The sequence below is a fragment of the Alexandromys fortis genome, unplaced genomic scaffold, assembly GCF_014885135.2.
Source record: "Alexandromys fortis isolate MF-2015 unplaced genomic scaffold, M_Fortis_MF-2015_v1.1 scaffold_38, whole genome shotgun sequence".
Classification (NCBI taxonomy): Eukaryota; Metazoa; Chordata; class Mammalia; order Rodentia; family Cricetidae; genus Alexandromys; species Alexandromys fortis.
Window position 1 is genome coordinate 11,833,435 of NW_026067916.1, and position 120,616 is coordinate 11,954,050.

The window sequence follows — 120,616 nt, forward strand, 5'->3', positions numbered from 1 at the left end:
AAAAAAAAAAAAAAAAAAAAAAAAAAAAAAAAAAAAAAAAAAAAAAAAAATCCTTTGATGTCAGTGATGTGGGTTCTCTTCTGTAATTAAACAACTGTTTTTAAAAAAGAAGAAGAAATGAAAGACAGTTCTCACTCCAAGAGAAGGAAAGAGAGTTTGCTCTGAAGTAAAATATGAATGACCATGGCCCAGGAAGGCAAATTTAGGTTACCTCAAATCCCATGTTTTAAAAAGAGACGAAGGTTCCTGGAATTGGAGTTGGGAGTGGCTGGGAGTCACTGTGTGGGTGCTCAGAACTCGGGTCGGGTCCTCTGCAAGAGCAGACCACTCCCAACCAGGGTCTTCTTCTCCAGCCCCCCAAATTCCATGTTTTTAACAAAGTAGCAATTTTGTAGTTTTATAGTAACAACAAAAGAAGTCATATATCAAAACATTTTCAAGCTCCTGATGGTAGCATCAGCTGGTCACAGGGAGGTCATACACAGAGTGGGCAGTAAGTGGCTACCTAGAGGCTGATAGCCCGAGTCGCCTGACTCTAGGTCTGTAATGGTCCAACCTCTCCACAATCGTGGGCGTTCTAGCCAGCCCGTTGCCTTAGAACGTCCAGCGCGGATAACTTCTCAGAGACCAGGGAAGCGGGAGATCAAGAGCCAGCGTTTCTGACACTGTTACTCTTGGGGACTCGTGCATTCCAGACAGCTCCTTTTACCGGGGTGTCCTCACCACTAGCGACTTCCTTACTACCAGCGACTTCTCCTTCACCACCAGCGACTTCCTAGCACATTTCGTGGCCTTTGGACGCCCTCCAGTGGCCAAACACTTCCTGAACTTGCCGGGTTGCAGCTTCCTTTGAACCGCCGCCCCTCCTCCTGCCAACACTTGGGCTAAAGGATGAAGGGAGCTTAAGTGTTTATAGGGCTAACAAGGCAGATGCAGCAGTCGCTAATCATAGACCATGGGTTGCTGTATGACTCGGCGTTTGTATTTTTGGACATTTATGTGTTAAACGCTGAACAGAAAGACCTGCTAACCTGGGAGTGGTGGCGCACCCTTTTGATCCCTGTACTTTGGAGGCAGAGGCAGGTGGATCTCTGAGTTCAAGGCCAGCCTGGTCCACACAGTGAGTTAGTTCCAGGACAGCCAGGGCTACACAGAAAAACCCTGTCTCAAAAAATTAAAAAAGGGGCTGGAGAGATGGCTCAGCGGTTAAGAGCATTGCCTGCTCTTCCAAAGGTCCTGAGTTCAATTCCCAGCAACCACATGGTGGCTCACAACCATCTGAAGAGGTCTGGTGCCCTCTTCTGGCCTTCGAGCATACACACAGACAGAATATTGTATACATAATAAATAAATAAATATTTAATAAAAAGATATAGTCGCTGATCTGTAATGTATGGATACAGTGTAGATACAGTCGCTGATCTGTAATGCTGGGATACAGTGTAGATACAGTCGCTGATCTGTAATGCTGGGATACAGTGTAGATACAGTCGCTGATCTGTAATGCTGGGATACAGTGTAGATACAGTCACTGATCTGTAATGCTGGGATACAGTGTAGATACAGTCGCTGATCTGTAATGCTGGGATACAGTGTAGATACAGTCCCTGATGTGTAATGTGTGACCAGAGAGTTAATATGATAAGACTGAACTGAAGGGCCTGTGGCCTGGCCTGTGAGATGGCTCAGCAGATGAAAGGGGCTTGCCACCAAGCCTGACCGTCTAAGGAGATAACTACTCCTGCAAACTGTTCTCTGGCCTCTATGGGCACGTGGCTCCACCCCCAAAATAAATACTTGTAATTAAAACACAGAAAGAAAGGAAGAAAGGAAGGATGAGAAGAACCATGTTTACTTTAGCCAGGGCTTCCAAGGAAACTGGAGGAGCAAATTGCTGCCATGGAAGCTGCTGCTCCTGCTCCTCGTGAACTTTCTGCTGTCCAGTGAGCTCTGGTGCTGTGCAGAGCTGTGTCCATCTGGCTTCTGGCACAAGGAACCCATGATGAGAGCATCAATCAGTGCCTAAGTTCTCTGGATAAAGTGGAACTTGATGGCTGTCATCTATAAAACATTTTTACTTTTACTATATTTCGAGATGGATATATTTTTATTTTGCTTGTATGAGTGTTTTGCCTGTATGTTATATATGTACACGAAGTCAGAATCAGCTCTCCTGGAACTGGAGTTACAGAGGTTTATGAGCCACCATGTGGGTGCTGGAACAGAACCTGAATTCTCTGCAAAAGCAACAAACGCTCTTAATTCTGCAGCCATGTATCTCTTCAGACCCTGTGTGTGTGCCCGCGCGTGTGTGTTGTGCATATGTGTGTGAATGAATGAAGTGTTGTAGAATATTAGTTGAAGATGTATTACATTTCTGCATGCAACGCTGCAAATGAGACTTTGGGTGGTTGCTCAGGTAGCCAATTGTCTCCATTATATACTACTTGACTCAAGTAATATTATCTTCCTTCTCAGGCTTTGGTGGGGTTGAAGATTAGATAGTCGTGGTTACCTTCCTCTTATGATTTAACCAAGCTTATTTCCAATGCCAGACTTGGGAGTCTTTGGAATAGAATGTTCGTTAAAACATTTATCATGTGTTCCTTGCTTAATACTGTTTATGTTGTAATTTTATACTCGATATCTGTTCCTATTGTATACAGTTTTGTGTTGGGTTTGGATCGCTCTTGTTTAGACAAAAGGGGGAGGTGATGGGGAAGCTTTGTTAACCAATTATCTTCAAGTGATGGGACCATGTTAGGGTGTGGCTTTCAGGGACCCAGAGTAAAAACAGGCGCACTGCCCAGGTGCTCTCTCTCTCTCTGTGTGATTCTCTTGCAGCACAGCTGAGCTTGGGCTTCTCATTCCTGTTTTGTGAGTTTTCCCCTTATAATAAATAAAAACATAATTGTTTATCTTTTAGCTAGCCTTGTTATTTCCTGAATTGAGCTAACGTCTACACATACCAATGCAGGTATTTCAATAAACCCCCAAGCCACAATCTTTACAAACTATCACCACATTTATACAATTCACCATTTTTGTTATGTGTTCACATGTGTGCAGGTACATGTGTTGAGGTCACTGGTCAATACCGGATGATTTCCTCAATTGCTCTCATTAGATTTGTGCGTGTGTACGTGTGTGTGTGTGTGTGTGTGTGTGTGTGTGTGTGTGCGCGGCCACAGCATCTGTGTGGTCAGAGGACAGTCTGTTTGCAGGACCACTGGATACAGCAGGCTAGCTGTCCTGTGCACTTGGGGATAGTGTATTTGGCCCTCATTTCCCGTACATGTGCTAGGACTATACACTTCATGCTTCTAGGTCTAGCACACAGACTCAGGTCATCAGGTCTGCATGGTAAGCACTTCCCCACTGAGTCATCTTACCAACCCTTTCCACAGTTTTAAAAGGTTTAAACATACTCATTTTATGTATATGTACGTGCACTGTGAGGTAAGTGGGTGTCGGATCTGATGTGGATCCTCCAGAAGAGTAGCCAGTGCTCCTAACTGCTGAGACATGTCTTCTGTCTCCCACCCACTGCATTTTTTGAGACAGTTCCTCATCAAACCTGCAATCAGTTCACTGATTCAGCTGGAATGCCAAACCAGAAACTCCCAAGAGCCCCCATTCCACCTCCTAACCCTGGATTAAAAGTTAGTACCTGGTTGCCTTGAAACTTGCTATGCAGACCAGGCTGGCGGCCTCAAATTCAGAGATCTGCCTGCTTCTGCATCCCAAGCGCCAAGATTAATTGTGTGCACACCAGGCCTGATCCATACCTGTTCTTTTATGTCGAGTGATGAGGATCCAAACTCAGGTCCTCGTGTGTTTGGTTAACAAACACTCTGACTCCACTCTATTTCTAGACCTGCGGTTATTTTTTCAGACACACACCACACGGGTTTAAGGATTACTAGGAACATAGACACACACCACACGGGTTTAAGGGTTACTAGGAACACAGACACACACCACATGGGTTTAAGGGTTCCTAGGAACACAGACACACACCACATGGGTTTAAGGGTTCCTAGGAACACAGACACACACCACATGAGTTTAAGGGTTCCTAGGAACACAGACACACACCACATGAGTTTAAGGTTCCTAGGAACATGTCTTGCCAGCATGGGCTGCAGCACTCAGCCTACAGTATTTATATTTCTATCTTGTAATTGTCAATTATAATTTTCTTTTTTGGTTTTAGAAAAGACTGCGGCTGTCCTGGAACTCACTTTGTAGACCAGGCTGGCCTCAAACTCACAGAGACCGCCTGCTTCTGCCTCCAGAGTGCTGGGATTAAAGGCGTGTGCCCCATCCCCTGGCGTGGACTACCATTTTCTAATGACTAAAATACATGACAGCTTTTCATATTCTAGGAATCAACATGAAAATCATTTGAACAAGTGCTAACATAAAGTTAGAATACCAACACTGAAAGGCTGAGGTGGATCAGCAGCAAATCAAGGCCAATTGCAGGTTCATAATAAAGCTGGAAGAAGTCTGGGAGACATCAGAAACTGGCTCAAAAACCAAAACCAACAAAACTCACAAACACATAACTAAAGCAGAAACAACAAATAAGATACTCAATCTATTTTCAATCTCATGGTTTCACTATCCTTTTTAAACACAGGAAAAACTTAATGTCCAATTCCAATCCCTGAGACTGAAATTTAGTCCTAGAGTTTATGAACAGGACTTGAGCTCCCATCATGGGACAGGAAGACCCTTCCCATCTCACTTGTTAGGTGGTCTGGGGTCTTGGAAGAGTAACAGTGACGTGGATGCTGTGCTCAGAGCGGGTGTAAGCCACAGTTTTCTCAGCGGGCACGTTCTAGTCTCCTTGTACCCTTTTTGAGACCAAATCTCATTATGTTGCCCCAGTTAGCCTTAACACCTGCGGGCTGAAGGGATCACAGGACTGCCTTTCCCTAGTCTCCCATGGGGCTGTCCACAGGCATGCGGCATTCGTCCCACGGGGCTGTCCACAGGTATGCGGCATTCGTCCTCCATAGCTAAGTGGGGACTCAGAAGGTCAGACTGAGGGGCTGCTGCTGGTGCAGCCGCTAAGAACACACACCACTCTTCCCAGACACCATGCTGAACAGCTCACAATCTCCTGTAATCCTGGCTCTAGGGGGACCTGATACCCGATGTCTCTGGCGTCTATGGGCACTATCACTCACATGCACATAACTCCACAGAGGTACACACACACACATAATTAAATAATACAACCTTTTCTTTAGAATAAAAAAAAGAATTCAAGATGTAGCACTGTAAAACTGTTTTTTTTTTATAGGTCAAATATCCTGAAACATACATATATTCTGATAGTCTTCTAATCCCAGTTGAATTCAAAATTTAAAGTAACACACACGAGCTAAGAGAATTCAATATTGTTCCAAGGCACTTACTGAATCTCTGTGACTAGATGAAAACAAGACCCATCAGGACGAACAATTAGACAGTAATAATATAAAAATAACTTCTTGCTCACAATTTACAAAATGCATTATTGTTACAATCTTTGATCTCTGATAACCTGCAGCGCTGGCTGCATGAAACCAGCAATTTTAAAATTCAGAAACTGTTTCTAAAACTTCAGGGCAAATAATTTACAAATAAGGTACACAAAGACTTAGACCATGCAGAAATTCTTACATCTTGTTAATAATATTTTATGACTTCAACTTTATCAAATTATATACCTACTTGCCCTGTACATATACAAAATAATGCATACATGATAAAACAGCAAAAGAGTAGTCCTTTAACTCAATTATCATAAAAGTATTACTATATTAACAGGTCTACAAGCAGCTTGTAACAGGGTTAAGAGACATTAAGGCAGTAATACTTGAAGTTACAAAATAAACAATAGGTAATACTTTTTCCTAAATGTAGTATAAGGCAGGTAGATGGTCCCGGCAAGAACATTAAGGTAACGATCTACACTGCTGTGAGTCCCACATTTTGAAGATGGAATACTATAAATCTGGCTTTCAGTGGCACTTGAATTTTCCAGTATAATTTAAAGTGTCTTTTAAGTCCCTGAATCATGTCCATTCTGAAGGTGGATCTCTTGGTCCTTTAGGTTTTCCACAGCGATTGCCGAAACCTATAGAAAAATACCATAATCACGGGTTAACATTCAAAACCACTTTAAAAACAGTAAGAAGGCACTCATAGTTGCTTCTCCAAACCCAATTCTCAGGGTGGCCCCAGCACTGCAACACAACACCGTGTCCCAGACCCCCAGCTCCCAGAAGAACAGGTAGGCTGCCCACAGACACTGGCCACTATCTCTTCTCCCCCAGACCGGTTCCCAGGGTTATCAGTTCCCTCCCCCTGGGCCACGCCTCCTGGGGATCCCACAGACCATCCCCAGGCCTTCCTTCCCCCAGCCTTCCACACCAGCAAGCATCCCCATGAACACACCAGCTGAGCAGGCATGTAAAACAGGCAGCACACAGCCAACACTCACCGAAAACACCCACCCAGTAAAGACAAACCCAGAAATCAGCACAATCACCCCAAACCCAGATACTGATGTATCTAATGGTACAACCACTAACAACAGCCAGAGCAGAGTCTCCCCTGGAGACCCCAGCACAGCAGTAGCACAAGACCTTGTCCTAAAAGAGGAAATGAATAAATCCCTTAGAGAATCCAGGACACAAACATACATTTGAAGGAAACGAAAAACCTCTCAAAGAAAGCCAGGAAAACACAAACAATTGGATAAAATGAATACACCCCTTAAGGTTAAAACAACAACAACAACAAAAAAAACAGTTGAAGGACATGAATAAAACTGTTCCAAGACCTGAACATGGACGTAATAAAGAACACACAAACGGAATTCTAGAAATGAAAAATAGGAACTACAGAGGAAAACTTCACCAACAGTTATAAGAGACAGAAAAATCACAGGCATTGAAGATACAATAGAAGAAATGGATCCATCAGCCACAGAAAATGGTACATCTAAACAATTCCTAACACAAAACATCCTGGAAATCTGAGATTTAAGAATGATAGGATTAGAAGGAGAAGAAACCCATCTCAAAGGCCAAGAAAATATTTCCAACAAAACCTTAGAAGAAAAATTTCCTAACCTAAAGGAGGACACGCTTATGAAGGTACAAGAAGTACGGGACTGGAGAGATGGCTCAGCAATTAAGAGCACTGGCCGCTCTTCCAAAAGACCCAGGTTTAATTCCTAGCACCCACAAGGCAGCTCACACCTGTCTGTGTAACTCCACTTACAAGGGACCTGACACCTCACACAGACGCATAACACCAAATGGATTACACCAAATAGATGGGGCCAGAAAAGAAAGTCCTTTTGCCATATAATAATCAAAACACTGAGCCAGGCGGTGGTGGCGGTGTGCGACTTTAATCCCAGCACTTAGGAGGCAGAAGCAGGGCGTCAAAACAGTCACACAGCACACAGGTCTGCTTACACTAGACTCTAGCTTCCTTTTCTCCTCTGAGAGTACGTCATCCACAGGGCAGCCTGGCCTCTCTCTCATCACAGGAAGATCCCCTTGAACGGATCTTTCTGTCTGCCCCTTCCAAGTGCTGGCTGGGTCTACAAGGTGCTGGGGCTCAAACCCAGGGCTTCTCATGAGCTGGGCAAGCAACCTCTCAACTGAGTTAGACTTCCAGTTCCTTATATTGCCGTTTAAAAAACTTTGATTCTTAATCTCTGCCTGGAACAGAGTAATTATTTCATAATTTCAAGCAATTTTAACCATACATGCTTTTATTCTTGGCATCATTTCAGAATCTTAATATAATACACTATAAAGTCTGATAAGGGCTAGAAGTACGGTTGCCAAGTCTGACAGCCGGAGATGAATACCCTGAACCCACGGTGGAAGAGAAGGGCCCACTTCCAAAAACTACCTTTTTATCTCCACACATACATATACCACACACATGCACTCTCTCACAGTTACCAGTAAATATAAACGTATTAGCGTTATAAAACTGCTTTATGGAAATCCTGAAAAATAGTAGTAATATATTTTCTTACTCTTGCCAGGACTAAACGCACACCTGGGTTGAAGTGCTCTGAATGACTGATCTACGCTTCTAATTTTTGTTACCATCTTTTGAGAAAGGGTCTTATTAAGTAGTCCTGGCTCGCCAGAAATTCACTATGAATTTCTTCTTGAACGCACAGAGATCCATCTGTCTCTGCCTCTGTCTCTTACTGTCAGATGCAAGCATTGAAAGAATGCACTATGGCAGCCTATTAGAATTAGGAAGTGAATTACCAATATCTGTGGATTCAGTTAGACTTTCTGTTGTTTCATCTTTCTTGTCGCTCAAAGGAGATGGAGAGTCTGTGCACACCTCTGTGTGGATGCCCCCTGCATCTAAAATAAAAAACAAGTCCATATTAATCACCCAGAGTCTGTGATGACAGTTCTTGTACATTTACTTCATCTCATCAATCCCGGGCATCGTAAGCTACACTTTCTTAAAGTAATTACAGTCAAACAAGTTTCTAATTAATGGACAATTTACCATGCCCCTATTAATTCTTTTGAAGTCTTCTTGTTTAAACTGTAACTAATTTACTCATTTAAAGATCAATAAAAAGTTTTTTTTAAACAGTAATTAACATTTTTCCTTCTACAACTTATGCCCCCCTCCATCCCTCCCTGAGGTTCTCACTATGCAGCCCCAGCTGGCCTGGAACTTGCTGTAGCCCAGGTTGGCCGCAGACTGCAGAGATTATCTGCCTGCCTCTGCCTCCAGAGTGCTCCGATGTCAGGTGTGCCCAGCCCAGTCTCTACAGCTCCTGTCCATCTCCCTTATCCTCTTTCTGGTATCCAGGATAAGTCTAAAGATGTTTCCTCGCCTTAAGATGTTGTTGCCTAGTGAAGAGTCAACAGACCTACTAAGGTTGGTCATTTTCTTCCTTGCCCACCCTCTCTGAATCTTTCCATTTTGCTAAAACCATCTTCTGTGTGCCCAGGTTGGTGTCTAACTGCTCCTCTTCCTAAGTGCCAAAATTTCAAAATCCTGCCCTGCTTGGTTTTCCTTTAAACTGTTCACATTTCTCATTTATGAGAATGCAAAGCCATAGCTTACGCATGGAGGCCAGAGGACAATGTTCAGTAGTCGCTCTCTCCTACTGTGTGGGTCCTAGGGATTGACACAGGCTGCCAGGCTTGGCAACAAGGGCCTTCACCCTGCAGCTCATAGGACTTGACCTGGGGGTTATGCTGACGGCCCAGTAGGAGACACACACAGATCATCTCAGTAGTGAGGTAAACTCCCTGACAAGATCCAACATCGACTCAATGGAAACGAGACATAAATGAACTACTGGTGATGAGGTCCCCAGGGCATCTCCTACAGGAAAGGAGATGCAGACTTATGTGAACATCACCGAGGAGCAGGACTCAGTTTCTCAAGCCAAAGCTTACAAATGCCAGGGAGAAAGGAGAGGGTGCTAACTGGAGCATATGAAAGGAGCAGGTAACATCAAGGGCCCAACTGCTATAGGAATGGGGACAATGCCATTGAGGCACCATGTGTCAGGAGCGTTTGCTATGTGTTGCTGATGTAACTCAGCTCTGTCGCCGTCGTCGAAGAGAGGTAGCTAAAACTGACATCAATTTAATGATGTGATCTACTTTACTACGGCAGAAACCCTTCTGCTGTTCCTCTTCCCCCCATCTGAGATACAGTTTTGTATAGCACAGGCTGGCCTTGACTCTGACTCTCCCGCTTCTGCCGTCCACTCTGGACTGAAAGCATGCACCACGGTGCCTCATCTGTGAGGGCTGGGGAACTTGGCCTTCATGCTAGGTACCCACTCAGACAGCCTCGATCAAACTTCATAGTATAACTATTGATTTATTTCCAAATAAACACAAACATCCTCAACAGAAGATCCCTAAAACAATTGGTTCTTATAAGCACATTTCCACTTGTAGGTCCATCTAGAGCATTTACTCAGACAGAAGCAAACTTCTAAGTAACTGTAACTGTTGTTAATTTTGGTGCTAGAAATAAACTAGACCCCGCTCAGTCAGAGCTATCCCCCAACTTCTAGATATTTTAATAAATAAAAATGCAACCATTTCCCATAAACCTGTGACTTCTAGAAATAAATGTTGCCACAACTTTCCAAGTCAGATCAATAACATGTAGGTACAGCCAGCTTAGAATTTTATCACAGAGGGCCGGGTAGCAGTGGCACACGCATTTAATGCCAGCACTCGGGAGGCAGAAGCAGGCAGACCTCTGTGAGTTCGAGGCCAGCCTGGGCTACAAGACAGGACAGGTGCCAGGACAGGCTGTCTCGAAATAAATAAATAAATAAATAAATTTTATCACACAGAAGTTATCCTAGAGACCTCCTACATAGAAAATAACCAACCAGTATGAAACATGACACGTTCTATTTTATTGAAATCAATCTATAAAGTAAAAAGGAAAAAATAATCTAGTAACTTACCACATTTTTCATTTCCAGAGGTTATCGAGTCCTGCAAAGACATTTAATAGCTATTGCAATTACGTGCATCTTATGTGCAATGAACAGAATATTTATATAGGCATATACCCCAAGAAACTGAGGTGTATTAAAAAAATCCCCTCGTTATTTTATTCATTTATTTCTGAAGCAGAATAGGATGGTCTTAAATCCTGACCTTCTTTCACTCCTCTCCCTAAGTGCTAGGATTACAGGTACGCACTACCATCTTGGTCTATATCTTGATTTTCACACCAAGAAAAAGAAAGCAATAGTGTTTCATTGCGCTTGAAATTTTATGACGTTATTTTAAAAATTCCCTTTTGTGTTGGCGTGTGTGTGCATGAGAGTGTGCACGTGTGTGCAGGTGAGTGTGCATGTGTGTGCGTGGCGCTAAGGGGACGGCCCCGGAGTCCTGCTGTACTGTTGCTCTCTGCCTTACTCCTCTGCAGCAGTCTCTCACTGAACCGGGCACTGGGGTCACAGGCATTTGAGGGCACACCTGGATTTTTACAAGGGCTCTAGGGTGGGAACTCAGGTCCTCACACGTGAACGGTCTGCTCTGACCCACTGAGCCGTCTCAGCAGCGCTTACTATACTGACCTACACTCTAAAGGAGAAACACACCACTGAAACGTTCAACCATCCACTGTGTCCTACCAACTGCGGTCTCCCTGAGCACAAACTACCACAACCAACAGCTTCCTGACTATAAAACAACCTGGCTGTGTCTGACAGGGGACCAGATCCCCCAAATACTAAGTACTGTTTGTACTTCCAAAATAATTCAAAACACGAACTAATTTAAGATTTTTTTCAAGAGCAGTTTGATGAAATAATAGTCTGAAGAGACGGCCTTACGAAAGTCAGGGAGTTCTTTTAAAAATGTATCTTTTTTTTAATTAAAAAAAAGGCTGTATCTTGCATTTTACATCAACTTGTAATCAGAAATCTTGATGTACAGCAAGATGTGGTGGTACAAGTATATAATATGGATAACCCTCAACTGAGGGGGTCAGGCAGGAGAGTCAGCCATTCAAGGGCAGCCTTGCACACAGGGTAAGTTTGACAGCAGTTTGGTAATACAAGATCCTGTCTCAACTGGGACGCTATGAAAAGACTAAATCTAAGAATAAGAGGAATAGTGAAAGAAGAATAAACCCAGCTCAAAATACTTTCTTGTTAAACATTAAAAAAAGATTTATTTATTCATAAAAAAAGACCCTGTTTTAAAAAGTAAAACAAAACCAACCAACCAAACAACCCCCTAAGCAATGCTAATCAAAAGCGACTGACTATGGCCATCAACAAAGCATGGCTATCAAGCTGCAGTAAGACATGCACCTCCCCGTGTATTAGAGCCCAGCAAGGAGACCCAGTGTGAGCCCATGGGAGGCCTGCCCTTTTCTGCACAGCAATGGAGGAGGAAAAGATGGGGGCGGGGGCAGAAAGGAGGTGGAGGGAGGGGCTGGGAGGAGAGAGAAGAAACTGCAGTCCAGATGTACAATAAATTAATTAAAAAATTAAAAATTAAAAATCATAATAAACACGTAAGCAGAAAAAAGGGTCTGCCATAGCAAGGGCAGAAGCGGCCAATCAGCAGACAGCTCTAAGATGGACGCTGAGCTAGAGCCACCCCAGCCCCCAAGGACTCACTTCGGATCCTCTCTGTTCCGACTCCTGACATGGGAGTTCACTCCATTCAGGTCTCACAGGTATAGCTGAGGAACAGGGAAATGCAGTATATTAAATTCTGTCTTTAAATATAAAGACGCATCCTCCACATTGTAGCAACTACCTTCACAGGCATGCCCGCCCACGACACACTAGACAGTGAAGCAGTATGCATTGCCACTGATGAACGAAGAGACATCAACCGCAAACACTGCATTTAATTTAATTTTAGCAGTTCCCAATGACTACTACAAATTCGATCATTTAGCCCTCTCAGCAGGGAAAACAATACTACGTGAAGGGGTTTTCAAGTGAGTAATAAAAAGCTGTCAGCATCAATTAAAGCTTACACTCTGACCCTAGTTACTCGGTATAATAACGGCTGGATTGACACCAGCCATGTAGAAGGTTACTCACTATGCTCGCTGGCTAAGACAAACGATTCAGGTGTTCGTTCAGGCAGGGGAGGAGGCGACTCTTCACTAACATCAACATCTAAATTAAAAATATAAAATCCAAGAATTAAACAAACAATAAAATGCCGTTCAAGCAGCAAAGAAAATGAGTTCCAAACACCATTACCACGCCACCCGTGATAGAGCAGAGGAGGAGCCAACTGCACTGCTGCTCGGACCCTGCTGACCCCGAAGACTCTGCTCTGACTGCACCACGATGGGGAGAGTCTGCAGTCAAGAGCCCACTGGCTCGCTGGGTTTGGTCCTTGGCTAGCGCCAGTGCTTCCTGAATGACTTAGTCGCTGAACTCACACAGTCTGTCCACTTCTCCTCATAAGCTTTACTCGTCTCAAAGTATGTACCCGAGTCCCATGCCAGTCTACCATGTGAAGCACAAGTTATCATCCTAGTAGATACAATACAGCCACTAATACTTTAGGAACCATTTCTGTACTACTCCAAGTGCTGTGAACATGTCATCTGACGCCACAGCAAAGATAGAAACTCAAGTCATTTTAAAGGCTTGTACGCCAGTGGAAACCAAATTAGCCCCTATAAGAGGTAAATGATACTGCGTTAAGCAAGCCCCACAGGTCAGCCTTACGGCTCTGGATAAAGCAGTGTGTTAGGTCAAGGAAAGAACGAGGCAAGAGCACACTGATGTGCATGTGTATGCAGACATGAGAAGAACTGTCCTGAGCATCCTTATTATTCTGTCCAGGCTTTATGCTTGGTTTCTTTGACACGAACAGTATGGCAGGATACCCTTCTTTTATCATATCTGATAGGCACGAGCACTACAAACTGCAAATCGAGTAAATTTCCAGCAAGCACTGCTGCGGCTGGCCAGCCCGTCTTATGTTTAGCACACAAGGGACAGCCTTCAGTCCACAGTTGCGATACAACACTGCTGTATCTACCCAGAGCGCCCGCACTCTCTCCCTTACCCAAGAGCGGCAGTGGCACCGCTTCTCCGTGCCATCCTATCACTGACGACCACAGGAAGGACACATGACACCAGCACCAAGTTCTGTGCATTGTTTCCTAATGGTGGCCCTTGCTTTTCAACTGCACGCTTCTCCGAGCCATCCTATCACTGACGACCACAGGAAGGACACATGACACCAGCACCAAGTTCTGTGCATTGTTTCCTAATGGTGGCCCTTGCTTTTCAACTGCACGCTTCTCCGAGCCATCCTATCACTGACGACCACAGGAAGGACACATGACACCAGCACCAAGTTCTGTGCATTGTTTCCTAATGGTGGCCCTTGCTTTTCAACTGCACGCTTCTCCGTGGCAACAAGCTTTCTGTACAGATTCCCCAAGAGCTCCAGGATGGAAGAGACCCACATCTAATTCCCAGCAGCCCCTCCTCCACCCAAGAGTCATACAACCAGAGACTTCGCTATTTTACTACGGTTGCTGCACATCACAGTGTGTGGGGCCCACACTAGCCAAATCTGAAAAAGAATGTCAGACCAAAGGAAAAAAACTGAAGTCAAAATTGTACATGTTTGGTATGTATAGGCCCTGGGTACAGGAAAGAAAGGAAGAAAAGGGGGAAAAAAAGGGAAATGAAAGAATTCATAGTGAAAAATTTTGTCAGCCAGCAGCTTATACGAAATACTATTTTTGGTTATCAATACAAATTTATTGGGTTAATTCACTAACAAATTCAAATACAAAATTCTCTATTTTTTGTGTCAATTGTTTTACAAAGCAAGTAACAAATTAAGTAATAATCAACTATAGAATAAATAATACACGATACAACCTACAAGTAATTAGAACAACTAAAAATTACTTGCCCAGTAGTGGTGGCTCATGCCTGCCCTTAATCTCAACACTTGAGAAGCAGGCAGATCCCTGAATTTGAGGCTAGCCTGGTTTACAGAGTGAGTCAGGAAAGGCAGGACTGCTACAGAGAAGCCCTGTCTCAAAAAACCAACAAAACAAAATACACAACAAACCTCTACTTGTTTTTCTATCTTACTTTATGCACACTGGTGTTTTGCCTATGTATCTGTGTGAGGGTGTCAGATCCCCTGGAACTGGAGTTACAGACAGTGGTGAGCTGCCATGTGGGTGCTGGGAATTGAACTCGAAGAGCAAGTATTCTTGACGACTGAGCCATTTCTCTAGCCCTGAAAAACAACTCTATTTGTGGCAGTCATAATAATGTATCTCTGGATACCTCAGAGTATATAGGATTGAGGCAGAAAAATAAAGTTCCCGGTTCTTATCTCAAAAAGCAAACAGGAGGAAGGCACCATGAAGATTCCGAGAACCAATAATACGATACAGCAGGCACGGTGACGCAAACAGGAACCCAGGCCAGCCTGGCCTTCACAAGGAGACCCCTGTCTTGAAACAGGGTATCTTACAGACATAGCAGGCTGCTTAAAGCAGAGAGGGTAAGTACAGACATGGTATGGGGCAAACACACACCCTTCTCGAGTCTGAACGTATCAAATGGCCGCTAGTCAGCTGAATACTTTCCAGTCTGTTGTGGGTTAATGTCCCACTGAGAACAACTTTACTTGAAGCATTTGTGAAGAGTTCTTTAAAACTTTTGTAGCTGGGCAGTGGTTGGCACATGACTTTGATCCCAGCACTTGGGAAGCAGAGGCAGGTGGATCTCTGTGAGTTCAAGGCCAGCCTGGTCTACAGAGCTAGTTCCAGGACAGGCTCCAAAGCTACGCAGAGAAACCCTGTCTTAAAAAAAAGTTATTTTGTAGTTAATATAGAAAAAGTCCATTAAGTATTTACAGGAAGCATGGGTGAAACTAATGGCTCAGCAAGTGTTCTACAGTATTTGCATCACTGACACTTCAAATTATTTTTTCCTGGTTTATTTCTAATTATTTAGTCAGATAAATCTGACTTAAAGCACTAGGCTACACAGAACACGACCAAAGCAATCTTCTAGTAACGACAGGAATACTGTGAAACACAGCCTACCGACACAGTGAATATAAACTCAGGACAGACAGGAAGGGGCCGTCAGGCCACATTACCTTCTTCAGCTCCCGCCACGTTCTGTCTAGCAATGGACATGGGCAACACTTTCCTGGTGCAGCTGCTCTCAGCACTGCTGGCAGCAGAGACGGTGGCGCTGGCCGTGGAAATGCTCGTCTTGCTCTTGGTCACAGCACCGTCAGAGTCCCTGTCCTCTGAGTCGGAGTCATCAGAGTGAAGGGGGTTGGTAAAGCTGAGGGGCGCTCTCAACAGGGGCGAGCTGCTGTGAAGGTCCACGCGCTCGTGGGGGTCGGCGTCTGCTGGAGAGGCTGCTGCTGCCGAGCTCGCGGTCTTTACAGGCTGAGAATGGTTGTCTGGGGATTTGCCGTCGGATGAGTCAGATACGGGTGTGGCGTGTTCAGGTCCGTGAAATGACCATGCCACATGTCCTGTCTTATTGAGAGGCAAGCGGTCTGGCCGTGGCGGTGTGTGGGAGTTCTGGGACTCTTCTGAAGAATCGGGAACTCTGTCTGAATTTGTCACACTGCAGTCCACACAGGAATTCTGAGGAACACCATCAACTTTTAGATTACCTGAATTTAACTCCTGTGGCCTAGAGGTTTTGTCAACCACAGACGACGAAGCAGATTTAATTTTAATCGCATGTCCCCTATTCAACAGTGTGTTCCCATCAAAACTTTTGGGGCCCTCTTGGAGAGGAACTTTCTTAATCTCAAAACTTAAATTTCGCTCTAATTTTTTATCTACATGTTCAACAGGTGATTCGTTTTTCCCTGTAAGGTCTGAAGATTTATTATAATTTCTGTTGAGGCCTGCTGAGTGCTGCTCTGACGAAACCATGTGTAGCACTGGCTTCGGGTGGTATCTGTCACTGTCCTGCCACACACTAGTGACGGCCGGGAAGGCTGAGGGGGGGGAAGGTGTCAAGATGGGTGGTACCGGGCGAGGCTCTGGTGGCTGCAGGATTTCTTCCTTGGCATCCCCTTCTACAAGGCAACTGGAAAAGAACAAACCGGACTTCAGGAATGTTTAACATTTTAAAAGTTGACTAGTACGTCTGCAGCAAGAACTAGTGCATTAAAATCCATTACAATATGGTTATAAAGTTCTAATTGTAAGACTTTGAGTGTTGATGGCTTTCTTAGCAGTCGGTTCTAACTGTCCTGTCAGGGAGGCATCATCACAGTCACCCTCCTTGGACAGAGGGGCCCCGTTCCCAGGTCACCCCTGCTCCCCAGTCCGTCTTACTCTTCCTTACACTCCCAACTGTGCAATATAAACTTTTCCTTTACTCTTCCTTACACTCCCAACTGTGCAATATAAACTTTTCCTTTATTCTTCCTTACACTCCCAACTGTGCAATATAAACTTTTCCTTTATTCTTCCTTACACTCCCAACTGGGTAATATAAACTGTTCTTTTACTCTTTCTGCTTACACTCCCAACTATATAATATGAGACTTTTCTTTTAAAACTGGTTTTGGTTCTAAAATTATGTTGCCTTTTCAGTCAGAGTCTCAGTGCACAGCCTACTACAGTCTCCGGGTTCTGTCCTGCACACGCTGGAATGACCATCTCACTCACCAGAACATAACCTTCTAGAGGACGTGTATACTTGTATCTTCAAGGTACTGATTTCTCACAGAATGAGAAAATGCTAAGTTAAAAACAACTGTTCTCTACGGCCTTCTGATTCTGATTAAGTTCAGCTTAGCTGTAGCCAGTGTCTAGCATATAAGAGAATCATTACCAGCAAACAAACACCCATCCCCTTTGGTAGAGAGATAAGAAATTAATGGAAGGAAATAATAAAACAGTGGAAGCCAGGCAGGGGTCAATTTCCAACATGCACACGACAGCCTGTAACTGTCTAGCCCAAGGGATTCTGATGCTTTTATGTGGCCTCTATGGGTACCAGGCACACACGGGGTAGACAGGTGTAAATGAAGTTTAAAGTAATTAAATGACTGTGTTTGAGTGTGCGTGTGCGTTGTGTGCTCATGGAGGCCAGGAGAGGACATTGGTTCCCTGGAGCTAGAGTTACAGGTGGTGTGAGCAACGTGACATGGTGCTAGGAACTGAACCCGGGTCCTTACCTGCGGAGCCACAGCCAGCCCCAGTTACTTATTTTTAATTGAGAAGGATGCTTTACCTGTGCTATACTTTTTCTGATCTAGAGCAATAACCTTAAAAATTACATCTGAGCCTCAAAGAAATTGTTAACAGTGAGAGGAAACAATTCGACTGGAGAAAACAGAGAGCACAAAGTTGGAAATTACTGCGGGAACAAGCATAAGACCCTAAGTGTGCCAATCTGGAATTGATAACAATGTCATGTAATGAACCTATCTGATTAGTTCAGTTAGACTGCGCTCTAAACTTAAGTGATGAAATGATTAGTCTCATTTGTGATTTTCTTTATCTACTGTTACAGGTCTGACATTGTACTGGCCACAGTTTCCCCTTCCTCCACTCTTCCCAGTACCTCTATACTCCATTCCCCCTCTGTCGCACCACCCCACATCCACTCCTCCCGTTTCTGTTCAGGAGACGGGAGTCTCCCGTGAGTACCCATAAAACATGGCACATGAGTTGTAGTACAAGGCTGAGCAAGGCGACCCAGTGAGAGGCGTGGAGAGCAGAGACAGAGAGTCCCACAAGAACATCACATATGCAGAGGGTCTAGGCCAGCCCTGTGCATGTGCAGGCTCCCTGGTTGTCGGTTCAGTCTCCATGAGCTTGTCTGAGGATCAGAATGCAGAGCTAACCCACTAGAGGCCACTAAGTGGGAGCACACACCTTTAATCCCAGGACTCAGGAGGTGGGGGCAGAGGGATCCTTAAGTCAAGGCCACCCTGAATCTCTGTCAAGAGAAACAGAGCTCACACAAAGGTGATCCCAGTACTCAGCACCAGGCAGGTGGAGACAGGAGGGATACGGCTGGGTGGAGAGAGGAACATAAGGTGGGAGGGGACGGGAGCTCAGTGCAGTCTTGGGAGAGACAATCTGAGGTCAGGATTGCTCCTTCAGTCTCAACACTGGTAGAGGTAAAAGAACATTCTAGAGGCTGGCCACTTTGCTTCTCTGATCTTCAGTATTAACCCCTATAATTCTCGGTTTTTATTATTAATACCAATTAGAATTCATGCTACAGTTGATCCTGTGAGTTTTCTTGACTCCTCTGGCTCCTACAATCCTTTCTTTTCTGCAGAATTCCCCCAAACTCTGCCTTACATTCGGCTGTGGGTCTGCATCTGTTTCCATCAGGTGTTGGATGAAGCCTCTCTGATGACAACTGGTCTAGGCACCAATCCGGTCACAGGAGATGGCCAGTTCAGGCTACGTATCTGCTATTACTAGGAGTCTTATCTGGGGTCATCTTTGTAGATTCCTGTGAGATTTCCCTGAAATACCCGCACATTTCCAGTAGTCTCTTTCAGTCCTCTCCCCCCTGTTCCGAGGACGGCCGTGAGCACCTGCATTTCACCGTCTGTGTGAGATGTGCACACACCACAGAGACAGTCCCACGTCAGTTTCAGCAGCTCTTCTCTCCTTCCTCCTGACACCCTGACTTACACCCTGACCTTCCGCCTTTACCTTCCAAATGCTGCCTTGCGTGCATGCCTAGTCTGAAACACATTATCATTTTTAAATGGGCTGGTCTTCTCATCATTTTCCTCCAGTTTTTTCTTTGATAATCAAAAGTTATATTCTGGTGTTTTGAAAACTGTGGCAATTAAAAAAAAAAAAAGCACCTTAAATATTGTTTAAAAGCTCAGTAAAGCCGGGCCGTGGTGGCGCACGCCTTTAATCCCAGCACTCGGGAGGCAGAGACAGGTGGATCTCTGAGTTCAAGACTAGCCTGGTCTACAAGAGCTAGTTCCAGGACAGGAACCAAAACCACAGAGAAACCCTGTCTCGATTAAACAAAAAACAAACAAACAAAAAAAGCTCAGTAAAACCAGGTGGTGGTGGTACGTGTCTTTAACCCCAGTACTCAGGAGGGAAAAGCAGGTGAATCTGAGTTTGAAGCCAGCCTGGTCTACAGAGCAAATTACAGGACAGCCAAAGTCACACACAGAAACCCTGCCTTGAAAAACTAAAAATCAAAAGAACCCCCACCCCACCCCCGCCCAAAACTACATGACACAATTTTTCCAACCAATAAACTTTAATTTTTTTCATTAGCCAAAACAATAAACATCTACTTAAAATTCTGGTTTCTATGACTACTAGTATATAAATAAGCCTCTTTAAGACAACTTCTTTGGATTTAATGTAGTTGTCTTTTAAAAAATTTAAAACTTGAGGCTGGTGAGATGGCCTGGCTTTTCCAGAGGACCAGGGTTTGATTCCCAGCACTCACATGGTAGCTTACAGCCACCCCTTACTCCAGTTCCAGGGGTTCTGATGCACCCTTCTTACATACATACACATATACATACATGCAGGTAAAATACTTACACATAAAATCAAATGAACAAGTCTTAAAAAAATCATAAGCTCATTTATTGTTTTTTTTTTTTTTAAGCTCACGCTATGATTTGCAGCAATTCTCAAATCTGCCCACTTTCTTTAATGTTGGTCTTACATTGCATGCTTGCTGTGCTGTTTGTGGGCTTCCCAAATAAGACAGTCTTAAACACGTCTACGTAAACCAACAACAACTCTTTGTTTGAACCCCACAAATGTGCTGAGTTTTATACATAGGTGTGAGAGTCCAGTTTACTTCCCTGGCAGCATTCTGTTGGGAGCAGACATTCATGCTATTTTTTTTATTTATTTATTATGTATACAATATTCTGTCTGTGTGTATGTCTGCTGGCCAGAAGAGGGCACCAGACCTCATTACAGATGGTTGTGAGCCACCATGTGGTTGCTGGGAATTGAACTCAGGACCTTTGGAAGAGCAGTCAGTGCTCTTAACCTCTGAGCCATCTCTCCAGCCCCTCATGCTATTTTTTGCCATATAAAATATTCCCTCAGGAGCTGGGTGTGGGCTCAGTGGTAAAGTGCTCGCCTCCCACACAAGGAAGCCCTGCGTTCTTCTCTTAGCACTGTCAAACCGAATGAAGACAAAACAGAATGAAATGCTTTCTCCTTTGTGGCCTCCACACTGTTTCCAGTTGTCCTTTTTCCCTTACTTTCCCAGACTTAGCGATCTTACTCTCAGACCTGCTGTTCTCAGCCACTAAGCCCTGGAGCAGGTATTTGGGGCACCTTCTTGAAATATGAACTTCTGCCTAGTTCTCCTATCCTAATGAAATAACCAGTTATAAAACTAAGAAATGTTCAGAATCTGTAATTTTAGCTATGTCGTAAGGTTAAAGAATCCTTCAGAGAAAATGTCCTAAGACACACAGTACCTCCTAGTCCGTGGTGGCTTTGGAGGAGGAGAGTCTTGTTTCTCACTATCAACAGAGCTGACCATATTTCCAGGGGTAATTTCATTCTGCCAAGGGTAAAAAAGGTTTCATTAAAATTGCAGGAAAAAATAACTTTCCTTGATTGGCAAACGAGAGAACCGAACCCACAGAGCTGTCCTGTGACCTCCTCAGACAAGCTGTGGTTTGTCTCCACACCCCAGATCATGATGTGCACATACAAACACACACATACCCCTTAATAACACATTTTCAAAAGCCGAAGATCCAGTGAGATCATTTAAGCTGTAATGGCAATGAATTACCACATGACAAAAAGGGTCTTGCTGGTGATGAATGTCTACAATCCCAGCACTCACGGAGGCTGAGGCGAGAGAACCTCAGACAGACTGGGCTACATAGCAAGATTGTTCCCCACACAAAAAAGTATGGAGTATATGCAAATAAGTATATGCAAATAAGTGTATGCAAAAAATGATAGACCCAACTTATAATTATTTCGTTGTGGGTGAAAGCGAAGGGCGAATAATGTAGTTAAGTTTTAAAATGTAGCTTCTACTTGAAGCAGTAATATTGACTCTGACATAAAATCTTTTCTATAATTTACTTACTGAGTTACTACGTCTCTATCACACCAGTAGAAGTTAAGTACATTAGTAAAACCTAGGTCAGATAATAGTAACCTTTGCCATGACCATCTCACACAGCTGTAAAACAAGCTCTTGGTAAAAAGTCAGTTTGCCAAGGCCAGTGGGCTAAGAATACTTACACCATCAGCCATCTTCTGTGCTGCGTGAATTTCGTACAGCTGCAGCTGTTTCTCAAACAGCTGGGCAATGGCTCTATGAACAAGTTCATACTGCTCCTGGTGCAAAGAGAAGTTACTGATAAACAAGAGAAGAAAAACGCCAGAGGAAACGCTTTTGAAATACAATTTATAAAGAGAGAAAAATCAACTATACCTTTGTTTGTACTGCAGAGTGCCTCTGTGTTCTCATTTCTTGTATTAAATTAAATACATTAAATTCCTCTGGAATTTTCTAAAACCAAGAATTTAACACATATAACTATGGACAACATCTATCACGTTTTCCCACAGACTTTAGACACATGCTAGACACTGCAAGCGTCCACTGCGAGCTGCCTATCAGACACGTGGCGTTATGGACAAAGCTCACCCAAGCCTCAGCAGTCACCCTGCAGAGCGTGACCACAGCACGAGGAACAGAGCCCACGACAAACTGGACAGATGGAGTAGGGGCTGAGAAGACACTCAAGTCAGTGCTCTCCTAAGTGTGAGGACTGAGCCAGTCCCTCAGAACCCACATAAATGCCTGACCACCACATGCAAGTGCGCGCGCGCGCACACACACACACACACACACACACACACACACACACACACAAGCATGTGAGCAGACAAACGTGAGTAAAAGGTTATTCTGGGAAATGAAGGAGATATATACAACCACGAGAAACCGATCACTTGAGAACTAAGAAACTGTGAGGATAAAAGCTAAGATAAGGCTATCTGAAATCAGGCTGTAAAGAATGTGACTTCATTCTCTAGGCCGCTGTGCCCTCGGCCTCTCAGGAAGTTTCAGACTGGGATGACAATCCTGAGACACTCTGCCAACCACTGTTCAATGTGAACAGGGAAGGGGGTTAGAATCCGAATGAGGGGAGAACGGTTTCAGGCTGTGGCTCCAGAGTCCTTACAGACACTCACGTTAAGACAAAACCATCAAGGGGACTGCAACTGAAAAACACAACTTGAGCAATGCTTCAAACAGACATTTAAATCTTTCCCCAAATCTTGTTGGCTGGTATTTATAAGTATCTCTTCTTTTTTCAATTTTAATTTTTGACTTACAAAATGCTGACTGACATAGCCAATCTCAAGCTACGGAAGATTAAGTTTGCCTGTCACAGAGAAGATAAGGACAGCAAGGACAGCAGAAGAAACACATACACAAACTGACCTTTGTGTCTTCCACAAGACAGCAAACACAACTGACGGAAACAACGAGGCCGACAGTAACCAGATAGTAAACTAATCTAGGCACTTGGACTACAGCCAACACTACAAATGAAGATGGGTAATAAATATAGGACACTGATCCCAGCAGGATACAGGAGAGGCGAGAGGAGCCTTGACGGAGCCACGTCCTGTCCTGGTGTCCAGTGCAGAATCCCAGGCAGTACGTAACATTACATTCACTTATCTTTAGTTACAAGGTAAAACTAACTCTGGAAACACAGGATACCTAAGAAAACATACTGTAATTTAACAGTTAATATTAATGTGGTGCTCACAATATACTGAATCTAATGCTATATAAAATCATTCTTACCCCAGCTTTTAGTAAGTTCCATGTGTAATCTATGGCACAAATAGCACCTGTTCTTCCACAGCCTGCACTAAAGATACAAAATTTGAGGAAAAAAAATTTAATTTTTTAAAATAAAAGGCATATTAACATTCAGAAGCAAAAATCATTTAAGAAATATGAAATTCTACTTAGTGAACAAAATACAGTTAAAGTACAGAAACAGTATTATGCTTAACACTAAAATTTGAATATTTAAATTTTTAATTCAAGAAATGTCTAACAGTCAGTGACTCACAGGAAAGCTCTAAGCCTTTCCCTCTGTCAGTCAAGTTTAGCCAGTACCATCGTGTGGAGATAAAGTACAGCGGCTTATGCTCTGGCCTGCAGGAGCCACGAACTCTAACAGGGATGGGAAGGAGATCGCTACAAGGCCCAGGAGTCAATTTTAGAAGCAGCAGTGATTCCATAAACAAAGACAACTGACTACCATCACCTCCTGAGGGAGGAGTAGGGGCCGTGTTAATTAGGTGGGGAGCATCTGTAATGATCCTGTGCTGAAGCCTGCCGTGCTGACGGAACACCTGAGAGGCTAAGACAGGAACATCCGCGTCCCCAGACAGTTTGGGATAGGTCTTAAGACCCTGTCTACAAGCACACGCTACAAGCTACAAATGGACACATTTTCTCTTCTTTTGTAGCTATGCATAAGTTACTGAAGTTAACACATTGTTTTTGTTGTTTAAAGGAATTAAATAATTTTTGGAATCAGAAAAATTAAACTGAAACAGACTTAAGAATTATGGTTACTGACTGGGTAACATAACAAAACAGGAAATAATTTTAAATAACTTGTAAAAAAGTCAAGTCAAGACAACTTCTTTATCTTTCAATTCCAGAACAAAAGACTTTTCTTTTTAACCAGCTGACTGGTCAACATATCACTGAAATGTGTTAGATGATCCCCAAATGCCCACCAGAGTCACTCTGGAGTTAAGAGGCGGAACCAGCTCTCTTCACCAGTCAGGGAGGAAAACTTCAAAGTTAAGATAACTAAATCTTCTTTTTTAATATTTATTTATTTATTATGTATACAATATTCTTTCTGTGTGTATGCCTGCAGGCCAGAAGAGGGCACCAGACCCCATTACAGATGGTTGTGAGCCACCATGTGGTTGCTGGGAATTGAACTCAGGACCTTTGGAAGAGCAGGCAATGCTCTTAACCTCTGAGCCATCTCTCCAGCCCAAGATAACTAAATCTTTAAAGCAGTAATTAACCAATACATCTCGTGTCTGAAACTTTCATTTATTTAACAAGACTATTTTATGCGCACGAGTGTTTTGTCTACATCTATGTCTGTGTATCACACGCATACACGCTAGGTCCCCTGAAGCCAGAAGAGCGAGTCAGATGCCCAGGAACTGAGTTGGGAATCAAACCTGGGTCCTCTAGAAAAGCAGGCAGTGCTCTTAACTGATGAGAAATTTTTTTCTTTTCCTTCCTTCCTTCCTTTTTTTTTTTTTTTTTGAGACAGGGTCTATGTAGCCCAAGTTGGTATCCTATTGATAATCCTCCTGTTTTAGTCTCCAGAATGCTGGGATTATAGGTATCCACCATCCTGGGTTTCCTTTACTTATTTCTTATAGTAAATACAATTACAGATACAAATAACTTAGTAGGATAAATTTAGGGTGATTCTGAGAAACACTGATTCTAAGGTCTTTTGAAGGACTAAGATAGAAAATAGAAAAATTGCCTCAGGAGTAAAGTAGCTTTTATAATATTTGGAAATAACAGATTTGTGTAATGAAATTCTACATTAGGTTTTGAAATATCCTACATGTTACTAATAATACAATCATGACTATACTGCAAACGTTTTATTTTTTCATGGCTGACACAACATTTATTCTTTTTAAAACTATAAAGAAAAATAAAAACAAAACAAAAAACTGTATTCTCCCCAACATTTTTAGACACTATACATGTAGACCTTACAAAATGAAGCCAAGGGGTGGTGGGTTGGATGAGAAATATCCTCCACAGACTCATATGGACCCTTTAGGAAACAGAGCCTTAAGAGGAGGAAATACATCATTGGAGGTGGGCTTTGAGGGTTTGCCGCTGCCATGTCTTTCCTAACGTGTACTGTATCCCTCTGTATTTTATGAGGGCAACACAAGAAAGTGATGATACAAGCGGCTCTGCCTCTTGTATTCCTCAGCTGTACCCAGGTTGGCTGGTCTGTTTGGGGGTCTCCGTTGTTGCTCTTCTTCTTCCTCCCATCCCATCCCCTCTACAGCCGAGGCTGATCTTTATCTCAGTCTCTCAAGCAGTGGGAGTATAAGTATGAGTCACTGTCAAGTTTTTGGATATTTTTCAACTAAACCAAGTTGGACATGGTGGCTCATCCTTGCTGGCCATCCCAGCATGGGTGAGGAAGAGGTAAGAGTTCATGGTTCACTTGGGCTACTGAGATCATCCACACTTTTTCAAACAAGAGTTCTACCATAAATGTAACCTGGAGTGCACTGGAGATGAAGGTTGTCAGGTGAGACAGGGAACAAAGGAGTAACAATATTGAAACATATAAAAATTATAGACATGCTTAGGCATGCAGTCTTAATTTCCAAGAAATGAAAAAAATTAAGGTTATCTTCTGCCCAACTGGAATGTTTCTTCACTTTTTATTTTAAAAATTTCAAGGTCTATGAGTAGAAAAATAATCAGACAATAAAAACAGCTCAATGTGTTCAATTAAAAACAGGTGGCTATCTTATTTAATTAACATAATTAAACTCTAACACACACTTGGAACACAAAATTAATTACCCTTCAAAGACAAACACTGTCACATCCATTGCCCCAGAAGTCAAAGGCTGGGCTCACATGTCAAAATGACTAATTTTGCAAAAAGTAATTGGAATTTAAACATCACCTGAAAAGAAAAAACACTTCTATACAGGAGCTGCATATAGATATACCTAAACTTTAGTCATTATTTAGTTTTATGTATACATCACAATTTAATAAAGTTGTCTAGTATCTTGTACCAACAATTTACTCGTAACTTACTACAAGACGCCGTGCCAGGTACCCCGCACACACCTGCAATCCAAGCAGAGCTGTGGAGGCGAGGGAGGCAGCTGTGGCTACTGAATAAGGTAAGTAAAGCCTGGTCTACATAAGCCTTCAATCCTCAAAAAACCCTGGAGGATTGGCATATTTACCAACGAACAAGTGAATGCCACCCACCACAACTTCTTAAAAGGATAAAAAGAGAATGCCAGTTTCAAGCTCTGCGTAAGATATCAACAGTTTTAAGCTATAATTTCATGGTATGACAGACAGTGGTGCAGACACGGAGGCTTGTTCCTCAGGAAGGAAAACTTCCCTGAATGCCTTTCACCTGGAAAATACCTTATTACTCCATTCTAAGAGCTCTGAAATTGGGGTACAAATGACATCTCTGCTGTGTAACTGGCAATGGATTCTTTTAAATTCTCATGCTTGATAAGTATACAATAATTTAACCTTTTCTTCTGGATTTTTTGAGGTAGACTTACTATCTATAGATAGGTTGGTTACTAGGTAACCCTGACTGGCCTTGAGCTCTGAGATTCTGTCTCTGCCTTCTTGGTTTTGGGATTACAGGCGTGTGCACCACACCCAGCACTTGTCTGGAGACCAGTGGTCTCTCAGACCATTTCTATGCATATCTACACACACATCTTTTTAAAGCCTGAGGCTTTATCATTCATGAAAATTTGCACGACACTGACTATACCAGGGAATATGTTTTACTGTAACATTTACAGTCTATCAACTAGATTAGATTCCATCAATTCTCAGGCCTCAAACATACTGTAACAGGGCCAGGAATGCTCAAGACAAAACACATCAAATTAATGTAGAAACAACAGATTTAAGCACCGTACTTCTCTACATTTAGAAGACTCTTTCGTACCTGCAGTGAATACAAATAGGCACATCCTCATGCTCCTGGTAGGTCCGCATTAAGCTGATCATGTCCAGAATAGAATCGAAGGACGAGGGAACATCGTGGTCTGGCCAGTTCACATAATGGAACTGATAGAGCCGGCGGGATTCCTTCACAGAAACAGAAATTCAGTAAATATATGCACAAACTTAACTATCATTTCTAAGTTACCTTTAAAAAAGTCAAATACATAGCCTTCATGTATTACTTACCAAACACCCAGTACTGATGATGTTTCGTATGTAATAACTTACTTAGCTTCCACAAGGAAGGTGGTGCTCATTCCGTTTTATTTTAGAGGTAAGAAAATTTAGACATATTAACTTCCCTGGTGTTTTATAGGATATAACAAACGCAGGATCTAACCCAAGAGATGCTAACATGTACAACATGCTCTTTATCCACTATATTTCATAACATACTCTTTAACCCACACTATAAAATTCATAATACATCATTCTTTGAATCATTGGAGTTAGAGGGCCAAGAGAATATCCTGAAAAAGAAGAGACTGTCTAGCTCCAAATCCACTTTCTCACTAGACTGTTGGTTCTGCATCTGTGGTCGAGGGAACTGCCTCTCTCCTCTCAACCCTTTGAGGGCAACTACGATAGCAATGGGGGAGTTTTTCTTTTTTTAACAGAATAATGCTAAGATTTTACTTTCCTTTTGATTTAACCAGCTAATGTAATATATATTTATGTATTTAAGCTTTTTCCAAATTTAATTTTATAGTAAGCACTGAAAGCAATAGCCAAATAAATCAAAGATCCAAAGAAGCCCCAGCAACTCTAAAAAATACTTATTTTCATTTATGTGATGTGCCTCGTACACATGGAGGTCAAAAGAGGGCTTTGGATCTTACAGAAGTGGAGTTATAAACGAGTTGTGAGCCACCACAGTTGGGCTGGAATCTAACCTGGGTCCTCTGAAAGAGCAGGAGGGCTCTTAGTCTCTCCAGCCTCTCAGTAACTTTTAAGACTGCTCATTCTAGACCTCAACAGAAAGAGCAGAGCTTGGGATTCAGCTCCAGAATCCAAGTTCTGTATCTGTCACTGACTACGCAGGCAAGTTACTAACTTCTCAAACCCCTTTATGTGCCATACTCTTTCAGTTAGAATAACCAATTGATCTGACACACACGGAGAAGGTGAGTGCTAACTGCAATACTCTTTCAGTTAGGATAACCGATCTGACACACGCGGAGAAGGTGAGTGCTAACTGGAGATAGTGTGCAACAAATGTAATAAATGACCTGACTAAAGGGATGGATTCAGTAGTCGGGGAGAAGATCGAGTACAGGCAGCTTGTCAAAAGAGAGCAGGCAGGCTTACAAGTGAGCTGGGAAGAAGCATTTCTGCAATGTCCTTTTAGACATGTCTTGTTTCCTCCCTGAGAAATTATCATTTTGTCTGGCTCTGAAGTGAGGTAAATATAACTTTAAATCCAAATGACAATTTACTTTACTTATATAGCTAGCGACTGAACCCTTGTGCCTGATGGGGAGGAGGGAGTACGGATGGGAGCAGGAGAGATGGGGAGGAGGGAGTACGGATGGAGCAGGCGCTCTTTATCTATAATAGAAACTGCTTACATTTTGAAACTCAAGTAAAAGTGTCCGAATGAAGTAGTCTGTTCTTGCTTGCTCATTTTCCTAAAAGGAAAAAAACTTGTGAGTCAGAAAAATATACACATCAAAACAAAATAATTAAAAGTAAACAATCTAAAATTAACGTTTAGAATTTTGCACATGTCTAATAATTATTTTAAAAACCTCAAAGTCATCCCGTTAATTATTTTTAATGGTGCTAGGATCTGAGCCCAAAGCTTTGTGTGTACTAGGATAAACACATTGATCTATACAGCCTCTGCTTCCTAATGTTTTATCTAATTCTTACTTATAGGCTTTAAAAAGTGTTTACTAACTGATTATTCAATCATGACTTTATCATCTAGAGATTATAGTTAAGTAGCAAGCATCCCCAGAACAACGTTTTCAACAAAACGTTTGGGAAAAAAAACATCCAGCCTCAGTGTCTCCATATCAACCAGGCTTTCTCAACTTTCAAACAGCAGAGGGAAGAAGACCTGCTGTTATTCTGACTGTGGTTGTATGAAACACGAACAACTCAAGTCTGACACCATCTCGTAGAGTATTAGAAGGAAGTGTGACATTTGTCTGCTGCTCAGTTCTTCTTTCTGCTTTTTTAGTTTTAACCACAGACAGCTTAGGCCAGTCATTAACAATAATAATATCCGCTACTCACTAAGAAAATAGACATCCAGTATTATTCTAGAATGGGAACTTTCTACTTATTGTTTCAATTTATGATTATTTGTTTTCCCTTTCCTTTTTCTCCCTCCCCCGCTGTCCTGGAACTTGCTCTGCCGACAGGCTGGCCTCCCTCAGCACCAGCCTGCTGTCACGTGAGTCTCACCCACCCCTCACCAGGCATGTACCACCATGCTCTAGCGGACACTGGGCTGAGCTGCTTGCTAGCCGTCTTCCCGTCCATACTCCCTTTACCCCAGACCAACAGTCCCCAGGACACACTCATTTCTCTGTCTCAGACACTGTGACTGCAAGCAGGCATGTTACTCTCTATGGTTATTCAGTTTGTAAATTTAGTTTTGTTTTCTTTTTTTGAGATAGGATTTCTCTGTTACAGCTCTGACAATCCTGGAAATCACTTTGTAGAGCAGGCTGGCCTTGAACTCAGAGATCTGCCTACCTCTCCCTCCCGAGTGAGTGCCACCACTGCCCAGTGCATAAATGCAATCTTTTATTTGCAGTTAAAATCAGTGGAAGCAGCCAGGCGGTGGTGGTGCACGCCTTTATTCCCAGCACTCGGGAGGCAGAGGCAGGCGGATCTCTGTGAGTGCTAGGCCAGCCTGGTCTACAAGAGCTAGTTCTGGGACAGGCTCCAAAGCCACAGAGAAACCCTGTCTCGAAAAATCTTAAAAAAAAAAAAAAAAAAAAAAAATCAGTGGAAACAAATCCTGAGTTCCTGAGTTGTCTTAACAACAACAACAACAAACATAGATATTCCTTCTTAATAAAGTCTTCAGAATGGATTAATTTTGATATTAACGAACCAGATAAGCTTTTATTCACCAAACCAAACCTCATATTAAGAGGATTTTTAAAAATTTATATTTTAGGTCAGATAAAAAAACCATCCACAAAAGTCAACTCATTTTTTTCTCTGCATATGGAACTGTTCTGTTGTTGAACGCTGACACTAATTTACTTGACTTGTGACATTCACTACAGTTAGCTTGTTAAACATAAGCACACCGCACAGAACTACGTTCCCTGCACTGTCCTGGAACCTTCGGTGGAATCATTCCTACCCTAAGCAGGTATGTCTTTACTGAAATATACTGTGGTGTGCATTAATTAGTATTCATCCTAAATAACACAAAGTGCAGCAGAATTAAAACATCTTTTGCCCAGTGTGGTAATGAATACTTTTAATTTAAATATTCGGGAGGTAGGGGCAGGCTGGTCTCTATGATGATATGCACAGTGAGACTGTCTCAAAAAGACAAACCACAGAAACCTTCAACATTGTCCCACAAACCATTAATTTTAACTATAACTTTAGAGTGTTTATTGCAGACTGAATTTGAGTTCAATTATGAATTGATTTTGGACTTCGAACCTCCGTAATTTCGTGAACCCTATTTTATAATAAAAGCTCTCTACACTTCCCACCCATACTCCAGTGCCCCAAGGGTTCTGTTTCTCCACAGCACCCTAAAATAGGCAGTTCAACGTTTAGTTGGGCTAAACTAACATTTTAACACAACATTTTAGGTGACTAAGAAATAAGATATTAAATGTCACATAAATAAAATAGTTGTATTCTAGCTCACCTACATTTTACTTCATTTCCGCCCACTTCCCCTTTCTTGTTTTCTTTCTTCACTGTTTTTAACGTCATCTTCTCAAATTTCAACTGAGCTGGACTCCAGAGAACACATTTCAGCCCCCGCCCCCGCCGGGCCCAAGGACAGGATCTCCTACTAATCTCAACAGTAGTGAGTGGTTCCCCACCTTCCCGATGCGGGGACCCCAACCATGAAATCATTTTCATTGCTACTTTGTAACTGTAATTCTGCTACTGCTGTAAACTGTAACACAAATATTTTTGGAGACACAAGTTTGGCAGGGGAGTCAGCCCACAGGTGGAGAACCCCTTGTCTAGAACTTGCTCCTGGACCAGTCCTCCTGAGTGGTGCTGGAATTACGGGTGTGCCACCAGGCCCAGCCTACACTTTAGATTTCAGGTCCGATACTCTTCACTTTCAGGACAGCAATTCTCAAGTTTAACTTCATACATAATTTTAAAATATGGGGGAGGATAATAGGAAAGCTTAATGACATACTACGTCCCAGTTAACAATATTCTTTTCCATTTATTTGAATAGAAAAGTAAGTGCACCAATTTTCAGAGATGAGTTGAGCATAGTTAAACAATAATTGTCACGAGATATAAAAGGACTAACAGAACCAACACGAAAATAAGGAAAACCTTATCTTATTTATTTACAGTTGTAAAAGTCATTTCTAAAGCTCCTAAATTTAAAAGCAAAATAAAACATTAGTACTGATTACTACAGTAAGTGAAGGTTTACACAGAATTGAATCCTAGACTTGCAGCAGCCTGAGTTCATACCATATACAAATTTCTCAAAGAACGAATTTTTAAAACAAAAATAAGTACTTACACAGGAAATTCTGAATGGTGCAAACGTTACAGGATCTTCTCCATACAAAGGCCAGTATCGCTCACACTTTTTCTGTTGTCCAAAAAGAGATCGGTAGGAAAGAGTTCAGTAACTGTACATAGTTCATAAGCTTTTACAGAAAGAGCACCGTGTGCTCTAAGACGCATTTGGGCACTGCTAATCATACTATTCTACTGGCTGTTGTTAATTCAGAGTGATCGTCACCATGCATACAATGAGATCATTAATGAAATAAAAAGAGAGATCCTCAACTTTAACGGTACTTAGAAAAACCGTATCTCAAAAACAGTAACAAAATAAAAACAAAAAACAACAAAAAAAAAACACCCCAAAAAACACTAGATGAAAAAATTTAAATTTCCAACTATAATCAAATAATAGTAAAGAATATTAGCATTTACATAGCAAATTTGGTTAGTCTTCAATATTTAGATTCTGCTATTTTTGTTTATCTTCTGTCCAACATTTCTTAACACTAGTAAAGTTATTCTCAAGGAATAAAAGAAATTAGATAAAATATGGCTTCTCCATAATTTATGACATGTACTTCGCTTATAAGGCACATCTCAAAAATTTTAATAGCCATTTTTTAGAACTTAAAAATTACCTTTACTAATGAATCACCCAACATAAACAACTTCAAATAAAGACACTACACAACTGACTTTAAATCTGATTTGGGTTTTACTTAAGCAGTATTCTCTGTACACGTATTAACATCTCAGGACTGACGCTGCAGAACACCCCACGAAATGGAGCACCACTCACACACATCAGCTAAGGTCAAAGTCATGGGAAGCTCAGGGACCAGAGTGTTTGCTAGCATGTGTGAGGTTCTGGGTTCAATCTCAGAGTATCAGAGAAGAAACCAAGCAGAGATTTCCTTTTCTGAACTCTGAAAACAGTACAAACAAAAGCTGGGTGAGGTGGGCACACCTTTAGTCCCAGCACTCAGGAGGCAGAGGCAGGAGATCACCGAGTGTGAAGCCAGCCTGCTCTACGAAGGGAGTTCTAGGGCTTTATATATAGTTTTATAAAGTATATAGCTAGGGTTATAGAGAGAAACCCTGTCTTGAAAAACCAAAAACCTCAAAAAATCCAGAAACAAAAATAAAAAACCCACCAACCAACAAAAAACAAAACAGAGAGAGGAACAAAGGGAGAAAGAACAGAGCAACAACAGGTGGTGGTGGGGCTGGGAGGCAGTCCACACAAACGGCAGAGTCAGAGTGAGAGCCTCTGTAATCCCAGCACAGTGGGGAGGAGGCAGAATTCCACGGAAATGAGGCCCACGTTTAGAGAGACACTATCTCAAACCACAGGAGAGGGAGGGAACAGGGACGACAATACAGTCTGCATGCCGACCTCTGGTTTTCCACACATACATGTTTTATTGTACCTGCACACACATACATGTATGTATGCACATGCATGCAGGTACACATACACAGAGAGACTGGTTTCTGCAGAGACTAATCAGAATATTCATGCTATTTTTAATTCTTAAATTTGAAACAAGGTCTTATATAAATTTGACTGGCCTCAAACTCATGTACACCAATCTGGTCTCAAATTTGTGGCAGGCTTCTTGCCTCTGCCTCTCAAGTTTTGCATTACAGGTGTATGAGATACCACATGCAGCTTTAAGCTTTAATCATCGGAATTACTTTAATATGCTTATTTGTTCAATTTTATAAATATTTCAAAAGCTACTTTCTAGACAATAAAATATATTGGACTTAAAGTACCATGAAACATTTGAAAACTATAAGGAATAATACACATTTTTAGTGTATTATAAAATGTATTTCTGAAATAAAGAAAGACGTGTGTGGTTTAGAGATCATTTTGATCCATGTATCATGTATAACAGCAGAGCACACAAGTGTGTACCCTTTAACTACTTGAGATCAGATTAATGTGAAGTCGTAAGTCAGGATCTTCTGTCCTCAAAATACAATGTGTTAAGTGTATACATACCCTTCCCATCTCAAATTCCCGACAGGCCATGACGATGATCTAAAAAGGAGTTGGGGGAGGAGATAAAGAATACATCAGTTAAAAATATATACTTGTTCTATATTAAAAAGTAGCTTTTTATACTGGGCAGTGGTGGTGCACTGCCTTTAATCCCAGCAGATTGGGAGGCAGAGGCAGGCGGATCTCTGTGAGTTCAAGGCTGCCTGGTCTACAAAGTTAGTTCCAGGATAGGCACCAAAGTTACAGAGAAACCCTATCATGAAAAACCAAAAAAGAAAGAGCTTTAAGGTTAAAAGTATAGTATAGGGGATGAGAATTACTCAGTTAAGAGAACCAGCTGCCCATCCAGAGGACCTGGTTTCAGTTCCCACAGCCCACATCTGTAACTCCCGTTCCAGATGGTCCAATGCCCCTTTAAGACTCTGCAGGCACTGCACACATATAACACAGACATACATGTAGGAAAACACATAAAAATAAAATCTCAAGTACAGGACAAAGACACTATCTTCTAAACAAGAACTACCTACACAGCCAGAAATAAGTGATGTCATTTAAAATGATTTATTTCGTTTGGATTATGCTGGGAATCTGACGTACTTATTTCTTACTTTTGAGTTACACAAAAGGACTGTTGGGGTATTATTTACCTAACAGTATTACTCTTCACCAAATATTAAAGTACAGTTAAACGTAACCTTCTAAAGGTTGAACATAACAAAATTATCAGTCTCATAAAGTTATGCTATCTGATGCCTCATTTTATATAGCACTAAGATATGAAAGTTTGAAGATTCTATAGTAAAGTTGTACACTATAACCATCAACCTTTTACTGTAACTATCACTGTGCTCTATCCCTGTATTCTTACCTGTAAATGTACTTCAGTGCCTCCATCAGTATACTCTCCTCTAGATACCTCAGCATGTGCATTACCTAGATCTCCGTATGTTCAATACAACATTTCCCTTGAAAATACCTAACCATGAAATCCTCCCAATTCTGAGAAGAGCATACCTCTATGAAATCCAAACCCCTATCCAGACACTAGGAGATTTATTCCTGCTTTAATCTCATCTGAAAGTGAGACTGACAGCAGACACAACTGCTGCCATCCCAGCCCCTTTTAGTGTCTCTCAAAGGCCAATACAGTGGAGGATTAGACTCATCACTGAGACAGGGACGGGTTTCCACACCCACACACAAATGTCGACTCCACTGATGGCGCACAGTCCAGCAGACGGCGCTCCGCGGCCTCGCTCTCTGTAGTATCTAACAACCCCGCACCTCCTCGCTCTCTGTAGTATCTAACAACCCCGCACCTCCTCGCTCTCCGCAGTCTAACAACCCCGCACCTCCTCGCTCTCCGCAGTCTAACAACCCCGCACCTCCTCGCTCTCCGCAGTCTAACAACCCCGCACCTCCTCGCTCTCACGCACAAGTGCACACTATTTCCCTTTATCTCAAACAGGCAAAGGAACTAAAATGTCAATAGTTTAGATATACTTCCAAATGAATGAGCGGGGCTTGGGTGGGGAGAGAGGCTCCTTAAATTCTTTTATACTTCTCTTAATGATTTATAGTTAATATACTTACATCTACTTCTAGAAAAAGGTTAAATGACATAGCTGTCGTGGATGGAGGAGAGGATGAGAAGTGATGGCTGTTAGGGAAGGAGAAACAGGGGCTTTTCTTCTTTTTATTGTTTTAATTAATTCCTTTTAATTTCATGCATATGGACTGGTCTTTTGCTCGCATGTAGGTCTGTGTACTACATGCATACCTAGTGCCCACGGGTGTCCCAGGAACTGGAGCTACAGGTGGTTGTGAGGTAACAAGTGGGTCCTGGGAATCAGAACTAGGCCCTGGGAAAGAGCAGGCAGTGTCCTGAACTCCTGAGTCATCTCTCCAGGTTCAAGTCAGTTTCTTTACGGTCTTTGGTAGGCTCACCAGGTCTCAGGGGAGGACTCCATACATGTATTTATGAGAAGCACTAACTGGACAAGACACTGGAAGGGTGACGCATGGGGATCTCCAACAAGAGCTGGAGAGGGAGGAAAGGGGGAATATGATGGGGATGCAGTAAATGTACGTATGAACTTCTCAGACTAAAAAATATATTGTTTTTAAAACAACGTGCCTATATTATCAATCATTTTGGTTTATGCAAACATTACTTTTTTTTTAAAGATTTTATTTATTATGTATATAATACAGTGTGCCGACTCCATGTATAACTGCATGCCAGAAGAGGGCACCAGATCTCATTGTACATGGTTGTGAGCCACCATGTGGTTGCTGGGAATTGAACTCAGGACCTCTGGAAGAAGAGTCCTTAACCTCTGAGCCATCTCTCCAGCCCAAGTATTACTATTTTTTAAAATGACTTTAGAGTTATTTAGTAGCTACATCATCAGTCACTGACTTAGGACAAGATAAATTACAGGCATACTTTTTCTTAAAATATTTGAACTACTTTGTGAGAATTTAATGAGCCATATTCAAAATTTGTTTTTGTCTTTTTCAGAAATATCGTTATATTTAAGCCACTATACCTAAAAAGTTGTTTTACTTTTTACTCGGTAAGACACCTAGTATTTCTACATATCATAGATCTCAGAAGTGACAAGTCACTTACCACAACATTGTACTCCCAGATCATCCTCCAGAAGTCTATGACCGTATTCGCTAAAGGCCCCTGGGTCGCCACATATGCTTTTGGCCCATAGACGCCCTGAAAGGGTGAAAGGTAAACTTCAATTCACTGAAGCGTCAAGTTACTTTAGTAATGCTTTCTTCTAAAGCCACCATTCACCACAGTGCATAGTCTTGGTCATGGTGGCGCACGCCTTTAATCCTAGCACTCAGAGGCATGCAGATCTCTCTTATTCTTATTCTATTTATTTTCTTGTTAGTACATATTAGTACATAGTACACCTTCAAAAAACTGTATGTAGAAAGGTATTAAGTGTAGCAAGGAGCTGGGCGATGGTGGCGCACGCCTTTAATCCCAGCACTCGGGAGGCAGAGGCTGGCGGATCTCTGTGAGTTCGAGACCAGCCTGGTCTACAAGAGCTGGTTCCGGGACAGGCTCCAAAGCCACAGAGAAACCCTGTCTCAAACAAACAAAAAACAAACAAACAAAAAAAAGTGTAGCAAAGAAAAGTCCCCTCATTTTAATACGCACCTTAATAAAATTTGCATTGATGTAGTCTGAATCTTGAGACGGAGTCTTCAAGGTCAGCTTAACTCGGCTGTGATCAACTACAAGAGAAAAGACTTCTGTAACTTAGGTCACAATGCAGCTCACAGGCACGGACCGACTTCCACCCACCAAGTGCTGGGATCACAAACGTGCCACCACACCGCATCTACTCTAAACACGCAATGTCAAGTTCAGGGGCCAGGATGGTAATTGTAACATTATTTTAACAAAAAGTAAACTCTGAGAAAAGCAAAAAAATTATAACTATATTAAAGCTGCAATCAAAATTATCTCTAGAACTTTAAAAATGTAAAACATTAGACCTTGACCAAATTATCTAGGGATGAAGCCTCAGTGTTTTTGTTTTTTTTTTTAATTTAAATTTTGTCTTTAAACCCAGCACTTCACAAGTAAAGGCAGGTGGATATGGGTTTCCAGGCAACATGGTCTATAAGTCCCATCACGTACAAGGCTCACAGAGACTCTGTCTTAAAAGACAGAACAAAATAAACTTTATGTGTATGGTGTTTTGGCTGCACGTATGTCTTCGTGTCAGGTGTGGGCAGTGCCCACAGAAGCAGGAGGACAGCTTCTGATCCCAAGGAAGTGGAGTTACAGAAGGCTGTGGTGTGAGCTGCCATGTGGGTGCTGGGGAACTGGACTCAGTCTTTTGGAAGAGCAGCCAGTGCTTTTAATGGCTGAGCCATCTCCCCAGTGAAACCTCAAAACCTTTTAATGACCAGCACTCCTTTGCCAAGGTTCTTACCAAGAAATCTACCTTTCCATATATCACGAGAAATTTTGAAAATTATGACTAATGAATTAAAATACTGCAGTATGACAGGACTGGACAAAAAAAATCAGACAATAATATGGAAAAACGCAATCTTTCTTTTACCTTCCAATATCATAACTCATATTATTTTCATTTGCATTAACTAAGCTATGTAAATTCTATGTGTATATATATATCTATATCTATATATATTATGTATTCATGTGTGCATGATCTATCTATATCTCTATTTACAGAGAGTGTGTGTATGTGTGTGGTAACAGCCCTTGCCGTCCCGGAACTCCAGCTGTAGACCAGACGGCTTTGAACTCCCAGAGACCCACTGCCTCGGCCTCCCGGTGCTAGGATTTAAGGTGTGCGTCACCACGCCCAGCTACTACTATTCATTTACTCTTATAGGAGAGGGGCAGGGGATCCTGATGGATGTGTGAGCCACATGGAGGTTATCAGACTTGGTAGAAAGTACCTTAACTCATGGAGCTGTACTGTCAGATTTTGTACTGATTAAAAAAAAAATAGGCAGGGTATAATGGCTCATGCTTTTAATCCCAGCATTTATGGAAGCAGACGCAGAAGGATTTCTGTGAGTTTGAGGTCAGCCTGGTCTACATAACAAGTTTGAGGTCAGCCAAGGCTACATAAGGATCTTATTTCAAAACAACAACAAAAACCCAAAACTTCATTAACTCAAAAAATGACAATAAACATTTAGAAGTGACTTTAGATTTAAACAAAGATTGCAAAAATAGCATAAAGTCACAGCTACTTGCTCCTGAGCTTCCTCTAATAGTAACACTGCTTTGGAGGGTGGAAATATTGAATCAAGATCTTGCTATATATAGTACAGAATGGCTTTGAACTCATGATTCTTTGTACTCAGCCTCCCAAGTGCTGGGACTACAGGACTATCCCCCACGACTGGCTTAATACTAATATATAACTACCGCATAATTCCCAAGACCAGAAAATTCAGTTATCAAACAAGTAACAATTTTAAACTATATTTCTGAGTTTTTCATTTTTCAAGATTATGTATTGACTTATTGTCTCTTTCAATTTTGAGTTTCCCTAATTTTTAGCTGTGACTGGGAGGGAGGTATGTATTTTTGAGAATGATCCCACAGGACTGAGGGCTGGAGAGGTGGCTCAGTAGGCAAAGCAGTTGTGCTCTCTTCAGAGATCAGTGATTCCCAAGGCCTGAATCAAATGGCTCACAACCACCTGTGACTCCAGCTCCAGGACCTAACGGACTCTGGCCTTCCTCTGGAAGCTGCATACATGTGAGGTACATAAACTCACACAGGCACAAATGTGTGTACACGCTCACACATAAATACCACAGAATTAACATGGTTGAGGGCAAGGTGAGTCACGAGGTACACACATTTTACTACTTGCAAACTAAAGGAGCCTATTCACCTGGTTGATAAGGTCTGCCTAGCACCGCCTACAGATTAGAAAAGAACAACACACAAGCTGTAACCATGACTATCACATTACAGCTTCCTAATCCATAGACAATGAATATGAAAACCAATTAATTTACAAAAGATAAACTGGAGATGGCAATAGCTATGAATATACTTCCTACTGAAATATTACAAAGACAACTGTCATGAATGACTTATTTCTGATGTTTTGGGGTGGGATCTTTACTTGGGGAATTTGTAGTTAGAGGAGAAAGAAAGATGTACTAGACTCTGAAAACCATTCGTCGCTAACACGGTTTCCGTTCTTGCTAGTGCTCTGCCATCTATTTCACTCATATTACTTGGTCTCCTCTTTTTTAATCTGACTTTGGAAAGATGTTTCTTTTGATACATGAAAGAATGACCATATAAGGTTTCTTAATAAAGGGTCCCAATCAATAACTGTTATTGATATGGCATATAGCAACTGGTTCCGAAATGACAGTTAAGATCATCAGCCTACATGTAGGCTGTCTACGTGCAGGCTGGGGATTACTTTCTCACTCTCAGAACTGTTCTAAGATGAAAAAGGAGGTCAGGCACACACAAAGTGGAATAAAGAATCTCCTATTTACCATCAGAACAGGTGGAATATCCCCAACTCACCAACCCCAAAAGCTCTATTTTAGCCCTTACAAACAAGAAAACATGGGTAATAACCTCTTAGTCTAAGAGAACATTGAAAATTTTCAATTCTGGAACTAGTCTCCAGTGTCCAGGAAATATTACGCACTCTTGGCTGGACTTCGTGGCCCATACCTGTAATCCCTGGACTTAGGAAGCTAAGGCTTGGGCCAACCTGGACCACCCAGTGTTAAGACTTTTATCTTAAAACCAAGCAACAACAACAAAAGGAATTCTTAACACAGCGAGATTAAAATAAAATTCTCCTTAAATAATTTGAAGACTTTTCACCAAAGAAGATATGCAAAGAATTGGCTAACAGCACACGAAAAGCCACAAATTAGAAATATAACAAGAATCACTAGAAAAACTGGAATAAAAAAGTCTGCGCCCAGGAAAATATATAGTGGATAAAGCATTTGAGTGTGGTGTCCCACCTATAATCCCAGCCTCAGAAGGCAGAGACCGCGACTGAGGAAAACTTCCAACCGCAGGTCTTCGTAGGCCCATATGAATAGGCGTACACAATCATGCAATCACACCTGTAACTCGAGCTGCGCAGGAGGCTGAGGCAGGCTTAGAACTTGAAGGTCGAATACAAACTAACACAGTCTCAACAATCAAAAACCCAACTCTTCCGCGAGCCGGTGGGAATGTGGGAAACTGGTTCTTACGTGCCACGGTTGGGAATGCAAAATACTGACTTTGACTAGTTTATCTCAGTTTCTTACAAAGTTAAACGTAAGGTAGGTGTTGTGTGGTACATGCCAGTAACCCCAGCATTACAAGGCTAAGGCAGGAAGATGAAGAATTCAGAGGCCAGCCTGGGCCAGGGCTACACAGCAACTTGCTGCCTCGTAAAACAAAAACAAACAGACAAAAAAATGTTAAATATAAGCTTCTGTAGGTCTACAATTATATCCCTACATAGGCACCTAGGAACAATAAAATTGTATTTACACAAAAACCTTTTCTGAAATATTTTTAGTGACATTATTTACAATATACATCAAATGCAGAGTGGACAAGCAATATATAATATAGTTACAGAATTAAATATTTTTCAATAGTAAAAAGACATAACCACTAGTACTATTATAACACAAACATAACTAAAAGTGTGTCAAGTTAGTGAAGTTAGGTACAACAGATCACATATTATATGATGTTTATGTCAAACTTCTAGAAAAACAAAATCTAGACTCAGAAAGCACACTGACAATTGCCTGGGGCTAAAGAATACAGAACTTTTGGAAGTAATGAAATGTCCTAAAACTGGATTGGGCTGGTTTACTTATGATATAAATTTATTTTAAAAATTAATTACATACTTTGTTTCTGCAACAACGGACATGTTAAACATTCAAAGAAAATTGAGAAATTATTTTCTGACAAATGTACATGACAAATACAAACAGGCAGAAACTGACTAGAAGGTAGAAGAGGTCCTCCTGCCCTGACTACTGCTGAGGCTGGCACTCTAAGGAAGGTTCTCAACCCCAGCTTAGACAAGGCTCAGTTGTGTGCTGTGCGCTGAAGGCTGTGCAGCAGGGCCCCAGAGTCTGCCCCTAGAGGCAGGCAGCAGTATGACAACCAGAACGCTTCCCATCAACCACCCTTTCTGAATGTCAAGGCTCTGGATACAAACTATCTTTCATCGTATGAGCACTGCAATAAGCGACTTAACTCTTCCAGACTCAGTTTCCCAGCTGCAAATGGGATTACAAGAGGGAAAATCTATTTATCACAGAAACGAGCAACTGATTCACCAGCATATCACTAACCTCCCCCCTTCCCCATATCCAGCTCTCTCAGGGCCTTGCCCTGCCAGCATTACCCTACAGAGCTCGTGTCTACTTGTCTTCACTGTCTGACACCTGGCTAGAGCATGAAGTTCAAAAGCAGGGACTACTGCATGTTTGTTTTCTGCATCATCAGCACACAGATTCCGATCACAACTCTATAAAATGCACGTGAAAACTGAAACCTGGAGCCAGTTAAGATTTATTTCTCTAGACTACAGAGAAATCAGTGGGCAGTACTGAAAGGTCACATGATTATGCTGAAAGTATCCGGAAATCCACGTCAACTCCTATTCTATATTAGTAATAGTATATTAATGCTATGGCCTGACTGCATCCCCTAAGCTCATTTGCTGAAACCTACTTCCCAGTGCAGTGATATGTGTGTGTGTGGGGGGGGGGGGCGTGTTCCGATGAGCACAGTGACTGTCTTGATCTACACGAGGGCTCAGCGAGTGTGCGCCCTCACTTCACACCAGTGCTCCTGGGGCCCTCAGCTGGACTTCTCTCAATGTACTTCTGCTGACACGTCACCAAGTCTGTGCACTTTCGTTAGGACAGCCTCAACAGATCAAAGACACTGGCAAGGAAGGCGGAGCATATTTAGGCAAAAGCCTTGAGAGGATACTGTGCTAGATTAGTAGAAAATGTCTGACCTACTTAACACTCCAAACAGGCCTTAGAAGGATTATCACTGTAGCTCCAATTTACAAAGGGAACGCCAGTCCCGGGTCTTATAGCTACAAAACCTGCAGACTGGCAGTTCATCACCTGTCTGTGCCGGTCCCTGTCAATATCACTAACACACAATCCACAGATGAGAAGAATGCAGCAGAGTTACACTAAGTACAGGATTAAACGCAGGCAAAGAAAGCAGTGAGGAGGGTTGGAGAGGTGGCTCTGGCAGTGAAGTACTTGCTGGGCAAGCATGAGGACCTGAACTCAATCCCAACACACAAAAGCCAGACGTGGGTGGTACTTGTACCGCCAGCTCCAGAAAGGTGCACAGGTAGATCCCTAGGCTTGCTGGCTGGGTAATCTAGCCGAACTGGAAAGCCCTGGCCTCAGACACCAAATCTCAAACAAAGAAAGCAGAAGTGGCTCCTAAACCACTAAACCGGAGCTGACTTCTGATCCGATCCGTCCCCATACAAAACAGATAGGCATGCACACAAGAAATCAGTGAGGAACAGAGGGAGATAAGAAAAGGAGGAAATGATCTGAAAGACGGTTATCATGAAGGAAGAAAATTTCAGAATAGACCGGCCAATGGCACACACACTTACTAGGAAAGAAAATCACTGAAAAAGACCACTGGCTCTAGTGAGGCTACTCCCTTAGGTCACTGGAACACCAGGGTATTTCAGAGAGAAGTTCTCTTAACGACACTTAAGGAAATGACACTACGGGATGTAGATAGTTCAAGACAGCTGCAGGCAAACGCTGTGGCATCTTTAAGAAAAAGCAGGTCCAAGGCAAAATTTTTCTTTATAAAATGTGGACTCTTAGTTAAGCATGTGTTTAAAGGAACTTATCTAGAAAACAGTATTATCTTAGCATGTAATCATAATGAGAATATCATGTTTTCAACTTTAAATATGCTTAGATACCTAGACTGCTGAGGACAGCAGACACAGGTTTCTGAGGTGTTTTGTGGCCCACTTTTTCATCCACAGTTAATCAATTAAGGTTCTTCTCCGATTAACAAATCAGTGTTTTAGCATTTTAAGAAACTATCCCAATTGTCTACATCACTTAAAAACAACAAACCCTGCCACAAGAAGGGCTTCCAAGAAGCAGTTAGGGATTAATGTAGTGTTCCTTGGAGGGACTGACACTACTCCTCAGCTGCTCAGTTCAGAGCTGGGGTCACAAGAGCTACACAGCATTCTATGTACTCTAACAAGGGCAGTTCAAACTTACATGGCAGTATGTCCTTATATCTGTTCTTTTTAACATTCTCTTCTTTTTCTCCAGTGGCTGTGGGGTAAATCTTTTCTGTTCTATATTTGGTAGACAATCTTCTTAATCGCTTAAAATACAAGAAAATAAAATTCAAGTTTAGAGAAACATTGGTATTTTCAAAATGTTAAAGATTTACAAATGAATTCTGTTGACCCAATTCCTCAGAACTAATTCTCCTATTCTTCTAAGCTGTTAATTTCCCTGTCTCTTAAAAATTAACCCTAAGAATAATTTCTTTTTAGAGTAAGTGCAATTATAAGATTGTTTATTCCAAATGAACAGCAAAGGGAACTAGAAGTAATTTTACTCGAAGATATCACTAAGCTGAGATTGTCTTGGACAGATTTCTCTTCTCAGGAGCCCAGTCGATGAACCAGGCTCTTTCCGAGGCATACGCTAACAATCACTTGTAAAACACTGCACACAAAGTTCCTTCATACTGGGTTGGCAATGCTCAACAAAGACTAATTCTGCTTCTTCACTGCCTCACAGAAGTGGCTTGTGGGTGATGACAAATTCTTACCACATATGGCAGCAGGGATGTTCTTTGGGCTGGAATATTTCTGTTTGTCAGTAATACACTTCCTGCTTTCAGAAGTTGGCATTGTGAATTGTTTAGATTCTACGCAACTACACTTCTAAAAATTAATTTCAAAGGAGATTATTTCCTTGATGGATTAAAGACATATTGAAAGTACTTTGATTTTAGGACTCAAATTATTAAATACAAGTGAAATGAAAAAAATCTAGTAGCAACTGAATTTTTTCACCAGTTTATTTCTGTAACCCATGATGCTGAAACTCAAGCAATTAAAAATTTTCATGACTGTCTTTAAAGAAAAAAAATCACAGAATTTTAACACAAGAATCTTGTCATTGTTATGGTATTACTTTAAATAATTTTACACACGGGCACTTACATAGGAAATGGTTATTTTTGTTTTACTCAGAAAAAAAAAAGACTAAATTTTAGAGACAGAACACAGGAAAACACATTTTTTTTTCTTTTAAGAAAAATCATGCTATATACTGGCACAAAGCCTAAGTAAAATTTCACAGGTCTATAGTGACTTAAAAAAAAATCTCAAAATATATAGATGTATAAACAACCCAGTTTTCCATATGCCTGCAAAGCCAGCACTCATGGGAACAGGTCACTGGGCTACACTAGAGCCAGACTTCAGTATGATGTGTGTCCAAACACGGTATAATTACAGTTACAAATCCACCTATGTTACATTTCTACACATGTGCCTCAAGATAAAACTGGCGCAATATGGAATAATGTATGCACAAAGCTCTTTATTGCAGCATGTTCATAATAGCAAAGTTCACAAACAATAAAAAACTGCCTATTAATCTGTTTCATACAATCAAGTATGATATGACTAAAAAGCAAGTAAGAAAGCTCAGTCTTGAACACAGGAATATGGCATTAAATGTAAAAAGAAAACCCAAGACTGTTCCACGATTGGCATTAAAGGATTCAAACCGCGTCTGCTTGTACACACGCACAAAGCATCTCCAAGAATCGAGCAGCACAGGCTACAGTGGGACAGGAAACGAGAGCTGAGGAATGGACAGGAAGGAGAGCTGTGTCTTTTCACACTTCCCTGCTGTATGAACATACTGCCTACCCAGAAAATTAAATGCAAAAGTAAAGCAATAGGAAAAGGCAAAAAGACTGCTCACAGATTTCATTATTCCCTGTTAATAATATCTTGCATATCCATCTTCTCTGCTCAAAGATCTGACATCAGAAAAGATGTATTTTAAGATATTTATAGTATCTTAATATAAAGGTTTTTGTGAAAATTAAACTTAAAGGATGTCGGTTTAAACAGTCAAAGAAGCGTCGGCAGAAAAGAAAAGTACTTTACATCACTATTATGAACCAAGAGTTAACTACAAAGGAAGGCAAGGGCCAGGCTGGACTACGAGCTGCTGTCACCCTCCTAGAGCACCTACTACCCACGCCAAGCATTTCCTGTGTGACAACTACTGAGAGATCTTTACAGCGTTCTTATGTGAAAGCTGGTAATTAGTACAGAAGGTCTTCGAATCATAAACAAATATTCAAGTTTGAATTTTTATTTACCTAATAGTCTTAAAGCCTGACATATCATGGAATGCTTTATATGCTCCACTTTAAAATGAAGAATATTTTATGAAAATAAAATAAAAAATCTAGAGTGTACATAAATGGTATATCCAGTGAGATCTGATCATTGCATATTTTATATGTGTGTATGTGTATGGACACAGATTATATACATATGCATTAAAATATTTAATAACATAATATTTAAAACTTATTTTAATACATGTTATATATAAAATCAGTGTTCAGATATGATTATGTGTAAATTAAGTCACATATAAAATCAAATGTATTTAAAAACCATCATATGCATTAGACATGCAACATACAAACAGAATAAAACTTTGCTTTGCACTTTGAAAAAGATCAACATCCAGAAAACTCTACCAAGCTGCATTAAAAAGACATTTAAGTAGAGACTTTGTTCCTATCAAAAATATAGTCAGCCTTACAATTAGTTGCATTAATTAAAATTTTGGTTTTGATAATATTCATCGATCCATTTAACCCACCGTTACAATCTTTATAAAAAAATAAGGCCTCCAGACTCAGCAAGAGTCTGCCATATGCATGGCTCAATAATCATTAATTACTATTAGCCAATTAAAAACTCCTTAAATATTACTTGTACTTCAGATTTGTTTCTCTGGAACCTTTCCTAGACTGAGTTTCAGAGAGTCATACATCGTGGGTCACTCTGTCAGCCTGGACAGTTTGTCCACCTAACCTGAGCTGGCAGACTGCCGAGGTCCCCAGTCCCTCAATGGACCGGTAAATTAACTACAACACTTTCATTCTTACTCAGTCACCAGGTGCTGCTGCGGAACGTCTGACCACGTCTGTGAAGGAGAACTGACTAATTTGCTTGGTAAAACACAAGTTTTTCAGTTATTAGGTTTCTTTGTATTTTATATATAAGTTTGTAGTGGGGCCTTTTTATAGGAAATTGGGGAAGGAATTAGTAAGGGAGAAAAGGGCAGGTAAGCAGTCCGGGGAGGGTGGAAGAAGGACACACAGCTGAGTAACCAAGGACAGCGGCAGCTCGGGCTGTAACAAAGGGCATGAAGTCACACGCGAAGACCTTAAACTGTGCAGGGATTGTGGACTGAATGTGATAGAGGGGCAAGACTGGCAGCGGAACAGGGTTTCTGAACACAACCAAGATGGATCCTGGCAGTGCTCACTGTGACGCATCGGGTGACTTTACTACAGCTTCTTCTGAACATGCAATGTGCACCGCTGTGCATGCCCTCCTGGTATGCAACACAAGCACTGCCTTAAGACCACAGCTCAGATTAGAGAGGACGATATGAAATGAACTGTAGTACTGTTTCGTTTGACTGTGCACACAGTTTTCAAGTCCTACAAAAATAAATGGTTTAATTACAGAAAACAGATTTAAAAAATATTGTTATTAGCATGTAAATATCAAACTAGTATGACTGAGTTGGTGAAGTACAGCTGCATTAGCACAGGACCTCAGTTCCATCCCAGAAGCCATGTTACAGAGCTGGGCTCAGCATGCCATGTCTGTGATCGCAGCACTGGGGAGGCAGAGACAGGAGGATCCCGGGACGTTCTGGCTAGCCAGAGTAAGTGAACCAGGGAGCTCCATGTTCAATGAAAGCCTGTCTCAAATAAACAAAGTGGGGATAGAGGAGGAAGACACCCAACATCAATTCTGACCTCAACATGCACACACCCTAAGTTTGTAAAACACCAGAAATTAACCCTGTATAAACAAGGCAAAACTGGCAAAAACCACCACTTTTTTCATTTGAAGCTGAAAGTCAGGACTGATTAACAAAGGATAAATGATGTAAAGGAGAATCTCGGGACCTTTTAGGTAAGCACTCCAGCAGACCGCTCTGTCTTTGCTCTGGCTACACCAGGATAAAAACACCCCGAAATGTTTTTCTGAGACCACTGCTGTGACATACTCCACCATCCACTCCTCCCAAACTGCTTCCTCATCTCTAACTCAGCTAATCAAGGACACATCCTTGGCAGAACTAGAACTTCCTGAAGATACAGCCAGAACGTCCTATGGTATGAACAGCAGCTCCTATCACAAATCCGTGACGGACACTCCCCCACCTCTGACGTGCTGGGACCTCAGGTATCTACTACCACCCCTAGCTAGAAATACCAACTTTTAACCTAAGTTTATTCTTTACTTAACATCAAGGTATTTTATGGAAATAAAAGCAGAGTATCACTTAAACCAGAGGGAAATGAAATAAAATTATGCCATACGGGATCAGTGAGATGGCTCAGCAGATCTGATGAGCTGATACCGATCCCCAGGACTCACGTGGAGGAAGAACTAAGTCCTGAAAGCTGTCGGCTGAGCTCAACAGGAACACCCTGGTCAGCACCCCAAATAATAAAGGCGGTAAAATTTTGTTATACACGGCCGGGTGTGGTGGCAAAAGCCTTTAATCCCAGCACTTGAGAGGCAGAGACAGATGGATCTCTGTAAGTTCGAAGCCAGCCTGGTCTACAAAGTGAGTTCCAGGCTAGTCAGGGCTACACAGAGAAATCCTGTCCTGGAAAACAAACAAACAAAAAAACCCTGTCATATGCATTAGTTTTACTGAACAAAGTTACCTAAGAAAAGAAAGTTTATCTTGCACAGTAAACTGGACAGAGGTGGGTGTGTTTGCACACATGTTCCAACTCACAGGGCAGGCTCACTCCTACTATCAGCACCTTCTCTATCGAAGGCCTCTCTGCCCACTAAACTCATGAGCCAATGTCTACTGACTTATATTTCTGGTTGTGAGCCTGGCCTTTAACAGCTGAGCCATCTCTCCAGCCTGTCTACCGATTATTAACTCCAATTTCAAGGATTTTTTCCCTCGCTGTCCCCACAGTAAATGTCTCAGAAATTACAAACTCCAGGCATTAAAACTATGGCTACTGATCTGAGTGTAGTGGGGCACAACTAAAACCCCCGTGCCTGGGACATTTAGGACACAAAATCCAAGGCAGTGCTAAAACTGCACACGTCTTTAATCCCAGCTCTCAGCAGAGGCAGAAACAGACAGACCTCTGAGAGGTCCAGAAAGACCAGGACAACACACGGGGACCCTGTCTCAAAATAATAATGATAATAACAATAAAGAAGTAAAGAATTGCCGGGCTGTGGTGGCGCACGCCTTTAATCCCAGCACTCGGGAGGCAGAGGCAGGCGGATCTCTGTGAGTTCGAGACCAGCCTGGTCTACAGAGCTAGTTCCAGGACAGGCTCCAAAACCACAGAGAAACCCTGTCTCGAAAAGCCAAAAAAGAAAAAAGAAGTAAAGAATTCAAGGCAAGCTTTCACTACACAATGAGTTTGACATCACCCAGAGTTGAGACCCTGTCTCCAGCAACACACACAAAATAATATCTTCCTTCAAATTATGGTGTATCTTACCTTAAGAAACAGTCAACAATTTTCATGGGGACTAAAGCAACCCATCATTAATAAAATTAAGAACATCAAGACCCACTGTTATACCTTAAGGGACAATAACATCAATTCTCTTTACCTCCACTAAAAAACAAACCAAAGACAAGTCCTAATTCTAGCATGGACCAATTATTTCTCACTGCCAAAACAAACAGCACAGACCAATTACCACACCTGCAGTTTAGACAGCTCAACATATACTCACCACTATATGGAAAATGATTATTTCTGCAAGACCAGAGCGCCACAGAGCTGTGGTCAATAAGTCAAGGTTTTAAAGAGAAAACCTACATTTCCTGGTAAACTACCAACCTTCTGAAAAAAAAAATTTTTTTTTTTTGTTACAACTCTACTGAAATTACTTTGAGGAGTTTGTCGGTAATCTACGGGGCACCAAAGCTCAATACTGAGCTAAAAAATTTGCAACAACAACTAAGAACCAGATGCAATCATAACCATTATGATGATTTCATGTCATTTCTCCTGGTTTAGAACTCATTATCTGCCATCCCTGGCTTTTATTCCATCACTACTGCCGATGGCGGAAACCACAGTCTGGGAGACAGCTGCACTCACTCACGTCTTCTCACGTGAGGACCACACAACACCACAGCTAATGAACTGGCCTCCTGATCACATCTGTAACACACACAACACCACAGCTAATGAACTGGCCTCCTAATCACATCTGTAACACACTCAACACCACAGCTAATGAACTGGCCCCCTAATCACATCTGTAACACACTCACGTAAGCTACATATAGAGCTTGTATAACTGGAGAGAATAAAATGCTATTTAAAATTTGGTCTTTGTTATTTACATATTGATTTGAAACTGATTGTAAGAAATGAAGTGGAGTACTTTGCCTCAAATTGTCCTTCCATCCAGTCTAACCAGATTCTTCGCATCTGAGACCTGAGGAAATAAGTGTACACTCCGGGTGGTGTGGCCACAGTCATCTTGTCTTAAATAACATACTTGAGCCAAGGTTTTTGTTTTGTTTTTCAAGACAGGGTCTCTCTGTTTAACAGCCCTGGCTGTCCTGGACCTCGCTCTGTAGACCCAGCTGGCCTCAAACTTAACAGAGATCCACCTGCATCTGCTTCCCAAATGCTGAGATTAAAGGCATGCGCCATCACCATTCATTCCAGGCTCTGAACAAAGTTAATTCACTTCTTCATTACCCACAACCTCATCAGGCAAAGCTTCTATTTCAACTTCAGCTTCTTAAAGAAAATTCTGGTTCCTGCCCGGGGGGGGGGGGGGACAGGGTGATGAGCGGGACACCTGGCGGGACAGCTCAGTGGTACAGCACTCATCTACACGCAGGAGCATACGAATAGAACCTCACCCTGTTTCCTCTGGCCTGCTCACCAGCCTACTTCCGATTGTCTCCTAATCTTTCCACCTCACGGGCCAGGACCCACTACCTTCTGTTTCTCAAACATGCGCATCTGCTCCCTCCTCAAGAACACCAGCTGTCCATCAAAATCTGCTTCCTAGGACTGAGGCACTGCAGTCATGTGACAAACCAAGGGGCGAGACAGTACTTACATATAAAATCCCTGCCAAAGAATGCAGAGCGATTCAAAATATAATCACACACAGAACTATGGCCACAGGACTCCAAGTGGAAGCAGCAGAAGGAGAGGTGTGTGGAGAGAAGCCCAGGAGAACACGAGTTTCCCACGGGCCTCTCCTAATGACGGCAAAAGGACCCATGAATTCCTGAAGCAATCAACTGTGACAACCTTTGTAAAAAGTGGTCTACGGAGGAACTCGCGAGTAGAGAGTGGCGCCCAGGATTCACTGTCCAGACACACGGGCAGTCCTGGAGTAGCACAGTCCAACGGTCTCAACGCCTACACGGAAGGCAGGTGTTCAGTATCGACACAGTGAAGCACTCTTAACAAGGGAGTCCTTCTAAAAACCCAAGTTCCCAGATGTCAGCTAAGGCTCAACCAAACAAAGCAGATCTTCCCGAGAGCAATTCCAGGTCCACTAATAACTCTTACCTCCACACAAGCATAGAGTGAAAATGCACAATTCCTCTCTCTCCTTCAAAGTCCTTCTCATCTTACATACATGTCAGCAGGGTGAATCACCTGACTAAAAGATACTTTAGGTTTCACAAAATCTAAGTGATAATAGGACACACCAGTTTATATACATACCCATGAATTACGGGCTCAAGGACCTGACATTTGTCAGACAGCATTCTGACAAGTGGCCAACTGCTTCCCCATGAACAGACCTAGAAATCACTGTTTCTATACTTTTCTCTCCTGCTAGTGTTTCTAATTTTTTTTCAGTTACAAGTTTTTGAATTTTTCCAAAGCAGGCCCTTCAAAGAAAATGATCACTAATCTGTATTTCTCTCATTATTGGGAAGGCTGGTAGTTTGTTCCCCTGTATTCAATAATTATTTATCTTCTTTTCTTAATTATCTTGCTATATACCTAAGTTTCTACCTTTTTAATGCTGCGACCCTTTAATACAGCTCCTCACGTTGTGGTGACCCCAACCATAAAACTAGTTTCATTGCTACTTCATAATTGCAATTTTGTTGTTATGAATCATAACATAATATCTGGTACGATCCCCGTGAAAGGGTCATGTGACCCCCCCCAAAGGAGTTCTCACCCAGGCTTGAGATCCACTGTATTACAGTGTTTTGGTTTTGGGGGTGGCTGTTTTGATATTCAGAAGATACTTATGTTTTTGGATAGTAATCTTCCATCTGTTTAATCTTAAAATTTCTTAAGTCTCTGCATCACCTCTTGTAATACAGATATGCATCTGAGGTGAGAGGACCACTCACAGAGGAGCAGGCTCTCCTTCCACATGGGCTCTGAACAGCTGACATCCCGCCTACACAAGGCCAAATAAGATTTACTAATCCAGAAACCAGAACAAAATAAAATGTTGAAAAAAAATAAAGACAATTTCTTACTAAGTTGCAAAGGGTGGTCCTGAAGTCGTACACCACACACACACACACACACACACACACACACACACACACACACACACACACACACACCCCTGCCATGTGTATATGATTGTGATAACAGGGAACAGGAGGGAGAAGTTAGTATTCAGCCACGAAAAGCGCCCCTTCCCAGGTTCATCTGTTAAAGCCCGAGTCTCTGCTGGTGCTGCTGTTTGGAGACGGCCTTGGGATGGGGAGCCTTGCTGGAAACAAACTGTAAGGGCTGATAGCCCACTTGGAGTTCACCTTCTGCTTCCCACGTATCTAGGTGTGATGAACTCTAGCTTCCTGCGCTGCTGCCATGCCCTCCCTGCCATTACAGACATCTAACCTTCTAACCTTCAACTGCTCATTCATGTTGTTCACAGGGGCATTACAACATACAGGTCAATCACTTTAAAATGTGAAAAAAATACAAATGACAGAAGAGAGAAAATATAAGTAACATAATATGCTCAGTGAAAAATCAAAATGCAAGAGTGGAAGATAAGAGAACAATGAAAATATAAAACATAAATGTAGCAGACACTGCTGTAAATCATCAATTATTTGAATGTCAATATATAAATGCATCAATTAAAGGACATAAAATGAGAACAGAGGAGAAACAAGACAATTACACACTGACTATAGAAATTCACTTTAGGAAGAAGGCATTACAGATTAAAAGTGAATGGATGCTGGGACTGTGTGCAGTGACACATACAGATATCTCTGCATTCAGGAGACAGGCAAGAAAAGAGTTCCAGGCTAGTTCCTGAATCAAAAAGGAGGGAAAAGTAAATACATACAGAAGATTTATCATTCTAAGATGAGTCAAGAAAATAATCACTAATTTTGGATAGAGTGGACTTTACAGCAAGCTAAATGATGGAGACTAAAGGGGTTATCACAAAACAACAAAGGAGTCAATCCTCGAGAAGATAAACAGTCTATGTATATATCTAACACTAATTCATTACAATAAGATGTATCAATCTATGTATGTCTAACACTAATTCAGTACAATAAGATGTAACAATCTGCGTATATCTAACACTAATTCAGTACAGTAAGATGTAACAATCTGTGTATATCTACACTAATTCAGTACAATAAGATGTAACAATCTGTGTATATCTATACTAATTCAGTACAATAAGATGTAACAATCTATGTATGTCTAACACTAATTCAGTACAATAAGATGTAACAATCTATGTATGTCTAACACTAATTCAGTACAATAAGATGTAACAATCTATGTATATCTAACACTAATTCATTACAATAAGATGTAACAATCTATGTATGTCTAACACTAATTCAGTACAATAAGATGTAACAATCTATGTATATCTAACACTAATTCAGTACAATAAGATGTAACAATCTATGTATATCTAACACTAATTCAGTACAATAAGATGTAACAATCTAGGTATATCTAACACTAATTCAGTACAGTAAGATGTAACAACCTGTGTATATCTACACTAATTCAGTACAGTAAGATGTAACAACCTGTGTATATCTAACACTAATTCAGTACAATAAGATGTATCAATCTAGGTATATCTAACACTAATTCAGTACAATAAGATGTAACAATCTATGTATATCTAACACTAATTCAGTACAATAAGATGTAACAATCTGTGTATATCTAACACTAATTCAGTACAGTAAGATGTAACAATCTATGTATATCTAACACTAATTCAGTACAGTAAGATGTAACAATCTATGTACATCTAACACTAATTCAGTACAATAAGATGTAACAATCTATGCATATGTCTAACACTCATTCAGCACAACACATATGGCGGAACTGACACACAGAAGCAGGAGGACTGGAGTCCACTTACTAGCTGGAGACAGTAAGGACAAACTGAAGTCCACAGCACCATCAATCGACTAGATATAACACTCTACAGAATACACGCTCCTCTCAAGCGCAAAGGACCCTGACCAAGACAGACCACATAATGGGGCATAAATATGGGCCACGATAATATAAAACTGAACAAATTTACAAGAAAAGAAATTATATAGTGTTTGTTATTAAACAGAAATCAGTAACGGCAATTCTTGGCGATTAGACAGCACATTTCTACGAAATCCACGCGGGCTAGAGGTGAGCCCAGTGTTATCACTCAGGACCAGCTCTTGTCTAGGAGAGACCGGGTCCTGGATTCAACCTCCACAGTAAGCAAATAAATCATGAAACCTCAAAAGAAAACTTACTCTGAACTGGTCAGGTGCGGTAGCATATGCCTGCAACCCTATACAAGGGAACTAGCCACCTTTCCATAGCCCATCATTTCATGTGCTAGCTCGGGAACTGCTAGGATCCTCCTTCCCTTTTACTTCTCTGGTGCTAAAGACCAAATCCAGGGCTTCACGGATGTAGGTAAACCATTCCAACAAAGAACTAAACCTAAACCCCAGACATTTCCTTCAAAATGAATGAGTAAAAAGCCCACCACTTCAAAGGGAAATAAATGACGTAAGCAGACTTTTCAAGCAAAAATTCATGTTTTTCACACACGCACACACACACACACGAGTTTACTACAAGCTTAACAGCTTTCAATATTTAATATAAACACTTTGCACTTTTCTACGTCACTATCTCTGTAAAACTAGATTTTATTTCCATCACAGTAAGATATAAAATTCTATGAAGCCAAACTTTAGTGAGATCTGAAAAATGATGTCATTTTTCTCATCATTAATTTTTTTACATCGAAGAGCTATCTCTTCAGAAAATTTATATATTGTCTTGATTATTTTGAAATAAAGATTTCTCCATTTCAGTTTATTAACCTGTCTTAATTCCACATCACACAAAAGGGAATGATTTTATCAGTTTATGAAGTATGACTATGGAGACAATGTTGTAGAATATTTTTATGAGTAGGCAGATAACTCAAGGTTACTTTAGTTCCGAGCCTATTAATTCAAAATATAAAAGTTTCATAGTAACTACTAGTGTGCAATTAGAGATCAATGGGGGGTTGGATAGAAAGAAAACAAGTAAGTGTGAAGGTGATCCCTAATTACCGCTCCCTAATGGGCAGCAGGTGCACCTGCTTTCTTTTAAACACGGTTCCATCATGTAGCCTTGGCTGGCCCGGATTGCTAAGCAGACCTCAAACTCACAGAGATCGGCCTGCCTCTGTTTCCCAAGTGCCAGCACGCCCACCTCTCTTTCTTTAGCACACTGCCAAGGTTAAAGACCAGGCACTGCATGTGTGGGGTAACTTCATCCCTCCATGTCCTCGTCATGAGGCAGCTCATGAGACTCTCAGCCATGACACACTGCTTTGTTGTATACCCGAGAAAGCCACGTGACCAACCTTCATGAACTGCAACCTCTCAAACCAGGCCAAACACACCAATCCTGAGAGCACAGGCCTCTAACCCCAGATCCCAGCCAAGTCAAAGGGCAGCACGAGCATTTTAGCAGGACCCCGTATCAAAAACAAGGGTGCTGGAGAGATGGCTTGGCAGGGACAACACGGCAGGTCGCAGCCCTCTGTAACTCCAGTTCCGGCCTCTGAGGGCTCTCTAGGCATACACAGGGTGCACAAGTATAAATGTAAGCAAACACTCATATACGTAAAACAACAACACTGACTTAACATGTACTGCAAAAATAGCAAATGCAAAAACAAAATACCATTTTTCTGTTCTAAGAGGTGACAACTTCAAGTATTTATTTGTTCCAGTAACAAAGGTGACTAAAAGACGGCTGGAACCTTAAAATAGTGTTTTTCGGGTTTGGTTTTGAAAACTATCTTGTCTTACACTACACACTTGTTAGGCTGCCTTCCTCCCTGGCAAACACCTTTCTACTCAGAAGTTTCTCCACACACATGAACAAGCTCTCACACACACCTCACTGCCAAGTTGCCTCTTAGTAACCGGAAAGCGAGATGTAACAATTCTAGTCATTCTGAGCTTTCCCTCACACTCCAAACAGACTAGTTAGTTACTGTATGGTGTAGGGGCGCCTTTATTAGGCAGAAATGGGCAAAACAGAGGAGTGCAGAGAAGCCAAGCCAAGTACAAACAGCCCTGCTATGTCAGACAGACATGGGAGAATCACAGAAGGGCTGACATGGGAAGAGTCTTCTCCTTTAATCTTAACCTAGTATGGTGTAGGCTGTTACCATCAAACAAAAGGTTTTCTGTGACTGAGGAAAGCAAGTGTTAGCCTAGGCAGCGCAGTGTCAAGGACAGCATCTCTTTTCATTGTGCACTGGTGTGAAGGTGTCAGGTCCCCTGGAACTGGAGTCACGGATACTGTGAGCTGCCATGTGGGTGCTGGGAACTGAACCCGGGTCCTCTAGAAGAGCTCAGCCACCTGTCCAGTCCCAGTTTCAGGATTCTTTAATATCAGAGTCTATGACTCCAGAGTAAAACCACCCTACATAAAAGTCGGGGAGGAAAGATCTAGAAACGCTCTTTACACCGGAAGCACGGGATGTGTAATTCCTTTTCTGTCTTGCTTTGTTCTCAGCACAAATGCAACCTTAAAACCTACCCTAAGGACATTTTTAAATGTAATTTATTTGTAGCATGTGAAGGTAGAGAAGGGACTCAGCAATCCACAGGAGTAAGTCAGTGGCCTCGGGACCCTTTCCCGCATTCAGGCTCCTGGCCTGACTTCCCTGGACGACAGACTACAAACTATAAAATGATATAACCCTTTTCTCCTTAAGTTACTTTTGGTCATGGTGTTTTATTACAGAACTGGAAAGTCTAACTAAAGCAGCCCAATAGCAGTTATCACTGGCGTATCATGGAAGGTCCTGGAATGAATCTCCAGCACCAAAAAAGAAGAAAAAAGCAAAAACCAAGATTTTTTTTTTTAACGTGTTTTTTCTTACAGTACTGGAAGGGATGCAGCCCAGGCCCTGTAGATGCTACCCGAGCACTTTTCTACTGAACCCACCCCAACCCACAAGTAAGGAAATAATCTAACAACTGGGAAAAGAGGAAAAGGACAGCACGTATCTGAATTAATGTGAAATTATCAAATTTAAGAACACTATTTATTAAAATGGAGTGGTGGTGCATGTCTGTAATACCAGCACTCAGAATACCAAGGCAGCTACAGCAAGCTCCAGGCCAGCCTGCGCTACGTACTGAGTCGCTGTTTCAAAAAATATCCAAAGCAGCAGTGACCATATGGCCAGAACTCAGTTTTGAAAGGTCCCGCTTTATGATCAAACAAATAATAGTACAGAAAAATATTCTCTAGTCTAACATTCAAAAACGAAGATCAAGTTAACGTCATCTGTCATTAGACAGCTGTTTACTGTACACAACACAACCACATCCCTCAGCATCTCTGGAGTGTTGCTGGTTGTCTTGACGAGCTCCTCCAGAATCAGCTTAGAGTTGGCAGGATGGCTGGGGTGAGGGAGTTTCCTGTGAGCCTGACAACAGACGTGACAGAAGGGGACAGACTCCAGCAACTCATCTTCTGACCACCACAGGCATGGCCCTCCCCACAGTACAATTTTTAAAGAAATTTCAAAAAGAAGAATCAGATTAAATATGTTATATTACTGAACTGCTCGGGCACATTTATGCTTTTCCTATCTCTCTTCTAAATTTAAATACACTTTTGTTGGCACAATACAGTATCTTCGATGTCCACTGACAACATTCTAAGGACTATTTAGACACTCTACACACACATGTATCATATCCTCAGCTTCTTTAGGTACCGTCAGTGTCCATTCTACACACGGTTCCTATAACATGGTGGGCACTCACATCTGAAAAGAAGCTGTTACAGGAAATGCACCAAGACTAACAGGATCCCCGCCTCGCACTCCAAAGCCTCGGCTGCGTCTCATGTCCACCACTGACAGTAAGTACATAAATCTAAGAAAATGGAACCACTGTGGAATAGGAAACGTGCTGAAAGAACTCAGCTCCTCTGAGGGAGAGTGGTGGCTCGGAACAGGTGCATCACTTCGCTTATCTTAGGACTTTTTCAATTCAAACCTAATCAAACCTTTTTTATTTTTTGAGACAGGGTTTCTTTGTGTAGTTCCAGGTGACCTGGAACTCACACTGTAGCTCAGGCTGCCCTTGAACTCAGAGATCTGCCTGCCTCTGCCTTCCAAGGGCTGGAATTAGATTTGTAAGCCACCTGGAAAAAGGCCTTTTTTCTATGTAGTATTAAAAATCCAATTTTACAGTGGAAAACAAGTACTTTCAGATCAGTTACATTAATATATTTATTCCAGAAAAGCAGAAATTAAGTACACGTTCTCTTCTATAGTTTAGGTAAATAGTGAAATCATTCTAAACTTTTAACAGAGTGTGGTGATTTAATTTTGTAATTCCAGCACAGAAGAGGCTGAGGTAGGACTGATCCAAGTTTGAGGCCAGTTTAGACTACAAGCAAACAAAATTAGTTATTTCTCCCTTTATTAATTATATATATGAGACAAGGTCTCTCTCCGTAGTCCTGGCTGTCCTGGAGCTCTCTCTGTGGGTCATGCTGGCCTTGAGCTCCGAGATTCTCCTGTCTCTGCCTCCCAAGTGCTGGGATTAAAGGCGTGCGCCATCACACCTAGCCTCAAAATTTTAATTTTTTGACCTTCAAAATTCCAGTCTGTAAGAGGCAAACTTATGATTTCTAAGAGGGTAAGAAGTATGCCCAACAGTACACCACAGATATGCAAGATTTCATTTATTTGATAAGAGCATTCAAGGATGAGAAATAACATTTCAGAAAGAAGAACCACAAACCACCAAGTACAGAGAGGTAGTGGGAGACTCTGAGGAGGCTTTGGAAGGTCAAGCCTCTAAGCTAGGAAAGAGAGCTGTGGAGACAAAGCTCAGTAGTGTGTACCCTGAAGGCCCTTGCTTCAGTCCCTGGAGAGGAAGAGGAGAGGGGAAAGCGAAGAAAGGGGGAGGAAGGGTGAGAAGAAGAGAGGAGATGAGAAGGAGAGAGGATAAAATAGGGTGGAGAGGGGATAAAAATGAATCATGCTTCCAGTGGGTCTTACAGAGCCGTGTACAACCGGGAAGGAAGAGGTTAAATGTCTGTCTCCTGATTTTACGAGCATGGTTCCCTTTAGTGTAAAGATCAATTTCAGGAAAGCAAGTGTGATCTATGGGATGGACTGAGTGAGAAAGAAACTAGAGGCAAGGAGACGGCAAGCGCTACTTTGTAATTACTTCCCAAACACCCACCCAAGATCACAGCAACTTGGTCACCTAGATTTTATTAATTAAATTCAAAACCAGAAGCTTAAATTGGGTGTTTACTAAAAAGTACATTATTTACGGGGTGTGCCCCACCTAGATGAGCCTGGATATCTAAGTATTCTAAGCAGCACTCACAGAAACAGAGGACAGAATTATTCAGGTTTTTGCACAAGAAACTGCAAATAACAAACCACACTTAAAAAAAATGTATAGGTTTTACTCCAGTCTAGCATTCTTTTTAAACTAGAGAAAAAATTACTGATCCATTTCCGTGAACGTCAGTCAGTGTGGACACACGTGAACGTGGGTGCCTGTGGAGTCCACAGAGGGTCCTTGGGAACTAGATTTATTAGACAGTTGCGAGACAACAGGGGTGGTGCTGGGAACTGAACCTGGGTCATCTGTCAGGGCAGCACGAGCTCCCTCTCCACACATGTATGTGTGTGTGCACGCCACAGTGCTCGAGTGGAGATCAGCTCTGTCCTTCCACCATGTGCACTCAAGGGGTTGAGCACAGGTCCTGAGGTTAGCAGCCAAGAGCCTTTCCCCACAGAGACATCTCCCTGACAATTCTGTATTCTCTCCCGGCCATTGCTCAAAGTACTACCACACTATGTAGTCTGGCAGTGCACAGGAGAGGGGAAAACAGCTCTCACGGTGGTCTAAGACTATAATGGACTTTGTGAAGAACTCACCTGATAAATAAATCTTTGTCCTAAAAGCAGTAAACCTGGCTACAATTTCTACCTGTTCAATGGGCAGCAATGCTTATCCTACAGACAAGGCATAGGGGAAGATCAAGAATTAAGTGCTGTCTCTAGTCTAGATTTTTCAGCTGAAGTTAGTCAGAAATGTAAATGTTTATAAGCTTAAGGAAATGAGTGGTATAGAAACATAAATGTGTTTAATGTATGAAAAATTAAATTTATCTGAATGTTAATGTCCATTTCATCTAAATTTCAAATACTGAAAAAAAAGCCAGTTATATTCTAAAAATATAATTACCTAGAAATCATTCTAGGAAATTAACAGGTTAAGCAAATCTTTAGTGCACTGTATCAAAGATCTGGGAAATTAAAAGGTTCACCGCCACTTTTGAAATTTAAAATTTAAGTATGTCTGGCTGAACACAGAGGATGGGCAAGAAAGCAATAATTAAATTAGTGGGGGGCTGGAGAGATGGCTCAGTAGTTAAGAGCGTTGCCTGCTCTTCAGAAGGTCCTGAGTTCAATTCCCAGCAACCACATGGTGGCTCACAACCATCTGTAAAGAGGTCTGGCGCCCTCTTCTGGCCTTCAGGCATACAGACAGGATATTGTATACATAATAAATAAATAAATATAACAAAAAAAATAATTAAATTAGTGACACTAAGCATTGAGATTAGCTCAATTTTAGGATATTTAATTATAATATTAAAATATTTCCTATCTCTGGTTTTCAAAAACCAGTTACATATACAAAATTCTTCAAGCTAACCCCAGATGCTATTTCACACCTGCAAAGACAACAACAATCAGAAAGAGACAGCAGAACTGGACACCACATATGTTCCATCAGCATGTGGGTGTTAGAAGAAACTCAACCAGCTCAACAATCCCCACAGTTCTCAGCTGAGTAGCTACGAGAACTGAAAACATGCGCCCACGCAGTCACACACGTTCAAAGCAGCAGCTATCCCAGTGGCCACAGGGGGACAAGTCAACAGACCAAGGAATGGAGAACATGTATTCTCCACAAACAAGATTATAATTCAGTCATTAAAAAAACTACTATCAGTCCACACTGCTACATGAATGAAGCCTGAAAACGGCAGCCTAGTATAGCGGCAAACTGTAATCCCAGCACGGGGAAGGAAGACTGAAGCCAGCCAGCGCCAGCCAGCAAGGACCACACAGCAATATCCTAACTCAAAGAAACCAAATCACCAAAAACAGAACAAACCAGGTGAAACAAAACATTATGGGAAGACAGTCATACAACAGACACTCCAATTCTATTTACACCGACTGTCCGGTCAGGTAAACCCCAGGGGACAGAAGGGGACTCCTCTCCTGAAGGCTGTGACTAGGAGTGACCGCGAAAACGCTCTGTATTGATTGTGACGATGGCCGTCCAACTCTGTGGCTACACTAAAAACTATCAACTACATACTCTGAATAAACTTAATGGTTGGCAATTCTATCGCTATAAAGCTACTGCTAACTTTAATAGAGTCTGAAGCCCAAGATCTCCGCACACCTTTAGTCTCCTCCCTTTTCAAATACAAGCACCAAATCTCAAGATTTCGGGGTTTTATCTATGTGTACTTAAAAGAAAATAAATGCATAGATAATAAATAGTAGGAAAACATTCTCTCTCAAAGCCTGGGTCTTTTTGCAGATTCTACCATCTAGTTTCAAAATGTTAAAATACGTGGAAGAAAACTATACCTACATCTCACCTATCTTCTCTTTAAACCGTTTTTTCATCTGGTCTCTTCCACACTCTAGTCCCCACATTCTGACCACACCTTCCCAGGAACATCCCCAAACACTTCCCTAAAGCTGGCCCCTCTTTATGCCTGTCTCGTCTACCGTCAGCCTCTTCCTCAGACTCCGACTCCCCATGCATACTGGACACCGCACAGGCATTCAGCATGTCCCAAACTAAATTCCTACGATCTTGTTTGATCAGTTCTACTTATTTCTTCTTTATCCACTGTACCAAATGGTACCTTATAGCTTGATTACATCCCCAGCTAGAAATCTTTGTGTTCTAATACTATGTTCATACCTAGTAAATCATTGAGACATCTCTCTCTTCTTCCTCCACCCCCAGTCTAGTATTTAGGCCTAGTTTTGAACTCCAGGACCCTCAGCCTTCTGAGTGCTGGGACCACAAGTAGGTACCACCACACTGGGCTTAAGGCTCGTCAATCCTCATCAAATCTGTTCAGATCAAGCCCTTCCTGCCAAGTAACTACCTTTCTTAAAACATTCCACGGCCCTCCAGAGTCTATTTTCTCGAGTGAGATAAGGCTTACAGAGTCTCAGAGCAGGCTGAGGAGGTGTGCTGTGGCGTGGCGAGAGGAAGGAAAGCCACAGGAATGCTAAGCTAGCACATTCGCCGTTCTTAGTAATCTCACTTTCCCTGTGGCTCTTTTTAAAAGGTATTTCCAACCTGCAGCCTTCCACATACACCCCAAACTGCAAACTCATTTAACATACTAAGGTTTTTCTGGAGCATTTTTTGTTTCGTTTTGTTAACTCAACTGCATGGTTTTCCAATGAGAATTTGTTGATGACAACTTGGTGTTACAATGTCAGAGGGCTGAATATGCCTGCAAGAGATGCAAGGGGAATCGTGTACAATCACCATTATGACCTTACAGAAAATATAAATATTAAATACAGTAAGATCCCTCATGAGGTGGTAACCTCTTCTCACAGCCCAAACCCTACCTACTTGTCTCAGACATCAGCTTTTGTCTGCACTATATACTGGCTCTCTAGTCCTCAGTGCATGGTTCACTCAACTCCAGGGATGTTTATGGAGTAAAACCTGACTCTGGGGCTGGAGAGATGACGCAGACTCCATTAAGGGCACCGGGTGCTCCTCTGGGCATCAGGTATGCACACGGTACACTAACATACACATAGGCAAAATACCCATACATATGAATAACTCACTCACTTAAATAAATAAAACTTTTAGAAAACCTGTCAAATACCAATGAGCACCACCATCTCAGTCTAAAAGCTGAGAGTAAAGATGAAGTCCGGACCTGTCACCAGCTATTTAACAACATCAGCATGTCGGGACTCACGTGCCTGGCACCGTCTGCACAGTCTTAGTGCCCATGCAAGGCCAAGAACAAACCAAATGATGATGAATTCCTTCTTTCCTCTGTCCACCTTGCAGACAAGGTCTCACTCTCATATAAACTAGGCTTGTCTGAAACCCCCAACCTTCCTGCCTCAGCTCCCGACTGCTAGGACCACTACGTGCCTGTTGAGGTAGAAATCTTTCTATCAGTAGTAATCAAGAAATTCATACCAGGCGTGATGGCAAGTATTTCTGGCACTTGAGTGGTTGGGGCTAGAGAATCCAGAGTTCAAGGTCAGCAAGTTCAAAGCTAGTCTAGGCTCTGTGAGATCTAGACTCAAAAACCCCAGGAAGAAACGAAAAGAATTCCAAATCAAACAAGATACAATTTCTAAACCATTAAATAAAATCAAGATAATTGCAATATATATATACACGTAAACCTTACTGACACGTCTTTTTAAAGTTGTAAATATATATGTATTCTCTGATCTAGTACACTTCTTGTAAAGAGATATTAGGCAATAAACAATGTAGAGGCTTTATTCATGTTAAAGCATTTAATAGAAATTACAACGGACTAAAAAACCATAGTCACACTGTGACAGAGTCACTTAAATTATTGCTAGAAAGTAGCTGTAATTAATGAAAGACACCAAAAATCTGAGTTTAAAAAAACCCCAAAGACAAGAATATAAGACAGGTATGGCAGGCTCATATCTTAATCTCATAATTAATATTGGGAGGCAGGGATCAGTTCAAGGGCAGCCTGGGTCACAGTGAGCTCAGTTCCCTGTCCCTCAAGGGAAAAAAAATTCCCCAACTACCTAAAAGGCCCGTGTATTTACTGTGACATAGACATTACAAACAAACGCAGGGAGAATGATGGAAACAGTCACAGTATGAATGACCAATCCACTTTCCCACAAGCATCACCATTACTGATTACTACTGCTCATAGTAGTCTAAAATTTCCAATATTGAAACTATATTGCTTTATAATGAAACAGCTGTTATAGTCGTCTCTTTTAAGATTCAGCTCTACAATGTTAAAATTTTAAAATGGAGTTTTTAATCCACATCAGAAGATAAGAATAACAAGTCAGAGTTTATCAGGATCATCTTTGGTTCTCTTTCTGTAACAGAAGATAGTTCCTTTCCAGTCTTCTAGTTCAGGGGGAAAAAAGAGCCAACCGCCAAAAGTCTTAATTATAGCTGTTGCTTATCAAGTCAGGAAATTAAAAAAAAAAGCAAGCACTATAAAGAATAGCTTTAGTCATCAAATCTCTAATGTAGAATTACCTAGCTACTTTGGTATTGTGGAAGAATGGGAACAGATCTGGTCCTTGTGAAATGACACCTCCAACAGAAATCCCTGACTCACCTCCAAAGCAAGAAGCCCAAGGCTAAAGCCCCTGCCTAGAAGTTCAAGGACTGGGCACCTGTCTGAGCGGCCTGCATTACCAAACAATGCTCCTTGACAGAGCTATCCAGAAACAGCCAAGGAGCAACCAGGGACCACATGGCCCTTCCATAACCAAGGAAGGCTGAAACCATTATTTAAAAATACAAATACAAAAAGTAAGTTGTTTTCTTCTACTTTCCTACGGAGGAGTGGTAAAAAGGGGACTCATCTAACTTCGTAAATGACATTCAAAAGAAACTAACACAAAGTTCTTGATGGTAGGAAGGGAAAATTACACTTTAACCTTTATAGATTAAAAGTCCCTTCCTCAAAACAGTACCCAAATAACAGAAAATGTTTAAGATAAAGGATCTACATTTCTCAGTCTTCACCATACACTAAATAAAACCTTGCTCCTACTTTCTATTTTTACACATCTGAGAGGTGGAAATCACAAAACTCCACATTGCCATGAACACTGTGCCAACTAACACTAAAGTCTTATTAGACAGAAATCTCTTTAAAATATGAAAACCTTCTGTACTATAAAAGTCACTTCGTCTGCACTTTGGAAATAAAAGCTCGCCAACGTTTCGGACCCACTCATTTTTATAGACCTCAACCTTGTATGGCTCTTCGTAACCAGATTTCAGGTTGAGATGAGTATTATGAGAAGCGCACCTTGTCCGGGAGCACATTTTTTCCCTAGCTCATTTCCCAGGCCCCGCTAAGGAGCGAAGGACTTCCCAAGTCCCATTTCCTTTTCCATTCCCCAGACCTCCAGGGTTTCCAACGCCCCAGTCTTGCGCAACATCCGTAGGAGCAGCAGCCGCAACCACGGCCTCGTAAGCCGGGAAACAACCCTTAGTGGGAACATTGTCCAGCAGAAAAATTAAAGGAGCGGGGAGAGGGCAGTGTAGGAAGTCGGCTGCTGGTCTCACGCCTTCGGAATGGGCACCCCCCAATTACGTACCTAGAGCAATTTCACCTACTGGATTTTAACCCTCACCCCGACTCAAGCCTGCCTACATAAGCAGAGTGCGGAAAGGGGGGGGCGGCGGAAAAGGGGGGACGGGAAGGTTATCTCCCAGTTCAGGGCTTCAGCCCATATAGTCGCCTCCACCCCACCAGGACTATTGTTCCCAAGTTCCCCACCCCCACCCCGGATAGGAAGTGATAGTCACATCCCCTCCGGCCCCGGCAATATCCCCTAGGGTCCCGAGTGAGCTTCCTCCACGATAACCCCCATCCACCCCGACACCCCCACCCCACCCCACCCGCGCCAAACCTAAAGTCACGCCGGCCTCACCGACCGCCTTAACCCCGGGTCCCAGAAAAAGAAACCGGACGGGACCAACGGAGATCAGGTAGAGCACGAGATTCCGTACGGACAACCCTTTGGCAAGCGGTGATAATCACCGTGAACTCGGAGCCGGCGTCGTCCCACCGTCCCCTCGAACCCAGGCCGGCAGCAGCAAAGGGACTCGGCGAGTGAACGCCAACACCGCCCTCGCTCCGGCCCCCCGCTCCGCCGGCCGCGGCCCGACGGCTCGCCCCGACCCTCCCCGGAGGGGCAGGCGGGGACGGCGGGCGTGGGCAGGCGAGCCCGCACCCCAGCCGCCGCCGCCCGGACGCCCGCCCGCCCGGCCGGGGAGACAATAGGGAGTCGCGGGCGGCGGGGCCGGAGCGGGCTGGGCCGGGCGGCCGCTCCCTCGGCTCCCGGGCCGCGGAGAACCGAGGCCACGGTGGGGCGGTGGCGACCTCGCCTCCCGCAAGGCTCGCCGACCGCGCTGGCCGCTGGGCGCGCGCCCCGCACACAAAGTGCTGGCGCAGCCCCGGCCCGGGCCGACTCGGGGGAGAGGCGAGGGGGGCTCCGGGGGGGCCGGCGACCGACACACGAGGGCGGCGGCGGCGGCGGCTCGGACGGACACTCACCATGAAGTCCCGGGCGAAGTTGTCCTCCCCATTGTGGTCCGGACTCTTCATGGCCTGCACCCGCTGGATGAACCTCCTCAGGATCTCCACTTGCTCCATCCTCCCGCCGCCTTCCCCCCGCCGGCCGCCTGCGCGCCGCAGCGCCCGCTCCGTCTTCCCCAGCTCGCTCCGGCCCGGCCCGCCCTCCCCGCCTCCCTCTCCGCCCGCCCGCCCGCCGCGCCGAGGCGGCTGCGGCTGCGGCGGCACCGGCCGGGCTTCCCCGCGCAACTTGAAAGAGCGGCGCGGCTTCCCTCGGTCCCAGGCGAGCCGCGGGCTAGCGCCGGCCCTGGCCCCCAGCCGGCCCCATCCTCCTTCCCCGCCCTCCTCCGTCCGAGCCGCCGCCGCCGCCTCAGGAACACGGCTCTCCGCTCGCCCTGCCCCCTTCCCGGTTCTTCCTTTTTCCCCCCCACCCCCCGCCCGCAGCCGCAGCCGCAGCCGCCTCTCCCCGCGGGCGCGCCCCCGCCGCCACCCAGACGCGCGGGCCCGAGCGGCGGCCCCGCCCCACGAGCGACGAACCAGACGCCGCCTCTCGCCTGCCGGGCCCGCCCCCGCCCGCTCTGAGTGGCTGGGAGCCGCTTCCGGGGCGGGGCGTGTCCCTCCTGCTCTCTGCGGTGAGCTTGGCTTTCGGCTGGGCCGCCGGCGTCTGGGAGCGGGGCCGAGCCGACTGGGTCAGACCGTAAACTTCAGACGGGACCTGCGCGTCCCCCGTCTCCGCCCCCCCGGGAGGGAAGGCGACTCCCAGAGTGCCTCAGCGCTTGCTCCCGACAGCCGCCGGCCGGGACTCCCGAGACCCCGCCTGCCGGGAGTGCCCGGAGCCGGGTGGACAGAGGGATGCTGGGAATTGTAGTACAGTCGCAGCCACCTTCGCCGCCCGTAGGCGCTCTCCTTACTAAACGCTTGGTGAAGGGCACCCTGGGCTTTGGCACTTCGGCTAGGAGAAGCCAATCTTCTCTTGAATGGAAGGGCGTGCTCTTTGCAAATCCATTTAACCCCAGTGAGCGAGAGCTCGAAATTCAGAGAGCGTCCTTCACGCCACACATGCGACAGGAACCCTGTTTGCCAAGTGGAAGATAATATTTCTTCCTACCTTTAAATCGGTACGGCTTCAGAACTGAATGGGAGACCTTCCTTCGTAGAATAGACTCTGACTCTTAACCAGAGAACATGCTGATGTAATGTGTCCTTTCATAAATAAAGTGATTCGCCCCAAACCCAGCCCCACTCCCAGCGCGTTCGTGTAATGTCCAAACTAGAGCGCAGGTTCCTGCAACACACGCTGCCTGTGGACGGGACAAGAGTTTGTGGTGGTACTATTGCACAACTGAGGGATTGATCCATGGATTGACTTTGCTCACTTACATGCACAAACAACATGTTTTTTCACAGAGCTGGGTGCCAGGAAATTCGGTTAAGGTAGGAAATAGCAATGCAGGATCCATTTCCTGAACTAATGTTTGGCTGCACCATGAAATTTTAGAAAGTTGAAGAGAACAAATGTGAGCGGCAATATACAATTACGTTTTAAAATAAAGTACAGAAAATAATGTACCTACCTCATATCAACCCATTTCTCTCAGAGAACTGGTCTTGCAGATGGGTCGTTCCAAATATTTCTCTACACTTTTATATATGTGTACCGGTAAAGAGAGTTTTGTTTTGGTTTGACTTTTAGAACAGTCTTAGTGGGTAACCCAAACTGGCCTGGTCCTCACCAGCCTCCTACCTCAGCCTTTCCAGTCCTGGGATTGCAGGTTACTGTCACACTGCTTGTCAACAGAAACAGTTTTGCTCTATATTAACCCCTTAGAAGCCAGGTGTGGTAAGGCAGGCTTGTGATGCCTCCAGTCAGGAGGGGAAATAGGAAGATCCCGAGTCTGAGGCCAGTTGGGGCTCCCTGCTGATACCCTGTCTCATAAACTGAATCACTTCAAGGGGTGCTCTCATTTCGAAAATACGCTTTTGAAAAGAGTGTCTGTTGGAATTTAACCCGCTACAAAAGCTAGATTTCACTGAACGTAAGCAAAAGAATTCAGGCTTGAAGGCGGCAAAAATAGGTAGATGGCCAGGAACGCCTTCACTTGTATTTACTTTTATAGTTTGGTTACTCTGAGGCAAGGTCTCACTCTACAACCCACGCTGGTCTTGAACCGACGGCAGTCTTCCTGCCTCAGCCTCACGGGAGTGGGGGGTACAGACCTGGGCACTGTGACCACCTGCTCTTTGATACATTCAGAGAATGTAAAGCCAGTTAGTGATTGGTGAGCCCTGTACGGACTTGCTTTATATCAGAGCAGCTGGCAATCTGATGGGTAGCACACAGAGTCCGATTTGGGCTAGAATAAGGTTTCTTTCTTCTACAGGAGAAAGTCTGTACAATGCCCGAGGGTTTCTTGACTTTACAGCAGTCACTTTTGGTTAATGAAAATCTAAGCGTCTCTGAAGGGTCCTGCTGTTTGGAAAGGCTTAGCTTTCCTTGATAATTAGCTGGCTACTTCTTCGTAGCTTTTCTGAGGATTAGAGATTGTACAAAGTAATTTCATTATGATAGCGTCACACATACATGTCACATCCTTTCCTCACATTCGTCCTCTCGTTGCCTCTTCTTGTCCTCCCGCCTTGTGTCCTTCTCCCAGGTTTCCCTCATCTACACATATCTGGAAGGACATCAAAGGGCTCAGTGTGTAAAGGTGCTTTCTGCAAGGCCTAATGGCCTGTTCCCGGGAAGAAGAGAGCCTTCCTTAAGCTGACCTCCACACACCCACCCCTGCCACACACAAATAAATAAATGCATAAATAAATCCAGAATGTCCTAAATATATTTGGGTCTTGTTTCAACCTCTCTCTCTCTCTCTCTCTCTCTCTCTCTCTCTCTCTCTCTCTCTCTCTGTGTGTGTGTGTGTGTGTGTGTGTGAGAGAGAGAGAGAGATATGAAATCATGTTTAAAGAGGGCTTCTTTTCCTAAGAAGTGTGTGTATGTGTGTGTGTGTGTGTGCGCGCGCACACACACACACACACACACGAGATGCATACAGGTGCCCCTAAAAGCCACAAGAGGGGTCAGATTGTCTGGATCAGGAGCTACAGGTGGTTGTCATTTACCTGCTGTGGGTGCTAAAAGCTGAACTCGGGTGTCCTGGAAGAGCAACAAGTGTTCCTACTTGCTAAGTCATCTCTCTAGCCCAGTATCTTTATTTATTTTCGGTATTTGGTTTCTGAGGCAAGGTCTCACTACGTAACCAAAGCAAGCCTCAAACTTGCTATGTAGGCGGACTGGCCTCAAATTCTGGCCCTCTTGCCTCAGTCTCCCAAATACTGAGATGGTAAGTGTACAACTCTATGCCCACGGCTGTTTATCCTTTCGTATTCTGAATATTTTGCTATTGAAATGTATTGATTTTCCAAAAAAAATTTGTTATTCCAAGTGGCAGGAAGAATGTATTTTTTATGGAACACATAAAAATAGAGTAAAGGAGGCAGGTCTTATTTGGGGATTTTTTTTATTTTTTTTGAGACAAGGTCTCATGTAGGCCAGGCAGGCCTTAAACTTGCAGATAAAGACAGTCATGAATTCCTGATCCTTCTGCCTCCACCTCCCAAGTTCTGGGATTGTAGCACACACGCCCATGCCTTTCTCTCTCTCTCTCTCTCTCTCTCTCTCTCTCTCTCTCTCTCTCTCTCTCTCTCTCTCTCTGTGTGTGTGTGTGTGTGTGTGTGTGTGTGTGTGTGTGTTTGCTCGCTCGCTTGTCTTTGTTTTCTGGCAGATGGGAGGCCACAGGCAGTGTCATCATTTTCAGGGAAATTTAATGTCTCATCCACCCTCCGCTGTACTTCAGGGTTTGGGCACTTACTTCAGTCCTCAAGTTTTCAGTCCACAGAGACTGCCCAGTGGCCTGTGGCTTGGTATGGGAGGGTGATCTCAGCCAGTTGCTTCTCATAGCAATCTGAACTTGGGAACCAAAACAGAAGTCACTAGAATAATGAGGGCAGGATGAGGATGTATGCTGCCAAGAGGTAGGATTGGGTTCTGGTAGCTGAAGTCAAGAGGCGGGGCGAAGACAACGACGGAGAATTTGATTGGTAAAGAACGTGAAGCAGGCGTGTGGCAGTGTGGAGGGTTAGGGCGCAGACCGTGTGGTCGCCAGGGAGAGTCCCTGGAGCAGCCTGACTTCTGATACTTTGGGGGATAGGTCTGGTTGGCTTTTACCTAAATCAGTTCAGAACGGGCAGCACTACAGACCACGGGCTCTGAAGTCAGAGACTGCTCTGCCCCTGACGTGGGGCAGTCACCGAACCTCTGCGAGTCTCCCAGGAAAGCCCCCTGGTGGTCCCGAGCTGCTCCTCAGCATCGCTGTCTTCTGCAATACATGATGCTTGCACATAGAACACAAGACAGAAAACTAGTTAACCGTGGTGATTTTTACATTTTAAATCCCCTCCCCCGTCGTCTCTTTTAGCTTTTTTCCTTTTCCTACGTCCTAGCCACCTACTCTGCAGGGAAATACGTGAGGAATTAGAAGGGAGCCGAATAACATGTTAAAAGGGGTTGTACTTTTGTGGTCTCAGCAAGAAGAGGTTCTGAAGAGTTAGGGTTACGAGGTTTCACGCGCGTGGGGGCTCCCTTGCAGAGATTTGAACTAGTGTCGCTCCGTTCTCATAACAGCTGTGGCCATGACAGCTTCTAGCGTGATTGCAGCTGCTTTTGAGCTCTTTCTTTCTTTCTTTCTTTCTTTCTTTCTTTCTTTCTTCCTTCCTTCCTTCCTTCCTTCCTTCCTTCCTTCCTTCCTTCCTTCCCTTCTTCTTCTTCTTCTTCTTCTTCTTCTTCTTCTTCTTCTTCTTCTTCTTCTTCTTCTTCCTCTTCTCCTCCTCCTCCTCTTCCTCCTCCTTTTTTAGATCTTGAGAAGCAATTTGGTATCACGAGCTTCATTAGCAGAAGAAAAGCTAAATAAAACACAGGGAGTGAACATGATTAGCTCACTCACAACAGCCAGGAGACTCATGAACATGACACACAGATCCTGAGTTCCCAGCTTGTTACACAAACCACTGAGGCACCACACTTATGCCTGCTAAAATTTACGTGACACTAAAGGTGAAGACTGAAACCATTCCTGAGATTCCGGTGCTGACCCCACATTGTGTTCTGTGCCCCCCAGTCTGGTTGAAGCTGTATCCCAGATGGACTCCTAGCCGGGAATGTCCAGGGGAGTAGCTGCACAAGAGGAAGTCTTCTCTCCTTTATCCTTGCTGTCCATTTACTCTTGCATTCCTCAGTCCCGTCCCAGCAAAACCGCTTGTTCGCCATTTTCTTAATTTGTGTAGTTTTTGTTGAAATTGTTTAATCCAATAAAAAGAAAACTGAGCTGACATTAAAGGCTTTTTAATGTCTTGGGGGCAGCAATATTTGCTAAAGAAAGGATTATTAGAACAAACTTGGAGAGGATAAAATTTGATAATCTATATTCCTAAGACTTAATATTGACAACTTTTAAACACATTAATCTCTGTTATTTCCATCTTTAAGAGTGCATTAGAATAGCAGCGGGGGAGAGGTGGAAGGTAAGCGCCTGTTGCTGAAGATAACGTGCACTTTAGAAATAGACCCAGAGACCCCTGACCTGGAATGGACCTGAATGCCCCCTCCATAAGGACGAGTTCTCAGGGTACCAGAAGATACCATGCAGACTCCCACAGGAGGGAGACTACCTACCCAGCTGTGAATGCTTATGAACGAGCTCAATGACCAGCATGGCATGCTAGCCCTGAGGGTGCAGTAGTGCCATGCATACCTTGGCAGTCACCAACAACACTCTCACTGGACTCAACAGAAGGAAAGCCCTGCCTGGCACCGGGAACCTTACTACTCAGCGCTAGTGAAGTCCTGGTTGCCGGAGGGGAATCTCCAGCCGCTTTCCTAAACCAGCATGATCCCTGATAACAGTCTCTAAACCTTTGTCCTCATTCACACAGGCAAGTGTGGTCTACACTCCTCAAGTGAAACTTCTATTCACAACGGGTGGAGGCCACTACAGAAGACCACACCAATCAAAACACACAGCGGGAGAGCCCAGTCCCAGTGGTTATATTTATAAAACACTCTTGCACCCAAGGCTGGGGGAACATTGTAGAAAACGGAGCCAAAAGATGGTAAGAGCCAGAGGATAAGGGAGTTTTCTGTGAGCGTGTGTCTCCTACTAACGTCAGAAGCTGCAGCCTTAAAGTCTCACCAATGTGTCTGTCCAAGCGTGAGCGGAATAAGGATGACATCAGGGAAGATGCCAAACAGGATGGGGCAAAGGCATCAACTCTACACAAAGACCTGTAGGCAACCAAGGAAACCTGGGAATGGCATATTTGGTTTTCCCAGGAAAAAGCACACCAATTAGTTGTATTAGCTGACTGCCAAATGGTCAGCTCTGAAAACATACATATTAGTAACCGGTGATCTGAGCAAGTCGTATTTAGGAATATATATGTACATATACACGAAAACAATCAATGAAGCCAGAGACCATGAATTTGAAGGCTAGTGGGAAGGGAAGAAAGAAATGTAATTATAATCTCTAAAATAAAAAACGGGGGGGGGGACTGAGAGTTGACTCATTAGGTGAGAGCACTGACTGCTCTTCCAGAGGACCCGAGTTCAAATCCCAGCACCCGCATGGCAGCTAGCTACATTGTAATTCCAGTTCCAAGAGATCCACCGTCCTCTGAGGGTGCCGGGTACAAAAGTGCGTCACGTGCGTGTATGCAGGCAAAGTACCCATACGCATTAAAATACCAGCAGGGAAGTTCAGTGGCTGGCACTCGACTCGAGGAAACTGCAGCCTGTTCACAAAGGCTACGTTAGAGTAACACATACTGCAGGAGAATGTGGAGTCAGATCCACCCTCTCTAACTTTTTTCTATCTCATGTTTCCTGTGCCATTTAACACTCAAAGAAAGAGAAAACATTTACAAATAGCTTCAAAGTAAACGCCCTACCTAGCCTCTGATTAGTGATGCTTTAACATGGTTTCCCATGAGGGTTCTGCCCTTGAGTTGCTGGCACTCTTATAGTTAGCCCCTCCCCCATTTGCTCTCAGTAACCCCAGCAAACTCATTCTTTCACAAACTAGAAAACTTTGATCGGTCTGTTGTTTGTGTCCTTCCTGTGTAGAACAGGTGAATAGACATTTGTTCACGTGCCTAGGAAAAGTTACACCATCACTTCCTTCCTGAAAACTTCCTTCAGTTAAAATTAGATCGATATATACTTATCTGTGTTTTTATGTATGCATGTTTTGTGTTGTGTATGGTGCGAGCAGGTGAGTGTGCAGGTGTGTATACACATGGAGTGACCAGAGCAGACTATACAAGTCCTTTCTCTACGTCAGTTCCTTGAGATGGTGTCTCTTACTGAACTAGCCTCTGAGATCTCAGCCGGTCTCTCCCCCATGCAAATCCCAATGCTGCAGCCGGGCCCCCTTTTATATGAGTGCCAGGGGTTCAGACTCAGGTTCTCATGCCTACCAGCAAGACATCTTACCCACTGAAACATCTCCCTACCCTCAGTTCCTTAGTTAATCGTTGCTTGTTTTTGCTTGTTGAGACAGGCTTTCTCTTTGTAGCCTTAGCTGTCCTGGATCTTGCTCTGTAGACCAGGCTGTCCTTGAACCCATAGAGATCTGCCTGCCTCTGTCTCCCAAGTGCTGAGATTTAAGGTGTGCGTTGCTACCGCCACCACCACCGCCGCCGCCGCTGCCGGCGGCTTAGTTAACCGTTGTTAAGTGAACAGGTCAGGGGTGTTTAGTGTATCTCGCAGTGTCTGCATGATGCTCCCAAAAGGAGACCACATCCCTACCCAGTGTTTGATCTGTCCTCATTCCTTGCCCCAAACTCTGACAGCCACTAATATGGATTCCTGCAAATTACTTAGACTCTGCGTCTTGTATTACAGAATCATAAACTATATGAGCTCCTATGTGGTTTCCTTTCCTTAATATACTGTTGGTTTGTTAATCATTTTCTTGTATGTAGAATGTTGAGTAGGGTGTTGTCGCTATTATCATTATTGTTGTTGTTTTTGTTGTAAAATGCATGCTGTAGGTATAGTACTGAGGATGCTGAGGCAGGGAGATTGTTATAAGTTCAAGGTCAGTCTGTGCCACAATGCAGATTCTGACTCAAAAAAGTAAGAAATGTGTAATGTGAAGTTTAACAACCTTATGTTTAATTTTGAATTATTAAATATATAATTATTATATATATGCACATTGTTTGAGACAAATCTCTAGACTTTCTTCATCCCGCAAACCTGAAATCCAGTGTCAGCTTCTACATCAGCATATACCAATCATTATCAGGTTAGTTGTGTACATGTGTGTGTACACGTGTGTGTTTATAATCTCAAAAGAGTGAGAACTTGGATTCTTGCTCAGAAAGGCTCACTGGAGAATGGCTGCCTTGCGCACCGACCCAGCGTCTTCCCTCTCTAGACTACTCCTCCGGTTGACCCCAGCCAGCTCCTTCTTCAGTTATATTTCTCCTTTGCACACTTGCTCTGGCCTCCCTGCTGTTCCATGAAGCTCCTCTGTGTGTGTGTGTGTGTGTGTGTGTGTGTGTGTGTGTGTGTGAATTTAGCTTTTGACTCATATGACTGTAGCTTTCAAGAAAGCAAAACAAAGTATACGACCTGGAATCGTGCCATACTCTCCGCCATACAGTGAAAATTGATTGACTCATACTGGCTCTTTAAAGGTCCCTTTGTATCCCTCTCCTCATTAAGAGGATTGGCAGCTCTAAGCTAGCGTTATTTATAAGCCACGCTGATGAGTGTCCTATTCATGGTGTAATTAGCCAACTCGTAAATTTACTTATCAATCATTTGCCTCCAGGTGTTAAAGGTAATATGTGGTGTCATCTCTAAGAGTGAAAAACGGGGAAGCAGTGTTAATACGCATTGATCTGTGGTCATGCTATTTCCAAAACTTACTATGTTTATCCTTGCCTACTCCCAGAACAAAAACAGGTCAGTGGTATAAGTGGGATTTTAGGATGTTGATCTGCATGATCAAAAAGCCTAACTTGCTTGCCAGTAATCATGTGAGGTGATCACTTACTCATCTAGTCAATATTCATCAAGGATTGGTCAGCAAGTGTAGGGGCAAACAAGGCTTATTGTTCTACCTTTAAGGAATGTATAACCTAATAGAAGCCCAGCAAGTAAACACCAAAGTGCAATAACATGTGATAATATCCAAATGGACAGTCTAGGGGGCTAGTGGACATGAGAGGGGGTCAGCCACACAGGATAAAGTAAAGGTAAGAAGCCACGAGGCAAAACATAGATTAACATAGACGGGTTAATAGGAACTAATGGGGCAAGCCTAGGCTAAGGCCGAGCTTTCATAATTAATAAGAGGCCTGTATCAGCTGGCAGCCCAAAGAAAAATCTGACTACACAACATTAATATAGGTAATAATAAATAATAATAACAGGTACTAGCACATGTGGTAGCCTGTTCTGGCTGACTCTCCTGTCATTAGTAACGAGAAACATGATGTCCACACAAAGAGTAGGTTCTCTACGTGTGTGTGTGCTGCAAAACATACTACGTGCCTTAAATTTATACATTGTATTGATTATATGTTAATAAAGCTGAATAAAAAGCAAACAAAACCATGAGGTTAAAGTAAGGAAGAGTGGGGACCGGAGGGACAGCACTCAAGGACAGCAGCTGCTTGCTCTTCAGAGGACCCAGACTTGATTCCCTGCACCCACACAGTGGTTCACGACGGTGTGTAACTCCAGTTCCAGAGACTACGGTGTCCTCTTCCAGAGTCCTCTGGCACAGACACATATTCAGGCAAAACGCCCCTATGCATCAAAATAAATATATAAGCAAAATTTTAAGAGCTCAGGAAGAATGGGGCAATTCAATACTAGAGAAACAGAAGATGAACGTGGCTTTGGGGAAGACTGAGTTTGAACGTGTCAGGGTGGCTTGATTAACAGAGGCTGCCAGATGAAGTTCCGGGACACACGCTATTCTGAACTGACGGTAAGCACCGTCATAGACATAACCGCGGAAGTGAGCGTTTTTCCGTCGTGGAAAGCAGCGCACAGGGAGATGACAACAGGCAAGAACAGAACGTCAGGGGATGCCCTCCAAACGGTGTCAGCAAAGGCCGGTATGGTCAGGAAATTCTTAGGGAAGAACGAGAGATCAATTATGTCTTCCGAGTCCTGGGAGTTTTTTGTCTTCTGAGTCAGGGTCTCACTGTACCGTCCAGATTCACTTAGCAGGCTTGCATCAGTCTGTCTCTGGCCCAGAAACAAAACCTGAGCTCTTTGTCCTGGAACCACAGGGCCATTAAAACGTCCCATCCATTGTTGGCAGCCTTGGGTATTGTGTCTCTGGCTTGAGGAAACCCTTCTCTGTGTTTATACCTATAAAACTTTTCAGTCTTTTTAATAAACATCAGAACATTTGAAGACTTGCTGACTTTTTTTATGTTATAATCACTACTAAGATGGTGGACACAAGGCAACAGGATCTCCTTGAAGTCATGGAGATGTAGAAGGGAGGAAAATTATACTACTGTATTAGAATTATCAATGTGTACTGAGTGCTTACTGTGGTCATCGGGCATAAAAGTTACTGGGTCTCATTTGAATTCCCTTAATAAAAGGTTACTCTTAATGAAGACGCTACTGTTAAATGTACATATTAAAAAGATTGTGCATATATAAGAAAATATGTCTCAAGTCCAGCTAATCAATCTATTGGTATTTTCCTCAGTCTTAGCTTAATTATGTCAAACTCTGGGATTTATATCTTAAAAAAATGGGAATTATCTAAAAGATGGGAAACAGGAACAATGGGTACTTTTCAAACTGTAAAAATCTCTACCCGGTAAAGCCAGCTCGGTAACCTGTCTAGGGCCTAACACACCCTAAAACACAGAGTAATTTTAAGAAAAAAAAAACCATTCCACGTGTTGGTGTAGTGAAAACTTTTATAATTGGGTGTGGTAGTGAATTCCCTTAATCCCAGAAATGGGGGCGGGGGCTGGGCAGAGGCAGGCGGATCATTGTGCATGTGAGGCCAGCCTGGTTGGTCTACATAGCAGTTTTTAGTCCAGTCGGGGCTAAACGGAGGGACCCTGACTCCGATGTTTTTTTTTTTTTTTTTTTTTGGTTTTTCGAGACAGGGTTTCTCTGTGGCTTTGGAGCCTGTCCTGGAACTAGCTCTTGTAGACCAGGCTGGTCTCGAACTCACAAAGATCCGCCTGCCTCTGCCTCCAGAGTGCTGGGATTAAAGGCGTGCGCCACCACCGCCCGGCCTGACTCCGATGTTTTTAATTTTCCCATTTATTCATCTGCAGGGGCAGGTTTGGGTGCTGTCTGTGTGCAGAGCTTACAGCATAGATCTCTGGGTCAGTCCTCAGCTTCTACAGGGTGGGTCCTGGAGTGGTGTTCAAGCCATCAGACTTGGTGGCGAGCACCTTCTTGCTGGTTCGTCTACTAGCTCTAAAAGTGAGTGAGTGTGGGCTCACACATTCACAGCACAGAGGTTGACTTCGTAGGTCTCCCTCTAGCTCTCCCAGTTTTGAGGAAGACCCTCTCTTGCTAACTCCCTGCAGGGCTCATCATATTGGCTGGACCGGTCGGCTAGCTCCCGGGATCTTCCAGTCCCTGCCCCACTGAACACTTAGACTACACCACACTTGGCTTTCTTATGTCGATGCTGGGGATTTGAACTCAGGTCCTCGGGCTTGCACAGCTACGACTTTACCCACTGAATCACCACATTTCTTGTGTTGCAGGTTTTCAAATGCTTTCTAAACCTGCTCCACCCTGCACAGGCTCTTGCTGTCCAGTCCAAAATGGCCTCAGACTAGCTCTGCAGCCTAGATAGGTCTTGAACTCAGGATTGCCCTGCCTCTCAATCTGGTTTATTCTGGAAATAATTGTCTAGATCTTTCACAGAACTTTAAAAATATGACCTACCAAAAATATCGGGTAAGGTGCCCTGTCAATTGTAAATATGCACACTGCACAATTTCTTCCAGGAGTTTAATTCTTAGTGGAAGAAATAAACCACATTCATAACAATGATCATGAGCTGAATTACCATATGATGTCAAACAAATAGTTCTAAAGACATACACACACACACACATTCACATATAGTACAACAGACACTACAAGGAAATGATGTATTTTTCAAAGAGGTCAGAATGGTGCTTGTTCATAAAGTGAACTTGAGCAATTTGTGTATGCTGGTTAGTTTTTGCCGGTCTAGACGTATCTGGGAAGAGGGCCTCTCAGTTTAGGAATTGCTTCCACTAGATTGTCCCGTAGGCACTGTTTGGGCATTTTCTTCATTAAAGTCCAGCCCACCGTGGGTAGCCACACCCCAGGCAGGTCATCCTGGGTGCTATGAGAAAGCAAGCTTATCTGGGTTAAGGGTACCCGCCTCTGGTCCCAGCACTAGGGAGGCAGAGGCAGGTGGATCTCTGGGCGTTCAAGGCCAGCCTAATCTACAAACTCGAGCCCTACCACGGGACTGGATCTCAGACAAACTGAAAGCAATCGGGGAGATTCCTGGGGAAGCCAGTGAGCCAGTTTCCTCCACAGCCCCAGCTTCAGTTCCTGCAGCCAAGTTCCTGTCCTGAGTTTCTTCCCTGACCTCCCTCAATGGTGTCAACTGGAAGAGGAAATTAACCCTTTCCTCCCTAAGTAGTCTTGGGTTTCGATGTTTATCGCACCAATGGAAAGCAAGCTAGAACAACTTACATATAAAACTTTGCTAGTATAATCCCAAATATGCCCAAAGCCATGAATTATGCTTTGAAGTTATAATTGGTTTTTAGCATTACAGTTCTTATAACTTAATATAACAGAAATATGTGTTGCCAAAAAAGCAAGCAAAAATAGAACTATGTTTTAGTATTATAAAATAAATATTTTGACTAATCATGGTATGTTAGGTGACTCGAACCAAACTCTCTAAAAATAACTTAAAATGCTGGCAAACATGTAAAGACATAGTTTAAAAGCCTTGGGGAGAAGGGAAAAGGAACCCAGAAGAGTTAGCAGAGAAACCATTTGCTAAAGACATGCACTGACCTCCAGCAAATCACAGCTTTCACTTTGACTCCAAGGGCACAGAGCCCCTGGTCGTCACCACCGGGAGACTAGCAAGCAGTCTGTGCTTGGACAGCGAGCTGAGTCTCTGGGAGAATACAACGCTGGACAAGGACGAACATGTGCTCAGTGCCATGGTGTGGCCGGCATTAGCTAGGTGGCTGAAGGACGTCAGGATTTAACTGAATGAAGGTGCTCTATCTCCAAACAGTGGTACCCTCAGGCCCTGCTGAGATGTAAAAAAAAAAAAAAGTAGAAACCCTTTCTGGAGGAGGTCGGCAGTTGTGTTTGGCCTCACACGATGCCTTTTGGTAATTTCCCATAATGCCTGGAGATAACACATGTAACGCTGTGCAAACTGCGTAGTGGCCATACCTCCCTCCTCTGCCTTGTATGGCTTTGTATCCATCACTGTTGTGGCTGTGCTTCATCCCTCAGAGAGTGTCCTAAAATACCTGACGGAAGAATCACTTCGGTCTTCCTTTGACGCCCCTCCCTTGGAATTACCTAACAGACAGAACCTTCTGTAGTGGTTTGAATGAAAATGTTCCCCATAGGCCCGTTGGGAGTGGCACCATTAGGAGTGGGCCTTGTTGGAGTGGGTGTGGCTTTGTTGGAGTAGGTGTGGCTTTGTTGGAGTAGGTGTGGCTTTGTTAGAGGAGGTGTGGCTTTGTTGGAGTAGGTGTGACCTTGTTGGAGGAAGTGTGTCCCTAGGGGTGGTCTTGAGGTTTCAGAAACTCAAGCCAGGCCCAGTGTCACTCTCTTCCTGCTGCCTGCTGATCTAGATGTAGAAGTCTTAGCTACCTCTCCAGCACGGTGTCTGCCTGCATGCCTGCATGTCTACATGTTTCCCCGCCATGATAATAATGGACTAAACCTGTGAACTGTAAGCCAATCTCAATTCAATGTTTTTCTATATAAGAATTGCTATGGTCATGGTGTCTCTTTATAGCAACAAAACTCTAGGACATCTATAGTGTATCCTTTCTAATCTGACCTTTAGTGGAGATACCCACCATTCCCCGGTCAGTGATCTGCTGGTTACAGCAAACGATAAACCCAACTTGCTCAAGTTGCTGCTTATTTCTGAAGTGTCTTCCTCAAGTTACTGATAGGAGCAAGAGTTGCTAAAAAGTCATCTCTGCCTGAAATCATCGTGTGTTCAGTGAACACTGGATTGTATCGTCACAGAAGAGAGAGAATAGGATCAACTGATCGTCTTCTCCCTAATCTAAAAAGCAAGGAAAGCTAAGAGGCTCTTACGTGCCACTATCTAAAACAAACGTGTGCTGAGAGGCAAGCACAAGCTTAGAGGATCAAAAAGCCGTGTAATTAGCCGGCAGTCAAAGACGCCAGGCTGTGGGCACAAGCCAGCCAGGCTGTGGGCACAAGCCTCTTCAGAAGAAGAGCAAGCTGTCCCAGGTGAGAACAGCATAGGCCCAACAAAGGCCTGCAGGTGGCTTACAAAAGAGAAATCAGGTGAATCAAAGCCAGCTTCAAAGAGCGTGCTGTACAATAAGACATCCTTTGTACAGTCCACACCGACCAGAGCCAACAGAACGACCGTTGATGGCAAGAGCGGAGGGTTGCTAACTCTGAGGACTGAGTGAGGAAAAAGGGAGGGTCTGCTTCTTCCCAGGAAGGCAGAATGCCAACGCCAGCCCGCCAAGGAGGCAGCGTCTCACCTCTGAAGAAGAAAGGGAACAATAGGTGGATGGGTTTATAGCTTTCCTCCACCCCTTGCATTTGATGTAGTCAAGGTTGTTATTATTATTATTTTTTACAGCGCTCCCAGGGGCTGGGTGGAGAGATGGCTCTGCAATTATGGTCACTGGTTTTCCAAAGGACAGAGTTCAGTTCCCAGCGCCCTCATCAGGTGACTCACAACTGCCTGTAACTCCAGTTCCAGAGATCCAATTTCCTCTTCCAGCTGCCGGCACCTGCGCCAAGGACGCATGCCACAATACATGAATAGTTAAAAATAATTAAAAATAAATCTTTAGAGAATGCTTAAAATGTGATGAGATTTAAAAAATTAATTAGAAAAAAAGATATAGTTGCAGCTGAAACTTCATGAGAGAAAGTGTTTGCTTAGCATGCCCGAGGCTGTGGATTCAATCACTACCAGAAATTAAATGATAGATATATAAAAATATACAATTGCACAGGTGTCAAGATTTCATGTTGTCTTGGACAAGCCTTTTTTTATATTTCTAGTTGTAATAGGTAAGTATATTTGATTAAAAAATGATAAGAAACATTACTGGGTTCATTACTAAGCAATAAAAAGTAAAAAGTTATGACAATAAATAGTATCTGGTCTCTCCCTCCTTCCCCCAACTTCCCTTCCCTCTGTCCCCTTCTCTCCAGGGTCTCACGTGGCCTAGGCTGGCCTCAAACTTGCTATGTAATAGAGGATGACTAAGCATTAGGATTCCAACTATGTATCTTTAGGTCTGGCTTTTGGTCTGTTTCTTGAAAAATAATTATTATAGCAGGATTATGGGACCTAATAAATTTATTTCTTGATTTGTGATTTTTGTGGGCCAAAGTGAGGCAGAAGTGATGAAAACGTGGCAGGAGCAATAGACAGACGTGACAGGAGCAATAGACAAATAGGAAGGGATGAAAACGTGGCAGGAGCAATAGACAAATAGGAAGAGATGAAAACGTGGCAGGAGCAATAGACAGACGTGACAGGAGCAATAGACAAATAGGAAGGGATGAAAACGTGGCAGGAGCAATAGACAAATAGGAAGAGATGAAAACGTGGCAGGAGCAATAGACAGACGTGACAGGAGCAATAGACAAATAGGAAGGGATGAAAACGTGGCAGGAGCAATAGACAAATAGGAAGAGATGAAAATGTGGCAGGAGCAATAGACAATATGAAGAGAACGTCACTTTTACATTACATTGGTCTGTCACTAAACACAATGTTAGATGGCTGGTTTCTATAGCTTTATAAATACTAGTAGCCAACATGTTTTTATTCTTTATACTAATGTACGTTATTTCATACAACTGAACAACTCAGTTGTTGTGGAATATTAGTTGAAAACGTGTTACATTCGTTTATGTTTGGAATATTTGTTTAATGATGCAAAGATGTGCTGCATTCTTTTATGTTGTATTTTTTTTTTTTTTTTTTTTTTTTTTTTTTTTTTTTTTTTTTTTGATATTCGAGACAGGGTTCCTGTCCTGGAACTAGCTCTGGTGATGTGGGAGTGTCATATATCAATCTGTTGATTTCATTGGCTGAGCAATAAAGAAACTGCTGGCCCTGATAGGTTAAAAGATAGGTGGGCGGAATAAACAGAATAGAATTCTGGGCGGAAGAGGAAGTGAAGTCAGACTCTGCTCTGCTTCCAGACAGTCTCGACAGCTCTGCTGTGGAGCAGAGACGCCATGCTCTGCTCTCCCAGGCAACTCCAACTCAGGATGGACCTAGGCTAGAATCTTCCCGGTAAGCGCACCTTGGGGTGCTTATACACGTTACTAGAAATGGGCTAGTCCAGGTGCGAGAATTAGCCTGTAAGGGCTAGAGTTCATGGGCCAAGCAGTTCTTAAATGAATACAGTTTGTGTGTTGTTATTTCGGGCATGAGCTAGCCAAGCGGCCAGGGTGTTGGGGACGCAGCCCCACCGCTGCACTTATTTCAACACTCTGGTAGACCAAGCTGGCCTCGAACTCACAGAGATCCGCCTGCCTCTGCCTCCCGAGTGCTGGGATTAAAGGCGTGCGCCACCACCGCCCGGCTATGTTGTATTTTTTAACTCTGTGAAGCGGTGTCACTTTGCCTGCCTAAAACACCTGATTGTTCTAATAAAGAACTGAATGTCCAATAGCAGAGAGGACTGAGGGGCTGCCAGGCAGAGAGAATAAATTGGAGAAGAAAGAGCAAAAGGGGAAGAGCGGGAAAAGGAGAAGAAGAGGATGCATGGGGTCAGGGACCCAGCCACAGTCAGACACAGAGTTAGAAGGAAAGAGAAGGAGCTGAAGAGATGGCTCAGAGGTTAAGAGCGGTGACTACTTTTCCAGAGGTCCTGAGTTCAGTTCCCAGCAACCACATGGTGGCTCCCAACCTCCTGTAATGAGATCTGGTGCCATCTTCAGGCCTGCAGGAAGAACACTGTATACATAATAAATAAATCATTTAAAAGAAATAAAGGAGGGAAAGAGAGGTATATAGAACAGAGAAAGATAAAAGCCCCGCGACAAAAGGCAGATGGGATAAGTTAAGAAAAGCTGGTCCCCAAAGAGCAAAGAGTAAAAAACCACTAACAACACTCAGTGATTAAGTTTGCATTCATTTTAATCTGTGGATATCAGAGTCACACAGTCAGGAAGTGTCACAGTTGAAATTTAAATACGGTCTTGTATATTTGAGAATTTGAATTTCCTTCTCTGACTCCCACTCTCTGCTTCTGGCTCTTGTTCTTTCTGCCAGGCACCAAACCCTGGGTTTTGAGCTGCTAGGCAATTGTTCTACCGTTGAGTTCCATCTACAGTGCTTGGTTTTCTGAGAAAGGCCTTCTATGTATTCTGGATGGATTTGAACTTGAGATCCTTCCTCTTCCCTATCCTGAGTGCTGGAAATATAGCCACGCACAATCTCACTTGGCTTAGAATCTGAATCTTTAAAAAGATTTATTATTGTTAGTTTAAAACCACGTGTGATGGGTGGTATGTGCGTATGTGTGGCTTGACCGTGGAGACCAGTAGGGACTGTCAGACTTCCCTGAGCTGGAGTTAGAGGAATAACTAATTCAGTTGTGAATAACTTGACGTGGGTTTTAGGAATTGAACTGAGGTCCTCTGCAAGAACAGCTTATATGCTTTGAACTGCTGAACTCAAGAATCTAATACTGATAATAACAATATTCCAAGATATGCTGAAAATAAACATACATGCTGATTAAGTAGGATAAAATAACCAGTGTTTTGAGCTAACTCGTGTTATATGCCTGGAACTGGGTTCCAACTGGGGTCTTCCTCAGGGGAGGGGGTGAGAAGGCGCAATGTCAACATCTCAGACACTGGGAGCCAGGTAAAAGGCATAGCAGACTCATTTATCTATTAACAACGGGGGGGACTTATATACCCTCCCAGCACCCAGCTTTGGAGCCTGTCCAGGAACTCACTCTGTAGACCAGGCTGGCTTCTAACTCACAGAGATCAGCCTGCCTCTGCCTCCCGAGTGCTAGGATTAAAGGCGTGCGCCACCACCTCCTAGTTCCTGCATGTTGCCCTCCGACCTCTGCACAGATACCTGTGCACACTCAGGTGCACACACTTGACCCCACCACTCACTCTAGGGAAATAAATAGGTTGACAAATGTTAAGATATTTTTAATGTATGTTTGTTACCATAACCAAATACTTAACAGGAACGTGAAAAGGGGGAAAGACCTAGTGTTTGGTTCATGGCTTCAGGGGTTCCGTCCATTGTTGGCTGGTACTATGTACTCAGGAAGAACTCAGGTGGTGGGAGAGGCCCTTTACTTCTTGAAAGATAGGAAACAGAGAAGTCTGATCCAGGAAGGGGCCAGAGCATGGCATATCCCCAAGGATAGCCATGATGGCCGAAGGTCCCAACTCTACTATTCACGACCTCCCCCAAATCATCATATTGTGAACCCATCAAGAGATTCATCTTGATTAGGTCAGAGCCCTCTTAATCTAATTATCTTTGGACAAGTCCACTGTAGGCTCACAGCAAGGCTTGCTTCATTATTCCCATAGGTGTTAATTCAGTCAAGCCGAAAACCAGGATCAACCATCACGGCTGGTGGTTCTGGATCTGGGTGTAAGCGTTAGAAGGCTTGCCTGAAGGTGGAGGACTAGCCCTGAGATGTCTCCCTCATGTGCGTGTTGGCTTCTTTCTGTGTCTTGACTAGAGCATTACGTTCCTTACTTGTCCTTTCCTTTGGGGCCTTGACACAGCAGCTTGTTTTTCCACATCGCGTGGTCCGAGAGGGTACAAGTGTTAAGATGTGGTGCTTGCTGTGATCCAAGGTCATGCTCTGTTGCTGTGCTTTTTTTCTGTTTTCACAAGCAAGGCTATAAGTCCGGATCATGCTGAGGAAGGGGAACTGGTCTCCAAAGTCAAAGGATTATTATCAAAACATGTGTATTGTTACCATCATATTACTTGTCTTGCAATGAAGTACAAATTGGGAAATTTGTGCCCCATAGGTCTTGTTATAAAGACAAACAAACCAAGTGTGATCCAATTGCAATGCCATAAGATGTCTAAATGCTTCTCACACGGTCATTTCAACACATGCTTTTGACATGATTCTAAGAATGTAATGGCAAGGGAATTTCTGTGAAGGCAGAAGGACTGGAGAACAGCTTTGCAATTTGAGGAGGCGGGTGATAAGAACAAGGACTTGGTGCTTGTTTTCTGAGTATCCATTTGGTAAGCAGTGGCAGAAATATGAACACATTTTAAAGAGCACAGACCTGAGACCTCATTTTCATTCACGTAGCTGGTATTGATTGGCTTAAATACATGCACACCAGTTTCATACGTGACCATTCATCACGGAATCGAGAGCCCATGAGTAATAATAGATAATGCCCCTGTCTACTTGACCTGGCAAAATTCTAACGCAAAAACCAGCAACAAAATTTCCAGCTGCTTTTTTCTTTTCATGGGAATTTGTGTGTGACATTAATGTGGAGGGCGTGAGGGGCCTCCCCAAAGGCAGGACAAAGGACAAGGTCTGCTTTATTGTGGCTCTCTAGAGAAGAGAACACAAAGCATCATGGTGGACAGTTCCACAGGATTTAAATGTCCCGAAACCCCAACCATAGCCTCTTGCTCATGAGCAAACAGGTAGACACCTTGGCTGACAAAGAAAAAACGGTCAAGATAGCAAGAACATGAAGAGGTGGCTTCAGAGGGAGTTGGGCAGCTTCCCCATAGTCCAAGACCCAAGACCTAACTTTGTAGTCCATCTGCAACCTGGTCGGTGTGGCGGACACAGAAGTGTGTGGAGGACACGGAGGAGTGTGGGGGACACGGAGGAGTGTGGGGGACATGGAGGAGTGTGGGGGACACGGAGGAGTGTGGGGGACACGGTAGAGCTCTGGAGGTCTGTATAGACAGACAGGAAGTGATATGGCTTGGTCTAGAGAGGAATATATGGCAGGAGGAGACAGGGTTCATACCCTTTATTAGCTGAGGAGTTAGCAAGGTAAGAGGTGGCTGTGGCTTGCTCCTTTCTCTCTCTGATCTTTCAGCATTTTCCCTGATATCTTGCTCTGGGTTTTTATTAGTAAGGCCAATTAGAACTCATGCAACAACTGCCAGAGTTCAGATACTCCATGAGAGCCAGGCAGATGCCGCAGCTGCCTGTAATCCCAGCACTGGAGAGTCAGAGACAGGGAATTCATAGACAAGGTAACTAGCTAGATCAGCTGGAATTGACAAGCTCTGTGTTCAGTAAGAGACCATTTGTTAACAAATAGAGGAGAGAGATTGAGGAAGACACCAGCATCAACTTCTCTACACACAAATTCACATATATGCACACACACACACACACACACACACACACACACACACACGCACGCACAATGTAAAAGGACTTACTATGTACTGTAAGGAACCATAGCCTCATTTTAATGTCTGTTTAAACTGGCTGCCTATGAAATCTCAGTACCTTCAAATTATTCTATCCCCCATCCATCAGAATGATTATTTATTAGATGTAAGGAATGGAACAAGAGATTATGTAATTAAATGTTTTCAGTTTGTTGTGTTGGCCTTTCCTGGGTAGACATGAATAAATGTCTATATTTGGAGCACCAGTGACAGACCAAAGGAATGGATTCCTCCCAAGTCCAGTTTGGTGACCCAATGGGTTTATTGTTATTACTGGAGCATGGGTAAGAGTTTGGTTATTTATGGGTGACCTTCAAATAGCTTGCATCACCAAAATATCCCACATAGCATGCTTGCTGACTTCCTCATAGCTGCAAAAATAGAAGCCACCTTCAGCTAACATTGGATCTCTATACGTGCTGGCACTTCCCGAGACCAAGAGCATCAGGGTAGAATTCCATCCATCTGGGAGAGTAGGTCAGGCACGAGTGCCTAGACTCTCAGATGAAGGTCTAAGGATCGTCCCCAGCCTCCCGTGGGCGAACATCAACAGGACTGATCTTGGGAGGCCTTCCTGTAGGTCGTCGATTGCTCTGACACAGGTGACCATGGCCGGGCTGTGCTCAGAGGACAGCTTTCCACAGCACATCTGACCCGAATGCTCGAAGCAGCTCTTTGTTCTCCTCCAGCGAGCATCGCGGAATAAAATGCTTAGTATTGAAAGGCGTTAGCACTCGGTAATGTTACCTTTAATCCCAGCACTCGGGAGGCAGAGGCAGGTGGATCTCTGTGAGTTTGAGGCCAGCCTGGGCTATGGAGCGAGGACCAGGACAGGCTAAGGTTCAAGACCAATCCTTTAAGACTGTGATAAACGTCCAAGATTCAGTTGACATAGAGGGAAATATGACTACATTCTAAAGGTCGAGAATACATAGAAAGGAACGAGGCTAGGATGAGAGAGGCGGAGGGTGAGAGTGAGAGAGAGCCGATATTCAAGAAGGATGGAAGTATAGAGGTAGATGCAGATATCCGTCTAACCACAGGAACATAGATGCATAGGTAATAGGGTTATATGTGTGTGTGTATGCGTGTGTATGTGTGTCTCAACACTATTAATGCATACCCATTCCAGTGCCCATTTTGAAATACGCTTTCACCAGTCCTGGTCGCCCATGCCTATAATCCCAGCCCTCTGAAGGCTGAGGTAGAAGGATTCCAAGTTCCATGTCAACTGGACTCCATAGAATTCCAGGTCAGCCTGAGTTACATGAGAAAATACTGTCCAAAAATACAACTTTATGGTAATTAGTAACACAGCACACGGAGACAGGTTTTAATTTAATTGTACACACTACGTTAAAACAAGCAGAAGTTTGACAAGCAGGAAAATCTGGGATCAGTTATAACCTATGAAACCTGGAGCCGCTGAGTTATTTTGCCTTAGATTCCTTTTGTGCAAAATGGGGCTAATGTTAAAAGATTTCGGGCGTGTACCAGTTTTGGAAGTATGTAAAATGTGTTGCAGAGAGTATACACAAGACAAACCAAAGATATTTTCATGAGACCATGTCATTTGGTCATAAGCGTGTGATGTTTCTCTTCTGGGTCCTTGGCATTTACTATCAGGGAGTGTGGATTTCCTTGCTTGATATGTTCTGTGTTTTGTCATTAAACACAAACATTCAATATTCACACCACTGACAAAAGTAACTATGAAATTTTATCTATTTTTTTTTTTTTTTGTCACCAGCAATTCATCTTGTTTTCCTAATGGGCTTCACCTTCGTTCAGTGATCAGGTTCATCTCACGGACGAGGAAGCTCTCAGCATGCTCCCCCAGCACAGCAGGTACCATCATAACTTAGACAGGATTCTTGCCCAGAACATAAATGTCGCTCTAATAATGAGAAAGCACAAAGAAATCCAGATTGGAGGATAGTGTATAAAAACAAATGGACTTTATTCTAAAATAATGTTAATGTTGAAACAGTCTGAACAATTTTCAAAACTGAAGCAGATTCACAGATTTCTTAACTAAATGCGGTGGATGATTCTGGGCTTTTATTTTAAAATGACCACTTATTTAGTGTGTACGTGAATATGTGTACACACACACTCATTCATTCAAGAGTGAACATAAAACACGCATGGATATCAGAGGACACTTTTGGCCATTGGTTCTTTCTTTCCACCACGTGGGTCTGGGGATGGAACTCAAGTCGTCAGGCTGGGAGCAAGCACCTTATGAATCTGCTCCTTTGTCAGTGGCCGCCTGGAGTTGACTGTGGAGCTGAGATGACCCAGAGCTCCTGGCTCTGTTGCTTCTGTTCTCCAAGGGCAGGAGTCCTGGGTGTGCAACGTGACATCCATTCAATGAGTGGTTCTGAGTTGGAGCAGGGATAAGTTTTCTATAAGGAACAGTTTGGGGGCACTGGAGAGATGGCTCGGATGATGTGGGATTTCCCTCTGTATGCTATGATTACTATTAATGAATAAAGAAACTGCTTTGGATCTATAGCAGGGCAGAACTTAGCTAGGCAGGGAAAACTATACTGAATGCTGGGAGAAAGAAGGGCAGAGTCAGAGAGATGCCATGGAGCCGCCAGAGACAGAACTGTAGCTGGTAAACCACAGCCACGTGGCGATACACAGATTAATAGAAATGGGTTAAATTAAGATGTAAGAGTTAACCAATAAGAAACTAGAGCTGATGGACCAAGCAGTGATTGAATTAATACAGTCTCTGTGTGACTATTTTGGGTCCAAGCTAGCCTGGCGGCTGGGAACCAACAAGCAGCCCTCCTCCTACACTCGGTTGGTAAAGTGCTTGCCTTGCAAGCGTGAGGACTTGAGTTTGCATCTCTACAACACATATCGAAGCTTTACCTGACTGGTCACATGTGTAACCCCAGGGCTGTGAGTAGGTGGAGATAGAAGTGAGCCCTGAAATTCATTGACCAGCAAGCTTAGCCCGTTGGTGAGTCTGAGTCCAGGTTCTGTGATAGGCCCTGACTCAAAAAAAGAGAAAGATGAAAAGCAGTTGAAGAAGATGCCTGACCTCTGCCTCTGACCTCCTGACCTCTGCCTCTGACCTCCTGACCTCTGCCTCTGACCTCCTGACCTCTGCCTCTGACCTCCTGACCTCTGTCTCTGACCTCATGTTCTTAAACATGCAGATACACTAATCACTGCTTCACAATCATATTTGGGAAATTGGTAATTTTAATATGGACATTGTATTCATATAATACACACACAGACACACACAGATACACACATACACGTACAGACACACACACAGACACACAGACACATACACACAGATACACACAGACACATACACACAGATACACACAGACACACACAGACGCACACACAGACACATACACACAGATCACAAACACAACAGACACCAGATACACAGACACACACACATGCACACACACACACACACACACAAGAGGGAGTCTTAAAGGTTTTAGTTAAACCTTTTCTTATCAAAGCAACTTCTACATATGTAATAATCAAAATATAGTATAATATCCTGCTCCCTTTCCCCCCTCTGCCCACACACACTTTTTATTTCCCAAAGACAGTGACTTTCACAGGTATTGCATGGCAGAAAGCATGGGCACTGCATAAGGACAACCTTAAACTTCAAAATGTTCATCAATTACTGATTTTCACCTTCTGACAAATCACCTTCAGATACCTTTTGCAGAAAGGCTCAGCTTTCACATTTTTCTCTCCATTAAAAAAATATTTGTGTATTCACTTATATTATGTGTATGAGTGTTTTCCTGCATGGATGTAAGCACACCACATATGCCTGGTGCCTGTGGGGGTAAGAAGAGGGCTTTAGGTCCCCTGGAGTGGAGATGCAGGTGGTGTAAGACACCAGTCTCAGTTGTCTGGAAGAGCATTGGTGCTCCCAACCACTCTCTGAAGAGCATTGGTGCTCCCAACCGCTGTCTGAAGAGCATTGGTGCTCCCAAATGATGTCTGGAGAGCATTGGTGCTCCCAAATGATGTCTGAAGAGCATTCAGTGCTCCCAAATGATGTCTGGAGAGCAGTCGGTGCTCCCAAATGATGTCTGAAAAGCATTGGTGCTCCCAACTGATGTCTGAAGAGCATTGGTGCTCCCAAATGATGTCTGAAGAGCATTCAGTGCTCCCAACTGATGTCTGGAGAACAGCGGTGCCAACTGCTGGACCTTCTTCAGTAACGTCTCTGTAGTTATTGAAGGTTTTTTTTTTTTTTTTTTTAGTTTTCATTGACAAAGTTGTACATATAAACAGAGTATAATGATCAAATCTGGATAATTAGTATGTTCTTTACTTCACATTCAAAATCCTGTCTTCTGGCTTTCTTGAAATGAACAATACATTATTGTTAGATGTACTTATTCTGCATAATAAAATACCAGAATTTATTCTTCCTGTCTGACTGTATTGACCCTGTTAAGCAACTTCTCACTCACAGCTCCCTGCCCTCCACTGTCCTCTGTCTGCACCTGCGAGACCCATGCTTTTAGTTTCCTGCATAGGGAGAGCATGTGGTCCTTACCTTTTCTGTGCCTGGCTTACTTTTCTTAATATAATTTTTTTCTCGGTGGATCCACTTTCCAGCAAGTTACAGGAGTTTACGTTTTACAAACGGCCAATGGGTCCTCTCTTGCGCATTCACACATTGTTTTCGGTTCCAGTCGGAAGCACTTGTTCACTGTGAGTAGTTATAGGCAGAGGGAGTGCAGACGTCTCCTGAAGATGCCGACTTCACCCCTGTGGACGGATCCCTGGCGGTCGGATTGCTGCACACGTCACTAGTGGTGCGAAAGAACTCCCCCTCTCTGCCAGCTCAGCACGCGTGTTGCTGTTTCCGTTAGAAACGGCGCTGTAACCGGGATGCGCATCTCCCTGACGGTTAGCGGCGCTGATGCCGACATTTTCACGCGCTTGCCTCCTTTCGGGAAGTGTCTGTTCAGTTAAGGTCCCCTTTTACTGTCGTGCATCAGGTGCAGTTTGCAAATATTTTCCTCTATTCCTTAGGTTTCCTTCACTCTGTTACTCATTTCCCTTGCTGTGCAGAAGACTTTAGTTTGATGTAATCCTATTTGTCAATTTTGGGCTTTGTCCTATGTGCTTTTGTCTTATTTAGACATTTAGGCCAGGGAGGTGGCCGTTGGGTAAAGAGCTTGCTGCTAAGCCTTACGACCGGAGCTTGGTATCTCCCACCGGCATGGTGGGAGGAGAGAGCCGACTCTAGCCACTTGTCCTCTGCCTTCACATGTCCTCTGTGGCATAGGAACACACACATGCACACACACGTGCACATACATAAAATTAATGCAATAAAAAAATTTAAAAACCTTTGCATAGTTAGCATCATGAAGCATTTCCTCTGTTTTCTTCAGGTGGATTTAGACTTTAGCCTCATATTTAAGCCTTTAATCCATTTTAGGATGATTTTTATGTGTGATGAAAGACACGAGTGTGATTTAATTCTTTCCCATGTGGACGTCCTATTTTTCTAGCAGCCGATATAGAGGAAATTGTCTTTTCCTGCACATGTGTTCTTGGTATCTTTGTGAAAATAGTTTGGCTAGAGTTGTGTGTGTTGTTTATTTCTGGGTTCTCTATTGTGTTTTTTGATTTTTTATGTGTGTATATGCCAGTATTGCACTGTGACATGTTTATAAAGTCAGTGGGGTAATATCTCCACACACACTCCTTTACTTGATTGTTTCGGCTGTTTTATATGTCTTTTGTTAAAATGTGATAATTTTAGCCCAATAAAAAATAGTACTAGTGTTTGTGTTTTATTATTTTTATTTTCCATACTTTGTGTACATGAATCACTTTTAAGATATAATTTCAGATTCACTTAAAAATAATAAATTTTAGTCAAGTATGGCAGCTCAAACCTTTAGTCCCAGCATTTGGGAGACAGAGGTAGGTGGATTCCTGTGAATCTGAGGCCAACCTGATCTACAGAGCGAGTTCCAGGATAGCCAGAGCTACACAGAGAAACCCTGTTTCAAAAAACCAAAAAATATCGAAATAAATAAATGGAAAATAAATTCCCTTTATAGACCTAGTAAAGAAATGTACTAATTTATTTCCCATGCTTCCCGATTGAGAGGTGGTCGAGCCCGTGTGTAACCGGTCAGAGAAAAGGTTCCTATAATGCAGAGGCTGAAGCGCTCTTGGAAGCCCTTGGGTGGTCTAGATGGATTTCCAGGTTGCTGTAACAATCTTCTACGTCATGAGGTTCCTTACCCAGGTTGTGCAATGCAGCCATTACAACCCAAAGAACCTGCTGCTCAACAGCTTCGGTCCTGTTTCCTCTCCATCCAAATCAAGTCATTTCCACGCAAACATGGTGTGATAATAGATTCTTTAAAACCACCTAAGAGAAGGACTAAGAGAAGTTTCTGCAGACTGCTGATTATAAAGAAAAAAGAACTACTTTGAAAATGCACCATGAGCCGTTGGGGGCTCAGAAGTCTTCATGATCTTGATAAAATAATCCAGGTCCAGCCAACAGCTGGTGACATCGGGTACAGTTGTTCTTTTACAGACGGCTCTCTCTTGTTTAACCACAGAGCTTCCCGTGGACTCCTTCACCAGTCACCCTGGGATTATGCCGCAGGTGCTAGGCGTGGCACACATCACCAGTACAGAGCTGGAGGAGACGCTGCAGCTTCCTGCGTGCTCAAGGGCTGTGCTGGCCGGTCCTGTTGGAGCCGGTGGTCTTTGCTACTGTTTATTTAGCTTTTGTTTTCACTGTGGGACGGAAGGTGGGGAAGGAAGAGCAGTCTATGAACATCCCAACAAGGACTGCTTTGAGTACTAGTCTGACTGTTTCATATTTTCATAGTTTCAAACAATGAACTTGACAGTCAGTCATCTGTTTCCCTTGAGTAGGTGATTTTGGGGTTTCTTTGAGAAGAATGTGGACATAGATAACTTGGAAGACAGTTTCAATTTCTACCTAATGCATTAATTTGTCAACTTAGTTCTGAGAAGAAAAGTAAAATGATATCCCCCTCCCCCCAATGGATTTGAAAATGTTATCAGCATTTCCTTGGGCGAATCTGTTCCAGAACTTTCTGTTTCACAGATGTGGACCTTCCAGGGACTGTGTTTGCAAGAGCTGCATTGCCGCCAGGTTGCCCGCCTTTGGTTCATTCTCTGTTTAGAGCCTATGGCTATTTTGCTATCTTGTGAGGACATTTTAGGGGCCAAGCCACGTGAAGATTATCGATCTCATCTACGCAATAAACAGACAATTTCTCTAAGGTGTTGTCTTCTTTTTTCTTTTCTTTTCTTTTCTTTTTTTTCGAGACAGAGGTCTCGCGTTGCCAAGCATGACCTTGAACTTCTGACCCTTCTGCCTCAAGCTCTTGAGGGCTGAGGTTACAGGTGTGCACCCCAAGCCAGGGCCTGGAGCATGCCAGGGAGCATTCTACCACTTGAGTTACACCCTAGCTTATATCACTTTTTATTTGTACCACAACATGCTGAGCAATGAGTTCTGGAATGCAAAGGAGGATGTTGCTTTTACACCTGCTTTTAGATTTTGTCCGCAGTTAGGCAAAAACACACACAAGTGCATTAAACACATGGATTTCTGAAGACCCACTGTGTGCAAAGTCATTATTTTAGTACCAAAGACACAAAAGTGAGGTTACATCTCTATTTGAGGATTCGTACATACACACATACATCCATACATGCATCATACATATGGATGATAAAAAGCCATCATCAAGATTAAAACAGATACTTACAAAGTGCAACTGGGGGTTGGTAGTGGATTATGCCAAAGAGAGAGGAACATGGTAGTATTTACTCATGTTCTTGAAGGATGGCTGGAGATTCTCTCAGTGGCTCTGACCCAATGGGACTAGGTATTCTAACCCCAGAGAACAGAGTTTGCAAAAGCGTGAAGCCCTGAAGTGTAAAATAATCCCGGAAGTGCCTGGGAATCGCTGGCATTTACGGCAGAGATTAAGCATGACAGCATCCACGCTGTGGTTGGCCCTCTTAGCTGCTGCTCGCCTTCTCCTTAGTTCCGGTCCTGCCTCTGCTTCCAGGCGGCAGAACTCTTTCTCACACTAGTGTCTCCTGCCCTTGACTGATCGCTCACCTCTTGGTCCGCTCTGTGCAGCTACAGTCTGTGTTTCAGAGATTCTCTGAGGTCACGGGGCTGGGTGGGTTTGGGGGCGCAGGGTCCGATCGATGTGGGGGGTGTGGGAGCAGGCTTCCTGCTGCAGGCTTGCCTGCTGGCTGGCTGTCTCTGGCCGGTTGAGCGGGTGATTGATTTCTCACCTGCCTTACCAGCTTGACCCGGTTCCTGAAAGGGATACAGCTGGCGCCTCTGTGTGCCTGTTGCTCCCCAAACAAACCTCTGCTGCCCAGTCTGATCGCTCCCGCTGTTCACTGAAGTATTCACGACTGTTTTCAAACTACATCTCTCTTTGAAGAGCGAGGGAGTACCGTGATTTGGAATGCTTAAAGTTCTGAAAGTAACCCTGAGGTTTATTTTGACAAGGTTGACTTTTAAGATGATTTTTAAGATGATCTTTGAGGGCTGGAGAGATGGTTAAGTAGCCCAGAGCGTTTGCCAGTCTCGCAGAGGACCTGGGTTTGGTTCCAGAACCCACATGGTAGTTTATAAACCATCTATAACTCCCTTTCCAGAGGACGTGATGCCCTCTTCTGACCTCTTCGGGCATCAAATACATACACAATGCATGTCCATACATGGAGGCAAACCTTTATGCACATAATATTAACTAAAATCTTTAAAAATAGTTTTTTGAAGAGAATATTCTTTCTGATGTACAAATTCTGATGTGTTTAAAAATAAACCACCTGTACCACATGTCTACAGTTGTATATGACTGGGAGGCTGAGGTAGGAGGCTCATTTGAGCCCAGGTGTTTGGCACCACGATTCATTACATCACTGAAGGGCAGGACGGAGTGATTGGTAGTGGGAGCGTGCCTGTGAACAGCCATAAACTAGCCTGGGCTACACAGAGAGACCCGTTGTTTAAAAACAGATTCACGCTGTTAACTTTTTAGGTGTGATAATGACATTTTGGCTATGATTTTTTAAAAGCCATTCTTTGGAGAGCTATGTACTATAATAGTAAGGATAAAATTACATGGGATTTCTTTTAAAGTCATCCAGTGAGAGGAAGGGAGTGGTATGGGGATTATGGATGAAACAATACTACTTGCATGGTGGAAGTTACATGGGGTTCATTATACCAGGCTATTTTTGCATACGTTTGAAATATTCAACAATAAAAAGTAAGCGAGTTTGTGTAATACTGACACCTCAGTTTGTACTTGGAGCTGGGAAAGGAATAGTTGTTTTCATGGATATAAAGACAGACTACGTTTAAAAATATTTCTTTTATTTTCAAGATTATAACCACCACGATTTTCCCATTCCATTTTCTCTCAGTGCCCTGTATCCCTCTTCCTGCTCTTTCAAATTCATAACCTCTTCCATTAATTGTTGCTCCGTGCATATAAGTGTTTGTACATATATATTCCTAAATATAGCCTGATAAGATTGTATGATGTTCCGTGTGTGTAGTTTTTAGAGCTGACGATTTGGCATTGGATAACCAACTGGTGTTCTCTTCCCTGGGGAAAACAGTTTCTCCCACTCTCCGAGCTCCTTAGCTGCCTGTAGTTATTTGTGTAGGGCGGAGAGTTTGTGGTCTTTCTCTCACCTACTTCGGCTTGTCTATTGCTGTTCTTGTTCAGCCCGTGGTTAGGTGGTCATGCTGGTGAGACTTTATCGGGAGACGCAGTCTCATAGCAAACTTCATTCTGTCCCCACTTCTGCAAGGTTCCCTGAGCTTTAGGTGCAAGAATTATTTTGTAGATATATCCATTGGGACTGGGCTCTACAACTCTGCATTTTGATTGGTTTTGCTTTTCTGTATGGTCTCCATTTGCTGCAAAGAGAAGTTTCCTTGATGGGGGTGAGGACTGTACTTCTCTGGGTAAAGAGCAAATATTTCGAGTGTAGTTAGGGATTGTGCTGGTTTGGGAAAGCGGTGGTTCAGGTTACCCTCCACGACCTGGGTAGCTGGCTAGGTTTCCAGTAGCAGGCACGATTTTTCTCTTGTTGGGCAGGTCTGATGTCCATTATGGAGCTGCTGGTTATACACAGGATATGTGTGCCACTATTTCACCCTTAGGGTTGTTGTGCCATGCTGACTGTTGTTGTGGCTGACAGCCATCATAGCTGGGTGGTTGCTTCTCTCCTTTGGAAGCTTGCATGGTGCCTTTGGTGCCATGAAAGCTGGTTTCAGGAAGGAGACTTTTAGGTCAGCTCCAGCTGAGGGCCCTCTGACAGACTGTATTTTTTTTTTTAAGCTGTTGCTTTTTATTTTGATGTAGGCTCTTTATTTTTGTTACATAAAGATGACTTAAAGTGCATTTTTAAAATATCATAACGAAACCAATTGTTTTTTATAATAACTTAGAAATAAAATGTTTTCTGTTGTTTTTATTAAGCTATATATTTTCCTCTGCTCCCCTCCCTTCCTATCCTCTCCTATGATCCTCACACTCCCAATTTACTCAGGAGATCTTGTCTTTTTCTACTTCCATGTGGATTAGACCCATGTATGTCTCTCTTAAGATCCACTGAGTTCTCTAGGTTATATGGGGTTGTGAATTGTAGACTGGATTTTCTTTGCTTTATTTCTAAAAACTACTTATGAGTGAGTACATATTATATTTGTCTTCCTGAGTCTGGGTTACCTCACTCAGTATGATGTTTTCTAGCTCCATCCATTTGCCTGCAGATTTCAAGATGTCATTATTTTTTCCACTGTGTAGTACTTCATTGTGTAAATGTACCACGTTTTCCTTATCCATTCTTCAGTTGAGGGGCATTTATGTTGTTTCCAGGTTCTGGCTATGATAAATAATGCTGCTATGAATATAGCTGAGCACATGTCCTTGTGGTGTGATTGAGCATCCTTTGTGTATACACCCAAAAGTGGTATTGCTGGGTCTTGAGGAAGGTTGTTTCCTAATTTTCTGAGAAATCACCATACTGGTTTCCAAAGCGGCTGTACCAATTTGCACTCCCACCAGCAATGGAGAAGTGTTCCCTTTACCCCACATCCTTTCCAGCATAAGTTGTCATCAATGTTTTGATCTTGGCCATTCTGACAGGTGTAAGATGGGATCTCAGAGTTGTTTAGATTTGTATTTTTCTGATGGCTAAGGATGTTGAGCATTTCCTTAAGTGTCTTTCAGCCATTTTAGATTCCTCTGTTGAGAGTTCTCTGTTTATGACTGTACCCCATTATTTTATTGGATTATTTGTTCTTTTGATGACCAATTCCATTTATTTATTTATTTATTTATTTATTATACAGTTAGCCAGAAGAAGGTATCAGACCTCATTACAGATGGTTGTGGGCCACCATGTGGTTGCTGGGAATTGAACTCAGGACCTTTGGAAGAGCAGGCAATGCTCTTAACCTCTGAGCTATCTCTCCAGCTCCCGTGATGACCAATTTCTTGAGTTCTTTGTATATTTTGGTGATCAGACCTCTGTCTGATGTGGAGTTAGTGAAGATCTTTTCTTATTTTGTAGGCTGCCATTTTGTCTTGTTGATTCTGTCCTTTGCTTTACAGAAGCTTCTCAGTTTCAGGAGGTTCCGTTTATAATTGTTGTTCTCAGTGTCTGTGCTACTAGGGTTATATTTAGGAAGTGGTCTCCAGTGCTAATGTGTTCAAGTGTACTTCCACTTTCTCTTCTATGAGGTTCAGTGTGGCTGGCTTTTGTTGAGGTCTTTGATCCATTTGGACTTGAGTTTTGTTCATGGGGATATATATGGGTCTATTTTCATTCTTCTACATGTTGATATCCAGTTATACCAGCACCATTTGTTAAATATGCTTTCTTTTTCCATTTGATATTTTTTGCTTCTTTGTCAAAAATCAGGTGTTCATAGGTGTGTGGATTAATATCCAGGTCTTCTATTCAGTTCCATTGGTCCTCCTGTCTGATTTTATACCAATACCAGGCTGTTTTCATTACTGTAGCTGTGTAGTAGAGTTTGAAGTCAGAGATTGTGATGCCTCCAGAAGTTCTTTTATTGTACAGGATTGTTTTGGCTATCCTATTTTTTTTTTTTTGCTTTTCCATATGAAGTTGAATATTGTTCTTTTGAGTTCGGAAGATTGTTCTGGGATTTTGATGAACATTGCATTGAATCTGCAGATTACTTTTGGTAAGATTGCCATTTTTACAATGTTAATTCTGCCTACCCAAGAGCATGGGAGATCTTTCTATTTTCTATTGTTTTCTTCAGTTTCTTTCTTCAAATGTTTAAAGTTCTTGTCATACAGGTCTTCCAGTTTTTGGTTAGAGTTACTCAAAGATGTTTTATGCTATTTGTTGCTATTGTGAAGAGTGATATTTCTCTGATTTCTTTCTCAGCCCATTTATCATTTGTGTTAAGGAGGGTTACTAATTTTTTTGAGTTAATCTTGTATCCTGCTATATTACTGAATGTGTTTATGAGTTGTAGGAGTTCTTTGGTAGATTATTTGGGGTCACTTATGTAAACTATCATATCATGAGCAAATAGTGAGAGTTTGACTTCTCTTCTGATTTGTATTTCCTTGATCTCCTTTTGGTGTCTTATTGCTCTAGCTATAACCTCAAATACTATATTGAATAGATATGGAGAGAGTGGACAACCTTGTCTTGTTCCTGATTTCAGTGGAATTGCTTTGAGTTTCTCTCCATTTAGTTTGAAGTTGACTGTTGGCTTGCTGTATATTGCCTTCATTATGTTTAGATATATTCCTTGTGTCTCTGCATTCTCCAAGACCTTTATTGTGAAGGGGTGATGTATTTTAACAGACTATATGTCTTAACGCCGCTGGTTCATCACTTCCTTTATTGGTTGGGGAAAACTAAGTGCTTTACAAAACCTCATTACTTTTTCTATTAAGACTTCTGATATGTATTCTTACGTTGGCGTGGGAAGTCCTTCTGTATATGTGTTGCTTTTATTGGTTAATTGTCGGGGTCCAGTGGCAGCTCAGACCCTATATTATTTCTCTTGACCAGACCCCAACATGAGCTATCTCTCTCTCTTGACTGGCGTGGAGGCGCGGGAATAAAGGCACAATTCACATGGCTTTATAGGGAGGGAGACTCTCTGTGATCCCTCATGAAATTCTGAGTTCACGTCCTGAGAAATTTTTCTCATTTTTTTTCTCCAAACAGCTTTCATACCAAAATGTAATCTGAGGGGGAAATTCATTAGCAATCTGTTTCCTAGGTAACCAGGTGAATGGCTTTTCGTCATGTTCACGTCTACCCATGTCTTCTCTGTCACATCTTCCTGGTCAGTCACGTAGGCTTGAATCAGCACCGCTATTCAGGCGTCCTCCAAATTACAAAACAAGGAGCAAAACAACATCCTGGCCCTGAGTTACGTTAGCGACAGCCTGTCTAAAAAGTTCCATGACCACCTCAGGTGGGGAACTATGGTTTCAGAGCCTGGCTGCCATACCATATAGAAATATGGGCCTACAATTAACAAAGATGCTGCTTTTGGCCAATGGCTTAACAGAATATAGCCAGGCTGGAAGGTATATATATAGAGAGAGAGAGAGTAGGCAGAGTCAGGGAGAAACCATGTAGCCACCAGAGACAGACACTAGATGCCAGACAAAACTTTAACCAGTAAGNCCTCCTCCTGGACAGAACCGTACTGATTAACCAGGAGCCTCGTGGTAAAATATAAAATAACAGAAACGGGTTAATTTAATATATAAGAGCTAACTAGCAATACGCTTAAGTGATTGGTCAAGCAGTGTTTTAATTAATATAGTTTCTGTGTAATTATTTCAGGTCTGAGCGGCCGGAAACACACAAGCAGTCTCTGTCTACAGTGTGTAGATAAACAATGTTTAGTAATTTAAAGGTGACTAAGTAGGCCACTAAACATTGCAAATCTGACAAGCTGGCATATACTAAACATCCCACCTCTTTCTACGAAGAACGCGATACTATTTCAGCCGTGTCTTTATTGTTTTACAGCAGAGCCTTTGTACAAAGACTTCATGAGTGAATGTTAGCATAGGTGTCGTGGATCCAAACCCAGGTTCTCACTCCTGTCCTTCAAGCCCTGTGCTCACTAAGCCACAGCTCCTGAGACCCTAGAACAATCTTATTTTAAATTGTGTTTGGAGTTACGGTCTCTTTACATAGCCTTGGCTGTTCTGGATCTTTCACTGTAGATCAGGCTGGCCTCGAACTCACAGAGATCTGCCTGCCTCTGCCTCCCCAGTGCTGGAGTTGGGTGTGCACCAGCTCACCTGGCCCCTAGAAGACATTTAAGCAGAGCCCTATAGTCACAAGGACTAAACATGGTATAATTTCAATTTATAGACTTTTATTATGGTACTTAAGAATTAAAATATAGAACAGAATTAAAATATAGAACAGAGTCAAATTCTTTGATGGAAATAGAACAGAATATGAGCTGAAGAAGAGAAAGGAAAGAGAAACCTCTGGTTAAAGAGCAGCTTGTTCATGCATTAAAAATAGATGATGGGATATTAGATCCTATTAGATAGATTTTTGTTTGGGGGGTATTTTGTCCGATTGTTTTAATAATTTATTTATTTGTATTTTATCTACATTGGTGTTTTGCCTACATGTATATCTGTGTAAGGGTGTTGGATCCCCTGGAACAGGAGTTATAGACAGTTGTGAGCTGCCAGATGGGTGCTGGAAATTGAACCCAGATCCTCTGGAAGAACAGCCAGTGCTCTTAACCACTGAGCCATCTCTCCAGCTCCTGATTTTTACTTTTTGAGACAAGGTTTTTCTGTGTAGCTCTGGCTGTCTTGGAACTAGGTGTGTAGACCAGGCTGGTGTCAAACTCAGAGAACAGCCTGCCTCTGCCTCTTGAGTGCTGGGATTAAAGGAGTGAGCCACCACTCCTGGCCCATTAGATCGATTTTTTTAAAAAGTATCTCAATATTTTATTTTAAAATGAAGATGCTTACAGTATAAAGTTAAGGTATTTTAACTTGGGTTGGAAACTCTTAAATGTCAGCTTTGAAGGAGCTCTGACCAGCTTGAGCGTGGTTTCTCTATTTCTGTTTCCCGACCTCAGCTAACTCGGTAGGCAATCACGGCGATCATTTGTAGACCTTTGAAGCTGATTTTCCTTGCCTTTCTGATCGTTTTGTGAGCGTCTGATTGTACAAATGCTCCTTGGCTGATCCTTAGGGTCCATTCCAATAAACCCACACGAAGCTGGAAAGAAGATTAAGACAAGAGTGCCTTTAATACACCCGAGCTGACACCACAGCCGAATAACTGTGGCTCTAAGCTCCTACCGGGCAGCTTGGAGATCACGTGGTTAACATACGCCTGTGCTTTCCTGCCTATCACTGCACCAGGAGGGAGTATCAAGCCAGTCTACAAAATGCTTTAGCCGGGGTAAGAGCAGAATCCCCAAACTGAATGTCCCACTGGGTACTGATGTCTTTACAGCATGGTAAAGGTGAAGAAACAGTCAGTGCCCTCCAGCCCATGCCTCTAAGTCAGGATGTCTGTCTTAAACCCCGAGTCCACAGTAGCAAGAATGGCTTCACTGCCAATCACATTCTGAATAACTCCGTCACTTCTCTGAGCTCCTCCAGCCTCCCTATTGTCTTTTTGGTCTTTTTATAATCTAATGGTGTTGGAAGTTAACCACCCTCCGCTGACTGTGCAAGGCCACGTGGTTACTTGAGCGACTACCCCCTTTCAGAGCTAGCCCCTCGCAGGACTATTTGGTAGGTCTTCCTTTTAGGGGACAAGGTCTTTCATGACCTTTCTGGCAAAAGCTATCCATGAACAGACCCGAATGTGATTTCAGCATACGGAACCTTTGCATGCCGTCCAGGCTACTGTCTGCCTCTGAGCCTAAGTCATGGGGTGGGACTCCATTGTTCTTTCTCCAGTCTCTTGTGTGCTTCGGCCTGGGCGCCTAACTCACCTGCTCCTTCGCTGTGGGACTGCCTGAGTCAGTTCCTTAGCACTGATCCCTTCCAGGTGGTTTGAAAAGTCCTCTGGAGCTTTAATTTAAAAATGCCGAGTCCTCGACCAACCCTTGAATCAGCAGGCAGAGGTTCGGCTGGATGTCTGCATTTTAAACAGTAATCGTGAGGCATTCTGACTCACAGGGACTCGGCCGACACCCGATGTCAGAGGCTTACCCACGGTAATGGGCAGGGCAGAAAGGAGACTCAAGTTCCTTCCCTCTCCCCAGGACCACGCGGGTGGGAAAAGAGAGAGAGGTGGGAGGTGGCCCGTAGGTTGAAGGCCCGACTGGCTGGGATTATTGTTGCAGCTCTGGTTCATACCAGGAAATGAGAAGGAAAACCAGTTTGTGGAGGAAGGGAATGAGCTCACCTGGGGCCTGTTGGGCCTGACATCCAAGGGGAGATGACGTGTTGGCAGCTAGTAAAATGGATGAGTCAGGTCTGGAGGGCGGTGAGTGGGACGGAGTCTCTGTTCAGGTTTCAGAGAGTCATGGCTGTACCTGATTATTCTTTAATGTGGTTCCTCACGGCTGTCTTGAACGTGGTTCCTCACGGCTGGTGGCATTCTCTACCCGGTATGGAATCGAATACGTTTTGTTTTCGTACTGGGTTGTCCAGGAGGAAAAGTGAGGAGACTCGTGCTGGGAAACTCATCCTCTTGCCCGGAGACCTGACTGTCCATTTCCCACGATCCTTCTTCCCCTTTCTCCAGCCCACAAAGAAGTGCGTCATGATTGTATAAACTGGGAAAGAAGAAAATAATGTAGAATAAAGACAAGGGAGAAGAAAGGCCAAAAGTAGAACTATGTATTTTCATTATCTGTTTCAGTTACCCACAAATCAGGCTAGGTTAAAAAAATAACATGTCTTTATCCTCTGTGAGCTTAATCTCTCCTGCAAGAAAGAGAGCAGTCAGGCGCTTTGGTGATACCAGTCATTTACCCGTCCTGGTGACCACAGATCTCCAGCTTCTGCAGAAGTCACCCAGCAGGTCCACCACAGTTCCAACACTCACCAAGGGGAGAAGCGGTGTGCTCTCAGCGTCTAGAGATGCTAGACATTAGTATGTGGGAGTCCTTGGTCAGTTCAGGTCATTGTCACTCACAAGTGAAATGCAGCTGCAGCGGAAAGGAAAACCGGAAGAAGGTGCACATAGACTGATCAAATGACTTCTTTATAAACGAATTATACAATTTTAAAAAAGCCCACATATAAAAAACATGACTGAAGTGGTCTCTCAGGTTTTTATAGAAATCTTCTAGGTGACATTCCAACCTTATTGTAAAATTGGGTTTTTCTACCTCCAAAGGCAGACATTTTAGGTTCCTTTCTCCACTGATGGAAATAAGAAATAGGATTTTGTTAATGTGGATATATTTGACTGAAACACACACACACACACCCGTTGCCTGAGTTCCTTGCAATGAATGAGGCTCTCTTAATAGAGTAATTGTGTAAATGATTGGGCTCAGTGGTACAGGGCTGGCCTAACGCCCTGAGCTCGGTCCTCAGCACGGTGCTGGTGGAGTGGGCTTGGGAAGGGAGAGGAGGCGGAAGAGCAGGGAAGGAGAAGGGATTTAAGGTAGGATACATGGATGATAAACACATTGATTTCCAAATTTGTGATGTGTGTATGGTATTGACGGCATCCCGCACATTTGGAAAGGGAGTTGCAAACGGGGTAGCTTTTTAAATAAAAAATTCACATCTTTGTAACCATGGAATATTGAATATAAACAGATACGACATTTATAAAGTCTTACAAACATGGCTGCCAAATATGAGCTGAACATCGATACATATGCCAGAGTGGACCCTGACGTCTCAACTCTACACAGAGGACTACAGGCCGCTAAGAAACACTGCAAGTGGGAAAAATGGTTCTTCCCAGGGAAGAGAACACTCACTGGTCATCCGATACCAAATGATCAGCTCTGAAAACATACATGCAAGTAACAGTGTTCAGGCTGAAGATACATATTTATGAATATATATGTTTACACATACATACATGTAATAACAATCAATGGGAAAAGGCCATGAACTTGAAAGACCTCATGGAAAGGCATATGAGAGAGTTTTGGGGGGCGGGAAGGGAAGGAAGAAAAGATGTAAATAATCTCAAAATATAAGAAAAACATAAATAAATACAACATATAAATCGTAATTCTGGAAGCTAGGCAAAAAATATTTAACCAGTCAGAGATATGCATAGATATTATCAGGCATGATCTTCACTGGACCCGTAGCGTGTTCTATGTACTATGGTAACAATAGCAAACAAACCACTTAAAATGAAAACAAATAAATGTTTCCAAAAATTAGCAAACAATGCCGGGCCATGGTGGCAAACGCCTTTAATCCCAGCACTCTGGAGGCAGCGACAGGCGGATCTCTGTGAGTTTAAGGTCAACCTGGTCTACAAGAGCTAATTCTAGGACAGGCTCTAAAGCTACAGAGAAACCCTGTCTCAAACAAAAAAAAATAGCAAACAAAAAAAAAAGCATAGACAGGTAGACACTAAGATAATGGTAAATATTTATGAACTCATAAATTGTAAATTGGAAGAATTTTTGCGTATGCTGTCAGTATATAACAGGAGACCTACTCATCATATAAAAGTGGTAAAAAAAAATCCTTCAAATTATGTTCTATTGAGACATTGAAGGCAAAGTACACATTGGGAAGAAGAAAGAGTAGAGGTGGCCCCAACGGTGGAAGGCACGCGGATGTCTTCAGGAAGCCAATCAGAATGGCTTTCTCTCCAAACCACGGAGGGAGCAGATAACTGCACGGAGAGATTGAACAGTGCAGAACGGTTTCGCTAATGCATGGAGGGAAACTGTCAAAGTATTAATTCATGTGCTTTTAATCCCAGAACTACATTAACCTTCCACTACTCGGACTGCAAGCCGAAAGCTATTTCCCCAAGAGGCAGACAGTGTGCCACCAAGAAAGCCCAGAAGAGAAACTCAAACGAAACAGCCCGAGAGACTTGAAAAGTAGGCTCGCACTTGGAGTGCCTGCACACAGCTTCCTGGGTAAGAGGGCTCCCCGGTGGGCTGTGGAAAGCAGCGATGTATTTTCCAGCCTGGTCAAGTGCAGGCTGGCCAGGAGCGCGCCAGGGAGGGTGTAAATGCTGAGGGAAGCCAGAGTCGGTATCCTGGAGTGGGGCTGGAGATCACCAGCTGATTTTATAGATACAGATAGGCACACACATATGCCGTCTTGTCATATCCGTTAGCTGTTTGTGTACTATGGGAAAACAATGGGATGTCATTTAAAGATTTTATGTAGAAAACTGACTCACTAATATCCTTCTTCTTGGTTGTAAATAATAATTTTCAGGAAATGAGACCAATCTTTGGAAAGTGTAATCCGTCAGCCATGGTGGCAGAGGCCTATAATATCGTAATCCCAGTATTTAGGAGGCGGAGGGAGGAGAATTGCAAGTTCTGGGTCAACTTGGGCTACACAGGGAGACTTCATCTCAAAGTGGGGAGAGGGAGAGATGGAGGGAAAGGAGGAAAGTGACTGCAATAGGAACAGCAGTCTCTGTCAGGCTGGCAATGGCATTGAACGGAGATGGTTAGCAGGCGTCTGTGGCAGTGGCTTCAGCAACACTAACTTAACTTTCATTTTTAGGTAGCCTGGAAGTACTAGGCCAAAGTCTGGCAAGGAACTCAATTCTTGGCTTTCAGAGAGTCATCATCTTGCTGAGAGAAAGAGAGAGAGAGACAGGGAGAGGGAGAGGGAGAGAGAGAGAGAGAGAGAGAGAGAGAGAGAGAGAGAGAGAGACTCCTGAAGACCCCAGGTACAGTGAGATACAGCGACAGGACCTAGGTCTTCAACTGAGAGTTCTTGGTGTATACAACTTGGTCCATAGCTGTCTGTCTTTAGAAGACAGTGCTCGATTGGCTCTGTGGACAATGTGGAAGGGAGGGAAAGAGTGAGAGACAATGCCTAGGTTTCTTGTTCCAGCAGAAACAATAGCAGCATTGTAGAATTTACTGGGGGTAAAGAAGCTTTTTGCTGTTGCTGTTTTTTTTGCTTTGGACAGGAGTGTATATATAGTCCAGGCTGGCCTCCAATTCATTATGTACCCAAGAATGACCCTAAACTTTGGATCCTCCATCTCTATGTCTAGAGTGCCATCATGCCTAGTTTAAGAAGAATTTTTGGAGAGGGAAGAGTTTCTCTAACATTAAATATATTTATTTTAACTGTCTGTAAGATATCAAAATGAAAATACCGAGCGAGTGGTTGGTTGGAATTATGAGCTTGGAATTCAGAAAAATTCATCTAGGGTCCAAATATTGGTATAGAACTCATTGGCCTAGAGACTGTCTTAGCTGTCGTTGATACGACAAAACACCACAGACTGCTCAGCTTACAATCAAAGGGGACGTATCCTCCCAGCTCTGTGGATGCACAAGATCAGGATGTCATCAGGTCAGTGTCTGCCGGAAGCCCAGTTTACAGTTAGTCAGCAGCATCCTCTCGCCTTAACCCAACATGGGAGCTCCCTCTTGCAATAACCCAACCCACGAGAAGGCTGAGGAGCGCTCAGGGCCCCCCTCTCACTGTAACCCAACATGGGAGAAGGTGGAGGAACACTCAGGGGCTCCCTCTCGCTGTAATACAATATGGGAGGGGAGGGGAGCTCTCAGAGTCCTTTTGGAAGGGCAGTACCATGATGCTCAGCCTCCCTGACCCAATCACCTCCCAAAGACCCATCTCAAACATTACATTAGGAATTGATTGTTAGCCGGTGGATTTGGGAGCAGAGAAACATCGTCCATAGCAGGCGGTCAGCAAGCTACAGGAGCGGGTGGTGCATCTTTAGGGCAGTTGATTCTCCTGCTGAAACTGCAGAATCGCTTGGATGGCGTGTAAAACCAAACAGGCCTCCCCCTCAGAATTCCAGATCCTACTATACACTTGTGGAGGCAGTGTGACTATCTTAAGACGTTTGAAGTATACTAGCAAATTCTTGGCAGAGAGCGCAAAGGAATTACATTTTTGCCAGCAGGTTAGAGAACACCCATCTTAATCCACGCCTTTCTACATTAAATATTATAATTGGTTTCAACAATTCGAAGCAGGGTGATGATCTAATTTAAAAATGCCATCTTTGAGTTTTTGGTTAAAAACCCCTTTTAATTTTTTTATATGCCTATATTTTAACACACTTATTTCTAGAGCCCTTCAATATGCCATTTCATTTCATAATAGGCAAATTTGGGAAGCAATTCAGAGTCAGACAGATATAATTACCTTAATGGGTTGGATGTCTGTGATTGCGGTGGCGATACTCTCCCTGCTGATACTGTTTCTAGTTGAGTAACGCGTGTAGCGGAAGTGAAACCGAGGCCCTGTCCTCCTAGTTCATGCTAAGCTGTCCTGTGGCCTTTTACGGGAACAGGGCCCCAGAAATAATTCTTCTAAATGTAGACTACACTTGGCCAGTATTGGCAAACTTGACATGACCCAATGTTCTGCCACCTCGGTTCCCACTGCCAGCCCAAATGCTTAGTCAGGCAGCAGAGAAGCTGCGGCCGACAACACCAGAGCCTACCGGGAGTGCGTTGTCTCGTCCCCCTGGCATTTCCTACGGCGTCTTTCAGTCTTAATTGAAGCTATACTCCAGCACCCGCTTCATCCACTCTGCCTTGGCCCTGCCCTGAAATCTCCTTTGTTAGTTCACCTTCTGGTCTGCCCTGGGCCCTGTCACCATTCTCTTTGACATCTGACAGCTTCAGTGCCCCTGATCTGAGATGATTGATGTCTGGTTTGATGGATGGTTTGCATTTCTTAAGCATTGCACCCAGCCTGAGTCGATCACAGCTAGAGACTCTTTCTAGCTCTTTGAAGTAAAGACTAGTCATAAGATTTTCCCAGCAAGGGGGCTGGAGAGATGGCTCAGAGGTTAAGAGCATTGCCTGCTCTTCCAAAGGTCCTGAGTTCAATTCCCAGCAACCACATGGTTGCTCAGAACCATCTGGAATGGGGTCTGGTGCCCTCCGCTGGCCTGCAGGCATACACACAGACAGAATATTGTATACATAATAAATAAATAAAATAATAAAAAAAGATTTTCCCAGCAAGATGCACAAAAAGATAACATGATAGGAAGACTCAGTCTCTCCAGACCCAAGGGAGAGCAGAGCTCACAATATAGTTTCTATTTAGATGTAGATTTTTGGGGTCCTCTAGCGGTTTTTACTGGGAGAGAGAGGAAATCATGAGGAGTGGATTTGAACTCTTAGCTCAGGCACGCATGAAAGTCTGACCGTGCAACCTGGAGCCACCATCTCAGAGTTGCTTCCTTCTTTCACTTTGAAGCAGGGCGATGCGTGTGTTACCGAATTTTCGTGAGAATAAGCAAGCGTGTAATTCCTAGTGCAGTGGTTCCCGTGTCTGATCCCTTCCTCTACTGACCAGCAGGAGCCTCTTTATGGAAGGGATTCCTTTAAAGCACTAGAACTCATGAGGTAGCTTCTTCGTTAATAAATAGCCTGCAGGGGTTTAGCCACTCAAGTCTGAGTAATTGTTTTTGGCTTTGGAGTTTCCTTGGCATGGCCTTTTTTAGTTTATATGGAAACGAATAGCCCCGAGCAACCAAACGTTCTTCTGTGGTAAGCGCTCTCAAGACAAATCTGCGTAAAGGCGTTTAGTGTTCAAGAATCAAGTAGTTATATTTGAATGTTGTACGTGAAGACAGAGTGTTCCGTTTAGTCCAAAGTCTTTTGTGTGTCGTTATTAGCACAGCGGCCTCATTTCTGTCTATATTCTATGATGAACGGAGATGCTGCAGTTGGAGAATAGGGGCTACGCCTACTCGAGGTGCCTGGTAGTTTTCAACTAGCTCTCCACCTTCCATCTCCTGGGTATTTTCTCACAATGACTGTAACACTGTAAGCAGAGCTTCCAAAAGTTCCAAACTGAGCAGGCACTGGCTGGGATTTAGATGCCATTAATGCCTAATGAGATTCAATAACTCCATTTCTTCATCATTCATATACAGTTGCTAAAATAGACCCTTGATGTCTTTGGAGGAGCTAGGTCAATTTAGGCTCATTGCTGGTTTACTCCAAAGAAAAGCATTTCTATAACTTATTTTTGATATAATTTTTGGTCAGTTCAGATTATGTCCCACCCCAGCCTCCACATTTTTACAGTTCAAATTTGACATTATAATTACTGGCTTATCTTTTCCTTTAAGGATACTGAGTAGAAGTGATATTATGCAGAGTTTATAAAGTGTAGAGTAAGTTAGAGGCTGGTTATTAAGTTAATAAAGGAGAATTCCTCCTCTAGTGAAGCTTCCCTGATTTGATGGCGCTGATACTTCATGGAAGACACAGCCTGGGGCTTGAGAGAAGCTCTAACCTAGATTTCGAGGCCATTACCAACCGGTCTCGTCACCCCGGTTACATCTGATAATTCCGTAGTCGTTGGTTTCTTAATATCGGGTGGTTAAGCCAAAGAATCCCCACGGTTTCTCCTGTAAATTCAGTTTATAGGAACTCATCCCTGTAAACCATGGCCTGAATTTCTGTCTCGGAAATTCTGAATCCCTTGTGGAATTTTTAACGGAGTCAGGGATTTTCCAAAGCAAGTTTCCATCTTCCGCTCCCTTCTTCTGTTACGTGATGCTGAGGGTAGACTTCCGTATTTTCGCTATAGCGGCAGCGATTTAAACTCCAGAACATACGATGGGGCAGAAAGAGTCAAGCTCACAGCCTTCCTTCCGCATCTCCTAGGATAACTAACTTACCCCACAAGCTTGCAAAAGGCTCGACTAATTCACTGCTGTTCTTCACAACACATCTCTCGAAGGCTTCAGGGGTGGTTTCCCATTTGACTTACACAGCTTGACATCAGTGAGTCCACTCCAGTTTACCCCATCGCAGCCCGTGACTTGAGTACTGACTTTAGAATCACATCATGTTTCTCACAATCCCTCTGCTACCTCTGACACACTGAATAAGGTTGCTGCTTGCTGGCTGCTCTTTTGAACGTTTAGGACAACTCTTACTATTAAAGAAAGAACTAGAATGAAAACGCGGTATGTATTGGCTGTAAGAGAGACTAACATACTTGCAGTTGGCTTGTTGTTTTAAAGCGCCTTTAGGTGGAAAAATGAGAAAGCTGAAGGCTTTAGTAATGGTAGGAGGTGGGCGTGTGAACACCAGCAGTTGATTGCGGCAGCAGATAGTGCGAAGCTGCCTCTGGTCGAGAGAACCACATCCCTGGTTTAATTTTGACACCTTCTCAGAGCACGGTTTCACGATGTGTGAATGCTGAAATCATCGGAACTGTCTTCATTCAACAGGGTGGAAAGATTTCAACGCACAGCCTACAACTCAACCAGAACCACGGATATCGCTTTAGTTTGAGTTGCACAGTGAAGGAGATTAAACATTCTTTTATAGGCATTTATAGTGGCCCTGACCAGAAAGTCCCTCGCTCTTCCCAGGCAGGAAGTTGCCAGGCGTCGCTCTCTGTGCTAAGTGTCTTCGGCTGCATCCTGTTCTCAGCCTTGTCCCTACCGAGGAGACACGTGTTATCCCTTCTCCTCTGGGTGCTGGACAATCTTTCCAGCTGGCCTGTGCTGATTCTCCATTCCACCAACAAACCGGCCATCGAAAACACAGAAATCCGATCATGATTCTTTGCTGCTAAAAGATCCCCCGCGGATTCTTGCTGCCTTCAGTGTGATGCGAAGGCTTCTTTACCATCCGGTACCCACCCTGCTCCTTTATCTCCCATCGTATTCTCCTTCTCTCTACCTTAAATCTTGGCTACTCTGCTCACTTAGCACACACTTCCTTCCCTCTGCCCCTTGATAATACAGCACCCCCCACTTTCAGTGGCTCCCCACTTCTTCACGTGAGAAACCGGTCACCCAGCTGTCGCATGCCGTCTTTTGTGCTATTCCTCCGGCACGCTGTTGATCTTCCAATGCATGTCACTTTGCGTACATCTTTGTTCCTAGCAGACACATCGTCCAGCTCTGTAGTTTGTCTTTCTCTAGAGAGAGAGTGATGCCCTTCTCATCCTTTACCTCTCTCTTAGCACATTTGGCACAGAGCAGGCATTCACTAAATGTGCATCAAATGAGTCCAAGAAAAAACTGTTGAGCATGAAATAATATTAAAAATGGGGGTTAGTTTTGGCAATTGTTGCTTCAAATTGTTTCTAATGCAATTGAAAGTGCTTCCATCTACAGTGAAAGAGTCAAAACCGGCGTGACACAACCAAAGCTTATGTCACATGACCAAAATAGCCACAATTAAAACAGCTCCCATTCCCAACACATCTTAACGTTACCCTATAGAAGGAGGAGAATTGTTTGAACTCATGGTCTCTCCTTTCAGGTCGCAGGAGTCTCTGGCATAGCAAAACCTTGGACATCTTCTCAGTCACATTCAAAACAGTGGTAAATACTGTTCCCGTCTCTCCAGTTTCTGTGAGGTTTTAGAATTTCTACTTTTCTTCTCATAATTTACTTTCTGGGAAAATGAAACTCCCCAGTACGATGGCTTTCCTAGGACAAACAGCCACCAACTCAGGATAAAACTCCAAAACCAAGGCCTATAGTAGTCTCAACAGATAACCTTCTGTGAGCTTGTGCCTACACCAGCCCACTAGTAAGGAGAAAACGAAACGACATAGAAATTTAACGTGGGTCAATTAGTGCTTCTTCTCCTTCTAGGTGGATCTAGTCCCTGAGTGTTAGGGGGAGAGAAGGATGTTTGCTCCCATCCTCTCCCTAGCTACTTCTAAAGGTGGTGGTTCTCCCTAGGTGGAGTTTGTTTAGTCCCTGAGTGTTACAGGGAAGAGAAGGGTGTTTGCTCCCATCCTCTCCCTAGCTATACCTCTAAAGGTGGTGGTTCTCCGTCTTCCTAAAGCTGCCACACTTAGTTCCTCATGTTATGCTAACTCCCAACCATAAAACCTTTCCACTGCTGCTTCGTAACTGTAATTTTGCTACTGTCGTGAATCATAATGTAAATATCCCATATGCAGGATGTCTGATACGCGACCTCTGTGGAAGAGTTGTCCGACACCCGGAGAGGTTAACCCACAAGCTGAGAACCACGGTCTCAGGGTTTGGCTGGTTTGGCTGTTTCTTTCCTATGTGGATATGAACAAATGCTATGCTATAACTACAACTCATCCGGGCGGCGGTCAGCTGACCGTGGCTGCCATCAGCTGACACTCTGAAACCAAAGTGGCCGGGTAGCCCTCTTTTCCAGAGCCAAGTGACAGGTTTCATTCTCTCAGGTTTGAGGCTGTGCCCTAAGTTAGACATGTCACACAAAGTGTATAGTGGATCTAGATGAATAAAAATACCATGTAGGTCTCAGCGCACCTAGCGTTATATTAATAAGTGAAGTTGGAAGGATTTTTAGGGAACCGTGATTGTCAAGCAAATCTTGTATTATATTTTACTTAAGTTTATTTTTTAAAACAATCTTTTTTAAAAAAAAAATTTGACATACCAATCCAAGTTCCCACTTTCTCTCCTCCTTCTGCTCCCCCCATATTCCCCCGACCCCATCACCTATCCATTCCTCAGAGAGGGTGAGGCCTCCCATGGGACGTCAGGTTGACAAACAAAGTCTGTCAGGTCACTTGAGGCAGGACCAAGGCCCTCCCCACTGTAACTAGGCTGAGCAAGGTATCCTTCCATAGGGATGGGCACATATTAGAATGAAATAATGCAAAAAAGAAGAAAAACACCTTTTGAGGTATCAGCAGTGATTATTTCAGGGCACCAAGATCATTGGTGGACTTTATAATTTTGTTTCATTTTATTAATTTCCTAAATCTTCTATATTGAACATGTGTTATGTTCAATATTCATTTTTTTGATCATGTGCATTCAGATCATGCACTAGGGATAAAAACTGGTTCCACTGTCAGTGTCCCCACAAACTGCTCAAGTCACACACTGTCACCCACATTCAGGGGGCCTAGGTTCCCCAGTTGTCAGTTTGGAGTCAGTGAGCTCTCACTAGCTCGGGTCAGCAGTCTCTGTGGGTATCCCTAGCATGGTCTTGCCGAGCAAATCTAGTGGTTGTAAACACTGAGCAAAATAACAGTGGCTTTGATCTGCACAAAGAAAAGGGGATAAAGAATAAAAAACCAGAATAAAAAATGCCTCCATACCCACACATGCACATATTAGAATGAAATAATGCAAAAAAGAAGAAAAACACCTTTTGAGGTATCAGCAGTGATTATTTCAGGGCACCAAGATCATTGGTGGACTTTATAATTTTGTTTCATTTTGTTAATTTCCTAAATCTTCTATATTGAACATGTGTTATGTTCAATATTCATTTTTTTGATCATGTGCATTCAGATCATGCACTAGGGATAAAAACTGGTTCCACTGTCAGTGTCCCCACAAACTGCTCAAGTCACACACTGTCACCCACATTCAGGGGGCCTAGGTTCCCCAGTTGTCAGTTTGGAGTCAGTGAGCTCTCACTAGCTCGGGTCAGCAGTCTCTGTGGGTATCCCTAGCATGGTCTTGCCGAGCAAATCTAGTGGTTGTAAACACTGAGCAAAATAACAGTGGCTTTGATCTGCACAAAGAAAAGGGGATAAAGAATAAAAAACCAGAATAAAAAATGCCTCCATACCCACACATGCACATATTAGAATGAAATAATGCAAAAAAGAAGAAAAACACCTTTTGAGGTATCAGCAGTGATTATTTCAGGGCACCAAGATCATTGGTGGACTTTATAATTTTGTTTCATTTTATTAATTTCCTAAATCTTCTATATTGAACATGTGTTATGTTCAATATTCATTTTTTTGATCATGTGCATTCAGATCATGCACTAGGGATAAAAACTGGTTCCACTGTCAGTGTCCCCACAAACTGCTCAAGTCACACACTGTCACCCACATTCAGGGGGCCTAGGTTCCCCAGTTGTCAGTTTGGAGTCAGTGAGCTCTCACTAGCTCGGGTCAGCAGTCTCTGTGGGTATCCCTAGCATGGTCTTGCCGAGCAAATCTAGTGGTTGTAAACACTGAGCAAAATAACAGTGGCTTTGATCTGCACAAAGAAAAGGGGATAAAGAATAAAAAACCAGAATAAAAAATGCCTCCATACCCACACATGCACATATTAGAATGAAATAATGCAAAAAAGAAGAAAAACACCTTTTGAGGTATCAGCAGTGATTATTTCAGGGCACCAAGATCATTGGTGGACTTTATAATTTTGTTTCATTTTATTAATTTCCTAAATCTTCTATATTGAACATGTGTTATGTTCAATATTCATTTTTTTGATCATGTGCATTCAGATCATGCACTAGGGATAAAAACTGGTTCCACTGTCAGTGTCCCCACAAACTGCTCAAGTCACACACTGTCACCCACATTCAGGGGGCCTAGGTTCCCCAGTTGTCAGTTTGGAGTCAGTGAGCTCTCACTAGCTCGGGTCAGCAGTCTCTGTGGGTATCCCTAGCATGGTCTTGCCGAGCAAATCTAGTGGTTGTAAACACTGAGCAAAATAACAGTGGCTTTGATCTGCACAAAGAAAAGGGGATAAAGAATAAAAAACCAGAATAAAAAATGCCTCCATACCCACACATGCACATATTAGAATGAAATAATGCAAAAAAGAAGAAAAACACCTTTTGAGGTATCAGCAGTGATTATTTCAGGGCACCAAGATCATTGGTGGACTTTATAATTTTGTTTCATTTTATTAATTTCCTAAATCTTCTATATTGAACATGTGTTATGTTCAATATTCATTTTTTTGATCATGTGCATTCAGATCATGCACTAGGGATAAAAACTGGTTCCACTGTCAGTGTCCCCACAAACTGCTCAAGTCACACACTGTCACCCACATTCAGGGGGCCTAGGTTCCCCAGTTGTCAGTTTGGAGTCAGTGAGCTCTCACTAGCTCGGGTCAGCAGTCTCTGTGGGTATCCCTAGCATGGTCTTGCCGAGCAAATCTAGTGGTTGTAAACACTGAGCAAAATAACAGTGGCTTTGATCTGCACAAAGAAAAGGGGATAAAGAATAAAAAACCAGAATAAAAAATGCCTCCATACCCACACATGCACATATTAGAATGAAATAATGCAAAAAAGAAGAAAAACACCTTTTGAGGTATCAGCAGTGATTATTTCAGGGCACCAAGATCATTGGTGGACTTTATAATTTTGTTTCATTTTATTAATTTCCTAAATCTTCTATATTGAACATGTGTTATGTTCAATATTCATTTTTTTGATCATGTGCATTCAGATCATGCACTAGGGATAAAAACTGGTTCCACTGTCAGTGTCCCCACAAACTGCTCAAGTCACACACTGTCACCCACATTCAGGGGGCCTAGGTTCCCCAGTTGTCAGTTTGGAGTCAGTGAGCTCTCACTAGCTCGGGTCAGCAGTCTCTGTGGGTATCCCTAGCATGGTCTTGCCGAGCAAATCTAGTGGTTGTAAACACTGAGCAAAATAACAGTGGCTTTGATCTGCACAAAGAAAAGGGGATAAAGAATAAAAAACCAGAATAAAAAATGCCTCCATACCCACACATGCACATATTAGAATGAAATAATGCAAAAAAGAAGAAAAACACCTTTTGAGGTATCAGCAGTGATTATTTCAGGGCACCAAGATCATTGGTGGACTTTATAATTTTGTTTCATTTTATTAATTTCCTAAATCTTCTATATTGAACATGTGTTATGTTCAATATTCATTTTTTTGATCATGTGCATTCAGATCATGCACTAGGGATAAAAACTGGTTCCACTGTCAGTGTCCCCACAAACTGCTCAAGTCACACACTGTCACCCACATTCAGGGGGCCTAGGTTCCCCAGTTGTCAGTTTGGAGTCAGTGAGCTCTCACTAGCTCGGGTCAGCAGTCTCTGTGGGTATCCCTAGCATGGTCTTGCCGAGCAAATCTAGTGGTTGTAAACACTGAGCAAAATAACAGTGGCTTTGATCTGCACAAAGAAAAGGGGATAAAGAATAAAAAACCAGAATAAAAAATGCCTCCATACCCACACATGCACATATTAGAATGAAATAATGCAAAAAAGAAGAAAAACACCTTTTGAGGTATCAGCAGTGATTATTTCAGGGCACCAAGATCATTGGTGGACTTTATAATTTTGTTTCATTTTGTTAATTTCCTAAATCTTCTATATTGAACATGTGTTATTTTTAGAACAAAATCAGCTGCCTCTGTAACTTCCTGCTTTTGAGGATGGTGTTACTGAGCCAGCGGGGGCTGGGTGTGCAGTCCTGTTAAGCATAAAGGCCATGGCAGTGTAGATAACTCTGTTGAGCTAGAGAGAAACTCCTGTAGTGATGGGTGTGGACAGGCAGTCTGCAGTGTAGGGGGTCACGGGGAAGGGTCTTCTGTGTCCTGTGGGGATGGTGTGGACAGGCAGTCTGCAGTGTAGGGGTCACGGGGAAGGGTCTTCTGTGTCCTGTGGGGATGGTGTGGACAGGCAGTCTGCAGTGTAGGGGTCACGGGGAAGGGTCTTCTGTGTCCTGTGGGGATGGTGTGGACAGGCAGTCTGCAGTGTAGGGGTCACGGGGAAGGGTCTTCTGTGTCCTGTGGGGATGGTGTGGACAGTCTGCAGTGTGGGGGTCACGGGGAAGGGTCTTCTGTGTCCTGTGGGGATGGTGTGGACAGGCAGTCTGCAGTGTAGGGGTCACGGGGAAGGGTCTTCTGTGTCCTGTGGGGATGGTGTGGGCAGGCAGTCTGCAGTGTAGGGGGTCATGGGGAAGGGTCTTCTGTGTCCTGTGGGGAGGGTGTGGACAGGCAGTCTGCAGTGTAGGGGTCACGGGGAAGGGTCTTCTGTGTCCTGTGGGGATGGTGTGGACAGGCAGTCTGCAGTGTAGGGTCATGGGGAAGGGTCTACTGTGTCCTGTGGGGATGGTGTGGACAGTCTGCAATGTAGGGGTCATGGGGAAGGGTCTTCTGTGTCCTGTGGGGATGGTGTGGACAGTCTGCAGTGTAGGGGTCACGGGAAGGGTCTTCTGTGTCCTGTGGGGATGGTGTGGACAGTCTGCAGTGTAGGGTCACGGGGAAGGGTCTTCTGTGTCCTGTGGGGATGGTGTGGACAGTCTGCAGTGTAGGGGTCACGGGAAGGGTCTTCTGTGTCTTCAGGGACAGCTGTTGCTCATCACCAATTCACCACTGCAATGTCAAATTTTCGTCAGAGCCGCGATCTCTCATGGTTGTTTGGAAACTGTAACGCTATAAATGGATTATTACTTTTTAAAGCATCAACACTGTTTCTGCCAAGTCAAAATATCTACAAAATATCCACAGGACGTGAGTTTAAACTTTTGTTTAGGTGTTTGGGTTTATAATTTGGTACCCTGGCTTACAGTGCTTCTGTATGGATACTGGCAAATAAATAAAAATACAGTAACATGTGTGAACTATAGAGAGAAACTTCTCACTGCCTGGAGGTACACAAACTCTGGCCTTCTAATGCCTAGTCCCTTGTCCCCAAAGAGCTAAAATGGTCAAGGGCTAAGAACTGTATCAGACATCCCTGTAAGGCCACAATCTTCTCTGTATAGAAAGCAGGGAGCAGGCTGAGGGTGTGGCTTGCTGGCAGAATGGGGAACAGCGGTGTGTGGAGTCCCCGGAGGAAGCAGGGCGGGAGCTGGCTGGGCTGGAGGACCTGATGGGCTGATGTAAGTTCTGAAGATCACCAACTTAAGGTCTTCGTTTCCTTTGACTTGGCACGGGCCCTGGTTTAGAAAAATGCCCAGTAGTGTTTGTTGGCTGATTCAAATGCAATCCAGAGCTCTGACTCAGATCGGAGGGAGCCGGCCTGGAGTCTCTGCCACTTTTTGAGAATGAAGGAGGGTTTTCCTTTCCTGTGCACTGTGCGCCTTTCCCTCTGACCTTCTTCCCCTCCAGGCTCCGGAGAATTTCCCAACTCCGGAGGGTCACGCTGTTTTCCTATAACTTTCAACACTTCAGTCTGCCTCCTTCTCGCTCTTCCTCCCTTCTCCCCGCCCTGGCCAAACCCGGCTCCCCCCCCCCCCCCCCCCCCCCCCCCCCCCCCCCCCCCCCCCCCCCCCCCCCCCCCCCCGCCCCNCCCTTCCTCCCTTCTCCCCACCCTTCCCCGACCCAGAACGCCCCCTCCCCTTCTTTTTCTTTTTCTTCTCGTTTGGTAAACGCTCATTAGTTAACCGAGAGCGAGCGCACCAAGAGTCCTGGACTTCCGCATTCCTCTGGAATCTTATCTGCCTTCGCCGCCTGCGGCGTGTGCCTTCTGTGTTCTCAGCTCCTGTTGCTCAACGCCCTCCCCTGCGCCAGGGTTGGGAAACCCTTCAAGCTGGGCAGTTAGGAAACACGGGCTTTCAGCAGTCATTGCCCTGGGGTGGAAGAAGCTCTCAACAATTAGGCGATTCAGACTATTAGTGTGGACCGTGAGAAGCCAGTGATTCTAACAACCGGGTAACAAGTCGTTTAGCAACAAAATTAGAAGAGGAACATGGAGTGGTCAGTTGGTGACTCATTAAAATGCAATTTCTGGTGGTGCATTACTATTTTAGACACATAATTCTAGAGGTGTTCAAAAGATTGCAGACAGTCGCTACAGTAAAAGTCCCGTTCAACCTGCTCATTTAGGTGGATAAGCTCTTTTCAGGACTCACTTTTAAAAAGGAGCAAAATGGGTGGTGGTGGCGTACGCCTTTAATCCCAGCACTTTGGAGACAGAGGCAGGAGGATCTCTGTGAGTTTGAGGCCAACCTGGTCTACCAGAGCTGATTCCAGGACAGGCTCCAAAGTTACAGAGAAACCTTGTCTCAAAAAACCAAAAAAA

General features: G+C 43.3%; 1 protein-coding gene, 2 long non-coding RNA genes and 1 other non-coding gene across 7 annotated transcripts in view; 1 reads left to right on the forward strand and 3 right to left on the reverse strand.

Moving 5' to 3' along the window:
- Nucleotides 1–5,282: 5,282 nt before the first annotated feature.
- Ptpn12 (protein tyrosine phosphatase non-receptor type 12) lies at nt 5,283–67,276 on the reverse strand. Of its 2 annotated transcripts, XM_050139808.1 has the most exons (18): nt 66,868–67,276; nt 43,902–44,010; nt 37,270–37,346; nt 36,721–36,816; nt 34,083–34,121; nt 32,082–32,153; nt 28,942–29,001; nt 27,315–27,457; nt 23,369–23,435; nt 21,977–22,054; nt 21,784–21,879; nt 20,997–21,082; nt 15,669–16,627; nt 12,611–12,688; nt 12,176–12,240; nt 10,502–10,532; nt 8,304–8,405; nt 5,283–6,133 (listed from the first exon to the last, which is right to left on the reverse strand). In XM_050139808.1, the coding sequence occupies exons 1-18, from the start codon at nt 66,964–66,966 to the stop codon at nt 6,072–6,074; spliced, it is 2,319 nt and encodes a 772-aa protein (XP_049995765.1). In that variant the 5' UTR covers nt 66,967–67,276; the 3' UTR covers nt 5,283–6,071. The 2 variants fall into 2 exon arrangements, with proteins under 2 accessions (XP_049995765.1, XP_049995766.1); XM_050139809.1 differs by lacking the exon at nt 43,902–44,010 and having other exon boundaries at nt 66,868–67,000.
- A 27,870-nt stretch (nt 67,277–95,146) lies between these two features.
- On the reverse strand, nt 95,147–95,270 carry LOC126500184 (small nucleolar RNA SNORA40). The gene has a single exon (XR_007591268.1). It is a non-coding gene; the product is annotated as a small nucleolar RNA SNORA40 (small nucleolar RNA).
- A 6,885-nt stretch (nt 95,271–102,155) lies between these two features.
- The window catches only part of LOC126500141 (uncharacterized), a 25,097-nt gene continuing 6,636 nt past the window's right edge, over nt 102,156–120,616 (reverse strand). Inside the window, exons 1-4 of one of the 2 annotated variants that reach the window (XR_007591256.1) lie at nt 109,040–109,659; nt 104,778–104,880; nt 104,133–104,505; nt 102,156–102,989 (exon numbers count right to left, since the gene is read on the reverse strand). This is a non-coding gene — a long non-coding RNA (uncharacterized lncRNA). Of the gene's footprint in view, nt 102,990–104,132; nt 104,506–104,777; nt 104,881–109,039; nt 109,660–120,616 lie in introns of those variants that run through there. The other variant, XR_007591257.1, reaches the window with a different exon arrangement.
- The window catches only part of LOC126500140 (uncharacterized), a 14,214-nt gene continuing 12,138 nt past the window's right edge, over nt 118,541–120,616 (forward strand). For both annotated transcript variants that reach the window (XR_007591255.1, XR_007591254.1), the window contains exon 1: nt 118,541–119,474. This is a non-coding gene — a long non-coding RNA (uncharacterized lncRNA). The remainder of the gene's footprint in view (nt 119,475–120,616) is intronic.

Coding starts and splice junctions, on each gene's coding strand:
- Ptpn12 (XM_050139808.1), bottom strand. CDS start 66,966: ATGGAGCAAGTGGAGATCCTGAGGAGGTTCATCCAGCGGGTGCAGGCC. Junction 21,880..21,976: donor ACTCTGCAGTACAAACAAAG/GTATAGTTGATT, acceptor TCTTTGCACCAG/GAGCAGTATGAACTTGTTCA. Junction 12,689..15,668: donor CGTGGCGGGAGCTGAAGAAG/GTAATGTGGCCT, acceptor TTTTTAATTTAG/ATGTTGATGTTAGTGAAGAG.